Here is a 144,179-nt window from a genome sequence, read left to right on the forward strand (position 1 = left end):
GGTGTAAGGTTAGGGTGTTTATTTGAGATGATTCTTGTTTCTTGAGGTAAGATTGTATTGCTTTAAACTTCCCTCTTAAAACTGCTTTTCCTGTATCCCATAGATTTTGGGTCATTGTGTTTTCATTGTCCTTTGTTTCTAGGTATTTTTTGACTTCCTCTTTGGTTTCTTCAGTGATCTCTTGGTTATTTAGTAGTGTATTGTTTAGTCTCCATATGTTTGTATTTTTTACAGATTTTTTCTGATAATTGGTATCTAGTCTCATAGTGTTGTGGTCAGAAAAGATACTTGATACAATTTCAATTTTCTTAAATTTACCGAGGCTTGATTTGTGACCCAAGATATGATCTATCCTGGAGAATGTTCCATGAGCACTTGAGAAGAAAGTGTATTCTGTTCTTTTTGGATGGAATGTCCTATGAATATCAATTAAGTCCATCTCGTTCAATGTATCATTTAAAGCTTGTGTTTCCTTGTTTATTTTCTTTTTGGATGATCAGTCCATTAGTGAAAGTGGGGTGTTAAAGTCCCCTACTATGATTGTGTTACTTTCAATTTCTCCCTTTATGGCTGTTAGCATTTGCCTTATGTATTGTAGTGCTCCTATGTTGAGTGCATAAATATTTACAAATGTTATACCTTCTTCTTGGATTGATCCCTTGATCATTATGTAGTGTCCTTCCTTGTCTCTTGTAATAGTGTTTATTTTAAAGTCTATTTTTTCTGATATGAGAATTGCTACTCCAGCTTTCTTTTGATTTCCATTTGCATGGAATATCTTTTTCCATTCCTTCACTTTCAGTCTGTATGTGTCCCTAAGTCTGAAGTGGGTCTCTTGTAGACAACATATATATGGGTCTTGTTTTTGTATCCATTCAGCCAGTCTATGTCTTTTGGTTGGAGCATTTAATCCATTTACATTTAAGGTAATTATCAATATGTATATTCCTATTACAATTTTCTTAATTGTTTTGGGTTTGTTATTGTAGGTCTTTTCCTTCTCTTGTGTTTCCTACCTAGAGAAGTTCCTTTAGCATTTGTTGTAAAGATGGTTTGGTGGTGCTGAATTCTCTTAGCTTTTGCTTGTCTGTAAAAGTTTTAATTTCTCTGTCGAATCTGAATGAGATCCTTGCTGGGTAGAGTAATCTTGGCTGTAGGTTTTTCCCTTTCGTCACTTTATATATGTCCTGCCACACCCTTCTGGCTTACAGAGTTTCTGCTGAAAGATCAGCTGTTAACCTTATGGAGATTCCCTTCTATGGTAGTAGTTGCTTTTCCCTTTCTGCTTTTAATATCTTTTCTTTGTATTTAATTTTTGATAGTTTGATTAATATGTGTCTTGGAGTGTTTCTCCTTGGATTTATCCTGTATGGGACTCTCTGGGCTTCCTGGAGTTGATAGAATATTTCCTTTCTCCTAGTAGGGAAGTTTTCAACTATAATCTCTTCAAATAGTTTCTCAGTCCCTTTCTTTTCTCTTCTTCTTCTGGGACCCCTATAATTTGAATGTTGGTGCATTGAATGTTGTCCCAGAGGTCTCTGAGATTGTCCTCAGTTCTTTTCATTCTTTTTCCTTTATTCTGCTCTGTGGTAGTATTTCCACTATTTTATCTTCCAGGTCACTTAACTGTTCTTTTGCCTTAGTTATTCTGCTATTGATTCCTTCTAGAACATTTTTAATTTCATTTATTGTGTTGTTCATCAGTGTTTGTTTGCTCTTTAGTTCTTCTAGGTCCTTGTTAAATGTTTTTTGTATTTTCTCTGTTCTATTTCCAAGATTTTGGATCATCTTTACTATCATTACTCTGAATTCTTTTTCAGATAGACTGCCTATTTCCTCTTCATTTGTTTGGCCTGGTCGGTTTTAACCTTGCTCCTTCATCTGTTGCGTATTTCTCTGTCTTCTCATTTTGCTTAATTTACTGTGTTTGGGGTCTCCTTTTCGCAGGCTGCAGGTTTGTAGTTCCTGTTGTTTTGGTGTCTGCCCCTGATGGCTAAGGTTGGTTCAGTGGGTTGTGTAGGCTTCCTGGTCTAGGGGAAGCCTACACAGGCAGAGGGGTGCCTGTGTTCTGGTGGGTGAGGCTGGATCTTGTCTTTCTGGTGGGAAGAACCACCTTTGATTGTTTGGTTTTGGGTGTCTGTGAACTTATTATGATTTTAGGCAGCCTCTCTGCTAATGGGTGGGATTGTGTTCCTGTCTTGCTAGTTGTTTGGCATGGGGTGTCCAGCACTGGAGCTTCCTGGACAAGCTGGGTCTTACTGTTGAGATGGAGATCTCTTGCCAGTTGATATTATGTGGGGCCAGGAGGTCTCTGGTGGACCAATGTCCTGAACTCAGCTCTCCCGTCTCAGAGGCTCAGGCCTAACACCTGGCTGGAGCACTCCCACCTCAGAGGCTCATGCCTGATGCCTGGCTGGAGCACCAAGACTCTGTCAGCCACACGAGGAACCTCTATTTGTAACCATCACTCTGAATAACTTATGCCTTTCTCTAGATTCTTCTAGTGTATATTGTTCTTAGCAAGGAGTTTCATCTTAAGTTGTGGTTGCCTTGTCCTATTCTTTGGAAGCTTCATGCATAGAAATACTTTTCCCCTTCCCTGTCTTGAAGGTAAGAGTCTATGGCTTCTTCCCCGCTCATCCTTCTTTCTTCCTTATTTCTTCCTTCCTTTCTTTCTTTCATCTATTACCAGGTCTTCTTACTCAGCCAGGCCTGTCATTTCACCTCAAGGTTTGACTGAGGAAAGATCTTTCCCACTTTCACTCACTAGGCTGGCAGGATTCTGTCCCTTGCAGGCTGTTGGCCAGAGGCTGACCTCAGTTATTTGCCATGTTCACCTCTCCATAGGGTATCTCACAACACAATAACTAGTTCCATAAGAGAAAGCAAGTTAAAGAGCAAGAGAGTGAGAGTGGAGCAAGAGAAATATCAAAATCTTTTGTAACCTAATCTTGAGAGGAATATTCTATCACTTTTGTTGTGTTCTATTCATTAGAAGCAAATCACTCATGGCATATGGAAGCTTATGCTCAAGGGAAGGAAATTACACAAAGGCAGGAATTCCAGGCGGTGAGGCTTGTTGGGGACCTTCTTAGAAACTACCTTCTTTCTTTCCTTCTTTCCAATTCATATTCATCCATCCATCCATCAAGCTATCCATCCACTGTTCATTGAGGGGCCACAACTCTTCATGTAACAATCAGAGCTTTCGATGGCTCTCCACTGTCTGCTTGGTCAAATCCATGTTTCTCAATGGAGCATCCAAGACTCCCTATATTTTCCCCCATCCTGTTGTTCAGCCTCATCTGCCACTATTTGCCATGTTCCAGTTTCTCCAGTGATTTTTGTTCTCCGTCTAAATCCATCACTTTCCTACCTCAGTCCCTCTCTCCATGACTCTCCTTCCGACTAGAATGCTTCTTGCTCAAAAACCTCTCTTTGTACCATGTAGTGCTTAGGAGCCCAAACTTTAGAGTCAGGCAGACTTAGAGTCCAATCAAAGGTAGTCTCTTACCAGCTTCGATAAATAACTTAATCCTTCAAAGTCTCTATTTCTTATCTGTGAAATGGGGACAAGAACCCTATGGAATTGTTGGATGAATTAATAAAATATGTAATTTATGTAATGTATGAGTACAACATTGGGAACATAAGTGCTCAATAAATGGCAGCTCTTGCAATTATCATGATCATTAGCCTCTCCTCTGAATCCTCATGGAAGAGCTACCACACATCTATGCATTACACTACAGTTGACACCAATGTGCTCATGTCCATAATTGCATCTGATGCTCCCTGTAGATTTAAAAGAGATGTATCATCTCTTGTTTACAAATGAGGAAAGAGACTCAGAGAGGTGAAGTGACAAGTCAAGGATCACACAGCCAACTGATGAGGGGACCTGAACTAGAACTTGGCTTCCAACTCCAATCACTGGGTTCCTTTCTCTTACATGAAAATTCACTCCTCATCTCAACTTGGGTACGAGATCATGATGGCTAGAATCTCTTTTCTCTGGGTCCTTTTCCCTGTGAAGCGGTTTCCCAGCCTCCAGAGCGAATAGAGCTGTCAAACAAAGCCACAGTCTTTGGGAGAGACATGGAGCCTTGGGATGGTGTCTCTTGGGATGCTGCAGCTGCTGACAGACTACCACCTTCTATATGGATCCTTCCCCTTTACATGGAAAGACTCCAGAGCTCACAGATCTGTCTGAAGGCTGAGAGCCCATTTAATTTCCTAGATGCACCAGGGAAAATATGAAACGACCACGAAAATAACATCAATGGGGGCCCTTAACCAAGATGGCGGAGTAGAAGGACGTGTTCTCACTCCCTCTTGTGAGAACACCAGAATCACAAATAGCTGCTGGACAATCATCGACAGGAGGACACTGGAACTCACAAAAAAGATACCCCACATCCAAAGACAAAGGAGAAGCCAAAATGAGATGGTAGGAGGGGCGCAATCACAGTAAAATCAAATCCCATAACTGCTGGGTGGGATTGGAGAACAGACTGGAGAACACTTATACCACAGAAGGCCACCCACTGGAGTGAAGGTTCTGAGCCCCACATCAGGCTTCCCAACCTGGGGTTCTGGCAAAGGGAGGAGAAATTCCTAGAGAATCAGACTTTGAAGGCTAGTGGGATTTGATTACAGGACTGGGGGAAACAGAGATCCCACTCTTGGAAGGCACACACAAAGTAGTGTGCACATCAGGACCCAGGGGAAGGAGCAATGACCCCAGGGGAGACTGAACCTACCTGCTAGTGTTGGAGGGTCTCCTGCAGAGGTGGGGGGTGACTGTGGCTCACCGTGGGGACAAGAACATTGGCAGCAGAAATTCCGGGAAGTACTCCTTGGCATGAGCCCTCCCAGAGTCTGCCATTAGCCCAACCAAAGAGCCCAGGTAGGCTCCAGTGTTGGGTTGCCTTGGACCAAACAACCAACAGGGAGGGAACCCAGCCCCACCCATCAGCAGTCAGGTGGATTAAAGTTTTACTGAGCTCTGCCCACTGGAGCAACAGCCAGCCATACGCAACACTAGTCCTTCTCATCAGGAAACTTGCACAAGCCTCTTAGATAGCCTCATCCACCAGAGGGTAGACAGCAGAAGCAAGAAGAACTACAATCCTGCAGCCTGGGGAACAAAAACCACATTCACGGAAAGATAGACAAGATGAAAAGACAGAGAGCTACGTACCAGATGAAGGAACAAGATAAAACCCCAGAAAAACAACTAAATGAAGTGGAGATAGGCAACCTTCCAGAAAAAGAATTCACAATAAAGATAGTGAAGACGATCCAGGACCTCGGAAAAAGAATGGAGGCAAAGATCAAGAAGATGCAAGAAATGTTTAACAAAGTCCTAGAAGAATTAAAGAACAAACAGTTATGAACAATACAGTAACTGAACTGAAAACTACACTAGAAGGAATCAATAGCAGAATAACTGAGGCAGAAAAACGGATAAGTGACCTGGAAGACAGAATGGTGGAATTCACTGCTGTGGAACAGAATAAAGAAAAAAGAATGAAAAGAAATGAAAACAGCTAAAGAGACCTCTGGGACATTAAATGCAACAACATTCACATTATAGGGGTCCCAGAAGGAGGAGAGAGAGAAAGGACCAGAGAAAATATTTGAAGAGATTATAGTCAAAAACTTCCCTAACATGGGAAAGGAAATAGTCACCCAAGTCCAGGAAGCGCAGAGAGTCCCATACAGGATAAACCCAAGGATAAACACGCCAAGACACATAGTAATCAAATTGGCAAAAATTAAAGACAAAGAAAAATTATTGAAAGCAGCAAGGGAAAAACGACAAATAACATACAAGGGAACTCCCATAAGGTTAAGAGCTGATTTCTCAGCAGAAACTCTACAAGCCAGAAGGGAGTGGCATGATATACTTAAAATGATGAAAGGGAAGAACCTACAACCAAGATTACTCTACCTGGCAAGGATCTCATTCAGATTCAATGGAGAAATCAAAAGCTTTACAGACTAGCAAAAGCTAAAGAGTTCAGCACCACAAATGCTAAAGGAACTTCTCTAAGTGGAAAACACAAGAGAAGAAAAGGACATACAAAAACAAACCCAAAACAATTGAGAAAATGGGAATAGGAACATACATATCGATAATTACCTTAAACGTGAATGGATTAAATGCTCCGACCAAAAGACACAGGCTTACTGAATGGATACAAAAAGAAGACCCATATATGCTGTCAACAAGAGACCCACTTCAAACTTAGGGACACATACAGACTGAAAATGAGGGGATGGAAAAAGTTATTCCATGCAAATGGAAATCAAAAGAAAGCTGGAGTAGCAATACTCATATCACATAAAATAGACTTTAAATTAAAGAATGTTACAAGAGACAAGGAAGGACACTGCATAATGATCAGGGGATCAATCCAAGAAGAAGATATAACAATTATAAATATGTATGCACGCAACATAGGAGCACCTCAACACATAAGGCAACTGCTAACAGCTCTAAAAGAGGAAATCAACAGTAACACAATAATAGTGGGGGATGTTAACACTTCACTTACACCAATGGACAGATCATCCAAAATGAAAATAAATAAGGAAACAGAAACTTTAAATGACACAGTAGACCAGATATATTAAATAGACCTTTATAGGACATTCCATCCAAAAACCACAGATTACACTTTTTTCTCAAGTGCGCACAGAACATTCTCCAGGATAGATCACATCTTGGGTAAAAAATCAAGCCTCAGTAAATTTAAGAAAATTGAAATTATATCAAGCATCTTTTCTGACCACAACGCTATGAGATTAGAAATGAATTACAGGGGGGAAAAACGTAAAAAACACAAACACATGGAGGCTAAACAGTACATTACTAAATAATCAAGAGATCACTGAAGAAATCAAACAGGAAATCAAAAGAAACCTAGAGACAAAGGACAATGAAAACACGATGATCCAAAACCTATGGGATGCAGCAAAAGCAGTTCTAAGAGGGAAGTTTATAGCTATACAAGCCTACCTCAAGAAAGAAGAAAAATCTCAACTAAACAATCTAACCTTACATCTAAAGGAACTAGAGAAAGAAGAACAAACAAAACCCAAAGTTAGCAGAAGGAAAGAAATCATAAAGATCAGAGAAGAAATAAATGAAATAGAAACAAAGAAAACAATAACAAAGATCAATAAAACTAAAAGCTAGTTCTTTGAGAAGATAAACAAAATTGATAAACCATTAGCCAAACTCATCAAGAAAAGAGGGAGAGGACTCAAATCAATAAAATTTGAAATGAAAAAGGAGAAGTTACAAGAGACACTGCAGAAATACAGTGCACCCTAAGAGACTACTGCAAGCAACTCTATGCCAATAAAATGGACAACCTGGAAGAAATGGAGAAATTCTTAGAAAGGTATACCTTCCAAGAATGAACCAGGAAGAAATAGAAAATATGAACAGACCAATTACAAGAAATGAAATTGAAACTGTGATTAAAAATCTTCCAACAAACAGAAGTCCAGGACCAGATGGCTTCACAGGTGAATTCTATCAAACATTTAGAGAAGAATTAACACCCATCCTTCTCCAACTTTTCCAAAAAATTGTGGAGGAAGGAACACTTCCAAATTCATTCTATGAGGCCACCATCACCCTGATACCAAAACCAGACAAAGATACTACAAAAAAAGAAAATTATAGACCAATATCATTGATGAATATAGATGCAAAAATCCTCAACAAAATACTAGCAAATGGAAGCCAACAACACATTAAAAGGATCATAAACCATGATCAAGTGGTATTTATCCTAGGGATGCAAGGATTCTTTAATATATGCAAATCAATCAATGTGACACACCATATTAACAAATTGAAGAAGAAAAAGCATACAATCATCTCAATAGATGAAGAAAAATCTTTTGACAAAATTCAACACACATTTATGATAAAAACTCTCCTGAAAGTGGGCATAGAGGGAACCTACCTCCACATAATAAAGGCAATATATGATAAACCCACAGCAAACATCATTCTCAGTGGTGAAAAACTGAAAGCGTTTCCTCTAAGATCAGGAACAAGACAAAGATGTCCGTCTCACCAGTATTATTCAACATAGTTTTGGAAGTCCTAGCCACGGCAATCAGAGAAGAAAAAGAAATAAAAGGAATACAGATTGAAAAAGAAGAAGTAAAACTGTCACTGTTTGCAGATGACATGATACTATACATAGAGAATCCTAAAAATATCACCAGAAAACTACTAGAGCTAATCAATGAATTTGGTAAAGTTGCAGGATACAAAATTAATGCACAGAAATCTCTTGCATTCCTATACATCAATGATGAAAAATCTGAAATAGAAATAAAGGAAACACTCCCCTTTACCATTGCAACAAAAAGAATAAAATACCTAGGAATAAACCTACCTAAGGAGACAAAAGCCCTGTATGCAGAAAACTATAAGACAATGATGAAAGAAATTAAAGATGATACAAACAGACAGAGAGATATACCATGTTCTTGGATTGGAAGAATCAACATTGTGAAAAAATGACTATACTACCCAAAGCAATCTACAGATTCAATGCAATCCCTATCAAACTACCACTGGCATTTTTCACAGAACTAGAACAAAAAATCTTAAAATTTGTGTGGAGTCACAAAAGACCTTGAATAGCCCAAGCAGTCTTGAGGGAAAAAAACAGAGCTGGAGGAATCAGACTCCCTGACTTCAGACTATACTACAAATCTACAGTAATCAAGACAATATGGTACTGGCACAAAAACAGAAACATAGATCAATGGAACAAGATAGAAAGCCCAGAGATAAAACCACGCATGTATGGTCAACTAATCTATGACAAAGGAGGCAAGGATATACAATGGAGAAAAGGCAGTCTCTTCAATAAGTGGTGCTGGGAAAACTGGACAGCTACATGTAAAAGAATGAAATTAGAACACTCCCTAACACCATACACAAAAATAAACTCAAAATGTGTTAGAGACCTAAATGTAAGACTGGACCCTATAAAACTCTTAGAGGAAAACATAGGAAGGACACTCTTTGACATAAATCACAGCAAGATCATTCTTGATCCACCTCCTAGAGTAACGGAAATAAAAAGAAAAATAAACAAATGGGACCTAATGAAACGTCAAAGCTTTTTCACAGCAAAGGAAACCATAAAGAAGACGAAAAGAGAACCCTCAGAATTGGAGAAAATATTTGCAAACGAATCAACGGACAAAGGATTAATCTCCAAAATATACAAACAGCTCATGCAGCTCAATATTGAATAAACAAACAGCCTAATCCAAAAATGGGCAGAACACCTAAATAGACATTTCTCCAAAGAAGACATACAGATGGCCATGAAGCACATGAAAAGCTGCTCAACATCACTAATTATTAGAGAAATGCAAATCAAAACTACAATGAGATACCACCTCACACCAGTTAGAATGGGCATCATTAGAAAATCTACAAACAACGAATGCTGGAGATGGTGTGGAGTAAAGGGAACCCTCCTGCACTGTTGGTCGGAATGTAAATTGATACAGTCACTATGGAAAACAGTATGGAAGTTCCTTAAAAAACTAAAAATAGAATTACCATATGATCTAGCAATCCCACTACTGGGCTTATACCCAGAGAAAACCATAATTCAAAAAAACACATGCACCCCTATGTTCATTGCTGTACTATTTACAATAGCCAGATCATGGAAGCAACCTAAGTGTCCATCGACAGACGAATGGATAAAGAAGATGTGGTACATATATACAATGGAATATTACTCAGCCATAGAAAGGAATGAAATTGAGTCATTTATAGAGACGTGGATGGATCTAGAGTCTGTCATACGGAGTGAAGTAAGTCAGAAAGAGAGAAACAAATATCGTATATTAACGAATATATGTGGAACCTAGAAAAATGGTACAGATGAACCAGTTTGCAGGGCAGAAATTGAGACACAGATGTAGAGAACAAACGTATGGACACTGAGGGGGGAAAGCGGTGCGGGGGTGAGGGTGGTGGTGTGATGTATTGGGCGATTGGGATTGACACATATACACTGATGTGTATTAAATTGGTGACCAATAAAAACCTGCTGCATAAAAAAATAAAATAAAATTCAAAAATTAAAAAAAAATTATATAAGGTACCTAGAGTAGTCAAATTCATACAAACAGAAAACAGAATGCCAGTTGCTAGGGGCAAGTGTCGGGGAGTGGGACAAGAGAGAGGAGTGGATGGATACACACTTTCAGTTCAGAAGGATGAAAGAGTTCTAGAGATGGATGGTGGCGTTGGTTGCACAACAATGCGAGTGTATTTTATGCCACTGAATTGTACACCTAAAAATGGTTAAGGGGTAAATTTTATGTTGTGTATATTTTACCACAATAAAAAAATGTTTAAAAAAATAACATCAATGGAATCTTCCCCTTCCCTCTGTCTTCCCTTTTAAAACTTGCTTATAAAGTTCATCCAATTAGAAAATATTTTCTAGAATGTGTGAACCCCAAGGAGCCATGGAGGATGCTAAAATGTTTACACCTTAAGACACCTTTAGTGGTAATAAGGACTTTCTAATTATGCGAGCAGTTTCAAAAGGAGTGGGCTACAGGAGGAGAATGTGGTCAGCACCAGAGAAGTATTCACTGTAGGATGTTTGTATAGAGTTTCCCAAAACCTAGCTGTGTTGTCAATCACAGACCTAGTGAATCAGAATCTTTAACCGCAGTGTCTGTAAATCTGTACCTTTCACTGTCCCAGATGATTCTGATGGACAGCCAAGTTTGAGGATCATGAATTGGCAAGAATTCAAGCATCAAATTGAGGCTGGACCAGATTAGTGATTTTTAAACAAATCTCCTCCCTGGAGCTCCTTCAGGGCTACTACATGATGGTGGTGAGGGCAAAAGAGGTTGTGGGAAAGGAGTGGTGGTGGGAAGGAAAGTGGAGTGTCTAGACCCCACCTCCCAGTTTTAATCAGAGCACTCTACTTTTATCTCTTTTGTTCATTTATGCTCCCCTGCAAGATGCATTTGAACAAAGGATGCATTAGCTACCAAAAAAAAAAATCTTGAAAGCCGCTGAACTAGATGACCTTTAATTTACTTAATCAATAAATAGTTACTGAGTGTCTGCTACATGCCAGCCTCCACGCCCAATCAAATCTGAGTTGGACGTGATCCCTCTACCTTGAGAGCTCCAGTCGAGAGGAAAGAGAGAATGAGTAATTCTGATGTACCAAGATGACTGCATTAGTAGAGGTATGAGAACACAGTATCGGCTGTATCTTGAAGTTCCTGTAAGAACTCTCTAGTTGTAGGGGAAAAAAGGAGGAGAAAATGGAGGTGGGAGCACAGGCAAAGGCATGAAAGCCTGAAGGGATGGGGATGATTTGAATATCTGAGTGTGGTTCAAGTTCAAGAGGCATGGGAGAATGGTTGGCAATGGGACTCCAAGGTGGTGGAGACTTGAGCAAGCCCCATCTCCTCTCTGGGCTTCACAGCTTCCTCATGGCCAAAGTGAGGGAGCATGACTAAATAATCTTGAGAATCAGAACATCTCTGAATTTGAAGAGAATACCTGTGGACCCCCTACAGTAGTGATTCCCAGTGTGAAGTGACCCTCTCCCCCCAGGAGATACTTGGTAATGTCTAGAGACTTTTTTAGTTGTCACCACTGTGGGGAGGAGAGGTTGCTAGTGGAATCTAGTGGACAGAGGTCAGGGATGCTACTAAACATCTTACAATGCACAAGACAACCTCCCCACAATTAAGAATTATTCAGCTCAAAATGCCAATAGTTCCAAGTGTGAGAAACCCAGCCCTAGAGCTACAGGAAATGGCCCAATCTTTCCCTATAGCCTCTCACCATGGCATTCAAAGTCATTGTTTCAAAGACTCATGGGAGGTATGGCCACTAAAACAAGCTGGGAAGGAGTCATGAAGGGATTCAGTGCCAATGCCGCTTTTCCACCATCATGGTAGACCGAAGGCCTAACAAGAAGGGGCCTTGGGGATCACATCCTGAAGTCCAGGTGGGTAACCTAAGTCTAGAAACAAGCTATGATCTGTCCAGGGTCTCAGATCCTATTAGTAGGTAGGATCCAGTTTTCCTGAATCCCAAAGCTAGACATCTTCACATCTCTGATCTCCAGAACTCAAATGGCTCCTTGCCTCTGCCTGGGCTTCACAGACATTTGATCACCATTTCCCAGTCAAATGGCCACCGCAGCTCCATCCATGCCCTGCAAATCACTGTGACTGTCTACCTCCCTCCTACCTGGGAGTTTAGTAAATAAGCTCTCAGTGCTTTAAGACTCTCCCTGCGGGGGTAAGCTGGGCTTGGCTCTAAAATCAGACCCGTGTTAAAATCCAGCCCCACCACTACAAGCAGTGTAACCCTGAATTTTACCCTCTGAGCCTTAGTTTCCTCATCTGTGAAGAGGAGCAGATTAGAGTCCCTGCCTCCTAAGGGTTTTGGGATAATGCATGTAAAGTACACGGTGCACGACAACAGCAGATGCCAAGCGGGTGGCGGCTGTAACGTTGTCTAAAAAGACGGCCACCCTCCCAGGATTAACAGCGGCACAACTGCAGCAGGTCATGCCTAGAGATCCCTTTCCCCTGCAGAATCCAACTTTTTCTCACTGTACAGAAGTCCATCTACTAAACTGGCTTCTGTGGGAGGGGGCAGTTCTTTCTTAACGCTGCCTAATGAGCCCTATCTGGAAATAGTCATTTGCTATCCAGAAAATGAGTGATAACGTGGATTCTTGAGGTGAAGGAAGCTCCTGGAATTTTTAACATAAGCCAATCTTCAGCTAAATAAGGAAGTTCTTCTTACATCATGACATTACATATGACATCCTCTGCCATCCTAGGGCCTGGTAATTCCAAGCCAGAGTATGGTGGCTGGTACAGACCAGACCGTGCCAGACCCTCTCCCCTGTCTCAGCTTCTTTCCCACAAGTGAGTTTCAGGAAGCTGAACCAGAGCTTGGTGTATTCTATGTCAGCCTCCATCATATTTCCCAGGACTAATTTGCAGAACTCTTTACCCCACTGGGTGTCCATCAGTTTTATAGCCCTTCTGTCTCCCCAGTTTATGCCTTCTAAGTGTCACCCACCGTCACACAAATTAATAGTACTCATATTTAACACACTTTCCTCTGGTCCCAGAGGGAATGTTACAAAGAAAAACCTTCCAGCCTATTACTCCCAGATTTCAAATTCATTCAGTTTAAAAAAAAATCAATTTATTAAGCATTAACTGCAAATGTACCAGACCCCATGCCAGACATTAGGATACAGGAATGAACAAAGAGACGAGGTCCCTAACCCCAGGGTGATTATTACTGCTACTACTAGGAGGGAAGTGCCGAAAACAGACACCTACATGAGACTTGGAAGGAGGTCAAGTCTTGTGATGATCAGGGAGGGCTTCATAAACAAAATAGACTCTATAATTGACATCCTAAAGCAAGAATTAGGTAGGTGAATAGGAGAAAGAGGGCAAGACAGCAGGAACAACATGCAAAGTCCTGGAGGAAAGAGTGATCATGGCAAGTGGAAGGAACCTGAGGAAGTTCAGGTTAGATAAAGTGGAGGGAGAGAGATGGAAGGTGTGAGAGAGATGAGGCCAGAGAAGTAAGCAAGGGCTAGATCACGAAAGGTCTCATTATCAATAATCTTAAAGAGTGCGAGCTTTTTCCTAAGCTCAGTGGAAACCCACATATTTGTATGCATAGAAAAACCATCCAATTCAATGTGTATTTATTGAATGCTTTCTATGTGTTCAATCCTCCCCTAGGCACCATGGGCAAGGGAGGAGGGAGGGGGTACAAATGTGGCATAAAACATGACCATTGATTTCCCTATAGGCAGAACAGGGCTGTTCTTTAAGCTGGGCTTCAAGATACGGGACCATTTCAGGACCCTGGAGAGCAAGGAACATATCTGATTTTGTCTGGAGAGCCAAACCCTCCAGCACAATGCTTGGCACAGAGTGTGACTGTGGGTGAGACTTAGAAGGGGTAAACGGGGGATTGGGAGGAGAGAGTGGCTGCCCTGGGGGCTTGCTGGGTAAGTGAGTGAAAGCAAAATGTATAGTCATCTGACAAAGAAAAGCACATGAAAAGCAAAATAGAGAGGTAGGGAGACTAAGGCAGAGAAACAGAGGTCAGGAAATTTTCTGTGAGATGACTTGAAGGATGGACAGGAGAAAGGAGAGAACATTCCAGGCAGTGAGACTTGCGTGGGCAAAGGTGCAGGGGAGAGAAAGGTCATGCGTGGACAGACCTGAGTGAGGAAGACTGACTGGACAGGAATGGAAGATTTCTTCTTAGGAGCTGTGAGACAGATGGATGGGGAGACAAGTTGGGTCTTCCCTACAGGGATTCCTGAAAGACAGAATGAGGACTTATGGTTGATTTGTAATACATTGGGGAGTCTGTGTAGATTTGGAGAGAGGAAGAGCCCCAAGGAACACCATGCTTAGGAGGCAGTGGGCTGGATGTTGCGAATGCAGGAAGAAATAAAGGGAGAATCCAGCAAGAAGTGGCTGCTGTCCTTTAAGTGGATGTCACGGGAACAAAGAATAGGTCACAAACTCACGAAAAAGCAGCAAAAGACCGGATCAAAAAGTCCTAGTCCGGATCAAAAAATAATTTTTCATGACACACGAAATTTAAATTTAGGAGTCCATAAATAGTCCTACTGGCTCACAGCCACACCCATTTGATCAGGTATCGTCTGTGGCGGCTTTCCAGCTATGAGGGCAGAGTTGAGTGGTTGCCTCAGAGGCTATGTGCCCCCTGCCAAGCCTATCATATGTGCCATGGCCCTTTAGAGAAAAAATATTCCTCACCCTGGTCTAGACCTTCTTCCCTTTTATATTTTAAAATAAATTTATTTATTTTATTTATTTATTTTTGGCTACGTTGGGTCTTTGTTGTCACATGTGGGCTTTCTTTAGTTGTGGCGAGCGGGGGTTACTCTTTGTTGCCGTGGGTGTGCTTTACATTGCAGTGGCTTCTCTTGTTGCAGAGCACGGGCTCTAGGCGTGCGGGCTTCAGTAGTTGTGGCACACGGGGTTCCGTAGCTGTGGCTCACGGGCTCTAGAGCACAGGCTCAGTAGTTGTGATGCACCGGCTTAGTTGCTCTGCCGCATGTGGGATCTTTCTGGACCAGGGCTCGAACCCGTGTCCCCTGCATTGGCAGGCAGATTCTTAACCACTGCGCCACCAGGGAAGTCCCCAGACCTTCTTCACTTGAGCTCAGCGCTTGCTTCTGTTTTTTTCTACTTCTCCCGAATGGCCAGGCCCAGGCATACAACAATCCCCAGATTCAGGTTTGGGCTGAGAGGGAACTCAACGGACCAGGATTCAGATGATTTTACTTCCCCATTCAGCATTGCTGACTGTGCTACAGCTCACCTAGACCCCTTGTAGTGGGACAGTGGGTCTGGTTTAAGACAGAGATTCGTGGTGTCCAGGTTTCCCTGGCCTCTCCATCCAAGCCTCCCCCTAAACCATAACAAAGGGCTTTAAGGGAAGGAGTGACCAGGTGAGGTTGTGTATTAGGATGACCTCACTGTTGCCCAGCGGGAGGGTGACCTGGGAGGGATGACCAGTGGTCAACTCGGTGAGGCAGGGGGTCTAATCTACAAGGGGTGTGAACTCGTGCCTGGGGCTCCTCCTAGGATTCTGGACTGAGAGAGTTAACACGCTGGGAGAGGTGAGGAACCATCCTGGTCAGTGTGGCCTGGGAAGCCTGGTGCCAGTTCAATTTTCACAGCAGCCCACCTCCATCGGTATGAAAAATCTTTTCTTAACACTCTTATTAAACCCTAATCTTAATCGTATTCATCATTATTAAGTCTTGAAATTGTCTTGAATATTTAAATAGGTCCAAACTGAGAGTCAGAGGAATGGATTTAAAGGGACAGCTCAAATTCTCTTCTAGGAGCCATCCCAATAATGGCTGGAGATTTCAGCCCCTGATAGAGACCAAGGCTTCTGAAGGGAGAGGGTTGTGACAATGGCGTCACAATGGGGGGGTCGGGGGGGTAGGGGGCGGCCAATTACATTCGGCCTGGGTAAGATCAGTCTTTCTTTCAAAGACTCTTCGCAAACCTTTCGGGAAAAGGAAAAGGCATAAAGATGAATTAGGGCTTAAATGTACCAGAGGACTTGGAGGGATACTAAAAGGGAATAGCTCTGGGTCTCCCCTCTGGCTTCTCTCCTTTCAGGCCCCAAAACAATGTCCATTAAGTAACTTCACTGTCTTGGTCTCTGTCACTGAGGAGCTAATTTCCAGCGGTCCTGAGAGGTCAGATGACCTGGCCCAGCTGTTATCTCCTGATATATGGCAGGAAGCCACGAGGGCCTTTAGAACTACGGACCAAGGAAGAAATAATGGCCCTTTTATATATATTTTTCGAAATAAGAAATTTAACTTGAGAAGATGCTTTCTCACTTTTGCTCCGCCCTCTGTCTTACAGGATATGAGTGAGTGTGAATTTTGCAGGATTTATTCCGTAACCCAGCACCATCCTGTGCACATTATCTCCACTGGCCACTTAACCTTCACAGGAGCCCTGTGACGGAGGTCTCACACTCTCCATTTTACAGAGAGGAAAATACCTTAACCGAGGTCACCCTCCTTAATTGGAACTCAGGCCTCTGACTGCTCGACCCACGCCCTTCCTTTCCTTCTCTTCTCTGACTGGCTTGTCCGTAGTCCTACCATCCCTCAGCATGAGGATGACTTGGGAGGGGTGGGAGATACAATTGCAGGGGGTGGGTGGGTTATTATTATTATTTTATCAGTTATTATCAGGTTTGAATCCTGAATGCGAAAACAATCTATGTAACCTTTTTTCTGGTTAATGCATACATTAGGCTGGGGAGCCTATATGCCATCATAAAAATGTGGGAAATTGAAATCTGCTGACATAAAATCAAATAGCCCAGTCATAAAAGGTGTCGCTTTTAGGTGATTAACTTGTCAATATCTTCGTGTTGTTAAACTAAATCAAACTACAATTTTCCCCACATGCCCTGAATTTAATGGGAACCATTAATGGGTGTGATTTCTTATAGATCTCCTTGTAATAGAAACATGGCCTCTTATGCCCTGGCCGATTAAAATGAAGCCACTGGGCTGTCATTTGTTGTGTCCCTTTGAGCATATTGAATAGTTGTTCTGCTTGTAATGCCAAAGCTGTTGACACGCAAGTCCTTCCTAAAATATCTGGCAGCAATATATCTTCCCAGAACTTTCTTCTTCTACTCCCATGCAAGATCTTTCCTAGGATCCAAGAATGTCAGAAGTGGAAGAGAGTTTTGAGATCATCTATTCCAGGGCTTGCAAGTAGAACTGGAATCATCTGCTAACTCTAATTGGCATCACTGGGTTAAGAAGGATTCTGAGGTCTGTTCCAGGCCCACTGGGTGAAAAAATGTCATGCTTGATTAAGAGTGTCTGCCATGGGCTTCTTTGGCATAGTAGGGACATATGCCACAACTATGCCTCCGTGTTATTATCCAACTCCTTTATTTTACAGATGTAGAAACTGAGGCTCATAGAAAGTGAATGACTCTTCCAAGGTCACACAGTGAATAAGCAACAGGATCAAGACCAGAATGTATTCCTCTTGACTCTAGCCAAGTGCTGTTTCCATGATGGAGGAACTCTGATGAAAGAGGGTAAAGCACGTTGGCAGGATCAAGGAGGAATCAATTGTTTGGAGGTGGCAGAAAGCAAATTCTCACCTCAATGATAAAGAAGCAAACTCCCCTAACCCCCAAAGATCCTTAATCAAAAATCCCTAGCCGATTTTAGGATGTTATTATCCCTTCATTCCTTTTTCCCAACTTTTGTCTCTCTCCCTTTAAGAGAGACGGGGAGAGAGATATTATTGGCTGGGATATTGTTCTACTGATCTTCCCCAAACAAGATTATCTACAATTAATGGACTCTGGGGCATTTTGGTGAGTTTGAGTCTTTCTCTGTGAGGATCCCACACCTTTTTTTTCTGACTATCGTCTCTGGGAACCCTTGCTCATTAACTTTTCCCCTGGCCAGAATTCAGTGTGGAGAGAGCAGAGGGGCAATGACTGAAATCTCTGATCCCTCCATTCACACATCCATCCTCCTTTCAGCTTCTGCAAACTTTCCCTGAATCCGCATTGCCTACATAACAAAACCCCAGTTCTGAACATGGCCCTTAGCACCTGCTACAGTCTGCTCAGCCAGCCTTCCCAGCCTCATCCTTTGCCAATCGCTCTCAAGCATCCGGCAGCCTAGACTGGGAAGGGCAAATGGCACTTGGATGGAAGTGCCGACTCCCAGCTCATCCCCACATGTTCCTAATGGGTCATTAATAATTGGTGTCTTTTCTTTGCCCAGACATTGCTTCAGAAAGGGTGTTGTGTATGACTGGCAGTATCTGCCCTAGCTGTGACAGCGTGGAGAGACAAGGCTGCTTTGGTTACAGTTCCTGCTTTGGTCGCAGCATTGTCAGCTGCTGGGTGAACACAACCTGCACACACCTGCTTTGGTACCTTTGGTTAAACTCATGGCTCCCTATGTCCCATGCCCATGCATACATGCACCTCGATTGAACCTTCAAAACCTGGCTCCAGAGTCACCACCACCTTTGAGAAGCTGTCCCCAACTCTCTAGACTGAATGAATCCCAGAGCCAATGCATAAATCATGAATCCAGCAATACAGCAGGAGGGTTAAGGGCACTGGCTCTGGAGACGGGTGGCCTGGGTGCAAATCCCTCCTCTGCTACTCAGCAGCTGTGTGATCTCAGACAAGCTGTTCAGCCTCTCTGTGCGTCCATGTCCTCACCTTCAAAGTTGAAAGAACCATAGCTCCTGTCTCACAGGATTGTTGTGAAGACAAGAAAGGGCTCGTGAGCTCACCGCGTAGGAGGCTGTGCCACACCCAGATTGAGCACTCGGCAAATATTTGTTATTCTCTAGCACTTGAAATTGTGTAACTTAATGATCGTGTATCTATCTGTCTTCTACACTAAATTGCAAGTTTCTTGAGCTGTGGGATTTGATCGTAGTCACCTTTGAATTCCCTACCCACCTAGTGCAGTGTTGGTTGCACAGGTACTCATGAATATTTAATAGATGACTAAATGAATGAATAAATCTGTTTGAAGCCTCCTAAGTCAGGAGAGAGAGTCGTTTTCCAGCATTCTCTGCTGCTGGTGGCTTATCCCAGTTCAGGAGGATTCGAGTGAAGTGTTCCATGGATGTCACTCTGAGTCAGGAGAATCACTGTATCTCAGAGACACCCAACTTTGTATTTACCTTGCGTGACTTTAATAACCTCTCACTAACTCAAAACAATGAAAATTCCTTCCTCTCTTAATGTGATCTCTGAGTGGCAAACACTGATGGTTTTCTCCCCCTTCCCCTTGAGTTTCTAATGAGGCAGAAGCCAACATGACTCTTTCAGATGCCTATTTGTCTGCACTAATGGTGTCAGCAGAGACAGGCTCACCTCTCCAAAGAGTGTTTGCTTGGGAACTGGTACAGAACGGCACAGGCAAGGCACACAGTGTTTAGAAGCGCTCCCATAAGGTATCGACTTTTTATAATGATTATGGAGATGATATTGGTGTTGAGAGTTTATGTCCCTATCATCTTCAGACAGACAGGTGCATTTTTGGACCACATGGGAGGCTTATCAACTAGGCTTCTAGACATTCCTCCATTCATTCTTCCAACAAATACTTGCTGAGAATCAATACTGTGTGGCCAGAACAGCTATGTTGCACAACTCGAGGCATCATTCATATAATTTATACAATGATGGTGCGCCCCCTGGGGACTGAACTTCCTGACATGGTAGCCCTACAAAAGACAGATGCAGAAATGAATAAGATACAATCTCCTTCTCTCAAGAAGTTCATGGTCAAGTAGGAGAGTAATACTCAGAAGCACCTAAATTGCCAACCCTGTGGCAGGAGTTAAATACAAGCACATTCAGGGTAGACAGCTATCCTGATGGCATACAAAACTGTCTCAGGGAGAGTCAGGGAAGACTTCTGGGAAGCAGCAATGTCTGATTTGGGCTTTTAAAAAATGCATAGGAGTCCTTCAGGCGGATGAGATTGGGAGAGCTGAGGATGGGTCTTATGCTATTCTAATAGGAGGAAAGAGCATGGACAGAGATACTGAGGCAGGAAAGAGCATGGCCTTTTAGGGTGCAATACGCCATCAGTGCATTGTGAGGACATTTATTTTGGAGGTGTGTGTGGCAGGGAGTGAACCTGAAGAGGGAGCCAGGTATCAGGTCATAAAGACCTTGAATATTGTGGTAAGAAGCTAAGACTTGACAGTGGCCAAGATGAAGCCATGATGAGGCGGGAAGCAGGAGGGAGACATAATCACACTTAGATGAAATGACAAGGATCTCTCGTAATTATGTGTCCATTTTATAAATATTCTGCACTAATTATCTCATTTTAGCTCTGCTGTGGCTTAGGACTAGACAAGACATGACCCAGTTTCCTGGAGTGGGATAAGGGCAGACCCAGAAAAGAAACCCTGCTATCATGAAGGTACAGGAAACTCAGTATTGCCTGTCCAATCTGACAGATGGACACAAGGTCCCACTGGCAGACGGGCAAATAGATGGCAACCCAAGTCAACCAGCAGTTTTTCATATCTGTTAGTGGATAGTACTCCAGGAAAGCACAACACAGATAGTGGTAATGCAGGGCCAGTACAATTCAGTCTAGGCAAGTGGGCAGCATCAACAAGTCCTTTTGGGGACTTCCCTGGTGGCACAGTGGTTAAGAATCCACCTGCCAACGCAGGGGACACGGGTTCGAGCCCTGGTCCATGAAGATCCCACATGCCGCGGAACAACTAAGCCCGTGCTCCACAAGTACTGAGCCCATGTGCCACAACTACGGAAGCCCATGTGCCTAGAGCCCGTGCTCCATGATGAAGAGTAGCCCCCGCTCACCGCAACTAGAGAAAGCCTGCGCACAGCAACAAAGACCCAAATGCAGCCAAAAGTAAGTAAATAAATTTTTTTTTAAAAGTCCTTTTGGTACTTATTATGTTCCAAAATAGATCTTATCTATCCTTCCTTTCAAACTTTCCTCGCCCTTTATTTTCATTACCTGTTTGCTATTCTATCTTCCCAGCTAGACAATACAGTTCTTCAAGGCAAGGATCATGTTTATCTTATTGTTGACCACATCCCCAGACACCTGACACATAGCAATAGCTCATTAGGTATTTGATTAATGTGGCAGACTGAATAACGGTCTCCCAAAGATGTTCACGTGCGAATCACAGAACCTATGACTAAGTTACTTTACATGGCAAAAGGGACTTTGCAGATGTGATTAAGTTAAGGGTCTTGAGATGGAATGGTTATTCTAGATTATCCAGATAAACCCAGTGTAATCATCATGATCTCTATAAGAGGGAGGCAGAAGGATCAGAATTAGAGAAGGACATGGGACAATGGAAGTAGAGGTTAGGGAGATGCTCTTTGAAGATGGTGGAGGGGCCATGAGCCAAAGAACGCAGGAGACCTCTAGAAACTTGAAAGATTAGGAAATAAATTCTCCCTTAGAGCCTGCAGGAAAAACACAGTTCTGCCAACACCTTGATTTTAGCACAAAAGGTCCAGACTTCTGACTTTCAGAAGTGTGAAATAATAAACGTTTGCTGTTCTGCACCATACAGTTGGTGGTGATTTCTTCCAATAGCTGTAGGAAACTGATGCAGTGAATGGTGAAGGACTGAGTTTGGGTATGGGGAAAATCCTCGGAACAGCATGATCAGAACTGGTCCCAGACCTAAAGGAATATGGGTCATAATACAAAGGTTAATCTTTAAAGTGTGATTTTATGTGTATCACTCAGGGAATGTCAAGCTTAAAGGTACAAGCTATGCAGGCTAAGGCTAGTCGTCATGTAGCACTTCCCAGATTTAGTGAAACAACATTCACTGGGGAAAAATTCAGGGGACAGAAGTAGTGGTTCATCCATGTTGTCACATGCTGCAGGAGCTCCCTTTCTGAGGCTGAATAATATTCCATTGTATGTATATATCACATTCTTTCATCTGTTTACCCATGAATGGACATTTACATTGCTTCCATATCTTGACCATTGCGATGAGTGCAAAATGAACATGGGGGTACTAATATCTCTTTGAGATCCTGACTTCAACTCATTTAGATAAATTGCCAGAAGTGGGATTGCTGTGTCACAGGTAGTTTTATTTTTAATTTTTCGAGGAACCTGCAGAAACCTTCGAGAAATCTGCTTTCCATAATGGTAGCACCATTTTGCATTCCCACCAACAGTGTACAAAGGTTGCAATTCTTCACACCCTTGCCAACACTTGTCGTCTTTTGTTTTGTTTTGTCTTCTTTTTAGAATAGCCATCCTATTCGCGTGCAGCGATATCTCATTGTGGCTTTGATTTGCTTTCCCTAATGGTTCTTGAAGCTCTGTGGTTACAGTCCATATGCTGGTATGATTAGGGCCGAGACACATTAGTCAGTTCTGCATTTGTGGCTGGAGGGAACACCAGCCCCTCTCGTGTTATGATTGGGAGTCTCTTGTGGTTTACCTGAATTGATAGATTAGGCACTGAGCTATAAATGCTTTTCAAGGAACTTTGCTAACTCCTTTCCTGAGAGGCCTTGGTATCAGCCTGCCAGGAATCAGTCTTGAACCAGTTCACACTTACCTCTCAAATAGGAAGCAGGCTAGTGCTAGGGGATCACCCATTAAAATGGTATTCAAAGCGTGTCTGGAGACAGCATATGTCAGAATCTCCCAAGAAGGTTGCAAAAAATACATATTCCAGAGCAGCACCCTAGTCCTACTAAATCAGAATCTCTGCCTAGGTGCCTAGGAATATGCATTTTTATCACTAACCACCCCCCACCCAGTGCACGCCAATGTGCGCTAAAATTTGAAAACTATCAAATTCAAAATTATAATTTCACTTAGAGAGAAAACATTCAGTCAAATGCACGTTATCATGGCACAAGATGCAAGTGTAAGTTGGAGGTTCTGGGACGGCAGAAAGGTGATGGGAACTTTCCAGGGAGGGAGGGGTTAGTTAGAGAAGGCATCTTAGCCAAGGAGGAGTTTGGATCCAGGTCCGGAAAGAAGTTCTAAGTTGGCTAAAAGGAGTCATAGATTTCAGGGTCTTTGCCATCATGAATCCTAAGAAGAGTGACACTAGGGTAATGAAAACATGATTGTAATGTTTCGGGGGGAAAAATTAACAGTCTAATTCTGCAGAGGATGGATATTGGTGATTCTGACTTATGTGCACACCACAGAGCTTCCCTAATCAGCTTTCGTCTTAGTGCAGCTCAGGGTGAAGGCTAAGGGCTGAAAATAGTCCACTCCAAACTCTTTTGATTGCAGAGTGTTTCAAGAGGGAAGACGTGGGTGACAGACTAATAAAACCCAGGAACAGCTTGCATTTGTGTTTTCCCACAAAGTCTCTTCCACCCCAGACTTCCCAACAACCACTGCAATAGCCCCCCCAGGGCTCCAGCTCCCCCCACCCTCTCCTCAAATCACCCCGATGGCATCTGTTGAGCACCTACTAAGGGCCACCACTGTGATCGTCAAAAACATCATCTCACTTGACTCTCACCTAGACCTGTGATGTAGCTGTAGGCTGGGGAAAACTTGAACACAAGCCAATGGTTAAAAGTAACACGTTCAGTCAACATATCTTGGGTACCTACTATGTGCTTTTCCATAGACTCAAGTGATCTCACCCTCATCAAAAGTGCCATTCATTATGTAGGCGTTATTCATGTCCAGCTTATGCTGATGTACCTTATCTATAATCACCCACGTGGCTGAGATGCGATTGACATGATTTTGAACCAGATCTATTTGATTAGGAAGTGATGTTTTTTCCTGCTCTCACATGCTGCCTGTAATAGGATTCCTAACCTTGGAGGAGGGAAGGGAATAGTCTGTTCAGTGATTAGGTTTACCATGTCATAATTACAGTGAAAGGTGACAAGCACCATCATAAAGGTAACTACCAAGTGTTTTAGCTTCTCAGAGGAAGGAGGAACCTCTGTTGCAGACTTCTGCCATAGGGCCTTTGCACACATTGCCCCCTAAAAGCACAATTATCCCCTTGAACAGCCCTTTTCTGACCTTACCATCTATGCTGTTCTTATGTTTTTCTCTATTGTTGCGCCCTGCTCACTTTTTTTTTTTTGTTAACAGCATTGCTTGCAACCTGTGGTCATGAATTAATTATTTGCTTGTCTTCCTGCCTCCATAGCATGAACTCTCCATAGAGACACGCATGTATATGTCCTAGTCACTACTGTATCCTCAGTACTGGCACCCGTAGGTGTTTGATAACTGTTGACTGAAGAAAGGGTGAATGAGTGAATCAGTGAATGAATGAATCACTTTGATGACTTTGTCTTCAGAACAACACTGTGAAGCGGCATTAGCATCCCCCTTTCAAAGTGAATAAGCGGAAGCTACCGAGAGATCAAAGAAAAGCATAAGAGGGACCGAGGGAGAGTCAGCCCCAGGTGTTCTGGATCTAACTCCAGTGCGCATGTCACTAAATCAAACTACACTGGCTTCAGTTTACAGATTCTAGGGACCATGGATTCATAGGAGACTGGCAGGATGCTAAAAGGGAAAAAGCAAGAGGACAAAAGATACAGGAAGAGGGGCTGAGATGCCCCATCTCTGGGTGAGTCCGACCGTGTAATACAGAGGCTCATAGTAATAAATCATGGTCATAACTGCTATGTACTGTGTGCTTAAAGGTTTATCTGTGTAGCAGAAGAGAAAAGTTTACCCTCCCAGATTCTGGAGTATTGGTGGCATTGCATTTGGGATAAATCTTTTTTTTTTTTTTTGCGGTACGCGGGCCTCTCACTGTTGTGGCCTCTCCCGTTGCGGAGCACAGGCTCCGGACACGCAGGCTCAGCGGCCATGGCTCACGGGCCTAACTGCTCCACGGCATGTGGGATCTTCCCGGACCGGGGCACGAACCCGTGTCCCCTGCATTGACAGGCGGACTCTCAACCACTGCACCACCAGGGAAGCCCTGGGATAAATCTTTACGCGCAAGGCTTGCTCCAGACACAAAAGTTACCTGCTGCATTGCTGTGCATCAGACAGAGAACAGAAGGGGAGGCAGAGTGAGGGGAAGGTACCGACCGGTAGGCGGTAAAAGCCCATGTTGGGTAGTGTGACCCTTTCACTAGATTTCCAGGCCATCCGTAAAATCTATTGACTTTACTGAATATTTTATGAATGTGTATTTCTCAGGGAATCCTGCGAAAAGGCAACCCCAATATGAAACCAGGAGCTCGGGAATCAGAGAGGTCCTAGGAAAATAAGTGTACTTTTGGAAGTAAGACTAAAAAGCAAGTCTCACATTATGAAAGTAAGTTTGCTGGTCTACCAGTGTGATGGGTTTGGAGGTGCATGGCCTGGGTGTGCCTTCAGGGAAGGACTTATTGCCTCAGCTGCTGGGACAGCCCCTGCAGGGACTGTCCCAGCTGCGGAGTCCACTGGTCCAAGGCCATGCCCTGCCTGGGAGGCTAACATCTGAGGACTGATGGAGTCAGGAGTATAAAGGCCAAACTGTCTGGGTCCAGGTGGGACAACTCTGAGAGCTCCTTTAGCTGCAGAACTGGCCAGGGGTCAGCTGAGGCTGCCACTGGGGCTGCTCCGTAGCTCAGTCTCTCTCTCTGCCCAGTCCTCCTTCCTTCCCTGGCCTTATAGGATGTCCTAACAAACATCCCACATGCTAAACTCTGTCTCAGAATCTGCTTCCTGGAGAAACTGACCTCCGCACCCGGAAGACCTTTGGACTCCCACTGGCTGTGCAACTGGTGAGACTTTAGGCAAATTATAACTATACCTCTCAGTATTTAGAACTATGAGGTAGATATTATTATGTCCCCGACTCTGAGAGGTTATCTAACTCACCTGCAGTGACCCTGTTGGTAAATATAAGGCCTTGATCTGATGTTAGATCCGACCAAGTAGTAACAACGCGTTGACACATAATAATAAAAGAGCCCACTTCTTTGTTCTCTTTTCCATCAAATCTAGACTCAGAACTCATCCTGTCCTCTCATTCCACAACACATGATTTTTTTTGTTTGTTTTGCTTTGTTTTTTCCATTTTCTGCGGTTCTCATTATATCCTACCTCCCATCACGAATATTTATTCACAGTCTGTGTCCCATAATGAACCATGTTCTTTCTGAGGACAAGAGCTATGTTTGATTCATCTATATATGCCTACAGACCAAAAAAAAAAAAAAAAAAAAAAAACCTAAATAAATGGGAACCAAATTAAAGTAATTCTACATCAATGTATCTCTAATTATGGAATGAAAGGCTTTGTTCTACTATAAAAGAATCAGGGGTGTAGGCACTTATTTCCGGTGGGTGATGGGGTTCTGGGAGACCCCGCTGATACTTTTGAAATCAGCCCCTTTTGCCTTTGCCTGTAGCTGTTCCTTACTGTAAAGCCAAGAGGATGAAGATAGCAAGTGCGTTCCTTAGGCCTTGGAAAATAAGACCCAAGGGGGGTAAAAAAAAACAACAAAGAGACAAAAGCAAATATTAGGAATTTGACAACAAAAATTTAAATTAAGAACTTAAACGGAGGAAAAAAAATTGAATGGCGTAGGAGTTCCTGCCAGTAGTTTCCAGAGCTGTAAAATGACATCTCTCACTCTCATTCCTCAGCAAACAATTCCAAGTGTAAATGTATTTTTGGCACAAATGGCTCTGTCCTAAGGTTCTTGATTATAATTATAATAATGGGTTTCTGAAAGCCTGCAAGTGGTTCTGGGAATGATAATAAGGGTTGAGAAGAGACATGTTGTTTATGTGGTGAGTGTTTGTGGAATATTAAATGAGGGTGGGGAGAAAAGCTCATGGTATACTTTCCACAAGCTTTAAAATATACAATTGCACCCAAGCAACCCATCACCACCTCCCTCTCCAGGCACATACACACCATCAATTCCATTACTCCACAAAGCGGGGACCACGGCAGAGTGGGGGAAGCAGGCAGGCTTGCATTTTTCCTTGTGGAGTTGCTCATCTCTTAGAACTCGCTTTCACATGGGCAAGAGGAACCACCCGAGCCTAAGAGATGCTGGTCCCAGCTGCAGTCCCTTCCCTCACCCGCTGTTAGTCCTGGAAGCTTATTCAGAGTCCTGCGCCTCTTTCCTTCAGACACAACGTGGAACTAATGGTCCCTCCCTCTTCTGAAATCTCACAGCCTTTCTGTGGATTGCTTCCTCTGCCTTTGTGAGCTCCTGGAGAACATGGAACCTGCCTGATCCGTTATTGGTGTTGTTAACTGTGGCAAAACAGGAAATTTCATATTTTAAATTAAATTTAACAGAAAATTTAATATTTTAACCCTTTTAAAGTGTGCAGTTCAGTGGCATTAAGTACAATCACAATGTTGTGCGACCATCACTACCATCTAGTTGCAGAACATTTTTTGTGTGTGTGCGGTACGCAGGCCTCTCACTGTTGTGGCCTCTCGCGTTGCGGAGCACAGGCTCCAAACGCGCAGGCTCAGCGGCCATGGCTCACGGGCCCAGCCGCTCCGCGGCATGTGGGGTCTTCCCAGACCGGGGCACGAACCCACGTCCCCTGCATCGGCAGGAGGACTCTCAACCACTCTCAACCAGGGAAGCCCTAGTTGCAGAACTTTTTCATCACCCCAAAAGGAAACCCGTACCCATTAAGCAGTCACTCTTCGTTCCTCTTCCCTCCAGCCCCGACAGGATCACTCCTTTTTAAACTTTACAGTGTCTCCTCCTGTCTTGAACATAACAGGTCCTGATTAATCTTTAAAATTCATTAATTTCCCATTTCACTAATCATTAATATCTGCTCTGCCTACTTCAATGGTTATTAGTCTAGGACGACGGCTGTAAACTATTTTACATAGTAATAGTGAGGCTCTTGATAATGATAACTGCCATTTATTGAGTGTTTACTGTGTGTAGATATTGGATATTTCATGGAAGTGAAATCAGACAGTATTCATCATTTTCTATCTGGCTCCTTTCACTTAGCATAATGTTTTCAAGGTTCATACATGTGGTAGCAATTATCAGATTTTATTCTTATTTACAGCTGAATAATAGTACATGTGTAAACCACATTTTGTTTATTCATTGACCCTTTGTTGGACATTTGGGTTGTTTTCCTGTTTTGGCTATTATGAATAATGCTGCTGTGGATATTAGTGTACAGGTTTTGGTGTGAACATATGTTTTCACTTCTCTTGAGTGTATACCTAGGAGTGGAATTGCCAGATCATAGGGCAATTCTCTGTGTAGTTTTTTTTTTTATTATATTTTATTTATTTATTTATGGCTGTGTTGGGTCTTCGTTTCTGTGCGAAGGCTTTCTCTAGTTGCGGCAAGCGGGGGCCACTCTTCATCGCGGTGCGCGGGCCTCTCACTGTCGTGACCTCTCTTGTTGCGGAGCACAGGCTCCGGACGCGCCGGCTCAGTAATTGTGGCTCACGGGCCCAGTTGCTCCGCGGCATGTGGGATCTGCCCAGACCAGGGCTCGAACCCGTGTCCCCTGCATCGGCAGGCAGAGTCTCAACCACTGCGCCACCAGGGAAGCCCCTCTGTCTAGTTTTTTAGGGAACTGCCAAACCTTTTTCCACAGTGGCTGCGCCATTTACATTCTCACCACCAAAGTGTGAGTGTTGCAACTTCTCCACATCCACACCACTTGTTATTTTCTCGGGTTTTGTTTGTTTGTTTGTTTATTTGTTTGTTCATTATAGCCATCTGAGTAGATAAAAAGTGATGCCTCATTGTGGTTTTGATTTGCATTTCCCCAATGACTAATGAAGTTAAGCATCTTTTTATGTGCTTATTGGCCACTTGTATATCTTCTGTAGAGAAAGGTCTGTTCAAGGTCTTTGCCTCTTTAAAACTTTCTTTTGTCTTTTTTTTTTTTTTTTTTTTTTTTTTCGGTACGCGGGCCTCTCACTGTTGTGGCCTCTCTCGTTGCGGAGCACAGGCTCCGGACGCGCAGGCTCAGCGGCCATGGCTCACGGGCCCAGCCGCTCCGCGGCATGTGGGATCTTCCCGGACCGGGTCACGAACCCATGTCCCCTGCATCGGCAGGCGGACTCTCAACCACTGCGCCACCAGGGAAGCCCTCTTTTGTCTTTTTGTTGTTGAGTTTTAGGAGTTCTTTATATATTCCGAACATTAAATTCTTATCAGATATATGATTTCAACTATTTCCCCCATCCCTTTTAAAAAAATAATAACAGCTAGCTTACCCATAATCTCAATAGTCTACAAAACCATTTCACTTGCTCAGCGTTCTTTGAGTTGTGTAACAGTTTGGGTGGATGAGTTTGCCCCGGCGCTACAGATGAGAAATGGAAGTTCACAGAAGTGCAGATTACTCAGCTGGGTCCGTCTACTGCTTCAGTTTCCTCCTGGTGATCAGTGGGTAGTTGTGGGTCACCGGGAACTGCGTGGCTTCACCCGGGACTCTGGTGCCCATTCTATGGAACACTCAAATGCTTTGCCTCTGGAAGCCCATTCTGATTGGAAGATGCCCCGGAGAGAAAAACTCTCCACAAACACAGTCTTAGGGCACAAGGTGCCAGCTCCCTCCTTCCCACAGGCACTTCCTGTCAGTAACCCTCAATTCCTTTGTCATCTAAACCCTGCTCCTAGGAGGCATTGTATTTTTATTCAGCAACCTGTTCTCTCACCCGTACCATTTCTGTCCATTAACAGCACAAAGGTGCAAATATGCAGTAACAGGCTTTACATTTCAAAATCAGCTCCAACTCAATACCATGATATGATTAAAAAGCAACCATTTATGACTCATCATCAAGCCATACTTTCTCACACGTGCTTTATGTTCAATGATATACAGGAATAAATGCACATCAGTAGGTCGTAATGCCACTGACTGAGTCCTCAATGGATACATGTACTGTGCTAAGCATTTTCCGTTCAACATCTCATTTAATCTTCTTTTTGCCTGTGTCATTGTCCCCACGTGACCGTAGGTTTCCTGATGGCAAGATTGGAAGCCAACACCACACAGAACCTGGCACATAGTAAACGCTCATAGTAAAGATGTATTCCAGAGTAGCTGACATGAAATAAACACCTACTATGTTCCAGATTCTTTTAACCAACTCATGGGCAGTCCCACAGGCTTTGAGATGAGTATTACTATTTTGGTTTTCCAGAAGAAAAAACCAGACTCGGAGAACTTACCCAGTTTTCCCCAGCTAGTAAATTTTAAAAAGCCAAATACTACCCACATTCTCAAGCTCTGAAAGCAGAGTTCTTTCCACTACACCACGAATGAATGAAATAAAAAAAAAAGTGTAGAGTCTAGTTTTCCACCTCACAGTGCTTCCCTCTAGTTCATAAATCAGACTAACACTCCAGGAGAAAGTAACTGAATCTCTGGTGATAAGCAAAAATCATTGCCATCAGGGGTCACAGGAAGGAGAGTGGGTCTGGTGGGTAGAAAGAGTTTTATGAAGAAAACGAAGAATGGACTCAGGTCTCAAAGGCCTGGTCGGATTTAAATGGTGAACTGGACAGAGGGTAGTCTCATGAGTAAAGACGCAGAGACGGGAAGGGCAAGGCAGGCACAGAAGTGGAGAGCAGCCTAAGCGGAAGACAGGATTGCAGGCATGGGGGATAGAATTGCAGGGGCGCCCGGACGCCAGCGAGCAGAAAGGTGTCATTGCAGGTCCTGAGCTCAGCAAAGCCATAATGGAAAGCATGTTTAAAAAGATGACTCTGCACACAGAACACAGAAGGAATTTGTAAAGGGGAACCTGGCACTCGCAGTGGGCTTGATACATGCTAGGCACTTAATAAGTGTATAACTGAGTGACTGGATGTGTAAATAGGCAAATAAACCTATGGATGAGGGAGATGCTGGTAGCTGGGGTACCACCGGATACGGCGAGCCGTAGTATCCGCTGAGCCGTAGTACTGGGCTGAGTGCTGCTGGGAAAGATTTGGCAAGACTTAGAAGTACACTGGGTGAAGTGGGTAATGAGAAAAGAAAATGCCAAGACCTTCTTCCTTTCCCTTTCAGCCTTCTTATGTTTTACAACAGCCCAGGGAATCTGAATGAGTTTTTCCCTGGCAGCAGTGAAAACCGGGGCAAGAAGCATGAAGGACGTCTCTCCTAAAGCAACATGTTGATTAACAAAGAGACTGCACGCCTATGACACACTTTGTTGTTACTTTTCTGCCAGAGATAGAAATCACACAGGATGTCAAAGTGTGTATTCCAGAAGGGTGTTATGGAACAATAACCCCATAGCAACTAAAATAAGATGTGAGAGATACAAGGCTCCCAAAAATGTCAGCGGCGGCTCTTTGATGAGCGCTTTGTTTGTTGATTCATTTGCATGAGCTGCACTGAGCATGACCTCAGAGAATGGAGCTGAAGCTTCCTCTCTCCTGCATTTAGATTTTTAATGGTGTAAAAATTTGATCATTCAGCGACTCTCGGGGACACAAAATCTCATCCTGGTATTCCTAGCGAATGCAGGCCTTTTTTTACCCTCTGGGCCTCTAACTCACAGATTAAACAAGATAATGTTTTGAAATACCTAGCACACATGAGACACTCCAAATCGTAGGCCTGTTCAGACTGGTTTCCCTTTTGCCCCTAACATGCAAACCGCCTCTTGTTCTTCTCAGCTCCCATGTCCTGTCTGCAAAACTGAGACGCCATCCGTGAAACACAGTCCTGAGATTGGGAGGCTGCCATCTGCTCCTCAGCTTTCCTGGTGCTGCCTACCTCTGTTTATCCATCCAAACATCCATTCTTTCTTCTCTCCCCGCATCCTTCCATCCTTCCCTTGCATACGTATAAAGTGTCTTTCTGGTACCATCCACTGTACCTGAACTGGTGATACAGCCGTTACAAAGACAGGCAGGGCACATGGCTGCCCTGTGTGCCACCTCCCTCTCCCATTCCCCCATGCCCGCTATTAACTGTGCTCTGTCTGGAGGCCTGTTCTTCCTCCAATAACCTCCAGCCTCAGCAGCCTTAGTGTTGCCTGACTTTGTCTCAGACTAGATGATGGATTGGGAAGTGCATATACCACTTAGTAGCTGTGACTTTGAGTGAAGTTGTTTTCCTTCTTTAGGTCTCTGTCTCCTCCTTGTTAAACAAGGATAAAGCTAGTAAATATCTCAGATACTGCAGAGAAAGTAATGAGTGCCTGGTGCAGGGCGGATATCAGTAATTGGTTACTATCAGTATCAACATCATCATCTGTAAAATGAGAATGCTGGTAGTTTCCTCTTCCTGTGATCTCTGTGCTCACAAAATTTCAACAGCTGCCCTTTGCTCTGAGTATAATAATCCAATTCCTGACAATGGCCTGTGAAATTTACAGGACCCCACCTCTGTCTGCCTCTCCAGCATCAGCTCGCATCATACCTCCCCTTGTTCCTGCAACTCTGTCGCAATGACCTGATTTCCTTTCATTGTATCAGTTGTAGAGTCATCAGGGCTGCTTACCAAGTATTTCTGGTCCTGCTTCTTCACAGCAATTTGCAAACTTCCCAATAAAGGCAGCTCCATCAGCCTGGGCATGATTTGAGACAGAACTCCTATGCTAACTAATGATGGACATGTAGCACAAGTAAGAAATAAATCTTCATTACTTTCAGCTTGTAATATTTGGGGGCTCTTTGTTACTGAAGCAAACACTAGCCTTATCTGACTAATACACTAACCATCCTCCCTCCAGCCACAGGGTCTTTACTCAAGCTGGTGCCTCTTCCCAGAAGCCTCTTCCTTCTCCATTTAAATATCTCCTTCAGAGCTCAAAACTCAATCATTTCTTCTTCATGGAAGTGTTCCTTAATTATGCCATTCTTTCCTATTAGAGGCTCTCATTTTATCAAATATCTCTTCTTTATAGCTCTTCTCAAAGTGGCAATTTTACCTTTGTTTATTTGATGATTTTATTAATTTCCATCTCTCCCACCAGACTGTAAATTCTGTGAGACCAGGGTCCAGATCTGCTATCCTTAGTACATATCACAGTGTCTGGCACATTGTAGGCCCCAAATAGTTATTTGTTGAATGATAGAAAGAAGAAAGGAAGGGAGGAATGAGGGAAGAAAGGAAGGAAGGAAGGAAGGAAGGATAAATGACTAGGACAAATGGTCTTTGCCCTTAGTTTGTAAGCCAGCCCTATCCTGCTTAACTGTAGTTAAGTTGGCTATAACATGAGTTTCTGATGCAGGAGGAATTGGGACACTTTGTCTTCTTTATGTCAATTGCCCTTGAAAAAAAGCATAGAAGTTGACAGAGTCCAGGCTTGTCAGACCTGTGACCCACATCTGGCTGGCAAACACCTGCAGGCACTCAGCTCAGCTCCTCTCACCTTGTGCCTGGCGGGGGGGGGGGGGGCCCTGCAGAGTCCCGCAGCCACATCGTCCCCACCAGAGTCAGCCTAGTCTCCAGGTGCCTCAGTGTCCCCAGATGCTACAGCCTGGCATCGATGTGTTCTTTCCCTTTGTTAACACAAGTGTTCACCTCTCCAGAAATCAGATTTACAGAACACAGTGCATTTCAGAAGCCTGGGGACACCTTTGGGGCCTTGCAGTTCAATGGAGCTCATTATGGAAATCAGCTAAATGCTGAGGAGAGAGATAAGTCCGACTATTTACCAGCCCCTTCCACCAGAGACACGCAGCCTTCACTAATGGGAGCTCATCTGTGGCCTCACTCAGTCACTCAACCCTCTTTATCCGCTACTGTGACTAATCTGCAGAGAGAGGTGCATGTTTGCATGAAAGAGCTCACCAAGGGGCTCTGGGTGCTTGGTGAAGGGGGACAGGAACAGGCAAAGGGGGACCAAGCCCTGGGACCAAGCACGGCCCGGGTCCCCTTACCCATCAGAATAGAAGCTGCCCCGTGCATCCCTGGGCAGTAGATTCCCTGGCCGGCCAAGTTTTCAAAGACCAGCAGAGATAACAATGACATTCCAGCTGACAGCCCACTGCGAAGAAAACACTTTAGAGCTTACAAGGCACTTTCACTTTCATTTACTTGTTTGAGCCTCACAACATTTTACCAGCTAGGTGTATTGCTAACACCTCCATTTACCAGCTGAGGAAACAGGCTCAGGGAGTAAAGAGGCTTGCTTGGATTATAACTGGTGAATTCTGATTTTCTCTGTCCAAATACAGTGTGCTTATCTATGTCACTAAAGCTCCTTCAATGGGGGTTATTGGAATTTCATTACTGGGGTCCAGGGTATCCTTGAATTTCTGGAACTTTCATGCAAATTTGGTTTGCATGAACAAGTGTCAAGTGTGGGTTGTTTTTTTTTTTTCTAGGTAACAAATTCAACATTTTTACAACCCTCTCAGGTGAACTGAAATCCCTAAGAAGTTAAAAACACCACTGGGGTACGGCTCCCCCTAATGGCCTGGGGCACTTACATAATGTTCCAAGGAGATCCATAGGCTGGCCATCTTTGCCCATCCATCCATTTTTCCCAAGGAAGAAATGTATAAATTGAGTGACACTTGGTCTCCAAGCTCCATGTTTTCTCATTCCTTGCCATTGCCCTCTAATGATAGTCTACGCAATGCCTAGCCATAGACCAGTCCTCTGCAGCCAGGCTGTCCGTGCTCTGGTCATAGCTGCAGGGAACCCCCTCCCACTGCAGACCATAGGAGTCCATGATCAGCAACCAGACCTCAAAGTAAAAGGCTTCCTCCTGTGCAGGGCAGGGCCGGGGGAGGCAGGGAGATGAGTTTTACAAGTATGGTGTCTGATTCTGTCGTCAACCATCTGGATGGTTTTTGCATTAACTTTGGTTTTTTAAAAAAATATATTGAAATAACATTACTTGTCTTCATTACTGAGGTGTTGGGTGTCCCCATAATTTTGCTCCTGGGGTGAGTGCCTCACTTGCCTCACCCTAGTCTAGAGTCTAGAAGATGCCACATCATTTCCAAGAGTCCAGCCTTGTTCTAGACTGTTAAGTGCATTGTGCTCACAGTCTCATATATGTCACCGGGAGGACCTTGGACAACCCCTAGCTCAACCCTCACGTAATTCTACAGCACAGTGTGTGGATTATACAGGACAGGTGTTGGGATGAGACCAACATAGTTTGAATCATGGCTCTCCTAAGAAACCTTGAAGGAACTCACTTTGCTTTTCTGAGCCTCTGTTTTCTTATACGTAAGACAGGGATAAGACAAATATCCACAGACAGTATGATCTCCAGACCGTGGAAATAATCCAGGCAGCTATCCAGGGTCTAAATGAGAACCAGGCATGTGCCTGAGGGTCCCCATTTCTCTGCTTCAGTTTGGATAGGAAGCTGAGCCGTGAGGATGAGTCAGGACTCCCGACCAGAGGACCCACAGCCTGCCCGTCAATCCATGGCTTGGGAGACATACAGCCCTGGGTTTGAGTCTTGGCACTCTCCCACTTACTTGCTATGACACCCAGGACAACCATTTCAACCTCTCTGAGCTTCAGTGTTTGTGTTTGTAAATGAAAAGAATGTTTACCATTAGCGTTGTGGTGAGGATGAAGCAAGTTCAAAGCACTTGCTCCTGGCTGGATCGGTCCGCTCAGGCTGCTGGAACAAGATACCACAGACCAGAGGGTTTAAGCAACAGAAATTTATTTCCCACGGTTCTGGAAGCTGGAGGTCTGATATCAGGGCCTCAGCAGGATCAGGCCCTGGTGAGAATTTTCTTCCTGGCTTGCAGATGGCCACCTTCTCCCTTCTATCCTCACATGACAGGGAGAGAGTGAACTCTGCCCTCTCTTTTTATAAGGGCACTAATCCTATCAGATCAGGACCCCATTCTTCCCACCTCACTTAACCATAATGACTTCCTTAGAGACCCCACCTCCAAATACAGCTACACCGGGGGTCAGAGCTCCAACATGTGAATTTTGGTGGGACCCAAATATTCAGTCCATAACACTGACATACAGTTTAGTATTCAATAAATATGAAGATAAAAATAAAAGTATTATTAAAGGTGAAGAAACTGAGGCAGGAAGAAAGGCATGCCCAAGAGCACACAGCATGTTGGCAGCAGAGCTGAAACTCAGACCGAAGTCTCCAGGCTGAGTCCAGTGGACACAGGTTTCATGGAGCTGCTCCCCCCTGTCTCCCACAAGGTAGGCTCAGGGATTGGAAGTGTTTGAGCTGCAGGAAAACCAGAGCCCAATTCTTGAATATGGTGGTACCAGGTGACTCCAGGTAACCTCAACTCAAGAATTAGCCCTCTTGCCCCTTCTCCCGTCAGAGGAGGCCCCAGCCACGCTGAGACTTCCTACCGATCTTGGAGCGAGGGCTCTGACCACGGGCTGGCCGCGTGGCCATGTCTGTGTGTGTGTGTGCGTGGGCTGTGTGTCTGACCCGAGGACGGTTATAAACTGTCTCTTACCAGGGCCTTTACAGCAGACTCCTGCATTTCCCAGAATAATCTCGCTCATTACGATGCCGGCAGACTTTTCAAGCCAGCTCATTTTTCTTCCCTTTGTCTCAAATTCCAATACCCTGCCCTTTTCACGAGATTTCCGAGAGCGCAGTTCACAGTGCCCATTTGGCGGCGGGGTGGGGGTGGGGGACGCCGGGGCGGGGGGCTGGTGGAAGTGTCCCCAGAGGGTGAGCAGTATCTCAGCCTTAGTTTAAAAAAAGAGAAAAAAAAAAGATGAAGGAAAGAGCTTTGTCTGCTAAATCTCCCCGTTTTGGAATCAAATGTTATTTAAAATTCAGGACAAATTCTCGGCTCTCTTGCTGACAAATTCCACCCAAGCACGGAGGAGAGGCGAGAAGAGATGAGAGAGTCGATGTGTGAGGTGCTTAAGTGTTCGTCACTAAATGCCATTAAGTGAGCACCTACTGTGTGCTGCGTCCTGGGCTAGGTGCCAGGGATTCCAGGACAAGCAAAACAGATACCATGTCACCCCTGGAGCTTAAAGTCTAGTGAAAGAGATAGACATGACCAAATAAACACCCACGTTCATAATGATAACCTGAAGCATCTGTTCCAGAGGAAAAGTGTATGCGACTAGGAAAGCCTGGAACTAGGACTTGACCCAGTCAGGGTCAGGGAGACTTCCCAAGAGGGGGCATTATCTCTGGGACCTGAAGGATGATGAATAGGGGTCAGCCAGGTGAGGAGGGAGGAAAAGTCCTCCAGGTTAACGGAACAGCATAAGCAAAGCCCGGGGGCCAGAGGGAGAACCAGTGTTTTAAGAGCTGACGGGACATCAGGGTTCCTGGATGGCCAGAGAATGACTGGGAAGGGAGAACGCCTGGTGATGCAGGCAGGGTAAGGTCATGCAGGGTCTTGCAGCCACGGTAAGGCTCTTGGTTTTTATTCTCAGAACAAGGGAGCTACCGAAGGGTTTTAAGAGGAAGGGTGACAGATAAGCTTTGTGGTTTGTAAGTTACTCTGGCCACTGAGTAGGGAATAGGCTGGATCAGAGTACCCTGCCTGCATCCAAGGCACTGGTAGTCCCTTGCCACAAGGATGCTGAGTTTGGCCATAAGACTTTCTTTGGCCAAAGGACAACAGCAGACATGATACAACAGAGATTTAAACAGCGTCTGCACGTTGGAGTTTGCTCTTCTTGCTGCCTTGGAGACCACGTGATCCCTAGAAGCCAGGCTAGCCTGCTGGAGGGTGAGAGACGTTTGGAGCAGTCACCTCTACTCCCAGGGAACATCCTGCAAATTGTCAGACACGTGTGGTGCTGTACTGGCTCATCCAGCTGCCAGCCAGCCAGCCGGCTGATCGCAGATGTATAAGCAAGCTCAGCAGAGGTCAGCTGAGCATGCGTAGACCAGAGCTGCCCAGCAAACCCAGGGAACTGTGAGCTAAATAAATGGGTGTCATTTTAAGTCATTAACTTTTGGAGGTGGTTTGGCTGACAGATATATGGATGTTTATGTCTGCTTTCTCTCAACAGACCATAAGCTTAAGAGCAGGACCTCAGTGGTCTTGTTTGCCACCACTGTTTCCTCAGGGCCTAGAAGAGTGTCAGGCAAATAGTAGACACTCAATAAATATGTACTGAATCAGTGGATGAATATATGAATGAATGAGTGTTATCTATTCGGTTCCCCTGGGAAAGACATGCTGTACCAGCCCCATTAGCAGTTGAGAGGCAGACACTTCTGGGTGGAAATCAAATCCATATTCACCTTCACAGGTAGTTTCCATGTGCTAGGTTGGCATAATATTAAATACTGAGGACAAAGGGGGAAAAGGTTTATTCTCTAGCCTAGCATGAGTTCACTGTCTGGTCGATGAGATGGACACGGAAACTAGCAACAGCCTCTCCAGCTTCTTGTGCATTTACTATGTTCCAGGCACTTTAAACAGAGTGGTTCCTTAAAACCTCATGAAACCGAAGAGGAAGACACTACTAGTGTCCCCTTTACATGGATGAGAAAACTGAGGCACAGAGCAGTTAAATGTCTCATCCAGTGAGAGAGAACCAGACTCACACCTGGCTTAACCACTTTGCTCTAAGTGGGATATTGATACCGCAGAGTTGTACAAAGGAGGTATTCATTCTGCCTGGGGTGGGAAGGCAGGAGCAGCAATGAGTCAGAAAAGGTTTTGCAGATGTTGACTCTGGAAGGAAGAACAAGAGTTCCCCATGGGAACGAAACCAGAAACGGCACTCCAGGCTGAGAGCACAGAGTGAGCTGAGGCTGGAGATGTGGAGGTGTGTGGTCTGCCTGGGGAGCTAGGGAGCCCAGGAATGGCCAGAAAGAGAGGGCATGAGGGGGAGGGGTGGGGCCCCTGGGAGGGGTGATGGGTGCCAAAGAAGGCTGGAAGGGGAGGCCACGTCACCTCCTGGGACCCGTCTGTCACCCCTCTCCCACTGAGACCAGTTCTCAGCTGTCACCCTAGTGTCACCCTGGTGGAGCTAAGAACTGGCTTCTGATCCTTGGTTTGATTCCTTACTGTATAATTTTGGGAAATTAGATCACTTGCCCGCTCTGGGCCTCAGTTTCCCCCTATAAATGGAAAATGTAGGCAAGATCAAAAGAATTTCTCTGTATTGAGTACCTATCATACACTAGAAGACAGATGTCTCATAGATTTAGTGTGAGGATTACATAGGTTAGTGCATATAAAGTGATTAGCATAGTGCATAGTAAGTGTTCAATAAACACTAGTCATAACTGTTGCTGGTGTCATTTCAGAGTAACCAGTTCAGTATAACCCTGTGGGTGAGACTGAACATCAATGGCCCTAGGCACAACTACCTGGATTTAATCCCGCCTCTGCCACCTTCTTGCTGTGTGACTTTGAGCAAGTTACTTAACCAGTCTGAACCTCGGTTCGCTTGTCTATAAACTTGGGATCCTAATGGTATCTCTCTCACTGGGTTGCTGTAAGGATTAAAAGAGATAATCTTACAAAATATTTAACTCCTAGAACCTGGCTGTTATTAGACACCCCATTCTGCAGACAGCGAAGTCAAGGCTCAGAAAGGCAATGAAACTTGCTCCAGGGAACACACCTCATAAATGGTAAGGCTGGAATTTACCTGAGAAACTTCCAATTCCCTATCTTGTGCTCCTAACTGGTGTTTCAGATCCATCTGAATCACCTTCCAACAGCTAGAATCCTGCTAAGGGCATTATTGCTTCTGACCAAAGTCATTGTAAAACTCCAGAATAAAGAATGACTTCTCCGGAAAAACTTTTAAATCCCCAGAGAGGTCGGAATTAATGTATGTTGCTGATGTACAAGCTTACCACATTTCCAAGTTGGTTTTATGAGGGGAAGCTCTAAACTTCTATGATTCGAAGGTGGTAAATGGTAATGACAAGGTATTAAACTTTGTCGGAGAGTGACTGCCTCAAATCCTCTCTGGAATGAGGTGATGCATAAATAAATGAATGCCTAAGGAAGGGTGCAGGGGACAGCCTTGGTCTGGGAGGGAGAGCTGGTCCCCGCCCCAGCTCCATTACCACCCCGCCCTGTGACTTGAGCAGGACACTTAACCTTCTCTGCACTCACGTTTCCCTATCAATACAGTGACCCAGAATTTATGATTCTAACTGGGACACTTTTGAGAGTGAAAGGGGATGCTAGTAATAATCACACCAGGACAACAGATGTAAACTTTGTCCTGGTAACTCTGAGATATGGATGCCCTGCCTACACCAAATATTTGTAAAAGCTTTTCCTACTCTGATTTTTTGGACAAAATCTGTTCCTGAGAACTGATCCTGTTTGGGTATTAGAAATGCTGGGACCCCACGGAAGAACTTATTCTATGAAATGCAGTGGGTCAGGGAGAAATCCGGGCTGCATCTGTTTGAGAGGGAAGCAGGATCATGATAGATAAATAAAAACAAAAGAGGATGAGATATTACTGGATAGCTCCCTGAATCTCCATGGTGCTCTCATGAGCTGATCCTGAGGCAAACTCTGCCATTTCTCTCCAACCATCAGGCAAACAAAACAGAACAAAAGGTGAAATCCTCATAGCAGACTAGGAATACACATCCTTGCCCTCTCACTGTCCCAAGTCTGAAGTGTCCTGACATAGCTAACCTCATTATCTTTGATGCCCTATATCTTCCAGACTTTTCTTGACCCTCTGATCTATTAGACATGACTTGGATCCTAATCCTGAGTTCCCCAGATTGGCAGTCTATGCAGGCCAAGTTGATGAGATAATGACTCAGCTGTCTGCTTGGCTCTTAGGATCTGGTGGCGGGGAAAATCCTGGAAAGATCTATTTCCAAACATATCCACCATCTGTTTAACTTGAACGTGAGCTGCTTGCTGAGAAGTCAATGGTTCTACCTGATAACTCTAATGATCAGAACAGTCTGGAGCTTGGTCACCTCAGAAGACTCTTTTGGAGATTTCTTCTCCTCGATGATGGTACAGGAAGCCTCTTGGACTTGGCACTAACTCCGAAGAATGAGGAGCTCTCAACCAGAAACACTTCATGTCTCGCTAGGCTTCTGCTCCGGAATTTGATGGAATCATTCTTTAATATAGCTGCATTTCTACCCCACATCAGAGATGATTGAAGGCAGGGGAAAATATTCCTATGAGAAATGAAGGTTTTAAGTCAAGCAAACAGAAATATGAAGGGTGATTTGATTAGAGTAGCAGCTTGGCTGGCAGATGAAGCAATGAACTCCCAGACTCCAAGAGACGCTGGGGAAGGTACCAAACCTCTCAGTCTCACTCTCCTAATCCATCTCCCTAGACTTCTGGGTGGCTCAATGGGATAATGGGTACCAAGTGCTAGAAACTCCAAAGTGCTGGTTCATATAAAAATGATGAGTATCTTTTAGGGTGTGAAGTGCTTTTTATTATTTATTTATTTATTTTTTAACGTCTTTATTGAAGTATAATTGCTTTACAATGGAGTGTTAGTTTATGCTTTATAACAAAGTGAATCAGTTATACATATACATATGTTCCCATATCTCTTCCCTCTTGCGTCTCCCTCCCTCCCACCCTCCCTATCCCACCCCTCTAGGTCATCACAGAGTATCTAGTTGACCTTCCAGTGCTATGCAGCAGCTTCCACTAGCCATCCATTTTACATTTGGTAGTGTATTTATGTCAATGCTACTCTCTCACTTCATCCCAGCTTCCCTCCCCACCCCCATGTCCTCAAGTCCATTCTCTACATCTGTCTTTATTCCTGCCCTGCCACTAGGTTCATCAGTACCGTTTTTTTAGATTCCATATATATGTGTTAGCATACGGTATTTGTTTTTCTCTTTCTGACTTACTTCACTCTGTATGACAGACTCTAGGTCCATCCACCTCACTACAAATATCTCAATTTCGTCTCTTTTTATGACTGAGGAATATTCCATCGTATATATGTGCCACATCTTGTTTATCCATTCATCTGTCGATGGACACTTAGGTTGCTTCCATGTCCTGGCTATTGTAAATAGAGCTGCAATGAACACTGTGGTACATGACTCTTTTTGAATTATGGTTTTCTCAGGGTATATGCCCAGTAGTGGGATTGCTGGGTCGTATGGTAGTTCTATTTTTAGTTTTTTAAGGAACCTCCATACTGTTCTCCATAGTGGCTCTATCAATTGACATTCCCACCAACAGTGCAAGAGGGTTTCCTTTTCTCCACACCCGCTCCAGCATTTATTGTTTGCAGATTTTCTGATGATGGCCATTCTGACCGGTGTGAGGTGATACCTCAACATAGTTTTGATTTGCATTTCTCTAATGATTAGTGATGTTGAGCATTCTTTCATGTGTTTGTTGGCAATCTGTATATTTTCTTTGGAGAAATGTCTATTTAGGTCTTCTGCCCATTTTTGGATTGGGTTGTTTGGTTTTTTTTTTTTTTGTTATTAGGCTGCATGAGCTGCTTGTAAATCTTGGAGATTAATCCTTTGTCAGTTGCTTCCTTTGCAAATATTTTCTCCCATTCTGAGGGTTGTCTTTTGGTCTTGTTTATGGTTTCCTTTGCTGTGCAAAAGCTTTGAAGTTTCATTAGGTCCCATTTGTTTATTTTTCTTTTTATTTCCATTTCTCTAGGAGATGGGTCAGAAAGGATCTTGCTGTGATTTATGTCATAGAGTGTTCTGCCTATGTTTTCCTCTAAGAGTTTGATAGTGTCTGGCCTTACATTTAGGTCTTTAATCCATTTTGAGTTTATTTTTGTGTATGGTGCTACGGAGTGTTCTAATCTCATAATTTTACATGTAGCTTTCCAGTTTTCCCAGCACCCCTAATTGAAGAGGTTGTCTTTTCTCCATTGTATATTCTTGCCTCCTTTATCAAAGATAAGGTGACCATATGTGCGTGGGTTTATCTCTGGGTTTTCTATCCTGTTCCATTGATCTATATTTCTGTTTTTGTGCCAGTACCATACTGTCTTGATTACTGTAGCTTTGTAGTATAGGCTGAAGTCCAGGAGCCTGACTTCTCCAGCTCCATTTTTCGTTCTCAAGATTGCTTTGGCTATTCGCGGTCTTTTGTGTTTCCATACAAATTGTGAAATTTTTTGTTCTAGTTCTGTGAAAAATGCCAGTGGTAGTTTGATAGGGATTGCATTGAATCTGTAGATTGCTTTGGGTAGTAGAGTCATTTTCACAATATTGATTCTTCCAATCCAAGAACATGGTATATCTCTCCATCTATTTGTATCATCTTTAATTTCTTTCATCAGTGTCTTATAATTTTCTGCAGACAGGTCTTTCGTCTCCTTAGGTAGGTTTATTCCTAGATATTTTATTCTTTTTGTTGCAATGGTAAATGGGAGTGTTTTCTTAATTTCACTTTCAGATTTTTCATCCTTAGTGTATAGGAATGCCAGAGATTTCTGTGCAATAATTTTGTATCCTGCTACTTTACCAAATTCATTGATTAGCTCTAGTAGTTTTCTGGTAGCATCTTTAGGATTATCTGTGTAGAGTATCATGTCATCTGTACACAGTGACAGCTTTACTTCTTTTTTTCTGATTTGGATTCCTTTTATTTCTTTTTCTTCTCTGATTGCTATGGCTCAAACTTCCAAAACTATGCTGAATAATAGTGGTGAGAGTGGGCAAGCTTGTCTTGTTCCTGATCTTAGTGGAAATGCTTTCAGTTTTTCACCATTGAGGATGATGTTGGCTGTGGGTTTGTCATATATGGCCTTTATTATGTTGAGGAAAGTTCCCTCTATACCTACTTTCTGCAGGGTTTTTATCATAAATCAGTGTTAAATTTTGTCAAAAGCTTTCTCTTCATCTACTGAGATGATCATATGGTTTTTCTCCTTCAACTACTTAATATGGTGTATCACATTGATTGATTTATGTATATTGAAGAATCCTTGCATTCCTGAAATAGACCCCACTTGATCATGGTGTATGATCCTTTCATTGTGCTGTTGGATTCTGTTTGCTAGTATTTTGTTGAGGATTTTTGCATCTATGTTCATCAGTGATATTGGCCTGTAGTTTTCTTTCTTTGTGACATCTTTGTCTGGTTTTGGTATCAGGGTGATGGTGGCCTCGTAGAATGAGTTTGGGAGTGTTCCTCCCTCTGCTATATATTGGGAAGAGTTTGAGAAGAATAGGTGTTAGCTCTTCTCTATATGCTTGATAGAATTCGCCTGTGAAGCCATCTGGTCCTGGGTTTTTGTTTGTTGGAAGATTTTTAATCACAGTTTCAATTTCAGTGCTTGTGATAGGTCTGTTCATATTTTCTATTTCTTTCTGGTTCAGTCTCAGCAGGTTGTGCATTTCTAAGAATTTGCCCATTTCTTCAGGGTTGTCCATTTTATTGGCATAGAGTTGCTTGTAGTAATCTCTCATGATCCTTTGTATTTCTGCAGTCTAAGTTGTTACTTCTCCTTTTTCATTTCTAAATCTATTGATTTGAGTCTTCTCCCTTTTTTCCTTGATGAGTCTGGCTAATGCTTTATCAGTTTTATTTATCTTCTCAAAGAACCAGCTTTTAGTTGTATTGATCTTTGCTATCGTTTCCTTCATTTCCTTTTCATTTATTTCTGACCTGATCTTTATGGTTTCTTTCCTTCTGCTAACTTTGGGGTTTTTTTGTTCTTCTTTCTCTAATTGCTTTAGGTGCAAGGATAGGTTGTTTATTTGAGATGTTTCCTGTTTCTTAAGGTAGGATTGTATTGCTATAAACTTCCCTCCTAGAACTGCTTTTGCTGCAACCAATAGCTTTTGGGTCATCGTGTCTAAATTGTCATTTGTTTCCAGGTATTTTTTGATTTCCTCTTTGATTTCTTCAGTGATCACTTGGTTACTAAGTAGTATATTGTTTAGCCTCCATGTGTTTGTATTTTTTACAGATCTTTTCCTGTAATTGATATCTAGTCTCATAACATTGTGGTCGGAAAAGATACTTGATACGATTACAAATTTCTTAAATTTACCAAGGCTTGATTTGTGACCCAAGATATGGTCTATCCTGGAGAATGTTCTATGAGCACTTGAGAAAAATGTGTATTCTGCTGTTTTTGATTAGAATGTCCTATAAATATCAATTAAGTCCATCTTGTTTAATGTATCATCTAAAGCTTGTGTTTCCTTTATATTTTTATTTTGGATGATCTGTCCATTGGTGAAAGTGGGGTGTTAAAGTCCCCTAGTATGATTGTTTTACTGTCGATTTCCCATTTTATGGCTGTTAGTATTTGCCTTATGTATTGAGGTGCTCCTATGTTGGGTGCATAAATATTTACAATTGTTATATCTTCTTCTTGGATCGATACCTTGATCATTATGTAGTGTCCTTCTTTGTCTCTTGTAATTGTCTTTATTTTGAAGTCTATTTTGTCTGATATGAGACTTGCTACTCCATCTTTCTTTTGATTTCCATTTGCATGGTATATCTTTTCCATCCCCTCACTTTCAGTCTGTATGTGTCCCTAGGTCTGAAGTGGGTCTCTTGTAGACAGCATATATATGGGTCTTGTTTTTGCATCCATTCAGCCAGTCTGTGTCTTTTGGTGGGAGCATTTAATGCATTTACATTTAAGGTAGTTATCAATATGTATGCTCCTATTCACATTTTCTTAATTGTTTTGGATTTGTTATTGTAGGTCTTTCCCTTGTCTTGTGTTTCTTGCCTAGAATAGTTCCTTTAGCATTTGTTGTAAAGCTGGTTTGGTGGTGCTGAACTCTCTCAGCTTTTGCTTGTCTGTGAAGTTTTTAATTTCTCCATCAAATCTGAATGAGATCCTTGCTGGGTGAGTAATCTTGGTTGTAGGTTTTCTCCTTCATCACTTTAAATATGTCCTGCCAGTCCCTTCTGGCTTGCAGAGTTTCTGCTGAAAGGTCAGCTGTTAACCTTATGGGGATTCCCTTGTGTATTATTTGTTATTATTCCCTTGTTGCTTTTAATATGTTTTCTTTGTATTTAATTTTTGATAGTTTGATTAATATGCGTCTTGGCCTGTTTCTCCTTGGATTTATCCTGTATGGGACTCTCTGGGCTTCCTGGACTTGATTAACTATTTCCTTTCCCATATTAGGGAAGTTTTCAACTATAATCTCTTCAAATAGTTTCTCAGTCCCTTTCTTTTCTCTTCTTCTTCTGGGACCCCTATAATTCAAATGTTGGTGCGTTTAATGTTGTCCCAGAGGTCTCTGAGACTGTCCTCGATTCTTTTCATTCTTTTTTCTTTATTCTGCTGTGCAGTAGTTATTTCCACTATTTTATCTTCCAGGTCACTTATCCGTTCTTCTGCCTCAGTTATCCTACTATTGGTCCCTTCTAGAGAATTTTAAATTTCATTTATTGTGTTGTTCATCACTGTTTGTTTGCTCTTTAGTTCTTCTAGGTTCTCGTTAAACATTTCTTTTATTTTCTCTATTATATTTCCTAGATTTTGGATCATCTTTACTATCATTATTCTGAATTCTTTTTCAGATAGACTGCCTATTTCCTCTTCATTTGTTAGGTCTGGTCAGTTTTAACCTTGCTCCTTCATCTGCTGTGTGTTTTTCTGTCTTCTCATTTTGCTTATCCTACTGTGTTTGGGGTCACCTTTTTGCAGGCTGCAGGTTCTTAGTTCCTCTTGTTTTTGGTGTCTGTCCCCAGTGGCTAAGGTTGGTTCAGTGGGTTGTGTAGGCTTCCTGATGGAGGGGACTCTTGCCTCTGTTCTAGTGGATGAGGCTGGATCTTGTCTTTCTGGTGGGCAGGTTCACGTCTGGTGGTGTGTTTTGGGGTGTCTGTGGCCTTATTATGATTTTAGGCAGCCTCTCTGCTAATGGGTGGGGTTGTGTTCCTGTCTTGCTAGTTGTTTGGCATGGGGTGTCCAGCACTGTAGCTTGCTGGTCATTGAGTGAAGCTGTGTCTTGGTGTGGAGATGGAGATCTCTGGGAGATTTTTGCCGTTTGATATTACATGGAGCTGGGAGGTCTCTTGTGGACCAGTGTCCTGAACTTGGCTCTCCCACCTCAGAGGCACAGCACTGACTCCTGGCTGGAGCACCAAGAGCCTGTCATCCACATGGCTCAGAATTAAAGGGAGAGAAAGAAGGAAGGAAGGAAGGAAGGAAGGAAGAAAGAAAGAAAGAAAGAAAGAAAGAAAAAAGAAAGAAAGAAAGGAAAGAGGATAAAATAAAGTTATTAAAATAAAAAAATTATTAAGAAAAAAAATTTTTTAAGTGAAAAAAACAAAAAAATGGACAGACAGAACCCTAGGACAAAGGGTGAAAGCAAAGCTACACAGACAAAATCTCACCCAGAAGCATAGACATACACACTCACAAAAAAAGGAAAAGGGGAAAAAATAATATATATTGCTCCCAAAGTCCACCTCCTCAATTTGGGATGATTCATTGTCCATTCAGGTATTCCACAGATGCAGGGTATATCAAGTTGATGGTGGAGAGTTAATCCACTGCTCCTGAGGCTGCTGGGAGAGATTCCCTTTCTCTTCTTTGTTCTCACAGCTCCCAGGGGCTCAGCTTTGGATTTGGACCTGCCTCTGTGTGTAGGTCGCTGGAGGACGTCTGTTCTTCGCTCAGACAGTACGGGGTTAAAGGAGCCGCTGATTCGCGGGCTCTGGCTCACTCAGGCCGCGGCGGGGGGGTGGGGGGTGGGCGGGGGGCCACGGCGTGCGGAGCGGGCCTGCGGCGGCAGAGTCAGCGTGACGTTGCACCGGCCTGAGGCGCGCCAGTGCGTTCTTCCGGGTAAGTTGTCCCTGGATCCCGGGACCCTGGCAGTGGCGGAGTGCATAGGCTCCCGGGAGGGGAGGTGTGGAGAGTGACCTGTGCTCACACACAGGCTTCCTGTTGGTGGCAGCCGCAGCCTTAGCGGCTCGCGCCCGTCTCTGGAGCTCCTTTAAGCAACGCTCTTAATCCCCTCTCCTCGCGCACCAGGAAACAAAGAGGTAAGAAAAAGTCTCTTGCCTCTTCGGCAGACTTTTCCCCGGACTCCCTCCCGGCTAGCCGTGGCGCACTAACCCCCTGCAGGCTGTGTTCATGCCGCCAACCCCAGTCCTCTCCCTGCGCTCGGACCGAAGCCCGAACCTCAGCTCCCAGCCCCGCCCGCCCCGGCGGGTGAGCAGACAAGCCTCTCGCCCTGGTGAGTACCGTTCGGCCCTGATCCTCTGTGCGGGAATCTCTCCGCTTTGCCCTCCGCACCCCTGTTGCTGCGCTCTCCTCCGCGGCTCCGACGCTCCCCCACTCCGCCGCCCGCAGTCTCCACCCGCGAAGGGGCCTCCTAGTGTGTGGAAATTTCCTCCTTCACAGCTGCCTCCCACTGGTGCAGGTCCCGTCCCTATTCTTTTTCTTTGTTTTTTTCTTTTTTCTTTTGCCCTACCCAGGTACGTGGGGACTTTCTTGCCTTTTGGGAGGTCTGAGGTCTTCTGCCAGCGTTCAGTGGGTGTTCTATAGGTGGAGTTCCACGTGTAGATGTATTTCTGATGTATCTGTGGGGAGGAAGGCGATCTCCGCGTCTTACCCTTCCGCCATCTTCCTCAACTCCCTTTAGTGTGTTTAAAGAGAAGGTTGCTGCTGATCAGTTACTGTCTTTGCTCATGCAGGAGTGACAGGGCTTCTAAATTCCACATTCTGAATACGTTGATGGTTTTAGATTGCATTTCTTTACAGTATGGAATCATCCTGCAGCAATTCTGCTTCCCTCAAAAGGAGGGCTTGTCCCTAGGGGTCAGGGGCAGACGAAGGCACAAACCTCTGCTGGGGGACCGAATGAAGAGGAAGTAGAGTGTGGAAGGGAAAGTCAAGGTCTTAGTGTGTACAACGGGGTTCAGAGCAGAGAGCTGCCATTCATATGCACTCGTGCCATAGACCAAACAAATTTTTGTTTGTTTTTTCTTTTACTCTCTTTAACTGAAAAGGGAGTGATGGTTAATTCTTCTCCCTTGTTCCTTGAAAATAGAATCTGCACAAAATTCATCTCTTTATGTGATCAGTAAATATTTGATTAATAAAAGCTTTGTTAACTAGAAACCATTATAATCATATGAAGATTTTCCAAATACATTCAGGCCCCTAAAGGCATCCACAACTTTATTGGGGGTCAGTCCTGACCCCCGCCCAGCAAGAGAGGCCATTCTTATTTTTTTCCTAAATTCGACACTGATGAAGAGTACGTAGGGCTTCCTTCCCTTCACCCATTCCTCTCCCCAGGTGCCCAGATGGCTGCCACAGCTGTCGGCACCTCCAGTGATGCAAAAAGACAGGCAGTAAATTATCTCTCTTTGGTTACTGCCTCTGGGTAAGGACCGACCGTCTATGAAGTTATCATGAGTGGCGTCAGCTTGCAGAAGTTACGTTCTCCCTGCAGACATTGGGAGCTTTATACTGCTCTCTCCATCTGCCTTTGATCAGCTCCTTCACTCTTTCTCCCCCACCACCCCACCCAGGCTGAGCGTCCTTAGACAAGTCGCTTTGCCTCTCTGAACCTAGCTACCTCTCCTTTAAAATAGGGATCCTAATTCCTGTCCGAGAGCGCTGCTGTGTGGAAAAGAAAAAATAATGTGTGAGAGGTGCCTAGCTTCAGGCATGGTGCATTTTAAAGGTGCAATATAGAATATCTGCTATTAATTTCTTCAGCAGCAGCTGATGAAAGGGTGGATAGGGGATTAGGTAAGATAATGTATGTAAAGTACTTCACATCGTGTCTGGCACCTAATGAGGGCTCTAGAAGTGTTGGCTATCATTAGTGGAGATAAAGACATGTACATTACAGAAATAATAATAATGCAAAGTAGAAATGGATTAAAAAGAATACAAAGAGTTCTCAGCTAGATCAAAGGAGAAAGAGACAGCTCCTTCCAGCTGAGCAAACAGGGTCAGTGTTTCCCTAACTTCCCTGATGGTAAGAATCACTTGGGGATCATGTTAAATAAAAGTTCATCAGCCATAGCCCATGTCCTATTTCTAGGGAAGGGGGGCTGGAGAATGAGCTGGGGAAGCTGCATGTTTAAAAACACCCCAGAATTTATCATGAAGGAAATTTGGAAAACTCTGGAATGAATGACATCCAAGCTGGGACTTGACAGCTAGGTGACAATAGCAATAGTAATCTCGAGCTTTTTTGTGAACCAGGCATTGTGCTTACACTTCCCATTAGTCATCAGAAACATTCCCACGAGGTAGACAGGTATCACTAGACCCATTTTGCAGATGAGGACGTTGAGATTCAGGGAGTGGAAAGGACTTAAAGTCACAAACTGGAAAGTGCCAGAACCCGGCTTCAAACGCAAACCTGTCAATTTCAATGTCTGTATGCTTTTCACTAAGCAACACTCTAGATATTGATAAGGGCCACTCCAGTTGTAGAAACAGCCTGAGCAAAGAACTGGAGGGGGAAAAGCTGATGCTACAGCAGTGGCAATAACATTAGTGTGATAGTAGCTACAGTATAGAGTAAGTGAAAGGCAGTCGTGGAGAGAGGTGGGAAAGGTACCTTGGCCTGTATTGGTTGGGTTCAGATTAAGCTGCCGTTACAAAGAGACCTTCCAAAATGCAGGGGCTTAAGTAAGTTCAGAGTTTGTTTCTCTCTCACATGAGTGATCGATGGTGAGTGTCCCAGGGCCGCAGGAATTTAGAGGAGGGGCAGCTCTGATGCACGTGGTTATCCTGTGACCCAGGGCGATGGGTTTGCTGTTATCCTCAACACAGAGGCTCCATCCTTAGTCCAGGGAAGCTGCCCCAGATGTTGCCATTTCTGAGCCAGAAGGAAATGGAGAAATGGAGCACAGGGAAGGCAGGTTTGCCTTGTAGGAAATGGCCTAGAATTTGCTAGAAATGGGAACAGCACTCACTTTACTTCCACTCACCCTCCATTGGCCTGAACTGAGTCACATGATCACACACCTGCAAGGGAAGCTGGGAAATGTAGTGTCTAGCTGGGCAGCCACGTGCTCTATGCCAGGGTCTAATGCCTGAAGATCTGAGGTGGAGCTGATGTAGTAATATTAGAAATAAAGTGCACGATAAATGGCATGTGCTTGAATCATCCCAAAACCATCCCCACCCCTGGTCCTTGGAAAAATTGTCTTCCTCGAAAATGGTCCCTGGTACCAAAAAGGTTGGGGACTGCTGCTCTACAGAACTTGGCAGGAAGGGTGGTCGAAGGAAATTATTAAAAGCAAAGAGTGGTGAATGGATACTGGGGGTTTCTGTTACAGGGCATATAGAGCTGGAGCATTCCAAAAGTAGTGCTTCGTCTTTGGCAGAAACTTTCTAAGTGTTTCATCTGTCTTACCTCAGTTAATCCTCACAACCAATTTGAATCCCAGGACTGAAGTCTTGGTCAAAGAATAAGACCTTTAATTGGTATACAACAAGTGCTGAGGGTTTTTTAACAAGAGGGTTCTAATCATCTAGTCAAGGGATGCATAACATCAGAGGCAATTGAAGGGGACCCAGGACTGGCAGTTGGACAGGTTTGTAAGCCCAGCCCTGTGGCTGCTTCATTCATTGTCTCTGTGGAGTGAGGGTGCTGGAATGGTTGGTTTCTAAGGTGCCTCTTACTGTACAATTCTATGTCCTTGCTAGAGGCCCTCCTGTGAGCGCAGAAGTACAGAGGACACTAGAGAGAAGAAAAGATAGATAGGTGGAGAGATATGATGGATCCCGCAGGACAACCACAAAACAAAAAAAGTCTATGTCAACAAGACTGGTAGATGCCATTCCCTCTCTATCATTAAAGTGTCCATGAACACCGCCACTACCCTTCTGGCAAGTAGGAAACTTGGGAGTCATCCTCCATACCTTCCTCCTGTTCACCACCACCCCCAGTGTCTAATCCAACCCTGACAATTTTATCTCCTAAATGTCTGCTGAATCCACCCACTTCTTTCCAGCCCTACCATATGGCCCTAGGTGGAAACTTATCCATCCATCTCTCACCTGGACTACTGCAGTCACCTCCTAGCCAATCTCCATCTTCCCTTCTCTCCCTGCTCCAATCCATTCTTACCAGCAAAAGAGATCCTTTTAAAGCAAATGTAAGCTTGCCATTCCCCTGCTTAAAAACTCTGCAAATGTGTCCCATTGCTCTCAAAAGAAAGACCAAAATTTTGCAGTGTCTTATAACCCCGCCCACCTCTCCAGCCTTATCTCATTCAACTTGTTTCCTCTGCCATAGGCTCCAGTCTTCCTGGCCCTCTTTATGAATGGGCCATGCCCCCTGTCACCTCATGAAGACTTTTGTAGATGCTGTTTGCTCTTCCTGGAATAACCTTCCACCTCTTCACATACCTACCTTCACATCTTAGCTCAACTGTCACCCCTTCAAGGAAATCTCCCCCATCTCCCCACCCCCAGTCTACATTGCCCTTCCTCTCTTAAATTCTACCAATTTATATATTTATCTGTGTGATTATATGGTGAACGTTTGCTGTACATTAAACAGTCTCAGCTCCAAAAGTACAGACACCTTGTTTATCTTACTCACCGTTATCTTTCCAGTGAGTAAATATGGAATGAAAGAATTCATAAGCTAGCGTACATTATTATCCATCATCTGTAGAATACAGTTCTAAACTTCCTATGCTGTCCAAAGCCCAGCTCATTCTCAGTTCCAGCCTCAGAAATATGACCTCAGACCTATATATATCCTGACCCAGATCCTTTCCATCCTCACAATGTCTGATCATGTTAAAGACTGTACCCATTTCACAGATAAAAAAAGTAAGACTTAGAGAAAGACAGTGACATTCTCTAGCATCAAGTATTATGTCTATTTTTAATAATCCTTTATATCAGTTTGTTTAGATTTTCTAATATTCTCAACTGACCTTAGGTGGTGTTAGAATGGTAAAAAGAGACAATGAATGTCTGCATGTGTACAGGGTTTCTAAGAAGTTGGAGTTCAGCCTTAGAGATCCTGTGACAAAGACATGAGCTGTGGAACCAATGTCAAAAATATAGGAAAGAGGGCTTCCCTGGTGGCTCAGTGGTTGAGAGTCCGCCTGCCGATGCGGGGGACGCGGGTTTGTGCCCCGGTCTGGGAAGATCCCACATGCAGCGGAGCAGCTGGGCCCGTGAGCCATGGCCGCTGAGCCTGCGCGTCCAGAGCCCGTGCTCCGCAGCGGGAGAGGCCACAACAGTGAGAGCCCGCGTACCGCAAAAAAATTAAATAAATAAATAAATAAATAAATATAGGAAAGAGAAGAATTAAGTTCAAGAGTGGACAATCTACTTATGAAGCTGGAAACCCCACATTCTTGAACATTTGAGTAGTCTCCTGGTGGGAGACAAAACCTCTGAGGATGAACCACGTTAAGTTACCTGTGTTGGACTGGTCTGGACCCATAACTGCATACACACACATGCATACACAAACACACATGACCTGAATTTGTTCCCATGGGGGTGCTACCCACTTATTCTTACCAAACCACGTTATTTCCCTCTGAACACTGGGAAAGCACAGCGGATGACTTGGAGAACAGTGAATTTTGTACCAAAGGTGTATGCGTAGAGAAGATCTAATGTTATCAAAGAAAGAAATCAAAGTTTCTAAATCTTTGGATTACACAGTAATTTAAATACAAGCCTTGTTGTGACAAAATGTAGCATGCAGAGTTGGTGGGAGGATTTTGTAAATGAAAGGAAGGAGAAAGTGGTAACTCAGAAAAAGCAAGGAGAATGGAAATCGAAGCTCTCCGGTTGGAGCAGGTGGGAAAGAGCTCCAGGAAGTACGTTAAATGGGAAACAGCAGCCTGTGTTCAAGTTACCAGAAGCCTCCAGTGCCCCTTGTCACTCAAATTAACCACGCCACCTGTGGTATCGCCTGCCCACCAGCAGAGGTAGGGAGCTGTGCACCTCTAACGTCTGGATTTGGGTCCATTGATCTACCCTCAATGTAAAGGAGCCCAGGCAGTTCCATAGAGAAGAGCTTGCACTGAATCTTGAGGAGGCAGAGAAGGTCAAGGTGCACCGGAGACCTTCTGTTACTTTCAGGAAATGAGATGTCAGGGATGGCGATCAAGAAGACAAAGGTGGCTGGAGAAAGGCTCACCCAGAGGAGGGACTCTAACTTGAACAAGCTGAAATATAAAAGAAAGAGCGAAGAGCGTAGTTAACTGAAACAGTATAAGGAGCTGTAGGCCTAGATGGACGACGATGATGATTAATGTTTATTTGCCAGGTCCTGTTCTAGACCCTCCACAAATATTAACTCACTGAGACCACAGAACAACCCCATAAAGTCTGTGTACTGTGATTAAAGCCCAATTTCCATAGAAAGAACTGAGATTCAGGAAAGTGAGGAAATATATTCAAGGTTACATAAGAACTTCCCTGGTGGTCCAGTGGTAAAGAATCCACCTTCCAATGCAGGGGACGAGGATTCGATCCCTGGTAGGGGAGCTAAGATCCCACATGCCATGGGGCAACTAAGCCCGTGTGCCACAACTACTGAGCCTGCTCACCGCAAACTGCAGAGCTCACGCGCCCTGGAGCCTGCAAGCCACAACTAGAAAGAGAAAAAAAACCCACACACCACAACTGGAGAGAAGCCCACGCGCCACAATGAACAGCCCACGCTGCAGCCAAAGATCCCGCATGCCTAAACAAAGACCCCACGTGCGGCAACTAAGACCCAATGCAGCCAAAAAAAATAAATAAAATAAATAAATAAGTAAAATAAAGGAATATATTCAAGGCGACACAGAGTAACAGAACCAGGATTTGAATCCAAGGAGGCTGATTCTAAACTCTCATTTCTCGATCACCAGCCACGCTGCAGTGTAGTATATACAAAAGGCAATATTAAGTGCCTAAAAGAAAGCCCTAAGGTCCAAATGACACTGGGCCTCCAGTGTCATTTATAGAAACACTGTATATTGATCAACACAAAGTTACCAATCACAGGTAGTGGAGAGTGGGCACAGGGGCATAACTGGAGAAAGACCTACTGCCCAGTGTTCTTTCGATGGCATATGTTGACTATTTCATGACCGTCGAGAAGGGTAAGGGTTTATAGATGGAGCAGGTGAGGCTTAAGAGGGTTGAAAGTGTGCAATGAACTTGAATAGAGACTTTGTGTTAAGTGAGAGGTAAGTTATACCCTGGATGAGCCTAGAAGTCATAGCCTGGGTGAGCCAGCATAAGAGGGCTTCTTAGAATCATCCTCAGTTCCGACTTCAAGCTGGTTTCACCTGCCAACTCAACAGAACCTTTGTGTCCAGCTTTGGTGGGGCATGTGGAGGGGGATAGCCCTCTACGTCACAGCAGAGTGGGTTTGAACCCTGGCTCCCAAACTCATCAGCTGGTGAGATCTCGGGCAAGTCTCCTGACCATACTGTGCCTCTATTTCTTCATCTGTAAAATGAGGGTAATAACAGAACGACTTCAAGAGGTTGTTTTGAGGATTAATAATACAGGCATATCACTTGGCACTTAATAAAGACTCAATAAAGATAAACAAACGAGCTATAGCTTTTCTCTGTGGACAAGCCCAGACTAATTACTTATGCCATGCAGGAGTTCCTTTGGGAGAAAAGACAAAACGAGGAGGATCAAACTGAAAATTGATGTTTTTGTTAGCTTGTCACAGGCCTGTTTATCTTCTCTTAGGAATATGAAGCGGTCAAGTCCACAATTCACATTTGGATTATACCCTAGATTTTATCCAACTTAACCCTTTGAGGTAGGTTCATACCCATTTTATAGGTGAAGAAACTGAGGCTCAGAAATGAGAAACAACATGTCCCAGGTTGCACAGTAGGACAGCACCAGACTGCAGAGCCATAACCGAGGTGTCCTGCTCCCAAGACCAGAGTTGTCCTGGCCTCTTAGGGGTCCTGGGCCCCTCCTCTTCTCCTTCCTGCTCTCCCCATCCTGCAGCCGGAGAAGATCAGATGAACAAGCCCCATCTCCGCTGTGCTAGGGCTGATTTTCTGCCTTTTGTAAGGACGATGATCACAAACATTAGTATCCACAAAAGTGCGAGAGTGTCAAATGACATATTAGTTTTCTGTACATGATTGTTTTTTTAATCTGACAGCTTCAAAGTGAGTGTTGTATATTGTGTTGATTGGTTGTTGTCGTTGGAGCATGTGTCTGAGAGTTAATTTTAAAAAGTAGTTGTTAGCAAAGGGTAAATACACACGTAGGTACAGTATAGGTCTCGTGGGGTATTTGTGTCTTAGGGCTGTCTGTCTCTAAGAGGTATGTGTGCATGTGTGTGTTGTGCCTTACATGTGTACCTCCATAGTGTGTGTGTATTTATGTAGTGTATGCATGTGTGTATGTGTGTGTGTGCATGTGTGGTGCCTGTGTTTATACCTGTGCTAAGTGCACCTGCATTTATATGCATACATCTCTAAGTATATATATATATATAGTGAGTGTGTGAGCCTATGTGTGTAGTCTGTGTCCTGTAGGTTAAAATATGGTGTGTCCTGATGTGTTCAGCATCTGTAGGCTGTGTCCTAGGTGAGTGTGTGTGAGTGTTCACACTGCATCTCTGAGTGTCTGCACTGCTTGTGTGCCTGACCTGCGTGTGCTCAAGCACACATGTGTGACTCCCTCCCTGTGCCTCTGTCTCCAGGAAAGCTGCGCTCTCCCTGCCCCTCTCACCCCGCCCCTCCCCACTCCCTCCCATCTTGGTGCTGGAGTCTGGTGGTTATGAGCTGGTCAGACACTTTTATCTCCTCCAAATATCCTATTGCTCGTACTCAGAAATCACAGGAAGGGGCCTCAGAGACATTGTATATGCTGCATCCTCCGCAGGCCAGGAGCACCCCTGTCCCTCTTACCTATTAGTCACTGAAAAGAAGAGCTCACACGCCAAATAGCTGCTATCTCAGCCAGGTGTAACTGTTTCTGAGCCAGTTTGAGGTTTGCTTCGATGTAGCTGTAAGTCTATTCCACAGGCCCCAGCTGCAGCGGGAGGGGCTAGGAGCTTTGGAATACCTACAAACCCCAGCTTCCAGCCACTATAAAATTGGATGATTAGTCCTCAAGTGGAATGCCATTTGCAGGGTGGGGTGAAGGGGACTGTGTATTATTGAATCCGACTCTTCTGTGGAGATGATGTGTGAATGAGCAGGGCGTTTAGCCTGGCCAGCCCTGCCCCTTGATGCCTGACGCCCTTCGTTCTCCAGTCAGTATGTCTGCAAAACGTCCCCTATTTTCAAATTGCCCTTTGGGGGAGGGGCTGCCACCCTCTTACAAACCACTGAGCTAAACAAACTATGGAAGTGAGAAACCATTGGACTAGAAGGGACTTAAATGACAGCTTTCTGTCATTATCCTGCTGGCACACTCTACCGTCTTTATTTCTTCATCCATCCATTCATCTGTTCGTTTTTCTGACAAATATTTATCGAGCACCTACTGTGTGCCAGGCACTTTTTGAAGCTTTGGGGGTAGACTGGGAGCAGGGCAAGCAAGGCCCCTATTCTTAAGAACCTTATTTTCCAGGAAGGAAAACAGTCAGCAAACTTAGAAACAGTAAGACCATTGGTAGCAGTGAAACAGGATGATTTGATCATGTGAAGGAGTGGGGCTTCTTCAGATTAAAGGAGAGAGGGAAGTGGGGGGCTCCGAGAGGGAATATGTAAGTTGAGGCTTAAAGAATAAAAAGAACCCAGATGAGTAAGCATTCGGCAGGAGACCATTCCATTCTAGGTGGAAGGAGTCATAAGTCCTTGGTGTGCTGAAGGATCAGAAAAACAGCCAGGAAGGTGGAAAAGGATGGGGGTGGGCAGTGAGCGGGGGTGGAGAGGGCAGGGGGAAGGGGTAGAGGAAATTGGAAAGAAGGCAAAGTCCAGATCACATACTGCTTTCGGGATGTGGCTAAAATTTAGATGTTATTCTAAGGTCAATGAGCAGCCAGGGTAGGATTTTTACAAAGTAAGCTATGTACAGAGTGGATGAATGCACGTTCTACGTGCATCATCCTACCCGATGATGTTCTAAAGGAGATAGTATTATTATTCTGATCTTGCAGATGAAATGAAAGGTTTTAGAGAGGTTGGGTGTCTTGTTCAAGCTCAAACATCCCGGAGCCCAGTTTCTAACCCCAGCAGTCTGACCCCGGAGTCTGCAGGTTTAATCAAATCTAGGAATCCTGCTGTCAAAGGTCCCAGAACTTCTTTGGGTTCTGAGTCATCATCCAGTTTGGGCTTCTGTGAGTTCTAGTTTTTCCTATTCTTGGAGCCCCCAGTAGGGGGGTGTCCATCCCTCTTTACTGTACCACGTTCACCCAGACAATAAACCTGTCTCCCCTGAGGTAGCCTCAGGGAGTGCCTGTGTCTTTGCCTCCTACATGGTAAACCAGAAAAGTGACAGGGCAGGGGTCAGAGGGCACCTGATGGGAACCCACTGGAGGGGTCTTTCTACTTCAGCTGGCAGCTCTCCCCAGGCAGAGGAAGGAGGCATTCTCTCTCTCTCCCGCTCTCTCTCTCTCTCTGTCTCTCTGTCTCTCTGTCTCTTGCACACACACACATACATGCATGCACAATTCCTCAGTCCATCAGTGCATCAGCAGGGCTCCCCGACTGTAAACATTTACTCCAGGCTCTTTTATCTACAAGGCATAAACAGTCCCAGCATATGCTCAGCAGGGGCCCGCCCCATAACTGTTCCAGAGCATCTCTGCCTCTTTCCCAGGAGCGGTGATGATGGAGGTTCCAGGCTGCCTTCTGAGGCTTCCTTCCTGACCACTGTCTCCTCATACCCGAGTGCCACAGGCGCTGGGGCAATGACAGCCATTGATGTCCTGGCCCCTCCAAGGGGTGCCCGTAGCTCCACCTTTCCCAGGAGGAGGGCCTTCAAATCCACGGGCCACAAAGTGCAGAGGTCTTGGACAGGGCTGGTCAGCACTTTTATTGAGGGTCAAGTTTAAATGTGAACAAAAGAGATTTCCAGGAGATACAAAGAAAAGGCACAAATGTTCCTGAAATGGATTATTGTCATACAACATGTGAAAGTCTCTGCAGAGAACTTCATGAAGCCAAAAAAAGAAAAAGGATGGCCTAGTTACTGAGCGCTTCCTGTGGGCCAGGTGTTTTGCTTCTAGCATCTCACTTATCCTCACTACAATCCTATAGGGTAGATACCATTACCATCTCTGTTTTGTAAATGAGGAAACCAAGGCCCAGAGAGCTTGAGTCATTTGCTTCAAGGTCACACAGCCCATAAATGGCAGAACTGGCATACTATCCAGCATACTCCAGTTACTCCAGAGCCCAGAGGAGTCCACAGTGCTGTGCTGCTTCCCTGGGCCATGGAAGCCCGTGTGATAACGGCTGCACCCTAGCCTGGGGGAAGGCAGGCAGGCAGGTGGCCTGACCCATCCACCTCCCTGTACTCCCACACTGGAAGACTGTTTGGATCTTCTCTGTTGTTTGCATCATGGTCACTACCTTTTGCTGGGCTGATAGCTTCTCATCTGGAATGTGAATTCCAAAGACTTGAACACTTATTATTGACACAGGGCAGATGAGGATGTGGGAGGTATCTGAATATTGAATCAGACATGGCTTCTGCCATCAGAAGACTTAAAAGATATAATGATGAGGAAGTATAAGACAGAAATGTATGAGTCCCAGTTGCTTCATATCCTTGACAACACTTAGTACTCTCAGGCCTTTTAATTGTACCCTTTTTGCTAGGCCTGGGGTAACATCTCATATTAGTTTAATTTATATTTTCTTAGTGGATAATGATGTGGAGGAGTTTTCAGATATTTTCTGGCCATGTGATATCTCTTTTGTGCCAGTCTTTTGTCTGTTCAAGTCTTTGCCAGTTTTTAATTGGGTGGTCTTCTTCTACTGATTAATCTTTCTTTATATATTTCTAATATGAGCCCTTTGTCAGCTATATGTATTGTAAATATCTTCTCCCGGTCTGTGGCTTTTCTTTCACTCTCTTGTTGTCTTTCAATAAACAAATGGTTTTAATTTCAGTGATGTTCTGTTTCTCATTCTTTTCTTTTATGGTTAGTGATTTTGTATGTCCTGTTTAAGAATTCTTACCTACCCGAAAGTCATGAAGATATTCCCCTATATTTTCTTCTAGAAGTTCTGTTGCTTTGCCTTTCTCACATAGGTCTATAATCTATCTCAAATTAGCTTTTGTATATGTTGTGCAAAAGAAGGGTCAAGGCTGACTTTTGTCCATATGGATAGTCAAATGAATACCACATGATATCACTTATATGTGGAGTCTAAAAAATAATATAAATGAACTTATTTACCTAGAATCACAGACATAGAAAACAAACTTATAGTTACCAAAGTGGAAGGGGTTGGGGGAGTGATAAATGAGCAGTTTGGGAGTAGCAGATACAAACTATTATATATAAAACAGATAAACAAGGTCCTACTATATAGCACAGGGAACTATATTCAATATCTTGTAGTAAACTATAATGGAAAAGAATATTATATATATATATGTATATATATATATATATATATATACACATATATATGAATAACTGAATTACTTTGCTGTACACCAGAAACTAACACATTGTAAATTAACTATACTTCAATTAAAGATAAATAAATAAACTTTCCTGCCATTAAAAAAAAAAAGGGAGAAATGAGATCTTTGGCAAACTGGAGAACAGCATCCCACTTACAAAGCACTCAAGCGACATGTTTGTGCTGCCGAATAAGGTACTGACTGACCACAGGCCAGGGTCTGTATCCCCGAGCCCCGCCAATCTCTAGCGGTGCTCTTTCTAGCTCCGACATCTGCTGGCCTTTGCATCGCTTTATCTTATACGCATGTGTATTTTTACTTTCCCACCTTCGGCATCAGAGGAGAAGGCATGAAGCCAAAATGAAGTGCTTGTATAACAAGATGGAGAAAAGAAGGAGCCAAGGGCTTCTGTGGTGGCGCAGTGGTTGAGAGTCCGCCTGCCGATGCAGGGGCCACGGGTTCGTGCCCCGGTCCGGGAAGATCCCACATGCCGCAGAGTGGCTGGGCCCGTGAGCCATGACCGCTGAGCCTGCACGTCCCGAGCCTGCGCTCCGCAGCGGGAGAGGCCACAACAGTGAGAGGCCCGCGTACCGCAAGAAAAAGAAGGAGCCGAAGAGAAAGATCAGAACCTTTCTCCTCCTCACCCCTCCTCACCCCCAGCCTGCAAATTCTCTGCTCGGAGAAGGCAGCATCCCAGCTGGGCTGGGATCAGCTTGGCCAAGGCTGTGAGGAGACCCAGCGCAACCCAAGCCTCATTTCCGAAGTGTGTTATTTCACCCCTGCTTCACAGATAATGTAACTGAGTCACTCAATTGAGCATAAAATAGAAATTTGGCTTCTTATCTGCCTCAGACCTGACTTTACTATTTTCTTTCTGCAAAATACATTTTTCACTATCTTATCTTCTAATAAACAATCCTAGCTTGACAGCCTTGTGGCAATGGCACTGAATGCATTTAAGAGACATATTTTTCCTCTCTCACTCCCTGCTTAAAGTCTTCTGTTTAAAAGCCTACGTGTTTTTTTCTTCCCTTTTGGAAAAAATATATATCCCATTTGTATGCCGTTTTCCTTTAAAGAACATACATATTTTTCATGAGGCGTTCTGATGGATCCCTCCTTATTTTCCCTTTTGCTCACTTGATCAGAATTAAAAGAAGGAACTTAACCTCCACAGCAATGGTGTGTGAATTTGATGGATTTTAGGACTGGATGGTGATGGTCAGGGTGGCACCTTTAAGAAAGGGGCGATTTCTAGAGTGGTCAGACCCCAATAGATCCTCCAAGATTGGGTGGTGGGCAGGACACATTGATGAGAAGCCAGCCATGAATGTTTAACGCCTCCCTCCAATGCAGACTGCCATCAGATGCGTCAGACAGGGAGGCTTAAGCCACAGAGGAAAGAAGAGGGAAGGGGAACCAATATTTATTGGAGCTTTCAGAACAACCTTCTCAGAGAACAACTCCATTAAACAAAGAAGAGGAAACATCCCCATTATTGCAGAGCAGGAAACTGGGGTTCAAAAGAGCTAATGCACATCCAAAAGACAAGATACAATGGCAGGTCTCCAAGCACCACTTTGGGAATTAGAACCACACACAGATTTTGTCGTGTAGTATGTGTAGTGTTTAGGCAATTGTTTCATTCTGAGTGTCAACTGTAAAAGCAAAGAGGCTAAAAGTCCTTCCTCATCTGACCTCCATGCTATGAATTCCAACTCCTACCATTTTATGCTGGAAAATATAGGAAGTTAGACGTGCATGGATTTTACTGTTTACAAAATCATTTACCTCCACCGCTTTCGCAGTTTATACTCAGAGTAAACCTCAGCCTCTGTCACATCTGATCCCTGATAATGTCACTGCCTCATTCACGTCCTCCAATGTGCCACACCCTGTTTCCCCTTAAAGTCTTCGGGTGTGTGTTTCCAGCAGTACCAGGAACACTTACCCTTACCCATCCTTCACACGGGAGCTCCGAAGCTGCATCCCCAGAGAAACCCTACCGCAGGAACCCCCCACCTTTAATCTCTCCATAGCATTCCCCTTCTCCTTCACAGTAAAGGACAGGCCATTGCTTCCTAATCTGGCGTGGACACTTGGGACAGTCCTGGGGCACAGCCCTTCTGGAAGAGCAGCATCCACCTGCTTCCTTTGCTGTCCCCTGGGGGTTCATGCCTCAGGCTCAGCTGCCCTCTGCCCACACCGAGCAGTACATTTATGCTTGTGTTGCACGTTTAATATCTGTCTCCCCCACCAGTCTGTCAGCTCCGGAGTGAGGAACTGTGTCATTTTGTTCTATAACACATCTCCCTGTGCTCAGTACACTGTCTGCCACCTAATGGGTGCTCTGTATATATTCGTTGAACAAATGAATGAATGAATGTGATTATCACAGCAGCCCTGCGTGACAGGCATTTGTATCCTCTTTTTCTAATAAATAATGAAATCAGTAATAAGAGTTATCATTTCTTCTGTGCTTACCATGTGCCTGGTCAGATTCTAAGAACTTTAATACTCACCATAACCGTCTAAGGCGGGCACTATTCTTATTCCCATTTCACAGATGAGGAAACTGAGGCAAGAGCACCCACAGGCTGAGGCCAGAGAACAGGATTTCCTGTTTAAAGCACCTGCTCCTTCTACTCAACCACAGGGCCTCACATCTGAGCCACCAATGTCATAAGAAAGAACGAAGAGAGAAGAATCCCATGAAAATCACCTTGAACTCAGGTTACCATTTGCATTGGGAAGTGATCTGATAAGAGTTTGCGATCTCCTCCAACATTCACCAATCTTAGGTCAAAGACGTTCATACAAAAAGGCCATAACTTCCTAGTCTGGTGTGGACACTTGGGACAGTCCTGGGGCACAGCCCTTCTGGAACAGCGCCATCCACCTGCTTCCTTTGCTTTCCCCTGGGGGCTCATGCCTCAGGCTCAGCTGCCCTCTGCCCACACCGAGGCCTTTGCCAGTCTGAACACCCCATTTCTCACTCACAGCCTGGAGAGCAGGATGAGGTCAATAGGTCCTTCTGTTCCTGCAGGAAGCCAGAGAAGATTAATCTGTGGGACAGAGAGATGACGCCCAGAAGCGGAGGAGATTTATAAAGGACAGAAATTCAGGCCAAGGTCCCTGGTTTTTGTTTCCCTCTATCTGTCTTATGACTACCACACAGCACTGTGGTTGGAAGAAACTTCGAGAGGTCATCTGATCCAGCCTCCTGCCTCCTTCAGGCGAAAAATGATGACCCTCTAATACTCGCAACACTTAGGCTCTCAAGAGCTCTGGCCTCTGTAGGGCTGACAGTGCAACCCAGATCAAGTCCAAGTATTTTAACCTGGCACCTGAGATCCCCAGAGATCTGGTTCCATGCTGCCTAATCTCCTCTTAACCCCCAGGCAAAACTCCACTGCAGCCAAACGGGCACTTCCCCATGTCTCCCAACCTCCGGCCATTTGCCCACGCTCTAACTCCCACGTGGAATGACTTTCCTCCCGCGTTCACCCGTAGGTCTTCTCCACCATCACAGGTCTTCATCATGTGAATTCATATTAATGCGGGTGTGTCTTATTTGCTAAATGTTTGTAATCTCATCACTTCTTGGTGACTTAAGTCACAGCTATGACCTATACATTTCTATTTCTTGTGCACTGAATGCCTAAGACCCACACAGTGCAGGGTGGGGCTTCCCTCCCTAATCAGCCTCCACATACAACATGCTCCACTTCGTCTTCGCACAATGCTATTGCCTCCACTACCATAGCTCTTTCCCTTCTTCTCAGCCTGGAAACGTCCTTACCCATCAAGGCAGCAAAGAACTAGCACTGCAGGGCTATCCCATGGCAGGTACTAAGCGAAGTTGGGCTTGGTGTGTATCACCTCACTTAATCTTTACCAAACCCCAGGATACAACTAGTATTATGCCCAGTCTATAGATGATAATACTAAGGTTCAAAGAGTTTAAGTTCATTTCTGTATTTATCTCTTCATTCGATCAACAGTTATTTATTTCACATCTACAGTGTTCCAGGCATTCTCCTGGAATGTGAGGAAAATAGGGCTGAATTTAACCAATTCAGTCCCTGCTTTCTTGAAGCTTGTTATGAGATGACAATAATGTGACAGACTCTCTTCCATTAGCATCACATCAAAACAAGGTATCACAAATGCAGTGAGAGTTAGCAAGGAGAAGCATAGGACTTTTGTAGATCTCACCCAGCCTGGGTGACAGAAAAAACTCTCCGGGAGCAACACTTCCAGAGACCAGAATGACAAGTAGCATCCTTAATTTAGGCAAGAAGTAGGGGTAAGCTACTACTAGAAATTACAAAACTCATTTTATTGGAGGCACTAGGATTCTACCCCCAAGTCCCTGCTCTTTCAAGCATGCATCACCTCCTCTGAGAAGACATCCCAGAACACCTACTCTAGGCCAAGCCCGTGTTCCCACAGAACCCTGAGTCTAAGGCCCCTTCTCACTGTGTCCTCACTTGGCCCTTTCCTCTGTGTGTGAACATTGCTGGTGTCTCTTCCTCTTCTTATAAAGACACCACCCAAACGGCCTCATTTTTACTTAATCACATCCTTAAAAGCCCCATCTCCAAATATAGTCACATTGGGGATTAGGGCTTCAACGCAGGAATGTGCAGCAGACACAGTTCAGTCTCTACCACCTTCCACACGTAGAATATGTTACATTTCAAAGTTTACAAAACATTTTAACTGCTATGAAGAACGTGAGCTATGGGGACAAGCAAACCTAGGTGTGATTTCTGGATCTGCCACTTACCTGCTGCTTCACCTTGAACAAGTGACTACGGATCCTCAGTTTTACTTGTCTGTAAATTGAGACAACAATGTGTACATTACATGTGTCTTGGTTGGATTAGAGAAAGAGTTATAGAGAGCCCTTAGTGAATGGTACTGTTGCTGCTGGTGGTATTTACGACCAGTCTAGGTTTAGATCCAGACATTAACAGCCAGCATTTAAGGAAGCATGAATATGCCAAACACCATTCCAAGTGGAATCACTCACTTAATTCTTAAAACAAACTTAGGGATTAGGAACTGCTATTATCCTCATTTTACAAATGGAGAAAGTGAAGCACAGGTTGAATCAATGACCTCAAGGTCATACACAACAAATAAATGGAGGATCTTGACACCAGAGCCCAGGATCAGTCTTATTACAACTAATTCACTAAGCACTTTAGACAATGTCTTCAACTTCTCTAAACAAAAGCAATACTATCATGGTTTATGATTGGTACAAAAAATTAACTCCTACATGACGAGGTGCTCAAGAATGGCTACTTCCCTTTTTGCTTGAACTTCACAGTTTTCATAGATTTTTATTAGGGAAATAATAGTAACAACATTTTTTCAGACAAGGCAGCCAATATAAAAAATGTGACATCTACAAATGAGCTGATGAAATCCCCATCCCCCCAGTAGAGAACATAGCTTGAGTCCATCTTTTAAAGCCTAAAATGTTGATTAAAATACTTTTACAAAGTAGAAAAAATAAAGCTAATATTAAAAAATCCTGCTTTATTAATCCCCAAAGGGAGGATTTTATTAATTCCTTTAGAATCCAATAAAAGTGTATTTTTTAATCAACTTTGTTTTCCAACTCCTGCCCGAGTGTTAAATCATAGCAAAGTAGCTCACATTTCTTGAGACGCTTCCAGACCTGGGTCAGGAGTGTGGGGCACAGATATGGATGCAGATCTCTTAGACGATCCAGCTGGATAAGACGAACACATGAAGTATTAAGTACTATCAAAGTGATGTGAAAAAGTGATGCTTAGCAGGGTGATCTTTGACCATTTTATTCCCATACAAACAGGAACCATTTGTACATGACAGTACCTGGCACATAGTAGGCCCTCAATAGATACTTAACCAATAAGTAGGAAAGAGAATAATCATGTCTTGCAGACATGGTAAAAAGTTTGGCTTTAACTCAAAAAACAATATACCTAAGAGTTTTAAGCAGGAGAGTAACATGGTCTGATTTTTTTTTTTTTTTTTTTTGGTAAATCACCTTGATTTACTGTTAGGAGACAGGATACAGGAGCTGGGAGGGGAAAGAAACAGGATACCAATTAGAAGGCCGTTATATAGTAGGGATAATGATGGCCTGGACCAGGGTGTAGCAGTGGAGATGGGAAGAAGGGGAGGGATCCAGGATGTAGTTGGGACCTAGAGTTCACAGGATGTGCTCATAGGTTGGATGTGAGAGACGAAGGGAAGAGAGAATCCGAATGACCTCTTGGCAGTTTGCTGGAGCATCTGAGTGGAAGGTTTTGACACTTACTGAGATGGGAGCAATACAGGAGGATTGGGTTCAGGGTCCAGGGAGGGCAGAAGTCATGTGTTCTGCTTTGGACATGTGAAGGGGAAGATGTCTACAGACATTCAAGGAGGGATGTCAGACAGTGGATGGATGGGTGAATCAGGACTAAGAAAGATGCTACAGTGTTAGCGTACTGAGGGGTGGAGATGGCAATGTTGGGTGGCCCACCGGAAGCCTTTGAATCGAGAGGAAGCCTTGCTTTTGTACCACAATATTAAATCCATGCCTCAGCCAAACTCAAATCATAGAGTTCTCAGAAATAGACCAAACTGTGAATGTAAAATCCACAAACACCAAGGACACCAGGGTTCAGTGCTTATGTTTCAGGCAGAAACCCGAAGATGACCGAATGGACCTCCACCTCCCTCCTGGGGCTCCTCCAAAGCACTCTAGCCCTCTCCCACACCCAGCAAGTTCTAGGTGAGAGTCACTGGTACCCACATATGGTTAAAGTCCATCCCGAAAACTGGGGGTTTAATCGGATGCATGGCTTCATTGCTTGGGCTTAATGAGGTAAACTAGACCTCCGGTAATATTGCCTGTATAATTGACATGGTTCTCTGGGAAACATTATGCTTTATAATGAAAATACTGTATATAATTAGAATCTAATAGGAAGAAAATAGTAATTAGCCAGAATTAACTGAACAGACGCAATCAGGCAAATAAAGGTTATCCTCAGGAGAGGACCCTTAAGAGTTCAAATGCACGTCCTATAATTGTAGAGAAGCCCCAGTAATTAAGGGTAATTTCTTTCCCTGCATCGTGGTAGAAGAGGGTTTTTTTCTTTTTTTTGCTGAGTGGCAGAATGAGTCTGGCCAAGACCTAAAAGGGATCTGGAAGGTCGTACACACAGATCCACAGGAGAAGGGGGAGGGCAAGAGAAAGGCAAAGGGCCCAAAGCCTAAAAGTCCAGGTGCGAATTCCAGGTGCAGCTCTGTCATTAACCAGCTGTGTGACCCTGAGTGAGTCACTCCCCGTCTCTGATGATAATGATAATAACAATAGCTACCATTTATTGCGTATCTACTTACTGTGAGCTGAACTAAGCATTTCCCATATGTCGTCTAATATAACCTTCGGTTTCCTAAACACTGGATAAACATTCTCTCTTTTTCATTTGTCTTAAAGCACAGATTTTTCTTTTCATCAGCTTAAGCCAGGCAATAAAAAAATGAATATAGTAATGGCAATAATAACAACTCTCTCCAGGGTTGTCGTGAGGACCAGTTAAAATGATACCCCTTTTCCAGCTTAAGAGAGAAGGAAACCAGCCTTTATGGACCACTTGTTCACACCAAGAACATTCCAAGAGCCTGGAGCTGTCAGACCCCAAGCCTGAACTCCCCTGGCTATAAAACACCCACCCCATTAAAGACAGTCACGACTGCTTGCGTTACTAGGTAGCAAGGTCGTGCTGTAAGGCTGCAGCCGCAGATGTGCTCCTGGGAGGACATGGGGTCACTCACTGAACTGCCTAACCTGCGGGAGGATGAGAGTGGAGTTTTTGCTGGAGGAGAGTCAGCCGTGAGAAAAGCCAGGAAAACTCCTAGGTGGGCCGCTGAGAAACAGGTCTTCACATGCTGGTCCAGAGCGAGAGCCTCAGCATCATGTGCTCCAGGGTCCCGACATGGGAATTGGAATGCCGACAAAAAACCTTGCTCTCATCAGCGGGAGAGGGGCACGTTTGGCCCAGGGTTACACATCACAGCACTTGGCCCTGTGCCCCCAGACAGCTGATTCTCTGAGCGAATCCAATCAACCTTCAGGAGCACAGACCCTGAGCCAGGCTAGGGTGGGCACTGCAGTTACAGGGGCTGCCCTTTGTGGAGACTGCAGCCCAGGGAGCAGGGTTAAGAATGGGGAGAGGGCAGAGAGGTACATCACGTGTCTTCAGAACACAAGCAGGTAAGGGGTGTGATCAAGGATGCCCAGAGGAGGTTATTGAATACAACCTGAGAAGAATGGACAGATCTGGGAAGACTTCAGGGAGAGGCAGTGTTTGAGTACAACCTTGTCAGGTGGAAATAAGAGAAAGGGACAATCTGGGAACAAGGGCCAACCTGGGCAAAGGCATGATGGCAGATGGATACACAATATATGTCAGGGGAAATCACTCAAGGCTCTGCTATGGCCGATCTGTAGAGAAGCAGGAGTTTCTGGTCCTCTCCTGGAAGGAGATGGGGACACCTTGGGTTCCTCTCTCTGCTCCCACCTTCCTCTCTCCCCGTGAAGGAGTAGTTGGATTTGGGAGACTGAAGGGCAACTCGTTCTGTTGTCCGAAGGCCATTCATGGGAAAGAGCGAACAAGAACGGTGTCTTCCAGGGATGACTAAATACATCTCTCGAGGGTCCCGCTACCTGCCTCTGCCCAGGACGGGTGGGTGTTGCTACCGCAGTAGGCCTGTATTTGCTGCGCAGCCTGTCCATCTGTCCCAGGGTGGGTGACTTCCACAGTCCAGATTCAGGCAAGAAGTTCCAAGTGCAGCTGAACCATGAGTGAATCTGAGAGTGGTTTTATTTCCTACCGGAATCTTCGTGTTTGACATTCATTGGGTCCAACCTGGAGGGGGGATAGGAGACAGGGAGTGGCAGTCCTGGCCCTCCCGTCGTGTGCTGCAGGGTCAGTGCAGGGCTGGGTGTGGTTAGATCACAGGGCAGGTGGGGGATGGTGGGAGATGAGGCTGGGAAGGTGGACTTAGGAAATGGAGCAGGTAAGATTCAAGCCATCAGGCAATTTCAGTGCCCTTTCCCCCATACCAAATACCAGATCCATCTGAAATTTGAAATGCACCCTCTCTTTGGGAAATAGGGATCCAGTCTCAAGGGGCCTGCCTATCACTCTGTGTGTTCAGACTTGTGCTCAAAGCATGTCCGTATCCCGGATCCTAACATCCCATAACCCATCTCTCCACCTGCCTCAATACAATTTTTTTTTTTTAAAGAAGATGTCGGGGGTAGGAGTTTATTAATTAATTAATTAATTTTTGCTGTGTTGTGTCTTTGTTTCTGTGCGAGGGCTTTCTCTAGTTGTGGCAAGCAGGGACCACTCTTCATCGCAGTGCGCGGGCCTCTCACTATCGCAGCCTCTCGTTGCGGAGCACAGGCTCCAGACGCACAGGCTCAATAGTTGTGGCTCATGGACCCAGTTGCTCCGCGGCATGTGGGATCCTCCCAGACCAGGGCTCGAACCCATGTCCCCTGCATTAGCAGGCAGATTCTCAACCACTGCGCCACCAGGGAAGCCCTCAATACAATTTTGATACTAGAGATATCATACATGAGAGTGGAGAAAGGTTGGAGGGTGTTCATAAGTGCCACCAGAGGAAGAAGGAATGGATGGATAGATGGCCGTGGGACCTCAGTCTCTATAGTTATGACCAAACTGATGGATATGTAAAGCATGTATTTGTCAAATGCCTACTGCCTGCAAGGCTTTGTAAGAGAAGCCAGGGAAACTTTGGGAGAGGCTAAACATATTCCTTCCATTTGAAGAATTTACCATATAGCAAGAGAGAGAAGATTTGTATAAGATAATTCTAATACAAGGTGAGAGGAAATAAGATGATTAGATTACGTGCTATAAAGCGCTATGGGTATGCAAAGGAGAGTGTGAGAATTCTTTGGCAAGATGATTTAAAATAAGTTTCCTGGAAGAGGTGGTCTTGAAGCTGAGGCTTGAACCCTAGGTAGGATGCAGAGATAGAAGGAAGTTCCTCCTGGTGGGGGAACAATAACAGGCAAGGCCAAGAGGGTGACATTAGGAGGCGAACATGGGGACAAATAGGAAATCATGAAGCCCACTAGCTCCATGTAAAGAAGCATTCTGAAAAAGTAACTGCAAGCCAAATCTAGCAGGATTTTGATGTCAAGCCAAGGTGGACTTTGCCTTGCTTTTTTTTTTTGGCTGCACCAGGCGGTATGTGGAATCCTAGTTCCCCCACCAGGGATTGAACCCTTGCCCCCTGCAGTGGGAGTGCATAGTCTCAACCACTGGACCGCCAGGGAGCATTTTGAGAAGTCATTTGAGCAGGTGCATGACTCAAGCAGAGCAGGATCCTGGTGCCGTTGACCACAGTAGCGCCCCCTAGAGGAAGGGGATGACGAAGAGGAGGCTTCTTCGCAGAGTCTCTGCCCTGGAGCTGGTCTCCCACCTGTGCTGAGTGACAGGCCGAGTGATAGGAAGTGACGTCACAGGATGGTTTTTGCAGACCACTGAGCGCCTCTGCCCCTTTCCTTTTCTCTGCCAGAAGCGGGCCCCAAGGCAGCTCTGATGATCAAAGGTGGAACCTCTTGTCTGGGCCTCGTATGTCTATTATTAAAGTCACTTAATGCCTAATTATTCAACCAGCCACAAGGCTTTCATAGAGCTCCTTGCCTGAGAGCAACTGGATTTGTCAGACACTTCCAAAAAGCGCACAACTCTCTTGGAAGTCTCGGAATAGCTCTGTCAGTGGCCCTAATGGAACATAATTTCCTATAAAGGCAAACTAATTTAATATTTTCAGGTATTATGTAACCAAGTGCACACAGAGCAAGGGAAAACAACTGCTAACGAGAAACAATCAGAGTGCAGTACCCCTGTGGAATCAGAAAGCCTGAGGGTCTATTTAATGCTGCAAAGGGGGGCCTCGGGAGTGGCTGACAGCAGAGACAGGAGAAGGGTGGCGTCAGGTGAAAGCACGTGGGCTCCGAGCCTGGCTAGATTGGAGTTTGAGTCCCAGGTCTAGCTGCTTATCAGCTGTGAGGCTTTAGACAAGCTACCTAACATTTCTGAACCATAATGAGGTTTCAGCAGCAGCAAAATGAGAACAACATAATCCAAACTCCTTTGGTTGTTGTGAGAATTAAACAGAAAAATTTACGAGAAGTGCATAGCATTGTGTCTGGCACTTAAAAACACTCGGTAAAGGGTTACTGTTTTATTACAGCTGCTACTATCATGGATCAGAGTCAAGTAAAACTTACTTTCCTCTCACTCCCCTTTTAGGAAGAAAGGATGAGGTTAGGGTACCAATCACAAAATCTTCTGGGGTAAATGACATACAGCAACAGGATGTGATGGCTAATTTTACGTGTCAACTTGACTGAACGAGAGATGCTGAGGGAGCTGATAAGACGTTATTTCTAGGTGTGTCTGTGATGGTATTTTTGGAGAAGATTACCATTTGAATGGGTAGATTGAGTAAAGATGGCCCTCACCAATGCAGATGGGCATCACCCAATCTGTTGAGGGCCTGAATAGAACAACAAGGCTGAGGAAGGGTGAATTTGTTCTCTGCTTGAGCTGGACGTCCATCTTCTCCTGCATTCCAACATCAGTCCTCCTGGATCTCAGACCTTTGGACTCAAACTGCGAGTTATACCATTGGCTTCCCTGGGTCTCTAGCTATAGGAATTGGACCGGAAGTAGACCGCCAACTTTCCTGGGCCTCCAGTTTGCAGACAGCAAATCGTAAGACTTAGCTTCCATAATTGCCTGAGCCAATCTCTCATAATAAGTCTTTCTATATAGCTAAATGTGTCCTATTGGTTCTGTTTCTCTGGAGAACTCTAATACACAGAACCCTCCTACAGACCCCACTCCAGTACCCTTCCTTTTTTTTTTTTTTTTTTTTTTGCGGTACGCGGGCCTCTCACTGTTGTGGCCTCTCCTGCTGTGGAGCACAGGCTCCGGATACGCAGGCCCAGTGGCCATGGCTCACGGGCCCAGCCTCTCCGCGGCATGTGGGATCTTCCCGGACCGGGGCACGAACCCATGTCCCCTGCATCGGCAGGCGGACTCTCAACCACTGCGCCACCAGGGAAGCCCCAGTACCCTTCCTTGACTTCACCACTTGAATGATGTCTTCATTAGCCAAAATCTGATCTCCTTCAATGGAAGGAGCCATGGCCGTCTGACTCTGTGTTGAATCCCTAAACCAAGCCCAATGTCTGGCACATAGAAAACACTCACATGTTGTTGGAAGTACAAGCATGATCTCTTGCCTGGACCTTGGATTGCAAAAGCCTCCTTATTCTCCACACAGGGTCACAGCCACCTCCTCCAGGGCACCCTCCTTACTGCAGTCAAAAGGTATTTCCAGAACTTCAGCCTGACTACATTAGCCCTCTGTTTAGAAGGCAAACAGGATTTCCAATGCATAGGCAGGATTGGGAACTGCCAACTATAGATGCCAGTGGGAAAGCTCTGTCAGAGGATCCTCTGAATAATGGCTCCAGCATCCCTTCCAGCCCAAACAGGGTGGAAAGGATCAAATTACTTTTCTGAAATAGCTTAGGAGTAAGAGATGACCCCCAGAAGACCTGAAAGGCATGGCTTCACCCAGTGGAGAGTTGATACCTAAAGCTGCATTCATTTATTCACTCACAAATGTCAAGCTCTTATTATATGCCAAGCATGGTGCTCAGACTCAGGTGACGGCTCCAGCTAAAAGACTTCCTGTTTCTGAACCGCGGTCCCAAGTCGGGAACTAGTAGAGGTGGTTTCTGAGCCTGGTGTGAGAACACCAGCAACTCGCCCTGAGACCCTAATGCCTCCAAGGCAATGACTGACCAATGGCAGTTATTTTCGTTTTATCCAAGACTTTAATTGAACAAAAAATTATTGAATGATTGTATTCAGAGTAATCAAACTATGTTTCATTTACCCGCCACCATTACACAAGATAGATTTGTTATCTCCAATTTACAGAGGATAAAGAAGTTGAAAGAGAGGAGGTAATTTGCACAGCTCTTAGAGAGTGAAGCTGAAATTTCGCCCCACGTCTGTCTTTACCCTTCCAAGTATAGCATGTCATTTCTGCATTTATTCGCTGATCCACTGATTTAATCAAATCTCACCAACAGTTGTTGAGCACATTCTCATGCCAGACGCCAAATGAATGAATACTCACAACAAGCCTTCTTCTGTAAAAACTCGTACCGTAAAGATTTTTGGCTCTGAGGGCCATGTGGTCTTTGTCGCAATTACCCTCCCTAGAAACACAAAAGCAAGCACTGACAATACATGTTCCAATAAAACTTTATTTTTTAAAAAAGTCCCAGACTGGATTTGGCCCATGGGTCCTAAACTGTCAACCTCTTCGAGAGAAAAGGAAACTGGGATTAAGATGGGGAAGGGGACTTGCCTAAGGTCACCCAGCTGCCCAGCGATAAGCCAGACTCCCATCCACATCTGTAGGACTCCCCTGCCCAGGCTCTCTTTACCACACTGCCTCCCAAGAAACCCAAGGGACTCATTCTTTCATCACTGGATCTCCCTCAATCCTCTAAGACTTATCTGTTCTGATTAAGACGAGCTTACCGTGCTTGAGATGGGTTATTGCTTTTCACAGTTCTCTCCCAAGAACATAAGAATAAATCAACCTTTCTGTCTTAATAAGTTGATGATCATTGTGAAATATTTAATGTGCTCAGCGCCATCTTTGATCTTCAGGCTTTAGTCAGAAAATCATTCCCCGTTCTTTCCTCACTCAGACATTATGCCCTGCATTTGTTTTTCTTTATTCTTCTTGTTTTTTTCAATGTAATAGTACCTTCATTTCTCTCTGTTTGCCATCTATTCTCTCTCTAAAGTTGAATTTCGTCCTTGATGATAGGTGGTCCCTTTCTGCTCATCTGGCCTTTTTTTTTTTTTTTTTTGCCTTTGCTCATCACTTTGCATCCCCATATCTACTTTGTGAAAGATCCCGAGACTCTCAGTTCTCAGAAGGCAGCTGTCTAATCTATCTCTCTTCCTCCAGGCAAGACTTCATTCATTTATTTACTCACTCATTCAATACATGCAGATTGAGCATCGCCAAGCAAGGGTGATACAGTGATGGACAAAACAGACATGGTCCCAGCTTTCACAGAGGGCGAGAGATTTCAGTGTAGTGGGAGAGAGAAACATTAATCAAATAATTACAAAATATACAGTCTCAATTTGCGATGCTGAGCAACATAATAACAGAGGAACCCTAATTTATCCCATGGGCGGGGTTCATTGGGCAGGGTCAAAATAAAGCCTCATAAGGTATAGAAGTGAACAGAGATGGGAGGTTGAACGTGTACACCCAGCAGAAGGAACAGAGAGGGGAAAGGCTGTTCACCCAAAACTATCTCCTACCTACTGCTTAAAGTTCTCTAGAGGAAAAGCAACCATACTCTGTTTCAGACGATCACTTAACAGCATCTCAGGTTAGAGGTGCTTCCTCTTGCTTTACATTATAACAAACGCTTTAGGATAAGATAATTAATTGCATTGGAACTAGGAGGGCGGCTAGGTATCATCTGGAATACCCTCTTTACTTTACAAACGGACAAGCTGGTGCCTAGAGAAGGGGAAGAGCTGCCTAAGGCCAAAGGAAACTCCAGCCTGAGCCCTTGACTCCCAGGTAGGTGCTCTTTCTCCAGCTTCAAAGTTAAATTCCGTTACGACGGAGTTTCTTAAACACGGGGTGTGAGCGTCTTCTGTTATGGACGAATGGCTGTAACATTAATAGTAATAGCCATCTTTTGCTTAGATGTGTCCATATCCCAGGTACAGTTAAACATTTTACATGCATTAGCTGTTTTAGAGTCGCCCCAGTAACCCAGTGGTTCGGGGCTTGATCCTGGCCCCTTGTTTCTCCCTGTCCCATCTCAGCTGGCTGAGCCCTCTGTTCAGCTGGGGACATCAGGCCAGGAAACAGAAGGGCCTCTGCACACCCAGCCTGCCTTCCCTCTCCGTACCACAGCAGGTGCAACACGATTGGCCATATAGGCAGAATCGGGCTGTGGGCATTCACAGCATACTAATCAGTCCGTAGAAATAGATGCATTAGGGATGAAAACATTTACTGGCAACACTATCTGGCTTCAATCTTTCACCTTCACTGGGTAATAGATGAGCTAGAACATTAAAACCAACAAACAGCCTTTGGTGTTTACAGCAAATGTTTGCGAGAGCATGGAAGCCAGAGGTGCTCTGGGGAACATCTGGATTTCTGGAAACTGTGTGATTACACAGATGTGTTAGATTCATCAAGCTATAAAAATATCCTGTGATGTATGTCGGGGAAGAAAAACCACATCCCAAAATGGATTTGGTACAAATTATCAATCATAGCAAAGACACCCAAAGAAGGCCGATGTGAATCCAGGCTCTGGGGAAAACTTCAAAACTGGGGTGAAGTGGGTATTTTCAGGAATGGTCTTTGATTGACAAGGGCAGGGTGGAGGCAAGGCCTGAGGATGTCAGAGATCTGTCTGTTTCCACATCTCATAATCCTCTCCACGGTCCCCATTGCATTACTTGGACTGAGTCCTTCCTTTTCTTCACACTTTGGGGTCTCTATATTGCCCCCAGAATATCTTCTACTGACTTATAAAACTCTGTGTAACATGCCCTAAAGCCCTTTTCCACATTCATCTTCTGCAGACACTCCCTACTACCAAAATAAGACCCATCCTATTTCCCTACACATTCAATTTGCCTTCACGCAAACACAGAACATTATGCCTGATTTAGTTTGTCTCTGCAAAAATCGTTCTGCTTTTTTTTTTTTTTTTTTTTGAATGGTTAAGCAAATGACTAAGTGAATGAGTTGCTTCAGGGCCTTTGCATGTGCCCATGCCCATGCCTAAGTTCTCCCTGAGTCCCAGAGTTCACGCAGGAGCTCTTCTTCCTCTCAAGTCTGATGCCAGGTGGCATCACCTGTGGATAGATTTCCCCTCCACTCCCTTCCCCAGGGAAGAGATTTGCACAAATCTGTACTTTAGTCCATAAGACTTCTTTTTTCTTTTAGACGTGTCTTTCTCACTGTTCTATTAGGCTTTCTCAAAGCCAGAAATGCGGTCCTGTTCATTTTTGTAGCCCTGATGTAGCCTAGAACAATATTCGATACAGAGGAGCATGGCGGCACTAGATGACCGCCTTTCAAGTATAAAGAACTCTTTTCACATGACGTTCCAAGGGTTTGTAAGGCTAAAATGAACTTCACCGTAACCCTGAACACACCTCGGAGAAGTTACATTCTCCGGGAAAGATTCAGCGGGAGTTATTTCTCTCCATTTGGAAGCCAAGATGGGATGAAGTGGTCATAGTGAGAGTTACAGGTTTTATTAATGTAAAAAATATAACAGTGGGCCCAGATGGACATTTAAATCCAGCTGTAATTATTTCTTTTATGAGTACAGTTTTGCAACCCTGAATAGTGTGAATAGGAAATAGTATGAATAGAAAGATAAACACTATGAATAGAAAAAAATGATAGAAATAGAAAAATAAAAGTGTGTGTTATCGATGGCTGCACGTTGATGGAAACGAGTTGCAGTACCAGGTGTAAGGTCTGGGCTGACCCAGTTTTCCTGATTCCTGGCACAGTCTTCATCTCTTGTAGCAGAAAGTGATGAATGAAGCTGCATGTGTTTCATGGAGGTTGGTCGCCAAAACAGCCCTTAATTTAGCAGAGAGCATTGCCAGGCAAAGCCCATGTCCATGCGTAGGAGAGTGGGCCCTCTAAATTGCCTTCACGTATCAATGTGTGCATTTATACAAAAGTAATTAGGAACTAGAATAAAGCAACAGAAGTTCAGCTAATTACTTAAGAATTCCTAGCATTTAACGTAACAACAGACACTCTCTAGAAGTTAGGTATTCGTCTTTCTGTTCTATGGAGGAGGAGACAGAAGTACCAAAAAGTTCATCATGAGCCCCGTATTAATCAGCACAGGGTATAAATGCAAACCACAGGGATCAGAAGTACAAAAAAAAAAAGAGAAAGTAGCGCTAATGACTAGCATCTCAAAACCTACACCAGCAGTGACAGTGATTGCTCTTCATTATGCACCTTCTATGTGCCAGGCACTTACGATGTCTCATGCCAGCTATAAAAAATAACCAGGACAGGGCTTCCCTGGTGGCACAGTGGTTGAGAGTCCGCCTGCCGATGCAGGGGACACGGGTTCGTGCCCCGGTCCGGGAAGATCCCATGTGCCGCGGAGCGGCTGGGCCCGTGAGCCATGGCCGCTGAGCCTGCGCGTCCGGGGCCTGTGCTCCGCAACAGGAGAGGCCACAACAGTGAGAGGCCCGCGTATGGCAAAAAATTAAAAAAAATAACCAGGACAAAATGCTATCTTGAGACAGCATTTCTCAAGGGGTGTTCTGGGACCACTAGTATCAGAATCATCCAGGGATTTTTTTAACTGTACAGATTCTTCTAACCTCAAACTTAGTAAATCAGACTCTGGAGGCGCGGCCTAGGAATCTGCACTTTAACATGCTCCACGGGTGAGTCTTGAAAACACTAAAGTATAAGCACCAAGTTCATCCAAAACCTCAGAAAGAAGAATTAGCGATTAAAAGCAGGCGTTTACTCACGTTACGTCTGTGTGTTATGCTGGGTTGCAAATGTAGCTAGTTAGGTTTAAATTCACTGAGTCCAGTGTCCAGTTTATTCCACAGTGGGAGCCCCATTAGTCTCCATATGCCCTTCTAGAGCCCTTGCAAAGGCCAGAGTTCAAAGCAACCCCTTTGACCAGCAAGCAGGAGCATGTGCCTCTGAGTCGAAACCACAGCAGAAAGGAACGGGTCACCTTCCAGCCCCTTCCATTTTCCACCCTAACCAGAATCCCCCTCGTTCTGCAAACGAGACCCTGTAGGGCTGGCAGAGATAGGAAATTGCTTCACCAAGAGCGACTCTGGGAAATGAGGGCCTCCCTATCTGGGAGGCATCAAGAGACAGTGGATGGGCTCCGAGAGAAAGAGACCGACGCCCATCCCAATAAGGAAAAGGCTTTAATCTATCGAAGTAATTCTCCTTTCGGGGAAAGAGAACATGAAATTGCACAAAATGACTTGCAGAGTGGCACCCAGTCTGATTAGCGTGGAACCCATATCTCTCTGCACTTAGTATGTAAGGTAGAAACCCCTTGTGAATATTCTTCAAAAAGCAAAAAAAAATCCTAACATGAAAAGGGAGAACACATTTGTCTCTTCAGAAGATAGAAGTTTGGTGGAAGGAAGCACATATGTAGAAGACATTACAGAGGTGCTTAATGGGAGGATGGAGAGCCTGTGATCATCAGAAGAAAATGGTGTTTTCATTCCTGGCGCTGCCACCCCACCATGCCTCCCTGTCACCCGTGGGCTCAAGTCTAATCCCTTAGTTGGGTATTCAAGTCACTTTAGGGTTCAGACCAGGGACCAGTAAACTTTTTCTGTAAAGGGCTAAATAGGAAATACTTTAAGCATTACATGCCCTATAGGCTCTGTCTCAACTACTCAACTCTGCCTTTGTAGCCAAAAAGCAGCCAGAAATAAAACATACATGATAGGTAATGACTGTGTTCCAATAAAACTTTATGTGCGGACCCTGGAGTTTGTATCTCACATCATTATAATGTACCACAAAAGATTATTCTTCTTTTGATTGTTTTTTCCACCTATTTAAAATTGGAAAAAAAAAATTAGTTCTCAGGCTGTTTGAAAATAGGCAGCAAGCCAACGTGGCCCCCGGGTTGTAGTTTGCAGAACCCTGGGCTAGTCTCATCTTGCATTTCTTGCCCCACCTCATAGCTCCTCTGGCTCTGTCAGTAGGAAGGGCCGTCTTTTCCATGCTCATGCCCCTTCACTTCCAGATTCTGTACCACCTGCCTGTTCATTCTGCCTGGATCATCTTTCTCTGCCCTTCCCAAACATCCTCCCGGTTCCTCAAGCCCAGTACCTCTTCCTTGATAACCCCTCCAAGAAGTGACCTTCCCATACATGTTTTATCCACAAGTTTTATCACCCGTTGCAGACTCTAAGCTACTTATAAATAAAACAATATTCATCCTTCAATTAATTCCCCCAAACAAACCTCTGACGTAGGCACTCAGAGGTTTGTTGTATTATCCCCAATTTAGAGACATGGGAACTGTATCTTCAAGAGGGCTGTTAATTTGCCTGAGGTCATGCAGTGACTAAAGCCAGAACAAGAAGAGCGCCCAGGGCATCAGGTACAACTCACACTCTTAGCATTAATGTTATGCTGTCTGAGAAAAGACCTCATAACTCCCAAATTGCATCTTGCACAGTGTCTCAAAAATAGGGGTGCTCACTGGGTGTTTGTCCAGATGAATGTAGAGAGTTATTTACCTCGTTTATGAAGCCCCAGGAGATTAGTAGTAGGCAAGGACCCCAACACCAGTGAGAAATGACCAATAATAGCTGACAATCCGACTTTGAGAGAGGGCAGTAAAAACAAGCCAAAGGATGGTAAACAGCCCAATTCACTCACAAAGCAAAGAGGTCTGGTGCCATTTAGTGTAGGGTCTGGTGGTCCTGCACACACCAGAGTCCCCCAAGAGCCCTGTTGTGTGATGATACCCTCTAGCGTGGGCTGATTGTAGTGGCAATGCTGAGTGCTTACAAAATGGTGGAGTAGATGGTCAGCTTAAAAATCAGGGAAGTATGTGATCTTAAAAATCAGGGGAGTATGTGATCTGTTTAGAGGGATACCCCACACAGTGGTCTTTCTCTTCTTTCTTTTTTCCTTCTCTTCCTCCCTTATTCCTTTCTTTCTTTCCTTCCCTCCGTCCCTCCCTCCCTCTCTTCCTCCCTTCTTTCTTTCCTTCTTTCTTTCAATTCTCTGTATTTGAAGAGGTTAACTCTTATTTATCTAATGACCCCTACTGTGAAGACTCACTTCTTCCCTGAGTATAATGGGGACTCAGTAGTTTTTCTGAATCATAATAATGCCCAGTGAGGTCCCTCTGTTTTACCTGCTACTCTGTATCTTCTGACTTGGCTGGGAATAGTCTCCCTGTTCTCTGGGGTTTCATATGTGCACATTCAATACAAACTAACACGTACTCAGTTACTCCTGTATGTAGCATCCTGTGCTGGGTGATGCTCATGTGGGACTGGCGATAAGTAAGATACAGTGGTTGCCTTCAAGGAGTTGATGATCTGGGAAAGAATCAGATGCTAACACAACTCAAGAGCTCCATCTTTCTCACTATGCTGAAAGACCACAGTTTCACCAAAAAGGAAAAGGACATGGAACAAGTAAAACTATAGATAAGCCCCTCCACCAACAAACTAACAAACAACCAAAACCTTGGGTTTTCACATATATTCTTGGATTCTTGGTTCCCTTGATCATGTTCTCCTTATGGTCTAAACTGGAGACCGCACACTTTTATTTCTAACATCAGCCCAACACAGTGTTGGAGTCTCCTGGTATCTGGTTTGTTTCCTACAAGGCTTGTCCAAGACTTTCTTTTTGCTCCAGGCTGGCATATGTCATCCATTCTCTCTCTGGAATCTGAACTTGGTGCGTCCCTATCTCCGAATGTGCTGCTCTGGCCTTGACCCTAGCAATTCAAATGGTGCCTAACCAGGTATAAAGAAACTACAGCCACCACTGTGAGCAGAGATCGCCTATCACTAATTCCATAGTAATTCCTTCGGTAAATGTTTAGTGAGAGTCTGTTCAATGCCAGGCACTGTGCCAGGTACTGGGGTACAGAGATAAGGCTAATCCTTGGCCTAGAGACGTTTGTCATTGATGGGGATGACGGGCACTCCATAGTAAGTTCTGGGATCCATTGAACACACACTCCCCAGGCTTCCTCTTTACAGCAGCCCCTGTGCCAGATGCTGGGGTTTCAGGGATGAATAAGACAAAGTCCTTCCTTTGTGGAGCTCACTGTGTCATGGTGGCCTGTGTGGTCTTTAAGGCTATTTGTACATATTCTGGCTTTTCTCCTTCTAAGCACGCGTAGTACTGCTTTTCCCTACCTACATTCACCTTAGCCAATGAAACACATGTCACTTCCAGAAAAAAAAGCTTTTAAAATGATGAAGGCTGTTAGGAGGACAGGAGGAGGTATGATCTTGGGCAAGTGTCTTCACTTCCCTGAGCCTCAGTTTTCTAATCACCAAAATGGGCATAATATCCCCCTCAAAGGACTGTCGGGAGAATTAAAAGATACAGTAGAGGTCAAACAATTGGCACTGTATTATTTCTAACCTCAGGATTCTGAGTTAACAAGTAACAAAAACAACGACAACAAAATCTTAAGATACCTCAAGCTAAGAAACGGGAGAATCAATTAGCCAATATAACTGGGAAGTCTAAGGGACAGAGCTGACTTCCAGAATGGCTGGATCCAAGGAAATTATGTCCTTAGGTCTCTTTCTCTTTCTCTCCCAGCTCGACTCTGTGTCTTCATTCTCAATCAGGCATCTTCTATAGGCTGGGCGAGAGCTCCGGGCAGCTCCAAGCTAACATGACTGCAGAGCAAGGAGGAGATGCTTCTTCAACAGCTACAGCAGGACTCAAAAAACAAAAAGCCTCTCTGACCCCAAATCACGGGGCACATCTTGGTGTGTGTGGAGACAGCGAGGGAAGGGAAGTGGGGTACTCTTTTAGATACCCCAAGTCACCGCGTCAGGGCCACGTGATTGACAGCTTCCTCAGATTCCCAGCAGTTGAGGAGGGTCTGTTCCCAAAGGAAAATGTGCTCTACAGGAGTAACCGAGAGGTGTCTGCTGGGTGGGTTGCTCTGGGAAGTAGGAATAGCATATACAGTGGGATGGCTTGTTGAAGTGTAATATACAAAAAACAGAAAAAGAAGTCTCCTCTTGCTAGAGCATAAAGTGATGTGTGCATGGGTTTTTGTGTGTTTATGTGTGTATGGGTGTGTGTATGAGTATGTGTATATGGATGTGTGAGGATGAGTGTGTGCATGTGTGCCTGTGTGTGTGGATACGTGTGGATGAGTGTGTGTTTGTTTGTGTATTTGTGTATGTATGTGCATATGTGTATGGGTGTGTGTGCATGCGTGTGTGTGTACAGGTGTGCGTGTCTCTTTGCGTTTGTGTGAATGTGAGTCTGGGTGTGTGTATTGTGTGTTTATGGATGAGTGTGTGTATATGTACGTGTGTGGGTTTGTGTGTATATGTGCACATGTGTGTACGGATATGTATGTGTGTTTGGGTGTGTGTATGCACGTGTGTGTGTGTGTGTGTGTGTGTGTGTGTGTAGTGGGCAGGAGATGCAGGTGATGGGACTAGACAGGCCAGCTGGGACCAGAGGATTCAGTGACACATCCTACGGGGTACATCTTAAGCCATGAGACTGGTGATAGGAAAGCCTTTCTGGAGTTCTGAAATGTTTGAAGCGGACCAGCAGGCAGCTCTGCAGGCATCATGACGTCTCAGAGTTCACTGTAATCCAGAAAAATAAAAAGGACCAGGAACACAGAGGCCATGGAGGGAACTGAAGGATTGAATGCCAGACACCCCCTGGGTCTGTGCTGGTTCTCCTGGGCCATGCTGCCCTGGGGCTATTTTAGACAGTGACGCAAGGTTTCCAACAGCATCTGACTCGCTGGCCTAGTTCTTATTCCATTTCATTAAAAGTGTCCGTGGGTGGCCCACACTCCATGCCCTACCTGAAGGTACAAAGGTGGGGAGCCACCAGGGGACAGATTCAAGAGAACACATCGGGCTCCAGTCTTTTTATAGCACTGAGAGGATGCTGCCCAGGGAACACGAGGGTCTACAGCACAAAGAAAGAAAAAAGGGTGACTGTACAAAGCAGGAAGCCATTTGGTCAGGAGTGGGATGGAAGAGAGAACAGACTCGGATCAAATCTCAGCTCCTACACCCATCTGGCTGTGTGGCCAGAAGGAAGTCACTTCACCTCTCTGAGCCTCAGTTTCTTCATCTGCACAGTGGGGATAGCAGTACCTTTTCCTCACGGGATTACTATGAAGCTTAAATGAGAGCAATATAGCTGAAGCACATATTAGATTCCCTGGTGACTTCTGAGGGTCCATGCCTGTTAACGTCCATCCTACTGGTCAAGCTTAACTCCCAGCCTCCTCTAGAGAGTGTCTCCTTCCACTAAGTCTGTCCGGAGCTTCCCCGGTTGTGTGGAAGTCCCTACTCTATAATAGCTCATCCTCTCTCATCCTACAAGTCTCTACTCAGCCACTAAACTTCTTGGAAAGTCACTGTTCCTTGGAGTGTCACTCTTGCCCTCTGGAAGATGAGAAGGGTGTGCTGGTGTGTATGTGTATTTGTGTATGTATGTGCATATGTGTATGGGTGTGTGTGCAGGGGTGTGCAGTCAGGTGTGTGCAGTCAGGGGTCTCAAACTTGTGATACGAGGGACTGTGTGCTTTATTTGTCTTCACAGGGTTTGGTAGCACTTGAACGTGGATGCTTTAAGGTATAACATGCTCTACCAGTGACTGCAGTCCTCACCCTTCCCTCATGTCTCCCCAGCCATTTTAACTCACGTCTATCACTCGTCAGGCCCCTGTGTGTGCTTGCCCTTCTGGCTTCGGGACTAAATCATTTCAATGACTTTTCCAGCCCAGAAATTCTATATAAGTGGTCCTCCTGCCTCCCAAATGAATCATTCTCCTTGTCATCATTGCTCCCACTCTCAAAGCGCCTTCTCATTCTAGAACATCTCATTCTCTGCTCTTCCACCTCCACCCAGATTCTACTCATCTTTGACAACTTTCCTATTCCCCAGACTAACTCATGTTTCATGAGAAGCCTCTCGGAAGCCAACCAGAAGTTGCCGTGTTCAGAGTAGGCAGGCAGCAAGTACTTCGGGAAGTTTCTTTAACAAAAGAAAGCTGGGTTTATCCATCAGTTAATAGTTATCATCCTCCATGTCTACACTTGGTACCATCTGTGTGCCAGACACTGTGTTGACCTGCTTACGTACAGGTCCTCATAGGATACACAGGCCCTGCAAGGAAGGTGCTGTTATTCCCACGTTACAGATGAGGCAGTAGAGTTTCAGAGAGGTGAAATAACTCGCCCTAAGTCACACAGTTAGTAAATGGAAGAGCTAAAATTTGAAATCAGTTTCATGCGATACCCAAGTCACCAGTTCTTTTTTCTTTGACTGCATGAGATCTACTAATAATATCAAAAGTTATATAATATATCCATCAGATGAATATACCACATCTCACTTCTCCAAGGGTTTTCTCAACCACTCATTCGATCTTCACAACAGTCCCCGGCACTGGGAGGAAACAGCTAATTCTTCCCATTTTGCAAATGGTGAAAGAATATAGGCAAACTGAATTTCCTTTCCACCCAGAAGCTGCCCTGGCCAAGCCCTGAGATGAAAGAAAGACAGAGAGAAAGAAAGAAAGAGAGAAAGAGAGAGAGAGAAAGAGAGAGATAGAGAGAGAGAGAGGGAGGGACGGAGGGAGGGAGGGAGAGAGGAAAGAAGGGAGGAAGGAAAGAAGGAAGGAAGTGGGGGAGGAAGGAAGAAAGAAAAAAGGAAGAAAGAAAGAAACAAGGAAAATTCCTCCTCCTTGGCTTGGGGCTGGCTTTAGGGGCAAGACTGAATTTATACCGATCTGCAAATATTTTCCTCTTAAGTGTCCATTTTCACCTGACATAAATTGGACTGAATTGCCTTTACCTAAAGGGGCTGGAACACCCGTCTTTGTCAATTGATCCTTTAACTCCGCCATCCTCCTGAAACAATTAGCTGCTCTCTGACAGCTTCCACCTCTGTGGGCATCAGCTACTGGGTCACTAACACCAGAGTTTTTCCTGAGGGTGGTCTGCTTACATCTCTATCCCCCACTTCTCTGGCTCCAGGGGAGGACACAGTTCCACTGGTCTGCACTCACTCACTCCACATTTCTTCTCTGCCTGCATCCAGTGCTCACGTGCTGAAGTAGGTCCTCGGTTCTGCTGCTTCCTTGGCATCCTCATCATCTCTGCCCTGGGTCAGGCCCTCAGCATTCCAGGGTTGGATCTTCCTCCCCAGCCTCTCACCTCACCTCACCTCGTCTCCCATCGGTCCCCCTCCAGTCTTCACACTGCAGCCAGAGTGCTCTATCAGTCCAGGGATGCGATGGCAATTATCCGTCTTCTTCCTGGAGGGGGACATACCTGTCCCTATTCCCCATAAGGAATAAGTCTCTATTCCCAATTGTCAGTCTCTGTTCTCAACTTGAGGTGGGGAACGGCTCCGATCGCCACTTGAGATGACACAATAACGTATCCCCCTTGTCCTTTGGGGATGGGGAAAGGTGCAGGCAAACTGTAATAGCTATCATTTATTCCACATGTGCTATACGCCCTTTGGTGGTAGCAGCATAACATGGAAACTGCCCCAGTTCCCCTTCGAGCTCTATCACTGCCAGCCAGAGGACTGGATATGTTCTGATTGCTCCTTTGTATCCTTTTCACCTTTCTCTAGCCTGCTGTGTGTTCTGGGAGCTGACCTCTATGATCAGGCTGGGGTTGGGTTCAGCCAATGCATTGGAGGAGAGTGAGGACAGGGTAATCACCATCCCACTCACCGCACCCCAAGTTCCCTCCCCATCTGGCCAGGACATCAGCTCTTTTAGGGGAACCGTTTCCTAGGATACCGCTGCTCTCTCCAGGTTCTGGTAACTGCTCCGTCCCTCGCCCCTTAGCCTGGGATGACTCACCGCCCACCTCCTCGGCCCACCCCTTTGTAAATAGACTTTCTTTAGTTACTGCAGTTTGAGTGTGTCATCCATTTCCTGCCACGCTCTGACTTCTAGAATGGAGGAACAGAGGTGACGTCGTCATAAGGTAGAACTTGCAATTAGAAGATATAAGTCCTAGAGATCTAATGTACAGTGTGGTGATTACAGTCAACAGTACTGTATTAGATACTTCCGGCTTGCCAAGAGACTAAATCTTAAATATTCTCACCACAAAAAAGAAAAGAATTATGGGCAGTGACAGAGGCGTTAGCGTAACTATGGTGGTAATCACTTTTCAATATTTAAGTATCAAATCAAATCGACACACTGTACCCCTGAAACTTGCAAATGTTTTTGGTCTGAATCTGACCTGAATCTCATCAATCTGCCTAAGGAGGAGGGTAACGAGGGGATGATGAAAGGAAGAAGAATGAAATGCACTGCTGTTGTGAGAATTAAGTAAGGAGAAGCACTTAAACAGTGTCTGGCTTCTAGAAAACATCCAAAAATACTAATTGTTCTTCGTATTATGAAATGCCCAGTGATGTAGGGTTCCCTCCATTTTACAGGCAAGATACTAATTCTAATAGAAGTCAAGTGGCTTGCAAGTTTACCCTGCACTTAGCAGAGTTAGAATTGAAATCCAGGGCTGTCTGCCTCCGGAGACTGAATTTTATCCTGTGCAGAAAAGCAGTGAACTGGGGGAGCGTTGAGACCCTCCCCTGAGATGATGCGATGGGAGCTGCCTTCTCTGGTGCCTCAGCCTTAGAGGAAACCCCAGGCCCTCTGTGAGGACCCACAATGCACCTGGATAATCGCTCTGTGGATGCTGAGCTGGGGAGGGGGGCCTCCTTGACCCCTGCAGGCAATCAGCTTAGCCCATGAAGCATGAGATTTAATTACCCTTATCTAAGCTTAAATAACTGTAAATGTTATTGTTGGTCACACAAATTATCTCACCCTTTGAAAACATCCAGGCATTTCCCTGACTCAGTACTTTCCACAGGCAGGGAAACAATGCTGTTAATGTCACAGGAGCCCACCGCTATTTGAACCCCAGTGTTGTGCAGACTGTGTGACATTTTGAAGTACCCAATATGTGGCTTCCTGTTTGTCGGCTGTTGGCAAAAAAAAAAAAAAAAAAAAAAGGCAGTTGGCTTAGTGGCTGCCACCCAGAGAAAGAGAGAGTGAGAGCTAATGGACAGAATTTGTCACTTGGTAGCTGGGAGACACTGGGGAACTTCCTTAACCTCTCTGGTCTTCTATCCTGCTGCGTGTCTTCAGCCTCTGTTTCTGGTGGAAAGTGGAAAGTTTGGAGATAAGTACATGGCAAAATGGGAAAAATGGGCAAGGGTTTGGACTCACCCAGGAGCAAGGGCTTGGAGGAAGTCGAGACCACTCAGTAGGCATTGGGAGACAGTGTAGCCTGATGGCTAATGCACAGGTTTTAGAATTAGACAGGCTGGGGTGCAAGTCCAACTCATGGCCAGTTGCTAACTAGATGCATTGATATGCATTGAGCAAGTTGCTTCGCTTTTCTAAGCCTCCTTTTTTTCTGGGAAAATAAAAATGATGGTGCCTTCCTTATAGGAGTGTTGAGAATATGGTCGGTGGAAGATAGGGATACAGGAAGATAAATAGATAGATGATGGATGGATAGATAGATAGATAGATAGATGATGGATTTATGTAAAGCACTGGCAAAAAGTAAACACTCAATAAATAGGAAGAATTACCATGAATTACTATTTTGCTGTTATTATTTATAACCATCTCAAGAAGTTATGAACAGACAAGCAGCTGGTGTCCAAGAAGCCAATGACGATATGTGATAGAAGCACTTTTTTATCATTATTGTTAGTATAGTAAGTAGAATTTCTTTTCTTTTTTTTTCTTTTTTTTTTTTTTGCGATACGTGGGCCTCTCACTGTTGCGGCCTCTCCCGTTGTGGAGCACAGGCTCCGGATGTGCAGGCTCAGCGGCCATGGCTCACGGGCCCAGCTGCTCCGCGGCATGTGGGATCTTCCCGGACCAGGGCACGAACCCGTGTCCCCTGCATCGGCAGGCGGACTCAACCACTGCGCCACCAGGGAAGCCCAGTAAATAGAATTTCTTAATCAACTATCATACATCAACCCTATGCTAAACACATTAAGGAAAGAAAAGAGGTTTAAGTGGGACTGGGAAAGGAAGAGAGGGAGGGAGGGAGGGAGGGAGGGAAGGAAGGAAGGAAGGAGAAAGGAAAGAAGGAAGGAAGGAAGGAAGAAAGAAAGAAAGAAAGAAAAGGAGAGAGGGAGAGGGAGGGAGGAAGGGAGGGAGGAAGGACGGAACAAAGAAAGAAAGAAAGAGACTTTGAAAACCACCCATCTAATCCACTTTATAGATTGAAAGCCTGAGACCCAAGCATTGAACAGGACTGGGCCAAAATCTTACAGAAAGTTACTGTAGCTGTGATTTGAACACAGTTCTCCTAACTCCCAGTCCCAATTAAATCTCTTTTCATAGTGCTTCTGTCCACAAGGCAGTTCAAGGATAAGTGAAGAGAGGGAATTCAGATTTCTTTGGCAAGAAAAACTGACAAAGGGGGCAAAATCAGAAATGGAATGTTGAAGCTGAGACCATCATTAGATGCTGCCTGCCAGGGAAACCCAAGCCAGAATGGCAACATCCAATCTGTGTGAAGATCCAGCCGGGACATGTCAGGAAGCCCAGGACCTGTGTGCAGTCTCAGAAAGCAAGGATGTAGACTCCCAGCTGGATGGATGGAGCCCATCCCCACTGGCAGGCCCTCTTCCGGGCCAAATCGACCTGGACCATCCGCCTCCTGACATTCCTGGGTCCCCGTAGGTCTTTCAGTTGCCTTGATGGTCGGCTCCTGCTCAGACCAGAGATGCCTCCAGAGATTTATGACACATCTGGCATCTTCTTAAAGAGCAGTCCTATCCCCTCTGGACAGATTCCTCTTCCTCTCAAGAGTTCAGGCACTCCTTTTGCATCCATACAATAATTCGTCCCCTCATTTAATCAACAAACTTCTTTTCATGGCTACCAAACGCCATGCTGAGCCCTGTGTTGACACTGACATGTGACAACTCACAACCTGAACCTCGTTCAGCAGCTGAGGTTGGTAAAGGGGAGGTGGCTTCTCTCCATACCAAGGTGGTCCTAAGAGCAACCTGCTGAAAGTCACAGGCACATCTATTATGAAGGAAGCTTCTCCAGTGCATATCATCGCCTAAAAGAGGAAGACTGGTCCATGATCATGCAGTATAACTGCATCGTACAGGAGAGTGATGTTCAAAGACGGCAGGACTTTCCAAGGCTTCACGGTGAGTCAGAACCCAAGCTTCCAGGAAGAGAAGCATGAGGTCAGTGCCGTGTTAATATATACAATTGCTTAGGCCTTATCTCCAAAGAGCAGTCCTCTTTTGGACTCAGACATAGCAAGCTCTTTCTCACCTTAAGCCTGGAACACTCACACTCATCCACCCACCTGCCCGGCACACGCTCCATCCCTGTTCCTTTCTTGGCTAGCTCTTCATCCCTAGGTCTCCACTGAAATGTCACTTCCTCAAAGAAGCTCTCCAAGAGACCCACATCTAGATTTTCTCCCAGGTAATTTTGTTTCATAGCACCCTGTGCTGTGTGCATACTTCAGGGCACTGATCAAAATTTGAAATTTTTGTATAGTTAGAGATTGATTTTTCCCATGCATGACTCCTCCAAGACCTGAAAATCATCTCTTGCCTGAATGGGTAAGCAAGTGGTGTAACCAGTACTAGAACCTTCCTAGAAGATGTCTTCGGTTCTGACTAATGTAGGGAAGGTAGAAATTACGTAGCTTGCTGAATCTTTGGAATGTTATTGATGTCAGGATGAATGGCACACTTTAGTCTCAAGAGAGTGCCTTTTGGTCAATTCATGTGCAAGTCAAGACCACAGCACCATCAACTACAAAAACCTTTCACTAATTTGAAGGTTGCATAACCCTTCCTTGATCAGCAGCCCAGCCCATCTCCACAAAAACCCAACAGAAGTAGGCATGTCAGTGCAGAAAGCAGGAGGAATGTCTTTTGAGGTGTTTGTTCTCAGCGGTTCCATCCAGGCACTGCTTTTCCTTGGGTGGATCTTTGCATCTTGGGGCATACACCACCCATCTGTGAGCTCTGGGAAACAGTCTGGATAGATCTGAGTGCTCCAAGGATATTGACCTTCTGGTCTTCTTTTGTGGCCAGAACATGTCAGTGAGGAAAAGGTGAGAAGTTCTAAGATAAAAGGAGGTCCAGGGTGTTACCAAGTGTCTCTGTTAAATAGAAAAGAAAATGTAGATTGATTCTTATTTTTAAAAAAGCGTGAGGGAAACACAGTACTAACCAATGTGGATTTGAGTCCTGATGAGGCTTCCCACCTAAGTGGGAAACTCTCACCCGCCCAGTCCTGTAAGAAGTTCCCTCAACAGGGGTGATGGTGACAACACCAGGGTATTGGCCATGGTTATGGAACTGCGTGTGGACCATTCTGCTCAATCTCCTCCACAGCCCATTTTATTTAATCTTCTCAACACTCCTTCAAGCTAGATCAGTGATTCCATTCCCTAATCAAAGAGTGAGGATCCAGAAAGGGGAAGTGACTTGCCCAAACCACTTAGCTACTGAGATTGGGAACGGAGGTTAGAATTCAGCTTTACCTAATTCCAAGACACATTCATTCATTCATGCCACAAAAAAGTGTTTATTGAGCACCTACTATACGATTAGAATACGATTCTAGGCCTTGTGATGGCACCATATAAAGCAGAAGATAGAAATTTCTCTCTTCATAGAGCTCAAAGTCTGCGAACCTACATACGCCTCCCACGTTGCTGGAAAGTGAGTCAGAGACAGAGATAACTGAGGTACTTGGGCTCCTAGGTTTCCGTTTTAAATTTCCTGCCTCCCCCACCTACCACCACCACCCTGATTCTCCCGTCTCTAAAATGGGGCACACGTGCCAGAAGCAGGAGAACTGAGCCACAGCACTGCAGACCCAGGACCCCTGGTAGGGTCCTGTTACTGTATTATCTGGGGCTGTTTGCAGCCACAGTTTGATGGGCCAGGCTCTGAGGTATGCTGGGGGAGAGGTATTGAGTTTTAGGAGCATCCAGAGACCTGCCACAGCCTGTGTATTTCGAGTGTGTCCTTTTCTAAGCTTACCTGTTCTTCTTGTGTGCTTTCTCAGGCCTGAGGTGCCCGACTTCTGGTACCCAGGCCAGCCCTGGCCACCTGCCTCCAGGCCTACTGCCTCCACAGTCCTGCCCGAGCATCCAGGAATGGAGGAATGGATGCATTTGACCCCTCTGATTTCAGCAGGTCCAGCCCCTTGCTGAGCTTCTGTATCTGATCTGTAAAATGGGCAAGTCAGTCTCTGGGTTCATTTCGGACCCTTGCAACCCTAACTGTCTAAAATCACGCGAAGGAATGTTGACCTGCAGCTCGGGCAGCCTGAACAAAGAGATCATTGAGTTTCTTGCCCTACTTCCTTCCTCCTGCTCTGTGATGCCTTCTGTATCCACCCCCCAGCCCCACCCACCGCTCACCATATGCTGCTTTGTTTACGCTGAGAATGTCTCGCCCCGGAGGTGGCGGTTCTAACGCTCTCTGCTCCTGCAGCCTGTTTTTTCCTGCAGAACAGCTCGCTGCCTGGGTGACAGGCACCAACAGCCCCAACTGCGAGGGGTGCAGCCCAGCCTCTGCTGCTCTTTCTCCAAAGTGCCCAGCAGTATCCCCCAGCTCGGGTCAGCCCGACGGTGTCCTCTGGAGTCTACAGCCAGAAGTCCTATCACTTCAGGGTTTCCTGCCATAAGTAGGGAGAGTTTGTCCCAAGAGAGGGAACAAGGGAAAAGAGAGAAAGAAGAAAGGGAGAGAGAAAGAGAGACAGACAGAGACAGAGAGAGAGACAGGGGGGAGGGGGGGACATGGAAGGAAGGAAGGAAGGAAGGAAGGAGGGAGGGAGGGGAAGAGGGAGGGAGAAAGGAGGGAAGATCCACCATGCCTAAGCTTCATACAATGTATATAAATACATCATTCATTCATTCTTTCATTTGTTAAACAAATATTATGAGAATTTATTACGCATCAGACACTATGATGGGCATTAGGGATACAACAGTAGATAAAAGTGGACACATCCCAGCCCTCATACTGATGGAGACCAATAATATCATTTAAGCCTCACAACAAGCTTAGGACGTTTTAATATCTCCATTTTACAGATAGGAAAACTGAGGCTCAGAGAGGTTAAGTTACTTGCCCAAGGCACAGAGAGGAAGCCGGCAGAGCTGAGATTTAAACCCAGCACTGCTTGACCACACTGCCTCCTGTCCTCAAAAATGGGCTCTGCTGAACCCAGGAAAGACCAGCTGCCATGCACAGACTTGGCTGTGAGAACACAAAAGAACTTTCCATCATTTCACCCAACTGTTTCATTGACTCAGGGAAAATTGAGAACCAGAAAGGTTATAGGACTTGCTAAAATCTACAAAGTCCAGTAGAGTCAGGGGTCCGGATTGATACTGGGATTTCCTAAGTCCCAGACTCTGGCTCTTTATACCACCCTCTACCATGTCCCTCTTCTTTTACTGTATTCTTCGTGTAAACTACATATTTTTTGAGAATACAAAGCAATGTGTTTTCCACTCTTCTCAATTCATGACGCACTGTTGTTTCCTAGCTGTGGAATCAGCACGTTGCCAAGATTCAGAGGAAGGACAGTTGCCAGCTAAAATAATGAAGTTATTCCTCAACTTAGATTATCAATTGAGATTTTTATTCTTTTCTTTTTCTTCTAGAGGTTTTTGTTTGTTTGTTTGTTTTTGTTATTTTTGGCTGCATTGGGTCTTTGTTGCTGTGCACAGACTTTCTCTAGTTGCGGTGAGCGGGGGCTATTCTTCCTTGTGGTGCATGGACTTCTCAGTGCGGTGGCTTCTCCTGCAGCGGAGCACGGGCTCTAGGCACGTGGGCTTCAGTAGTTGTGGCTTGCGGGGTCTAGAGCGCAGGGTCAGTAGCTGTGGCGTAGGGGATTAGTTGCTCTGCGGCATGTGGGATCTTCCCAGACCAGGGATCAAACCTGTGTCCGGGGCATTGGCAGGCAGATTCTTAACCACCGTGCCACCAGGGAAGTCCCGAGATTTTTTTTTTTTTTTTTTCAATGAAACAGATGTCTTCAGATTTTGTTTGGAAAGAAAATGATTTCTAAATTCCTCAAGTTCCCATTAGGCATCAACTTAGCCAGACCAATCTAAACATTAAGTTATATTCTACACCGAGTTTCCACCAGACAGGAGGAGGAAGGGAAAATGTTTTGCCCAGGGACAGAGGTTTGGAAGGGATAAGACAAAGGTCGAGATGAGGTCAAAGTCCTTAAGAAAAGAATCAGGACTCCACCCGCCCCTAGGGCCCAAAGAAGGATCAGGGAGAGGACAGAACACAATAGAATCCCGAGCAGAATCCGGGGGCATCCAAGCTGCTTCCTCACTGAATATACCAAGACGGGAGGAATCAGGAACCCAGCCCTGGTAGAATGAGCGCAGCCGACTCCCAACGGCCCGCATATGAGGACCTGTCATCTTACTCAGACATTCTGAGGTCAGCGGTCTATTCCAGCGCAGATTCTGAGGCCCCGTGGGAACTGTTACCTCACTGGGGATTGAGTAAGGACAGGGGCAAGGGCCCAGAAGCAAGTAGGGCAAGACCCCTGAACCAGCAAAGCCAGAGGCCAGCTGGTGCCCAAGATCCCCTCTCTCCACCACAGAATAATTCAGCTTTTCCCTGCGCCCTCCCATTATCTTGGGAAGGAGAGGGAGGAAGGAAGAGACACACCAAAAGACTGAGCATGTACACGAAAGAAGCTGGGTTCCTCCAAGAGAAATTGTTTAAAACTTGGAGAGATCGCGTTCTCATTTTTTTGCCAAATTTTAATATCATCCTTCCTCATCCCTTCCTGTCAGTCGGGTTGGAGGCTAGAGTGACATGAAAGTTAAGGGGTAATTAGTAGGATACTTGTTGGATTTTTTCTTTCTTTTTTTCTCTCTCCTTTTTGGGCCATGCCACGTGGCTTGCGGGATCTCATTTCCCGGACCAGGTATTGAACCCAGGCCATGGCGGTGAAAGCCCGGAATCCTAACCACTAGATCACCAGGGAACACTGTGGATTTTTTTTTTTTTTTTAATGTTTAAGTCATAAATTATTCACTCCAGGATATCTGAGTCTCTGGAAACCTCTAAGGGGAGGGAGGTGAAGTCAGATATAGAAACCCAGATTTGGGGGCTCTCTGCCTTTTGGGGTTCGTGTTCTCTCAGCCACTCCTTGACATGGTTTCTATCGTCTTGATTTACACCAAGAAAGCCAGGGATGGAAGACACCTGAGAGCCTTAATCAACACTGCGCACACACCCTTACTCCGTTTAGGAACCCCAAACCCGAGGCCCACAGTGGGGCTGCCCTGCCCACGGCGACAAGGCTACAGGTGGACGTTCTGGAGGTCATGAGTTCTCTGGCTCTGAGCCCAGCGCTCCAGACACCAGGGCGAGGAACACTGTCTGTGCCTGTCTCTAGTTCTCTCACATTAACAGCACTTTACATTTCTCTGTCTCCTTTGTTCTGGTGCGGACTTCTTTTTCTGATGAGGTGACTACTGAGAACCCTCCGATTAGAACACCCTGTGACTCCTGCCCTGTCTTCCTGCCTGGCCTGGAATCACCCCATTTAAAGAGAGCAAACACTGTGCTTAAGCATCTGACTTCCAGGGACAGAATTAAACCTGGAGGGAGGGGTGAGTGTCAATTTGATTAAACTGTTGTCAGCGCCCTGCCCAGCATCCTTTCTGACAGCCCCTGTGAGTGATGTTCTTGTCCAGGGGGTGGCCACAGCACCCCCATCGGCTGTCCTAGGATTCGTGGCTAGGGTACCCTGTTCCTAAAACAGTTTGTTTCATTTCTCAGTTAGCCTCCAACATTCCAAGAATAATCAAACTGCACAATTTCAGATGCATTCTTTTAGACGTTGTAAAAATTCAACCAAAGCTTTAAACATTTTGGTAAGCCGGACAGGGAGGAAAACTAGTTAGCTAGCTTAAATCAGCCAGCTTCTCTGGATAAACATAATGACAAGAGTCACGTGGCATGAAGGTCAAGGCTTAAGGATGGATTCAGATACGTATGCATATAAAATCACTGGGCTGATTGCAAAATCACTCTCATCTATTCACTTTGAAAAGATCTCCAAGGAGCTATACTATATGAGACTTGGGTAATTCACAACTGCTTCTTCTTAATTTTTCTAAATGTACAAACCTTCCACTGAGCTTATTCTGCAAAAGCACTGTGGCGTGGTTTCGATAGTCCAAGGCAGGAGCTCTGAAAATCTGGATTCTCACCATACTGCTTCCTACCTGTCCAGTGACTCTAGGTAAGTAATTAACCTCACTAGGCCCCTCTCTTCCAGAAAGCAAAGGCACTACTCTGGGTTAGATTGACCTCGCAAGGCTTGGAGTGACAGAATAAAATCATTCAATCAACCAGCCAATGAACACATGCATTGAATATTTACCATGGGCAAGGTTAAAGAAAGGCACTAGGAATTCATTTATTCAGTGAGTATTAGCAATGTAGCTCCTATATCCCGAGCACTGTGTGAGCACTCGAGATACAGTGAAGAAATCAAGACAGACGTGGTCCCTGTGTTTGTTGAGTTTATATTCTAGTGAAGGAACTTGATTATTAACAAGAAAACTAATAAACACAGAAAGTAATTAGCCCTGGTCAGATCCTGTGAGGGGAACACAGCACTGTGATAGAAAACACCAAGGCTGAGGAAGATGACACAATTTAGTACCCTTTAAGTAACCTTGGGGAAGGCCTCTATGAGGAAGTGACATTTAACTGAAACTTGAGGGACTTCCCTGGTGGTCTAGTGGTTCACACTCTGCACTTCCACTACAGGGGGCAGGGGTTCGATCCCTAGTCTGGGAACTAAGACCTCGCATGCCATGAGGCGCAGCCAAAAAAGAATTAAAAAAAAAATTATAAACTGAAACTTGAAAGATGCAAAGAAGCTGGCCATGAGAAGAATGGAAGGTGCTTGGGAAAAGTGTTTCCTTCAACACAAACTGTAAGTGCTCAAAGCCCAAGAAAAGATATAGCAGCATGTATTCCAGGAACTGTTAGAAGGGCAGAGTGGTTGGAGCTTACAGAGCAAGTCTGAGAGTGGTCCAGGCACAGATCTCTTCTGCAAGGTGTTCACCATCTAGTAGACGAGATAAGATGTAGGTAGACATCTTAATTACATCTTGGTATATCTATAGACTTTACATCTTATCTATCTGTATGATATATGATATATATCATATATATGTGATATCTAGATACATGATAATTTAAGATAAGATCCTCAAAAAAGGGCTAAATCTTATGAAAGAAGAGCAGATTGAAGACTGCATGTCCAGATACGTGGCAGGATTCATTTGAGGCCAATGGGAGAAATGGGGTGAGTTGAGTCTAAGAGGACTGCTCTATCAGTTAGCTCTCGCACATAACAAACCACCCTACAACTTAGTAATTTAAAACAACAACTAGGTATTTAGCCTGCAATTCTGATGGTTTTCAGTTTATGCTGGACCCAGCTGGGCAATTCCTTTGGGTTGGGCTTGGCTGTCGGCTAGAGCGGCTCTGTTTTCAGTAAGGCTTAACCTCCATGCGTCTTTCGTATCCTTCTAGCATGTTCTCAAGTCAAGGCCAGAGTGAAAGAAAACCAATTATGCAAGAGACTAAGTAGGAGTAGACGAGGCTTCAGGAGGACTAACCTTAGACTCAGCGCCCTGTCACTTCTGCTGCACATTAGTGGTTAAAGCAAGTCACAAAACCAGCCCAGAGCCATCGATCAAGGTGGCAGGGTAAGAGGGCGTGAAGCTCACCTCCCATCACAAACACATCAAAAATACGTCTACATGTGGAACAGTCCTCACTGAAAACTAACTGGAAACTGGCAGAAAGGCTCCTGTACAACCATGGCTGTAAGAAAAATACACACATAACCAGGAAAGAAGGGAAGAAAAGAGATTGGATCCGGACCTGTGCCCCTGGGAGGGGACTCAGAGGAAAAGGGAAATTACACGGGCAGACACCCGCCCTGGGTAGTGAGTAGTGAGAGCCACAGATTGGGTCCCCCAGTCCTGGGGTTCTATGTTGAGAACACAAGCCACCTTGACTGGTTAGAGAAACACTGGGACTAAAGGAGGACTGTGGGAAGCCTGGACTCCGCTCATGAGTCCTCTCACGCGTGCTGTCTGGCTTGTCCCCGAGCAGGGCAGAGACAGGTCTGCTCTAGCAGCTGGTGTTCCTTGGCGGCCTCGGCATGAGCCGCAGCCCAGGCCGAGCAAGTGCTCTGCCCACACTGACTCCCCATCGTAGCTCAGCCCTGGATCTGGGGCGGCCACAACCAGGGAGAAGACTCGATGGACTAACTGACCATGGGACACAGGGGTGACCAATCCAGGGGTGGAGGCTGGATGGGACGGCGGTGGCCATCGTTGGCGCTTACTCAGCTCATCCCCCAACACGCGTCAAGAGGCCACATGGGCCCCACCTGCCTTGCAATGCGGCCGCCTGGAGGGGGCGTGCTGGAGGCTCAGGGCGGAGGTCAGCTGTGAAAGACAAAGAGGACTTGCACCCAAGGCTGCGTCTGAGTGGAGTAAGGAAAACAGTTGCAGGAGTCTGCACAGGAAGCACGTCAGAGACAGCCCAGACCTCTGCCTCTGGCTGACATGAGCCTAGAGCTCACACAGGCCCCACTTGCTTCTGCACTCCACCTCTCTGGGGCAAGGTCCCGATGCTGAGAGAGTGAAAAACACAAATGTAAAGGGAAGAGAGCCGACTCAGGCCCAAGCATCACGGCTTCTGCTTCAGCATCACCATCGGGTGTGGGATCAGAACCCACACCCCATATGGCAGTGACGGCCACTGAGCACAGGGGAAGTCCCACCTCACACCTGAATCCAGCTCTAGCCTCCCATCTCCAGCCCCAGCCCCTACCAAGGAGATAGCCGCCAGCACACCCAGAGGAAAGACGTGCCCTGCATCTACATCACATCCAGCTCTCTCACCACAGGCATGAGGCACTCGCAGTCTGTACAGGGACACTCCCTCATAAGAACACCCCTCCAAGGCCGCAATAGACAACTATTTCACCTATATTCATAGAGGCAGAAAACGTTAAGCAAAATTAAAAGGCAGAAGAACTGCTCTCAATTGAAAGAGCAAGAGAAAATCCCTGAAAAAATAAATAATAAAACAAAAATAAACAGCTTGCCAGATAAAGAATTCAAAGCATTGGTAATAAAAATGTTAAACTGAATTAGGGAAAAGAATAGGTATATAAAGTGAAATTTTGAATAAGGAACTAGGAAATATAAAAAAGACCCAATTAGAAATGAATAATCCAATAGCTGAAATAAAAAACACACTAGAAGGAATGAATGGCAGATGAAGGGATAGAGAAGAATGTATAAGCGATCTGGAAGATAGAATAATGGAACTCACACGAACAGAACAGCAAAAAGAAAATCAAATTTAAAAAATAAAAACAGTTTAAGAGATCTCTGGGATCACATTAAGCATATCAACATTTGCATTATAGGGGTCCCGGAAGAAGAGAGAGAGAAAGGGATTGAATGTATTTGAGAAAATTATGGCTGAAAATTTCCCAAATGTAAAGAAGGAAACAGATATTCAGGCACAGGAAACACAGAGGCCCAAACAGACTCACACTAAGACACAGCATAATTTAAAGGGCAAAGTTAAAGAGAATTCAAAGGGCAGCAAGAGAAAAACAAAGAGTCATATACAAGGGAATCCCCGTAAGACTTTCAGCTGATTTCTCTGCAGAAACTTTGCAGGCCAGTATAGAGTGGCATGATATATTCAAAGTGCTGAAAGGGAAAAACATGCAATCTAGGATACTAAAGCCAGCAAGATTACAATTTAGAACAGAAGGAGAGATAAAGAGCTTCTCAGACAAGCAAACACTAAGAGTTCATCAATACTAAACCTACCCTAAAAGAAATGTTAAAGGGTCCTCTCGAAGGGAAAAAGAAATAAAAATCTATAGAAAAGGGAAAATCCCACTAGGAAAAGTAAATATATAATAAGGACTGACAATCAGCCACTTACATAAGCCAGTACAAAGATTAAAAGACAAAAAATGACACAAGAAATTGCATCTATAATAAACAGTTAAAAGATAAACATGAAGATATAAAATATGGCATCAAAAACGCAAAATGTGGGGTAGGGGAGTTAAAAATGTAGATCTTTTAGACTGTGTTTGAACTTAAATGACTACCAGTTTAAACAAGTAGCTATAGTTATAGGTCAACGTATATGAACCACATGGTAACCACAAATCAAAAACCTACAACAGATACACAAACACTAAAAATAAAGGAACATAAGCATATTGCTAATGAAAATCATCAAACTACAAGGGAAGAAACAAAAAGAAAAAGAAATGAATAGAGAAGAACTACAAAAACAACCGGAAAACAAGTAACAAAATGGCAACAAGTATATACTTATCAATAACCACTTTAAATGTCAATGGACTAAATGCTCCAGTCAAAAGATATAGGGTGGCTGACTGGATAAAAAAAAAAAAGACCCTTCTATATGCTGTATGCAGGAGGCTGACTTCAGAACTAAGGACACATAGATTGAAAGTGAGGGGATGATATTTCATGCAAACAGAAATGACAAGAAAGCAGGGGTAGCAATACTCATCTCAGACAAAATAGACTTTAAAACAAAGGCTATAACAAAAGACAAAGAAGGGCATTATATAATGATAAAGTGATTAATACAAGAAGAGAGTATTATACATGTTAACGTATATGCAACCAACGCAGGAGCATCTATATATCTTGAAAACACAAAAGCACTAATTTGAAAAGATACATGCACCCCAATGTTCTATTGCTGTATTTACAATTGGCAAGACATGGAAACAACTCAAGTGTCCATCAACAGGCAAAGAATATGGATTAAGAAGATGTGGTATATTTATACAACGGAATATTACTGAGTCATAAAAAGAATGAAATCCTGCCATTGCAGCAACGTGAATGGACCTAGAGAATATTATGCTTAGTGAAATGTCAGACAGAAAAAGACAAATACTGCGTGATATCACTTATATGTGGAATCCATGAAACAAAACGAATGATGTATATACAAAATAGAAACATACTCACAGATACAGAAAACAAACTAGTTGTGATCAGCCGGGAGAGTGAAGGGGGACAGGCAAGATAGGGGTATGGGATTAAGAGATACAGGCTACTATGTATATAATAGATAGGTAACAAGGATAATTTGTACAGCACAGGGAACTATAGCAATTATCTAGTAGTAACTTTTTTTTTTTTTGGCTTTGTGGCATACAGAACTTCCCTGACGAGGGATGGAACCCGTGCCCCCCGCAGTGGAAGCATGGAGTCTTAACCACTGGACCACCAGGGAAGTCCTTGTAATAACTTTTAATGGAGTATAATCTGTAAAAATATTGAATCCCTATATCACACACCTGAAACTGATATAATATTGTAAATCAACTATACTTCAATTAAAACAACAAAACCAGCCCAGAGTCAGAGCAGAAATGACAAAGTTATAGGGTAGAAGAATGTGGATTCAAAGAGGCCATTAATTCGCATCTTCAGTATAATCAATGCACCACGGTTGCTTAAGTAGAGAGGTCTAGCGCATTGTAACTGGAGGGAGAATGGAAATGGTGGTGGAGAGGAATCAAGATTGCAGTTAGAATAACAAGGTGTTAAATTTGAAGACTCCACTGAAGATAGAAATGAGAACTCGGCGATGGAAATAGAATTAGACAGAATACGTGGATAAGTCTTGAGGGATGGGTTAGGCAAGATGTCCAGAATTAACTTGATGCACCTGCAAAGAGAAAATGTTGTTGATGTACTGTATACAGACTGCTTCACTTTTTCTCTTGTTGCAACTCCACTCCTGATGCCATTTCCACATTACGAAAATCCTGTAGTCTACGAAAAAAAAATCACTCCTAAAGGGGTTGTTTCTTCAGGTAGGCCTTGAAAGATGAGTCAATTTTATATACAAAATCCACTTTAGGCACTTCTCGGATTATGGTTAACACTATACATATTCTTAGACACAGAATTAACCGAAATCATTGAGACCAAAGGAAATAGAACTTGTGGATGCCCCAATTTCTTTATCTCAGTGATTTTCAACTCTCTTTAATAGCAGAGCCCTTTTATTAAAAATGAAATTTTACATGGAACCCTAATATGGAAAGCAGATGAAACTATATCTTAGCCATATGCATTTACTTCCTAAGTTCCTTCTTTACAACACTTATTTTAAAACCCATCATTAAAAACAATGAGGCTGTTTTGATAAGACTGTAACTCAGAAGTTACAATCTTAAAACAGCCTGAGTGTTTAATATATTTTGGTACTTTGTTTGAGTTGCACTGTGTGAAAGAGAAAAACCTTCTTTCACACAGATAAGTAGTGGTATTCACTCATAGAGTTGTACATGAGTGGAAAATCACCGCCCTGGGGTTAAATCAGAAATTCCACTACAGGGTTACAGGCTTCTAATTAATTACACATTCACATTTCAAAGGTATATAAATAGATACATTAGATAGATAGATAGATAAAGTTAGATAGAAACTATGTAAGTAGGTTTTTTCCATTTATTTCAAAGTCTACACACATGCATACACACACACAAAATAAGTTAACTCTTTGGTAGCCATTGTTGTATGTAAATTTGTTAGATGATTTAATGAAGTGTGTACATTATTTTTAATTATATTTAGTTTTAAAGTAAATTTTTAAAAAGTTTACTTTTAACCTGTGTAGTCACAATTGCCCTTCTGCAGAAGTTCCCACCATTCCCTGGAACTCAGCTTTGAAAGAACTTTGCATCTGAAGCATCTTTTAGACGTGCTCATTTCCAAGACTTTGGCTAAGATGACTTTCCAAGGCAGGATAGAGAAGGTAGGAATATAAACATGTTGTGATCTTGAGAGAGAAAGTAGAGAAAGAACACGAACTTGGTGGTCCTATTTGTGTTCAAATTTCACCTCTGTCTTTCACTAGCAGCGTGATCTTGGTCACATTCTTTAAGGCTCTTGAAAACTTAGTTTTCCCTTCTTCAATATGAGTATTACAACCCTCATTTCATCCAGTTGTTATGGATCCTTAATAAATGTTACTTCTTTTTTCTCATCCCGGTTCAGTCTACTCTTATATCAGGAGTGAAAGATCTGATCTTTGATTTGATCAAATGCTCCTCTAGACGCCCCCATGTTTTAATAGCATCAGCCTGTCAGGTTGTATCTACGAGGTTTGTAATTCAGGTAGCAAATTGATTTTTGAAAGCACTCTGGGCCTGCTCTGTCCATGTCAGATAAGCTCCAAGCATTAATTATGCACCAATATTGATGTTTTTGTCTGACGAGGTCTAATGTCACCATATTCAAATTTGGCTCCTTCCTTGTTAGAAAACCCTTCGAAATGTGGCCTTGGAAGAGACAGCATGTGTCACCTGCAATATTTGAGATGTCCCAGAATTGAAACCCTCAATTAGAATTAAAGACAGTGCTCGTCCTTGTTCTGGGCCCCAAAGAGAACGAGCTGGTGTGATTCATGAAAGCAGTTTGAGATGCGAGTACATCAAGCATTGCTCGAAAGAAGGCAATCAAATCTTCTTCTGGTAAACTGCACATGGCGGTGATGTGAACAATTTGAATACGGTTGGATTTGCGGAATACACAAGTCAGGTATTACGCTTTGTATTCGGAAGGCTACCCGTTTGCTAATTGGTATGATCAACCATAAATATCCAGCCAGATCTGCATGATTTCACAGAATCATTAGGAGAATGGGGATCAACTTATTTCTAAAAGAGAATTATAATCATACAAATGCCAGTTTCCCTAACTGGAACTGAGCTTAAATAAACCAATCTCATTCAAAGGTTCTTATTGGACCCATTTAATTTACCCAGTAAATAATCACTGTGCTGTGACTATATGCCAGACACTATTCTAGGCACTGGGGGTACACAGAGTGCAGACAGACAAGGTCTGCTCTTGGGGATCATTTATTTTAATGAAGCATTTTTAATTAATTTATTTATTTATTTTTAAATTTTTTTGTGGTACACGGGCCTGTCACTGTTGTGGCCTCTCCCGCTGCGGAGCACAGGCTCCGGACGCACAGGCCCAGCGGCCATGGCTCACCGGCCCAGCCGCTCCGCGGCATGCGGGATCTTCCCGGACCGGGGCACGAACCCGTGTCCCCTGCATCGGCAGGCGGACTCTCAACCACTGCGCCACCAGGCAAGCCCTGAAGCATCTTTTAGATGTGCTCATTTCCAAGACTTTGGCTAAGATGACTTTCCAAGGCAGAGAAAGGCAGCTGAATGAATCTCTTCTCTGAGTTTAGGGTTTTTATTAATATAAAGGAGTTTGCTAATTTCATCTCAAGCAACTGAGAAACATAAGAGTATGAATATAATTAATGTTTCTTTCATATTGAGTTGTACTATGAATGTTTTCATGGTGTCAGAGAAATAGTAGGAGGGCTCTTAACAGGAGATAATTATTCTACTTGCTCTGCATTTCCTGAAGAGGAATTGGAAAGATGGTTGCTAGCGCCTATTTATCCACTAAAGGGAAAGAAAAGGACCCTCACTTCTGGTAATGAATAGTTCATTTAAGTGATGTTATAGGTATCTGAAACATGGGAGGGGGGATTTTTTTCACACCCTAAAATATTTTCTGCTTTATTGTTTTCTTTCTTTCTTTCTTTCTTTTTCCTTTCAACAACATTTTGAGTGTGTGCCTTGTCCCAGGTACTATATGAGATTAGGAGAATCAGACAAAATGAAATATGGCCTTAACACTCAAGAAATACACAATCTCATTTTTAAAAATAAAAAGGTACATGAAGTCAATTTAGCATAGGACTTATATTTGATTTCTTCTGGAATTCATAGGATGGTCACAGTGTAATAGAAAGAGTAATGAACCAGATATCCAAAGATGTAATTTCAAGTATTTTCTATGTCACTTGAGAAGGCCACTGAATCCCTCTCTATTTAAGTTTCCTCCTCTGAAAAAAGGGAGTTCACAGAATTGGTTGTGAGAATTATTTTATTTTATTATTTTTTTTGTGAGAATAATTTTAAATGGTTGATGTGAAATGTGATGATAACAATAAAACTACAAATAAAAGTAATGGACCACGATAGGTAAAATTTGTGATAACCTGTAAACCTGTAACCTGTGAACTCTGAGATAGTTGGGACTAATGGTGATAAATAATAGCTAACCTGTATGTACTTATTCCATGCACTTGTCAAAAGAATTTATAAATACTAACCAATGTAATATTCAAATGAGTCCTATGGGGTAGGTTTTTTTTTTTTTTTTGGCCCCATGCCATGTGGGATCCTAGTTCCCTGACCAGGGACTGAACCGGTGCCCCCTGCATTGGAAGGTGCAGAGTCTTAACCACTGGACCACCAGGGAAGCCCCATGGGGTAGGTTTTATTCTCACCTCCATTTTTAAGATGAAGGTACCAAGGTGCAGAGATGCTGAATGATTTTTTAAAGCCGTGCAGTAGTTCAGACCATATATGAACCTGGGAGTCTGGCTCCAGAGGTCTATTCCAACATAGTAAACACCTACTCTATGTCAAGGACTGCACTAGGTGTTGCAGGAACTATAAGGATGAATAAACTATAGTCCCCATCTCAAAGGGTTTATAGTCTACTGAGAGAAACAAATGCACTGGAACATAAGGGCACTGGAACGTGAAGGGGGGGTGGATCAAGGGGACACCTCCATGAATGGCACGGTTAGGTGAAGTCAGCACGTAGGGGTCTAGAGCACGATGCAGAGAGATTTGACCTTGAGTCTGCAGCCAGTGAAGTTCTTGGACTGGGGAGTGTATTTCAGAAAAGCCACCAGTGGGAGAGGATTGAAAAAGCTAGAGGTCAGGAGATGAGTTAGAAAACCATGGCATCAGACCGAGAGAGAGAGAGAGAGAGAGAGAGAGAGAGAGTCAGAGCCTGATGTAGAGGGTCAAAGTGCACTTTGTCCAACTTCCAGATTTGTTCAAATTCTAGAAAAGAAGATCCAGACACAAGGACCAGAAGGTCCAGACACAAGGACCTTGAAGGGGGAAAGAACACCCCACATACCAGCCTAAAGGATCCCCATGGGAAATGACAATATTGAGTGCGAGAACAGGAGGACAACTCCCTTTCCACATCAGAGTCCCCTCTGACAGCCCCCTTCCCAGCCCCCATGGGGTACGAGGAGCAGCTATCAGATGAGTCAGAGCCTAGGGCCCTAATTAGGCCACACTTTACCAGGGAGGGAGACTACTGAGCCTTGAAGGCAAGCCCCATGTTCTCCTAACGGTTTGCACATCCTGTCCCACACCCAGGCAAGGCTTTCCCCCGGGAAGGACCAGCCATGCTCTGGCAGTTCTTGCTTCTGTGCCAGCCAGAGAACTCTATAAACTGAGGCACAGTGGCTCTCAAGTGCTGGCCATCTCTCTGTCTCTCCTCGGCATGCTGGCCCCAAGGGGTGGGTTCCATGCAGGTAGAGCGAAAGAACAGCAAGCTCTGTGTGGCCCTCCAGCCTAAGCCACGTGCTCAACTCTCACTTTGATCAATAAGCCTTTGCTCGGGAGAGCAGGCTCTGTAGAGTTATTGTGCCATCTCAAGCTATAGTCTCTTTATTGTTCTGCACATCTAATTAGTTGGGAATCCTGGCAGAAGGAGGGCTGAATAGCGCAGTAGGGTCTAAGCATTTGTGGGTCTCTTGCTGAAATTTCATCCCCAATACACCCATACCTTATCCTGAGCACCTACTATGTGCCAGGCATTTCACATATTTTATCGGTCAAACCTGACAACTGGTACACAGTAGATATTTAATAAATGTTACTTCTTTCTTTCTCATCCTGTTTCAATAAGAAGGATCAGATCTTTGATTTGCTCAAATTCTAAGTGAAGCTGTTATTATTTCCATTTTTATTGATGAGGATAATAAGGTTCTGAGAGGTTCAGTGATTTGCTTCATTATTCAAACTCAGACCAGTTGGATTTCAAGCCTTTTAGTCTTTTCAATACACTCAAGGAGAGGGTGGATGCCCCCTTCTTCCTTTTATTCTCCTGTCCATCCTACACTTTCCCACTTCCTTTATTTTCCTTCCACATCTTGTTTTGAAATGTATTTAAGGCAACTGACTGTACTGCTTTGCTTGTTTTTATAGTGATGGAACATATCTGGCTGGTTGTATAACATAATGGTAGCTAATTCACTGAGTACTTACTATGTGTGAGGCTCAGTGAATTAATAACTTTACATATATTATTTCCTTATATCCTTTCATCAACCTTACAAGGTAGCTTCTAATAAAATCCTTTAAAAAACGGGAAATGGAGATGAGAGGTGGTAATTAGCCTCCCTAAATTCCCACAGGTCACAATGAACAAACTAGGATTTGAATTTGGAGAGCCTCCTTGATAAGCCATGTGTGAAGACTACTACTCTGGCTCAGAAATATTTGTACCAGCCAGTAAGGCACCCTCTACCTCCACTCTTCAATATTTCCCCCATTGCTATCTCCAAAAGTCCCTACTCAGCTTCAAAATCTGTATAGATACCCATGTCTCCAAGCAGTTGTTGGGATTCTCTGCACCTGGGAGAAGTTCTGAGGGTAGAAAGAGAAGGAGTCACCATACATTGAAAGGACTGCAAGCCAGCCACCTGCAAATCTCATTTCCCTGCCTGCTTCCAATAGGCTCATCTCTTTCCCCTTGACACTATCCCTCTGTGACTTTAATAGGGTTGAAGTCAACATCACACTACTTAATCAGTCTTTTCTTTTTATTTGTGCTGAAGCAGAGTTGTGAAGTTAGCAGGAAAGGGGTGAGGAAGGCAAAATTCTGTCTTCCAGGGCTCCCCAGAGACCCTACATGCTTTGGATCAGGGAGTATCCTCCACAGATGAGCAGCTGTATTTTATAACTGTAATAATAACTACAAAAGTAGTAATGATAAATAACACGCTTACAACCGTTTACAGTTTAGAATTTATTTCCACCTCCATTTGTATGTAGTTTGGTCCTTCCAGTTGCTCTCTGAGGTGGGGATAACTATGATATATGTGTAAATAAATAGTTTTAAAATTTATATTTTATTTATATGCATATATATCTTTAGACCCGTGAGCAAGTTGTGAATGGTGTCAAAGGAGGTAGGAAGAACAGGGCTTAAGTTCAGGACTCCTGAGACACCTCTAGTTCTTCCATGAATCAGAAATGTGACTTGGAGCAAGTGGATTCACTTCTAGAATCTCAGTTTCCCCCTCTGTACAACAGACATCATGATTCTCCCAACATTCTCCCTACCACCTCCCAACACTAGATGAGAAGAGTTAATGAGATAGTACATTTTAAATGTTTGTAGATGACATCATACATGTAGAAATCTGAAGACTCAACAACAATACCAACAAAAAACTTAGAACAAATAAACAAATTCAGTAAAGTTGCAAGATAGAAAATCAACTTACAAAATCAGTTGCATTTCTAGACACAAACAATCTAAAAAGGGAATTAAAACAATCCCATTTATAATAGTAACAAAAAGAATAAAATACTTAGGAATAAACTTAATCAAAAAGGTGAAAGACTTATACACTGAAAATTAAAGAATACACAAATAAATGGAAAGACATCCATGTTCATGGATTGGAACTATTAATGTTGTTAAAATGCCCATACTACCCAAAGTGATCCACAGAGTCAATGTAATTCCCATCAAAATCCCAAAGACATTCTTTATAGAAATAGAAAACATGACCCTAAAAATCATCTGGAACCATAAAAGACCACAAACAACCAAGGTGATCTTGAGAAAGAAGAAACAAGCTGGAGTCATCACACATCCCGATTTCAAAATATATTACAAAGCTACAGGTATCAAAACAGTATGGTGGGCATCCCTGGTGGCGCAGTGGTTGAGAGTACAACTGCCAATGCAGGGGACATGGGTTCGTGCCCTGGTCTGGGAAGATCCCACATGCTGAGGAGCGGCTGGGCCCATAAGCCATGGCCGCTGAGCCTGCGCGTCCAGAGCCTGTGCTCCACGACAGGAGAGGCCACAACAGTGAGAGGCCCGCGCACTGCAAAAACCCCCCCCAAAAAACAGTATGGTACTGGCATGAAACTATATAGACCATGGGAATAGTATAAAGAACCCAGAAACAAACCCACATACTTATGGTCAAGTGATCTCCAACAAAGGGTGTCAAGAACACACAATGGGGAAAGGATAATCTCTTCAATAAATGGTGATGGGAAAACTGAATATCCACATCAGAAGAATGAAATTAGACCATTATCTCATACTGTATACCAAAATGAACTCAAAATGGATTAAAAACTGAAATATAAGACCTACTACCATAAAACTACTAGAACAAAACATAAGGAAAACGCCCCTTGACATTGGTCTATGCAATGATGTTTTGGATATAATACCAAAAGCACAGGCAACAAAAACAAACATAGACAATTGGGATGACATCAAACTAAAAATCTTCTGCACAGCAAAAGAAACAATTGACTAAGTGAAAAGGCAACCTATGGAATGGAAGAAAATATTTGCCAACAATTTATCTGATAAAGCTTTAAGATCCAAAATATATAGAGACCTCGTGAGGGGCTTCCCTGGTGGCGCAGTGGTTGAGAGTCCGCCTGCCGATGCAGGGGACGCGGGTTCGTGCCCCGGTCCGGGAGGATTCTGCGTGCCGCGGAGCAGCTGGGCCCGTGAGCCATGGCCACTGAGCCTGAGCATCCGGAGCCTGTGCTCTGCAACAGGAGAGGCCACAGCAGTGAGAAGCCCATGTACCGCAAAAAAAAAAAAAAAAAAGAACTTGTGGAATTCATGCAATTCAATAGGGAAAAAAGCAAAAACAAACAGACAAAAAGAACCACAAAAAACAAACAAACAAAAAAAACCCTGATTTTAAATTGGACAAAAGACATGATTACACATTTCTCAAAAGAAGATATACAAATGGTCAACAGGTATATGAAAAGGTGCTCTTGACATCACTAAACGTCAAGAAAATTCAAATCAAAACCACAATGAAATAGTACCTCACGCCTGGTAGAATGACTAGTATCACAGAAACAAAAGATAACAAATGTTGGTGAGCATGTGGAGAAAAGGCAACCCTTGTGCACTTGGGTGGGAATGTAAATTCGTACAATTGCCATGGAAAACAGTATGGCGATTCCTCAAAAAATTAAAAATAGAACGACCATATGATCCAGAAATCCCACTTCTGGGTATATATCCAAAAGAAATGAAATCTGTATCTCGAAGAGATATGTGAACTCCTATGTTCATCACAGTATTATTCAAGATGGCCAAGATATGAAAACAACCTAAGTATCTATCAATGGATGAATAGATAAAGAAAATGTGAGATAGATATAGATTTAGACATAGCTACAGGTATAGCAAAATTAGTCAGCCTCTAAGAAAGAAGGAAATCTTGCCGTTTGTCACAACATGGATGAAGCTGGAGAACATTTTGCTAAGTGAAATAAGCCAGATACAGAAAGACAAATACTGTGTGATCTCACTTAAATGTGGGATCGAAAACAGTCAAGTTCACAGAAGCAGAGAGTAGAATCACGGTCACCAGGGGCTAGAGGGAGGGGGACATGGGGAGATGCTGTGAAAGGGTACAAAATTTTACTTATGTAGGATAAGTAAGTTCTGGAGATCCCTTACAGAAGGGTCTCCAAACTGATGGTTTTCTTCATCCTTTAGCACAGTATTTCCTCAATAAATACTTGCAGAATTGAACTGAATTGGTGACCTAACTTATGATAGAATATATATTTTGTGTCTGGTGGTTGACTATATAGATACCAGAATAAAATCACTTAGATTCTAGTCTCCAATTTCCATTACTAACAGTAATAAACCAGCAAGTGCTTTAACCACTCTGAAGCATCTGGCACATGTAATGGGTATAACAGTACCTACCTCATGGGTTTATCATAAAGAGAAAAAGCATGTAAAGTGCAGAGTATAGTGCCAGACACACAACTGGTATCTGTCAATCAGGACTGTTGGTGTTGTCCTCTCCCTCCTTCTCTTCCTCAGATGATTGCCTTTGAGGACTATGGGATGGCCATACAATCCTGTCTAATAGCCCCATCTCTCATCATCAACACATCTGCCGGTGCTAAAAGTATCCTGTAGTATCAGAGGGCACGAGAGCATTTGGACAGTGTTGCCAGTTTCTAAGCAACTGTGGACATCAGTCATCAGCATCACTAAGGTCTACAGCTGGCCTCTGTTTCTACAGAGATCCCATCCACGGGGATGAAAAAGGTCCAAAGCTGGAAGCAGCTCCTGAAGGAGGGAGGCCCATGTTAAACCAAACTCAAAGAAACTAGGGTATATTTATATTCCCCTTGGTATTTCCTTCCTACTGCTCTTGGGGCTCCCAAATTAAGAAGTCAAGGCACCAACAGACAGCCGTGTATATACCAACCAAGAGAGAAATACAAGACAGAGATACGCAGAGAGAATCCCACATCCCTTAGAAACCACCTAGCCCTGCCCGCTTTACAGTGAATCACTTTCCCAGGGTTACACAGGGAATGGAGTCCTTTCTCCATGGAGGACCACTGTGATACCCAGAGTGTTGTATCCAAGCAGTCTTACCTTTATCACCCCCCATGTTCTCTTCCTCTATCAAAGTATGCAACTTATACATTGCAAATAACTTTATTTCCTGGTATGACCATCTTTTCCTCTGATTTGACACCGTTATTAACAAGAGTGAAGAGGGGACAGGATTCCTTCCTTCCAACACTCACAGACTCCTCATCACAGTCTGCCTTGCAGACCTTCAGAATGAATCCTGTCGTGCACTGCATCCCTGTTTATATGAATCACCATGAAAGCCAAGACTTTGAAGTCATTTCTCATAACCAGACTCTCATCCCCACACAGTTCTATATATGCCCACGTCCCACCCCTCCTCCCTCCTCCCCAAATTCTTCCACAGTGCCCTCTTCAAGTCAGGGTTTTCCATCAGGAAGATCTCATATGTCTTCCACTACTTCTCTGGAGATTCTTTCCACAGCTTCGATCTACCTGAACTCTAGCTGATTCCCTGAAGAAGTTTATTCTTGGAGTCCTCTCTTTCACTATCTGAAGAAGCTGAGGTTGATGGTCTCTTTATTCCTCACCACCTTTTCTAGATCATTCTTCATTCCTCCTACACACACACACACACACACACACACACACACACACACACAAGAATTGAAGCTGATATCATCAGACTATCCCACCTCTGCCCTCTCCTTGTTCCTGTCAACTCTCAAGTCACTAGTCTTTATTCATTGAAGTTCTTAGTTTGCGGATCACCATCACTCAGTCCAATATTATTTCTAGTATAGTTTTTTTTAATATAACATCTGTATTGAGACGGTATTCACATTCAGAAAATTTACCCATTTAAGATGTACAATTTCATGGTTTTTAGTATATTTACAGAATTATGCAACCATCACCACAATCTAATTTTAGAATGTTTTCATCACCCCTAAAAGAAACCCTGCAACTCTTAGCAGTCACTCTCTCCCAACACTCTTCCCCAGCCCTAGGCAACCACTAATCTACTTTCTGCTAGAGATTTGTCTATTCAGGACGTGTCATATAAATGGAATCGGATAACAGGTGACTTTCTGTGTAGGGCTTCTCTTCACTCAGCATAATATTTGCCAAGTTCATCCATGTTATAGCATATATCACTGCTTAATAATGCTCCATCGTAGGGATATATTAAAATTCTACTTATATATTCATCAGTTGAGGGACATTTGGTTGTTTCTGCTTTTTGACTGTTATGAATGAACACTGTTATTCACATTTGTGTGCAAATTTTTTGTGTGGACACATGTTTTCATTTCTCTTGGATGTACACCTAGCAGTGGAATTGCTAGGTCACTTGCTGGTTCTATATTTAACAACTTGAGGACCTGCCAAAATGTCTTCCAAATTGACTACACCACTTCACATTCCCACCAGCAATAAAGGAGAGTACCACTTCTCCACATCCACTCCAGCACTTGGTATTGTCTTTTTTTATTTTAGCCAACCTGGTGACAGCTCATTGTTTTGAGTTGACCTCATGGTTTTGATTTACTCTCGCCCCTTCTTCTCCCTTTCCTCTGGGGAACCAGCCTGCCTGCAAAAATCATTTGCTCAGAAATGTTCTTGACCACACAGAAACTTAATGGTAAAGCCTACCTCACATGGGAAGGTCTCGCCTGGACCAGCGTTGCATGTAACTGAGTGAAAAGTCCTCCTACCCAGTATTACGAAACCCATTTTCTGCTAATATAAGCTACATTCTCCCCATACACCTACTTTTGTAATTTTATTTTATAATCTATTTTGTAAATCTAATGTGTAATTTCTCAATCATTTCAAAACCTGAACAGGGAAGAGGAGTGCTAGTTAGTGAGCTACCTCAATTCCCCAACTAGGAACTTTATATACATTATCTCACTTAATTCTCACCACAGTCTTGCAGTGTAAGTATTATCCCAGTTTTACAGATGAGCAAAATGAAGGTGAAATAAGTTGTTCAAAGTCACTCAACTAAAAAACTTACAGAAGATTTGAGCCCATGACTGCATTTCTCCTTTATCTTTTAGTCTTGAAACTACAGAAGGCCAAAGATCTTAACAGAATTTCAGCTCTGGCTCTCACCAGCTGTATCACACTCAACACAGTAATGCACCACTATGAGCCTCAAATTTATCTTCTGTAAAATGGAACCAATAATACTAGCCTTTCCTATGTCAAAAGGGATGTATGATCCTTATGATGAATATCATATGCGATGATGAAAATGAATGCACCTGAAAAAGTATAGAACACCTTTCACCTAAAGGTTTTATTTTTTCAGGTCATATAAGGTATCTCTCAATCCCAAATGTGGGAAGAACAAATTAGGAAATAGTCATAAATTGAATAACTCTTTTGCGAACGTGTCTGTCTCAAAGGAAAGACAAGATTTAGCTTCATTTCAGCTGACTTTCCAGTCTAATGACCTAGAATTCACTGCTATGCTTTTATTCTCATCCCAGTGTGCTGCAGCCCACTTGGAAATGTCTGATAAACTGGGAGCTTCTTTTGATGCATGAGAAAAGAAGATGTTTTCTATTCCAAGCACCCATATCTCTTCTGAATATTTTTCTTCATATTCTTCTGGGAGTTTTGATCTCACATTATTTCTCTTTTGATTCAAAGGAAGGGGGAAAAAACCTACAGGACTTTTCAATTATTTATCGCAGAAGGCATTTAAGGCCTCGTTTCAAAGTTGATTTCTGGATTTCTACACTCACTCATGCACATTGGGAAGCTGGTCTGACTTCCTGGGAGGAGAGCTCAGTGAAGGTCAGAAGATATGTCTGACTGACACATGGGACGTCAGACATTCTGACCCAGAACTCTGTCCCCAAGCTGTGGCCAGGAGCATCAGTGTGATGGAAGGGGCTGCTGGGAAACTCTTCCAGCCATCTGACTCTTCAGTTTGGACTCTGACCTCTACTACTCTTCTTGCCATGAAAGAGGAGTTCATAACTTTATTTTAAAATATTATAATTTAATTCAATTTCATTTCAACTGATACTTATTGAGTGCCTATGCCTATTTTGTGCCACACATTGTGCTGAGAGCTACAAAGGTGAAAATTATTCATCATTCATGGGGAAAGAGGTCAAGAGTACCCAGGACTCAGACTGCCTGGGTTCAAATCCCAGCTCCGCCAGTTACTGGACATGAAATGTTAAGCAAGCCTCTTCTGTTTGAGACTGAATTTTTTTCATGTGTAAAATAGGGATGATGACCACAATAATAATAGCAACCATATAGTATTTTAATCCATATAAGACACAGAATTCAGTATCTAGCCCATGGCTGTGCATTAACATGATGAGGAAGAGGATGAGAATGATGTTCTAAATGCAACTAAAGCAAAAGAACTATGATCCCTGCCTTGATACTCTAATAGGGAGCATAGACATTAATCAAATAGCCACATAAACTTATCATTACAAAAGTGCTACAGTGCGTTGTGTCGGCTGCCCTTCCAACATCTATCTCCACCCTCCCGCACTGTGTAGCAGCGATGCGCATTGGGGGTGGGGGCAGGAGCTGAACCCAATCTCAGCTCTTCAGGTACATCCTAAATGGCCCAATCCAATCTGTGTAATTTCTATTCCATTGCCACTGTGATTAAGTCAGAGGTGGTCATGTGACCTAAATCAATCTAAGCAAAGGGAAGCCCAGGACTTCTATAGTAGGGAAGAGAATGCTCGTTCTCTACCACTGGATATGACAGAGGAAGTATTTGACCCAATAGCATAGTTAGCAGCCGTTTTTCAACCGATGAAGGAACCAAGCTTAAGATGAAGCCAATACTGTGGGGGGCAGAAATAAGATACATAAAGAAAATGGTCTTTGGTGATATTGTTGAGCCACTAGATCTAGCCTTACCTGAAATCCAGAGGATCTTTAGAAAAAAAAAATAGTCTTCAATAATAAAAATGAGAAATAACCAATTAAAAATGAGCAAAATGATCTGAATAGACATTTCTTTAAGGAAAACATACAAATAACTAGTAAGCATATGAAATGATGCTCAACATCATCAGGAAAATACAAACCAAAACTGCAATGAGATGTCACTTCATACCCTTTAGGATGGCTGGAATCAAAAGCTCACATACTAATAAATGTTGGTAAGAACATAGAGAAATCAGAACCCTCATACACTGGGCTACTTGTTGAACCATTCCCCAGCTATAACCTTGCTCCTTGGATATCCAATGTTTTGACCCCAGTGGACAAGTTAGCTCTCCATGGACCCTTTATCACCCACCCCATCTGGCAATAACTAAAACTGGTGATGCCCAGTAAAATAACAAAATACATCTGCCAGACTGCAAGCCTGAGTATAAATGCCACAGGGGCAAGGAATATCTGTCTCACCTTGTGTCCCTACACAATAGCACAAAGACTGGTATATGGTAGATCCTTGGGAAATATTTGTTAAGTGGTTGAAAGTCTCCCCATTGTACTGAAATTATCATCTAAACGGCTGTCCCATCTTCTACTCTAGGTCTTGCTGTTGAGGAGCACCATTGTCTGATCATCTATGGAACTCCAGAATCTGGCACAGAACCTGTATCCGAGTAAGGCACTCAGTGTATATTGGTTGAATTCTTGGCTTCTTTCATCAAGTCAATTAACAAACTAAATAAGATGTCTGTTCCCTGTGAACACTCACAACTTCCCCAATGCAACTCTTTTGACACACCCAAATCTGTCTTGCACTGTAACGATTTGCAGGAATCCTGTTTACTCCCAGGAGACTGTGAGCTCTTCTGAAGGTGGGGTTCCCATCTCATTAATCTATGGGACTCCCACCAGTTGCACAGAATAGAAAGCAGAATAGAAGCTCAGGACACACACTTGTCAGATAGCGGATAGATGATTGAATGAATGAATAAATACAAGGAAAGAGAATTACTTGGCAGAGGGAATGAAGCTGTGATATCTGGAAGGCTGCAACATGGTCTGACTCAGGCTCAGTTTCCACTACATTGAAGTGACACTGGGATCAAGATAGATTAGTAGTTCTCGTTTGTTTTATTTTTTCCTTCTCCCACCAGACTGTATTTTCCCTGAGAACAGCACCCATATCTTACGTGCTCACCATTGTGTCCTCACTGTTTAACACATGGTACGTGCTCAATACATGTGTTGTTGACAGAACACTCATCCACCCAGTAACCCCTCAAGGATCCGGCATTCCCTTCCACCTCTCCTGCTTTTAATGCTACAATAAGAGGGGGAAGCTCCTTGCCTCCTAAATGAATAAGGATACCATCACCGTGGTGATCAGCCTCCTGCCATGTGCTCCCCCCTTCTGCCTTTGTACTTTTCCAACTGGATCAAATCATTTAATCTGCAGTTAATTCAGAAGCGTCCAAGCCAGGCTCTGATATAGCGGACGATCAAGATAAACGGCTGGAGTATTTTTATGAGCAAAGTCTCTCCAGATTTTAGTCTGTAAATCATTTGTTGTGAACCCGCTCATTGTCTTTAGGCAAGGCTATAACGTGAGGAAAATTTCTATTTATGAATCAAAAGTCAGGGGATTAGCAACAGTCTGAAGGAAAGAGACTACACTATAAAAATAAGATTTATCTCTTAACATTCTCCTTACCTATACCCCTCAACCCCTCTCCCTTACATACTTTTCAGCATGGGATAGGAATGTAATTTCATGTTTGTTCCGCAGAATCACAGGGGAAGAAGCAGATCTTAAGGGGCAGATTTTAGAGACTACTTCAGCTCCACACAAATTCAAACAATTCCCTTCAGATCTCAAGTTGAAAGTCACTTCCTCGGAGAAGTCTTCCATGATGACTTAGACTAAATTAGATCCTTCCTATTAGTCATAGCAGAAGTTGTTATTATTTTGATTTGCTCTCGCCACAGTTTTAATTATATATTTATTTGTTTGCCTGCTTACTTACTGCCTTTCTCCCTCAGTAGACTGTAAATGCCTTTACGTAGGGATTATGAATTTGTTTTCCCCTGTATTCCCAACCACTAACACAGTTCCTGGAGTAAAGTAGGTGCTGAGCAAATATCTGTTTTAATATGTAAAGATAATTTTCCCAGCTCTTTTTCAAAGTTAACCTAGAAAGCCTACCACAGGAAAAAAAGCACTATTTAACTCTTTCAAGTATTTTAAATTTTATTGACTAAACATAAAATGTTCCTTTTTATAAAATAAATATAGGTTTATTCTATGCAAACCATTGCATATGTTATCTTATATAATACTCTCAACAGCGCCAAAACCTGGTAAAACAGATATTATCCTCCATCCTAGTGATAAGCAATTTGTAGCCTGGGAAGGTCAATGACTTATCCAATGTGTTCTAGACAGTGATGGTAGAGTAGCATGAGAACTCACATATTTCAACTCCCAAATTCAAATTCCTGCCACCGTGCTTTGTACTCTCCCTCCTGAAAATCTCTGCATCACAGAGATGCAGAACGAATTTCTTTCCTGATGGAAACTTTTTTCTCCTTTCTGGCTCTCCATCAATAGAAGGAACAAAAGAGGTGAAAACAACTGAAGACCAAAGAAGGGATTATGTTTTCCTTTTCTCTTTAAAACTTGCAGAAAATAGTCAGAAACGATTCTGGACATGGTCAATGTTTTTTAGACTGTGCTAGCGTCTGCCTGCAAAAAGATTTTTCAGAAAACCTTGCAGGATGTCAGCCCTTGGGGCCAGGTCCAGCTCTATGCGAGAGTCATCTTTTGGTACATTGATCCAAAATGCTGCACTTCCAACAAGTTCTAACAAAACACACCCACACCCGCGCGCGCACACACACACACACACACACACATACACACAGATGCATTTGAAAGAAAAGTTCTGCCCACCAAGGCTCACAAATGTGCTCATGCATATCTTTTCACAGACAGGCAATACATCGTCCCCTTCACCACCACGGCAAGCACAGAATCAGATGAATACAGTAAGTCACACATGTCTACACACAAATGCACCCTCATAATAAATGGTCAATGCACCATTTTTACAAACATATAGTCCTTTTCTGCCCATTTTCCCACTTTACTCCCATAATAATGCATGTGTTATCTGATAAACAAGGTATGTCACCCCAATGGTTTAACAGGGGTCTTTAACCTAAGCCTCACAGGATGAGTTTCAGAGGATCTCTGAACCACCCACCTCCGAAGTCGGGTGTGCGTACATTTTTCCCCTGGATGTTAGTATCCACAGATTTCATGCTTATGGCCCTCCCTCCTCCAAAAGAAAAGATTTTGGACCACCAAGTCATGGGGACAATCTCATTAATCTGAAACTCAAGATACCAACGAATATAAAGTTTATAAACTGTCTTTTTCTCCATTTCCTCACTCACACATCTGTAACCCTATGTAGTTCACCTTGCAATTATGACTTTTTTTTTTTTGGCTGCATTGGGTCTTGCTGCACGTGGGCTTTCTCCAGTTGCGGTGAGCGGGGGCTACTCTTTGTTGAGGTGTGCGGGCTTCTCACTCTGGTGGCTTCTCGTGTTGTGGAGCACGGACTCTAGGTACGCGGGCTTCCATAGTTGTGGCACATGGGCTCAGTAGTTGTGGCTCGCAGGCTCTAAAGTGCAGGCTCAGTAGTTGTGGCACATGGGCTTAGTTGCTCCGCGGCGCGTGGGATCTTCCTGGACCAGGGCTCGAACCTGTGTCCCCTGCAATGGCAGGCGGATTCTTAACCACTGCGACACCAGGGAAGCCCTCACTGGCTTATGTGACTGGCAAGTACAGAGACAGAGAGACATCGGAACCAGCTTGATCAGGAGCTCAGAAAAGTCATGGTGGACCTGATTTTTTCCCCCATCTTTCTGCCCTGAATTCTGTGATGCTGGCTTTATTCTAAGGCTGGGTATCGTCTGAGTCTAGTTAGGAAAACGAAAAACAGATGCGCTCCATTTGTAATTGAAATGTTTATCTAATTGTAGATTTGCATGTAGTTGTAAGATATAATGCAGAGAGATCCCTGTTACACTTTGTCCAGTTTCCTTCAACGGTAACATTTTGTAAAATGCTAATATCACAACCAGGGTACCAACATTGATAATATCCATTGACCTTATTCAGATTTTTCCCCATTTTACTTGTACGTATGTGTGTGTTAAACTCTATACAATTTTAATTTTACCACCTGTGTAAGTTCATGTACTCACCACCTCAATCAAGATACTGAACATTTCCAAAATCTCAGGGATGTTTCTTGACCACACCCACTACAACCTATCCCCACCATCCCTAACCCCTGGCAACCACGAATCTGTTTTCAATTTATAAAATTTTCTTTCTTTTTTTTTTTTTTTTTTTTTTTTGCAGTACGCGGGCCTCTCACTGTTGTGGCCTCTCTCGTTGCGGAGCACAGGCTCCGGACGCGCAGGCTCAGTGGCCATGGCTCACGGGCCCAGCCGCTCCGCGGCATGTGGGATCTTCCCGGACCGGGGCACGAACCCGTGTCCCCTGCACCGGCAGGCGGACTCTCAACCACTGCGCCACCAGGGAAGCCCCATGAGTCCTTTCTTGAAGGAGGATCGAACAGCAACAGTGGTTGTTACCCAATGTTGGACCTTTGTCAGCCAGTGCTCTCTGTAAGTTTGTGCTCATGGGTTAGACATCCATCTTTCACTGTAGCAGTATCCCAGGGGATTTCATTATTGTCACAGGAATCTCCCAGCCCAGGCTCCAAGTGAGAGCCACGGCTGTCACACAGCCTCACCCCATCACTAGCCACCAGCCTGGCACTTCCCAACAGTGGCAGCTGTTAGCACCCTGTGGACAGCCAGGTCCAGGGAATGTCTGCCTTGTTCTGAATCTTGCCAGGGGACAACCCCACCCTGACCTCACTGATCCAGGGGGTCAGACTGATGTCATGGGTGCTCTGTGGCTTCTGGCACTACTGAAGATGGCTTCAAATACTCTAAGAAAGACAAATGAAACCAACCACTGGGACCTACTTCTCCCATGTCAGACGCAGCCCATGCGCTAAAAAGGAGCCCATCCTCTTTCCTAGTGTAAGCAGTTAATGTTTTAAAGCAACATTTAAAGCTATAAATGAATATGCTTTATGGTGTTCAGAGCTGGGATGTGGGCAAAAGTTGACATCACTGAGTCAGATTGGATTGGACACTCAGACCAGTTTTGTGACCACAGGCAAATAACTCTCCACTCGCTGACCTTTGTGTCTGTTTACAGCACTGTGAGGAGGAAGAAACTGGTGATTTTTAAGGCCTCACCTGGCTCTAATAGTCTAGAATTTCCCATTGTAGACTCTAACTGGCACACTTAATCTGGGCCAGTGATTCTGTTGGTTCCTTTCACATCTATTATCTACTTATCCTCGCATCTTGGTAGATTTCAACATTCCCACCAATCCCGATGTTCCCGACAGGGAAGCTGCAAAGTGATGGGAGAGCAAGCGGATTGACTTTTCTGAAGCCACATAGATATCAAAGGCAACACTGGGATTAAACCCAGGTGGTCTGATGCTTGCAGCATCTCCCCGACCTCAAAATTATCTCTGCATTCGTATGTGAACACCCCTGCCAACCACCAGAACCCACAGAGTGTACTGTGTCGTGATTAGCAGAAGAAGGGGAAGGGGATTAAGCTGCAGAATGAGAAACTGAGATTGGAATAAAAAGAAATGGCCTGAAAGTATGTAGGTACCAGAATGGAAATAAGAACAGCCTCATTTTTAAAGACAAAGATGCCCATAAACCCAGAATGTTTGAATCTGGTCCAGGCTGGACACCAAGGCATCGGTTAGGAGTCCTGCAAGCCTCTTTTCATGTTTGAGGCAAAGAGCAGAGTTCAGAAATGAAGAAGAGGAGCAGAATGAGAAGCAGAGCTATTCATGATGGAGGATGGTCTTTATCTTCTGAAAGGTTTTCTTTATAAAATAAAAAAAAAACCAATCTCTTCATTTTAGAGAGTATCTTTTATTTAAGAAATTGTTTCATTACTATGTCTCATATAATTTCCACGAAAATTATTTCCATTAGATGGAAACATAATTAACCACATTACATATGTGAGAAAGCTGAGGCCAAGCCAGGAAAGATGGAATTAGACCAATTTCCTCCTGATCCCTGGCTTCATAATCTTCACGCCTCAGTGATGTGGCAGACACAGCTGGTTGGCTGCCCAATAGCCATGGTTCCTTTTCTTCCTTAGTAGCAGACTCTGTTTTATTTTCAGCGAGACATTAAGCAGAAAACATTACGTTTCAAGCCTCGCTTTCCACAAGGGTTGATCATGTGACCAAGTTCTGGACCAACAGTAAGTAGACTTTTGTGGGATGATTCCAAGAAGACCTTTTAAAGGGACCTGAATCAACGAGGGTAGATGCTTTGTACCCCTCTCTCCTTCTTCCTTCCTGATCGCTCGTCATGGAAAGCAGAAGCTCCATCCACCATCGTGGGCCATGAGATGACCTTGGCATCTCAAAAAGCCAGGCATTGGGATGGAAAAGTCAGAATAATAACGGGAGGCTGAGGATCCTGAAGTGGCCGTGCCGATGCTGGCTAGGCTTTTGCTGGAATTTTTTATTTGAGAAAGAAAGAAATGATTTTTGTAAAGCCACTATTATTGGGAGGGGGCTTCTTTTACATGCAGCTAGCCTTAACCCTAGCCATGACAACCAGACAGCGTAATGTGAGAAGTGATGCAGAAAGAAGATTCTATCCACTGTGAGACCTGGTCCTCCTTTGCTTCACATGACCACACGAGGAAGGAAGGAATAATGGACGTTACGTAATTCATCAGACACCAGCTGCTACCAACTGTATGACAATTATCTTATGTATCACCAAGAAAGAAACAACATTGCCAATTAAACTATGACATGCCACTGATGGCAAGATACAAATCGATTTCGGAAACGTTAAGATGTAAGGAAAAAACAACCTGTGAAATTTGAAGACTCGGAATTTAGCGAAGCACAGAGTTTAGGTTTAAAGAAAGGAAAACTGAGGACCATCCGGGAGCAGTGACTTGTCTAAGTTCAGCAATGGAACCAACATGAGAATTGTTACTGTAAATCTGTAACTGTAAATTGTTACCTTAATAGGTCCCAATAAAGACCAAATTTTTACCTTGACTGCTAGTGACATGTTTATTTAATCAACCACCTGTTCCTGTTTTTCTCTCTAAAACACGTGGCACTGAATAGGCAGAGACAATGGCCCTCACCCCTCCCACACACAATGGACTCTGCAGTCACAAGAAATGATGGAGGCAGATTTCACAGAAAATTTGCATTCACACATTACAGGACCTTTGGTCAGCAGCTCTGAAGTAGATGGAGAGCACCAGGTAGCCACAGAGAACCACAGGTTAGGAATCTTCTGAAACACAGGAAATGGAGGTGACCCAGCAGCAGCTGATGGCTGGGACTCCAAGGGGGCTCAGCTCAAATCTCTGCTCCCTCCTCCTACACAATGACGAGACATTGGTGAATGGTGCCCAGCACAGAGGACACCAACAATCTAGACACCCAGTTATCAGAGATGGAAGCAGTCTGAGAGATTATGCGTCACTCCAGCATACGTGTAGATAGAAATGCTTCTCATCTCTCATAGTGTGATAGGCGCTAGAAAGACCATACTGGCGCCAGTGGGGTTGATCCTGGAAGCAAAGGATAAATTACAGAGGCCACTTCAACCATTCACATAAAGGACACCAGGGTCTTGGACCGAAGAAGTGAAGCCGGAAAGAATAAAAGGGATGATCCAAGCAAACATCTATAAAGCTTCTAAAATATCAAGCTTCTGAGGTCATTTTCCTGGTTTTGGTACCATTTCTTCTTCTGCCGCAAAAAGTCAATGTTCTCACTCTCGAAATTCCTCGCTGCAATCTATCCTTCTTTTAGACGATGTATAAATAAGGCGTGAATGACTAATAACATTGTAGACGGCTGATGACAGCTGCATTCATACAGGGAATCCAAGATAGTCTAAATGATGCAGTTGTGATGGCCGAATGTCAAACACCGCCCTGAGAATGGAAAAGTACCTGAGTTCCTGGGACTTGCGTTGCTATTGACCTCCTCACCAGCCTTTCCTGCACTGAGGATGCTCGCATGAAAAATAAGCATGGTTTTCCCAATTTTTTCCTAACAACAAACTCAATATGGGGTATGTGTGTGTGTAAGAATATTCAAACTAGTGAACTTTTTGCCCAATAAAACAATGTAAAGAAAGGTAAAGGATTACTTTTCAAAATATACAAGAGCAAGGATCAGACTCCGATAGCACAGGGAAGCAGAAATGTCTCGGAGGCCTGCTTTAATGAAGACATAAGAATGGCTCAGAATTAGCAGAAGTCTTGAAACCGGATTTTTCTCTGATACTTAAACAAGATGGAGTTCATGAAAAACCTCTAAAACGTGGAAAGCACTATAGACATGTTTCTTCAATGCCACATGGTTGTTTGAATTGGTTTTGTTCTCACAGTGCATTGATTGTATCTCAGTTGAGTCCTCCCCACAATCAGAGCTAGAATTATAGAATTATAGAAAAGTAACTAGCCCAAGCCAGAGCTCTTCCCCACATTGTACAGTTGTCTAGATGGGAGACAACGGGCGGGGAGTGGAGTTCCAAAATGCAAGACCTCTTCCTTGCAGCTCATCCCAAGGAAAGGAAGACACAGCGGATATTCATTGGTCACTTACCATAGTTGGGAAAACTTTTAAGCATCATCGCCTCAGGCACTCCCCCAACCAACTTAAGTGGGTACTATCTTTATCCCCACTAAACTGATGAGAAAGCTGAGGTTCAGAGAGGTTAGGAACCTGCCCAATGTCCCCCCAAGGAGGTGGAAGAACCAGATCTCAGACAGAGGTCTGGTAAACACCAAAGACATGGCTAGTCATTCTCAGTTCAGAGCTTTCCCACCCCGTTTTCTCACATATGTAATGTGGTTAATTATGTTTCAAATTCCCACTAAATGCCATAAATATGCATTTAGTTTATTTAACATAATAACGCCTCCCAGCTCCTCTGGGAAAAGAGGACCTAAGAGTACCTTCAATCTGGATGAATCTTGCTGCACGGGGAATTCATTTCTGGAGCAAGCAAATGGTCTCCCTCTCTCTGTAAACCTGCATTCTGCCAAATGCATATATAACGAGGACTTCGGAACACTGAGACATTATTTCCCCTGCAGATCCTGGACCATTTAGAAGATGATCAGACCTTGTTTGCTTGGCAGGGGGGCTGTGTTAGTGATGCGTTCCAAAGCATAAAAGGACAGGACAGAAGCAGTCACTGGAAAAAAGGTGCACGAGACCTGAGAAGAAGGGCAAAGTTAGGGGTGAGAGGGGAACGAAGGGGAGGAAGGAGGAAGGAGAAGGAGGAAGGAGGCAGCAGCTCTACATGCTGGACTGAAGATGCCTTTGAAATACAGACACCAGATGAGATCTCAGTACAGCAGCCGATCCTAAGCTTCTAGAAAAGAAACTGGAGTTAACACTTCTGTCTGTCCAGAAAGGCAGCTGGAAGATACACATAAAAGAAAGGCTACTCCTTTCCTCCCCCCACCTACCACTCCCCATCACACATAACTTTGAATGCAGCCGAATGCAGGGGAGAGAGAGAGTGCTGGGCCCAAAGACACGGGTAGGCCGGAAGGAGGGAGCGGCCTGAAAGCTGATCAAAAACACTTTCAAGTTAAGATTAAACTCTGCAGATTGCAGGAGGCCAATTTAATGGGAAACATTCCTTGTTCTCCCTGTCCCCTCCTCTGGCTTCCCATGGGAAGGGGACTGGGCTGTGATGCTGCTCATCAGAGAAACCCCTGGGTACCAGATCTTATCCAAATGAGCAGCTGCGAAAGGCTAAAAAGATAGAACTGGGGAAAAAATAGTTTACAAAGTGTTGAAAGGGAGAGGAGGGTGGGAAAGGGGGATTTTAATTATCCTGCATCCTTTCTGTGGAGGGGCAGGACACCCAGGGACATTGAAAGGCCATTAGCTCTGAAAGATGAAACTGGCTGGGGAAACAGGGTATCTGGGTTCCAGCTCCGGCTCAGCTCCTTTGCTTTTCCTGGCCTCAGTTTCCTGATATGACAAATGGAAAGGATGGGGCGATGTTGAGATTGAAATTGTGGTACACTGAGCCCATGTGTACAGTGGTGAAACGTACAGTCTATTCAAATCCCTCCTTGAAGCCAAGTCAGGCCTTCTGAGCCTGGGAATAACAATACCTACCATGAAGTGTTGTTGACAGATTAAAACACAGAGCGTACTTAAGCTAGGAGCTGGCACACAGTATGTGCTCAATAAATGCCAGGGTTTTTAAAAAAATCTGTTGCCAGCTGATTGCATGGGGCTCTTAGCCTAGGTGAGTATAATTTCAGTCTTTGTAACCAAGAAGCCTTTGTAACCTCTCACTGACATGATTGGGTGGAAACATTGATCAGTTTTTGGTTCAATCATTACGTGGTAAGAATCTGCTGTGTCCAATGCTGAAACAAGTTAGGGGTATGGGTGAAAAACACAAGACAACAATGCACATGGAAGAGAACACTCCTGGTGGTGAAGCCAAATCCGGCTTCTGTACCCCACCACCAAATTAAATCTCAGAGACAGAGTTTCAGGTGAAGTAGAAAAGAATAGCTTTATTGCTTTGCCAGGCAGAGGGGGCCACAGTGGGCTAATGTCCTCAAAACTGTGTGTCCCGACCTGGAGGGGGTAGTGAGGAGTTTTATGGTAATGGTTCGAAGAGGGCGTGATCAGCTCGTGGACATTCTCCTGATTGGTTGGTGGTGAGGTAAGTGGGAGTCAGCATCATCAACCTTCAGGTTCCAACCAGTCAGGGGTCCGTGTGCTTGTGGGCAGCATAGCGTTAACTCCTCCCACCTGGTGGAGGTTTCAGTATCTGCAGAACAGCTCAAAGATAGTGTTGTGTGTATCCCTTGAGGGGAACCAGGACCCTGCCCTAAGGCTGCACTATTGTTTCTTAACTGTTCCTCCCTTTTCTCTGTATCCCCTCCCTTCCCTAATTAGCAACTGTTTGAGCCTGCCCATTGGAACTCAGGGAAGGTCATGGGGGCTGAATGAAGCCTATTTCCTGTAATCAAGAAATGGGGGACACAGAAAGGCTTTTGTGCCCAGGAGCCCCACAGGGCCCTGCTCAGTTTCAGTCTGAATAGGGACAGGGCTCTGAGCTGAGGCTGGGGAAGCAGGATCTCTGATGCAGAGCCTTGGAGGCCACACGGAGGGGGCCCTGAACTCCTGCCGGGGCTCCAGAACTGCCCTCCCATCCCAGGATCTTTAGGGCCTGGCCCGTTCCTGGGCGCTGGTTCTTTGATGATTTCCACGAGAACTTCTTCCGCATTTTAACTTCACATGTATCTTTAAGATAAACTCATCTTCTCTGAAATAGTTTGAGTGAGGTTTTGTCTCTTTCCAGAAAATAACCCCAGACAAAAGCAGCACCCACTTTGTGCCCGGCCCCGGGTACCAGACTTCACATCAGTGAATGGATTCAGCGGTTACAATCAGGGCAAGGGCCAGTCCTGCACTTACAGGTGCCACCCTGATGGCGACCAGCTTCTTTCACTTGGGGCCCTAAGCACCTCACTCCCATCAGCCTGGTCCTGGCCTACCTACCATAACCCTGTGAAGGAGGCTTGATTACACTCCAGTTCCAGATAAGATGCCCAAGGTCACGACCAGCAGGGAGGCTTCACGTGCCCTTGAGGAGCCAGCCACCTCAGAGCAAGGCCTGGTTCAGTTTGCAGGCATGAAATGAGCTTCTGCTCCGGTGGGAAAGGGAAAGGAAATTGCTATTGACAAGGGCCCACCATGTTCCAGCTGCTTCACCAACATGATCTCATGTGATGCTCACAACCACCCACTGAGTCAGGTATTATCACATTATTTTATAGAATAGGAGACTGGGATTCATAGGGAGTAAGTCACACACGGGTCTTCACTGGAAGAACTGGGTTTTAGATCCAAGTCCAATTGACTCCAAAAAGCCACCTCTGAACCTCTGAACTGACTCCTGAGATGCGAAGATCTCTATCTTCCAAGCCACCTCTGAACCTCTGAACTGACTCCTGAGATGCGAAGATCTCTATCTTCCTAAGCTCTGTGTTGTCATTGTTTGTTGAGAGCACTTCCTTGGCAGACCGGCAGCTCCTAAAGATTGCATCCCCGGCCACTTAAAACAATCCCAGCATGTAGCAGTTTATCAATAAACATGTGTTACTGGAACAAAGATGTCAACACCCAACCTCTCCCCTGGCCTCAGCCCTCTGCGAACTTGAAAGTCCCCAGCTTGACTCAGAAACCTAATCAACGTCAAGGGGTGCTCCACTCCCCATACCTGGGACAGGTGGACCCCGGTCCCTGAGGATGCCGGCACAGTCTTGTCTCTTCCTGGCCCTCTGGAAGGGGAGAAAAGCCAAGGAGTGGTGGGTAAAAGACTTTATCATTAAGGCTGGATTGACAACGAGCACTTGGGGGGTCTCACACAACATCTGCCAACTTGTCCTGATGCTCACATGAAACATGGAATTGGAAAGATAAAAGTCCTCCGTGGAACAAAGGAAAATAAAACGAAATAAGTGAAAACAAAGGTGAGCTGCCATTGATGTTTGTGGGTCTTGATCTTGATTCCTTCACACTGAGTGCCTGGTACCCATAAGAGAACCATTAATACATAGTGATTAAATCAATGAAGGATGGAGGATGGATGGATGGATGGATGGATGGATGGATGGATGGATAGATGGTTGGATGGATGGATGGATGGATGGTTGGATGGATGGATGGATGGTTGGATGGATGAATGGTAACTGAAAGGAATACTGGACCAGGGGTCAGGAGACCTAAGTTCTAATCCCAGTTCTGCCAAAACAGAAACTTACCCTCTGACCACAGGATTTATTCCCTCTAGACTCCATGTCTTCACCTCTAAACCCAGACCCAGAAAAGCTCTGTTGCATGACCCTGAGCACCACAGCTTCCTTGCCGTGTGATGCTGGAGAGCCTGGAAACCCCTTTCTGATACAATGTAGCAGGATTAAGATAGCAACCAAGAGCTCCCATTACAATCCCATGCCCATAACAAGATCATTTGGCACCCTTCCCCACCCTGACATGAGGTCTACACTGGTTCTCATGGGCAATGCAGAGGGCATCCTTTCTCACCAAATCCCATTGGCTAAGAGTGTTTTTCAATGGGACTCTGGGACTCAGATTCAACTGGTGTGCAGAAAAGGATGCTATGGAATAAGTACCCACAGTGGGTCTCCTGACGTGAAGTCCTGTTTGCCCTGCTGGCTCAAATCTGAGGTCTATGCCCTTCATTCCTTCTTTCAGTAAGTATTTATCGAGTGCCTACTGTGCATCAGGCACTGTACTAGACACTGGCAATACGTGGAGAGCAAAAGAAAGCCATCCTCTGTTCTCTTGATGCCAAGAGTCTTGTACAGGATCTGGACATAATTCAAATAACCACACACATGAGCACACACTGTAGTTACAGCCAGGCTAAGTGCCACAAGGGAAAGCGCAGTGAGCATTGAGGGCATATAGCAAGGTGCCCAGTCTAGTCTGGGGGATCAGGGCAGACTTCCCTGAGGAAGTGGGGTGTAAGCCAAAACCCAAAGTATGCGTGAGGATAGGGCAGGTGGAGGGAAGAGTGGGCATCCCGGGACCTCTGTTTACAAGAGCAGGAAAGCACAGCACCTGCTTTCCTGGAGTCTGCAGTCCACGGGCTGCTATGCCTCATTTCCAGGAGCTCTTATTCCAATTTCATCTGTCAATTTTTCTAAGTCTTTATCACACTTTATCAAAATGTGTATCAGTGTGAGAAAGCGAACGTCTGTCACGCCTCCCCTCGGGCAACGGCAAAATTGAAATCCTGCGAAGACGGCGGCACGTTTCTTATTTTAATTATTTTTACATCTTCCTTGGCTGATCTCTGTTTTGGATGATTCTTTTCATTCCCTTCTAGAAGCAGGCCCCACTGTCTCCCTGGGTAGAAAATATGCGTGTCTCTACCAATGTAGAAAAAGTTCCAAGCATGTCAGGGTGTCAATGGGAGAAATAATGTGAGGGAAGAGGTGTCGAGAGAAAGCAACTTAAGTAAAGAACATACCTCCACACGTGGGGGTCGTCTGAAGAGCACTGGACTCAGAGGTGACCTTGGACTCCAATTTCGACTAGCGCGCTATCTAGCTGGATGACCTTGAGTCTGCCAGTGCACGCAGTGTCAGAGCCTGTTCTGAGTGCTCTGCAAGGACTGGCTCATTTAGACTGTACGTCTCTTTGAGATAGGAGCTGCTATGAACCCTATGTACAGTTCAGGCGAGAACCAGGAGCATCCTAGCTTTGTCCCAAATGCCCCGGGAGCCAGGGCAGAGCTGGAACGCAGCTGTGAGCAGTGTGTCTCCAGAACGCCTACTTTAATCACCAGGCCTGACTTCCCTGGTGCAGTAAAGTGAGTCCCCTTTAAATACGGGGAACCTTGAGACACAGAGGAGTTCATCACTTGCTGAAACTCACACAGCTAGTAAATGTCAGAGCTGAGATGCGAACTCAGGTAGTCTGACTCCAGAGTCCTGCTCTTATCCACCATATGCGGCTGCCTCGGAAGATGGTCACGCCTCCGTGAGCCTGGCCATGTCTTCGCTGGCCAGCAGCGTAGTGAGGAATTCCTAGGTGCCCTGGCCATAGAGAGAAAGAAAACAAGCAGCATCGCTGCCTCTAGTGATGGTTGTCTGGTGGGGAAGATAGGTGTCAGGCAAACAAAGAGCAAATGCTATAAAGGGCAAAACGAGGGCGCTCTGGGGGTTGGGATGTGCTTTACACAAGGCAGTAATGATACAAGATCTGGTTCAGTGTCTGGCTCAGAGTAGAGAGCCAGCAAATGGAAGGTATCCCTTCTTTCTTGGTCCATGAACATGGAAGTGAAGGGGCTGAACAAGAGGTATCGAGAAAGGAATGTCAGGGTGGGAAAGACACCGTAGTGGTCACTGGGTAGAACACAAAACTCCTAAAAAGTATTCTTCCGGTCACTGTTACAATGCTTTCTACGGCAGACAACTCACTACGTCAAATAAAGAACGAGCACACGTTAAGGGATAAAATATATGCTAAGGTTGGGGAGGGGTTAGAGTTATGAATCTCTGAAAATGGGGGAAGATGACTTTCCCATCAGAATTTTTGTGACGGTTAATTTAGTCCGCAAAACTCTTACAATGATGCTTAACCTATAGTAAGTAAACACCTGGTAAAAGTTAGTTCTTATTATTCATGGTGTTATTATTATTGTTGTTGTTGTTATGTGGTACCTGAGTTCCAGTTTCAAAGTAAACAAACCTGGGCTCAAAGCTCACCTCCATGGTGTATCAGCTGCAAGGCCGTGGGCTAGTCATTCACCATCTCCAAGCCTCAGTCTTCCCATTAGTAATGCTGACATCAAAGAGTCAAAGATTTTGCATCTGAGATGCTTAGCACGGTGTCTGACTCCCAGTCTGAACTCAACATAGAGAAGCTCTTCTTATGAAGGAGAAGTGGACAGTTGGGCCACTTATGAGGAGGTGCACATGCCGTAACCGGCTCATCCCAGAGGAGAAGAATTCAAGGGCTCAGACTGTACTATTTCTTCCTCTGAGCTACACCAGAAACTATCGCTTTCCTACCATTTTCCCTACCCCATTTCTTCTATTATATCCTAGAGCTCCCCAGGAAATGAGACATCACTGTGGGACAGTCAGAGCTGTGCAAAAGTGGAACTGGCTGTCTTAGAAGGGAGAGAGCTCCCGCTCAAGGAGGTATTCAAGCTGAAAAACCATGATAGAGATGCTATGGAGAGAAATGACTCAAGGGAGGAGAGCTGGGCAGATAGTGTGGGTCATGGTGGCCAAACTGTGTTCCATGGAACACCGAATGTAGAATGTGGCCTCAGGCTTAGCCATAGAGGATGTGGAAGGTCAAATGGCTGAAGGTCCAGGCTCCCCTCCCCCAACTTCAACAAGAGAATCTCCACGTTTACTGTTTTTTGGATGAAGGTTTATATAAGTTAGCTATTGCCCTGGAATTGCTGTTATAAAATACCACAAAACCTCAGTGACTTCAACAGTGAGCATTTGTCTCTCCCTCGTCTGCATCGTTCATTTGACCTAGACTAGGCAGTTTTGATCTTGGCCATGCATGCCTATCAGGGTGGTGGGGGAGGGCAGGAGTAGGGGGTGGAGTTGATTGATCTGAGTTGAGTTTGGCTGGAACAGTTTGGTTCTACTCTGTGTTTCCCTCATCTTTCTCCTGGAACCCATGGGCTAGTCTAGGTGTGCCCTTCAAAGGACTCATCACATGTGTCTCCCATATTTTAGACTATTTGGAAAAGCAGACACTTCTCTATATGCTATGGCCTCAGAAGGAAAGCAGACACAGCCGAGAACACTAAAGCCATTTGCCTTTCTGAATGGATTTGGTTTTTACTACATAACTAATTCTGCAGATTGAAGCTTACAAAAACAGCATTTTTGAAAGAGAGGAAATGACTTTTTGCTGTCCATAAATATGACTTTGCTCATTAAGACCTAAAATCTAAGGGACCCAGAATAACAAGTGAAGAGCATAAAACCGCAGAAAGGGGAAGAAACATGGATAGTGCATGAAGAGAAATTTCCTCTCCACTGAGAAAGGAGATTAAAGTATGACTAGATGACAAGAGGAGGTGTAGAGGAGGAGAAATACTAGATCTTAGGGTCCCCCAGCTTCCCAGTCTCCCAGGTCAGTTTTGGATGTGGGATTGTATTGGTTAGTTATTGCTGTGTAACAAACACAAAATCTTAGTGACATATTTCAATACGCTTTTATGCTCTCAGATCTACCAGTCAGCTGGGGGTCAACTTATTTAGTCTGGGCTTGCCTGGGGTGGTTCTACTCTATGTACCCCTCATCCTCCTTGAATCAGAGGGAAAGCTGAGGAATGTTATCTTGGTGATGGCAGAAGCACAAGAAGGCAAGTGGGGGAACAGAGAAGGCCTATGAAGGCCTAGGCTTAGAAATGACACATCATTACATTTGCCTCATTCTATTGGCCAAAGCAAGTCACATGGCTGAGCTTAAAGTCAAATAAAGCAGGAAGGTTGTGGGGGTGGGGGGATAGAAGTGATGTGCCCTGTCTTCGTGGAAAGAATTCCAAAGTCCCATGCAAGGAGCATGAATAACAAGAGTGGCAAGAGTAATGCAATCTACTCAGAGTGAATGTCGGAACCCAAGTGAGCTTGGGGAATTACAGGGCGGGGGTACAGTTACTTGGCAATCAAGGACCCTGCACAGGCCAGGCACCACGGTGGCTGAGCCAGGGACAGACTCATAAATTCCATACATCCCCAGGGGACGCTGAGAAAGCAGACCAGTGGAGCATGGAAGTGTTGGTGGACCCGAAGTGACACAGTTGGGATGCACAGGAGGAAGTAAGAGGATCTGACAATCATGGGTGGGAGAGAGACCACCAGCAATAAATGCATCTGGATGGAGGCCCACAAGGTCCAAATGCCCACCTGTTAATATCAGGTTGACAAAAGTAAGGGCCACTGGAAATTAGCTCACCCCTCCCACTTTGGGGAAATGAGTAGGAGGGAGGTAGAGAGAATTTTGACCTGCCTGCATCCCAAATTGATCACATTTAAATCTGAAAGTCACTGAGTTATTTAAATGTACAAGATTAAGTTTCTTGCCCCTGGCAGAAATGGGGACTCACAAGCTGAGGACAGTTCCCAAGAAATAATGAAAGTGACATCTAAGCATTGTTTATAGATGGTTGTGACTGTAAACTTTAAACCTGCAAATTAATATGTGTCTACTTCTGTACATTGTCATCACATTTTTTCTTTTTTTTTTTGCTGGACTTCGTCTTGCTTTTCATCAGAAGATCAATTACATTGCTAATGGAAACCTTTCAAAGGCTTGTGTCAAAGCCGCATGTGAAGAAAAGGAGAGACACCCTTACAGAGACCGAAGCTCTGCACAGACCAGCTGGCTTTCTCAGCCCCTCCTCTTCTCTGAGCTCTCACAGATACTGACAGATGCTTTTCTGCATCAGCTAATGTGGAGGGAGTCTGGTTGTCTAGCATACTCCAGGGGAAGTTTTAACTTGTGGCTGAGTGCATTGATTATGTTTCTTTTCCTTTTCATTCTGTGTTTCTGGGAGCGGGTGGGGGGTGGGAAATGAGCCCAGATTGGAGCCAGGCTGTCCTCACTTGACTTACCAGTATTTGGAAGGCATTTAAGATTCTCTCTTTTCTATTGGAATGAGAGTGAAATCCAAAATTCCTAGCTGTCTCTAAATACCAACTGACTAAGCTTGAAGACTCCCAAAATAAACAGCTTAGCATTCCGGAGAGTTACCAGAGACCTAGGGGTTTGGTGAATAAAGCACGTTCCTCTTGCCCTCCTCACTCATATTCTGCTCATTCGGCCCCTGCATTGCCAAGGAAGCGGACATGTGTTTGTTTTGTAGCCAGTCAATAAAGGATGAGTTTCTAATACTTTGGCTTGTGATGCTGCGGCCCCAAAATAGAATGTTATGTTGGCAACAAGATGAAATCCAAATTCAGCAGGGTTAGTTTTTCCCCCTTCCTTTCTACCCGCCCCATACCTAGCTATCCTTAAGGAGTTAATTCAAGTCTCAAACTCCCTCTGTGTATCCTCCCATAACACATTAGGCTAGCCTCATGCCTCTTAGCTCTTAAGCAACATTTATTATAGGGTTGACGACACCTGGCATTCCCTGCCCTGTACAGACATTACTAATAGATCAGAGCACGTCTTCCTGCTGATCTCATATGCACCCTCACAATTCTCTGCTCCAAGCAGCCAGTATTGATCAATGAGAATTGGCACTTAAGGTGAAACTGCTTTGTAGTACCAGATTTAGATTCTATTTGGAACCTCTAAGCACTCAGAATAAAAATAAGTATAATAATAGCTACCATTTATTGAGCAAAAACTGTGCAAGATGTTTTTTAAATATCACCTCATTTATTCCTTTTTGCAACATCGCCAATTAAGCGGCATGTTCCCCCATTTCACAGATAAGAAAACTCAGAGGGGTCAAGTAATTTGCACAAGGTCACACAGCTGGGAAGTGGTGGGAATGGAGTGACAGTCTAGTTCTATTATTTTTTGAGGGCCCTGAGGTATTGATTTCTCCAACAATCCATCATGTGCTACAGCTGGTTTGTCCCTAATGTGCCATGCTATTTCATACTCTGAGGCCTTCATTTACATAACTCCTTTTTCCCAGAACGCCCTTTACCCTTTCCAATGGGTAGAAACCTTCTTATCTCCAGAGAACCAGCCCCACAGGCATCATGTCCTTTAGAAAACCCTTCCGGGTCCAGTTATAACTAACCCCATCCTTTTGCGCTGCCCCCTCCTTCGATGTCCCAACACTCAAGTGGATTCTGACCTTTAAAATTCCTCTTCAAAGAACTACTTATTCTTCTATATCAAATCAGTACTAAAAGAACAAATGAATGGGGCTTCCCTGGTGGCACAGTGGTTGAGAGTCCGCCTGCCGACGCAGGGGACACGGGTTCGTGCCCCAGTCCGGGAAGATCCCACTTGCCGCGGAGCGGCTGGGCCCGTGAGCCACGGCCGCTGAGCCTGCGCGTCCGGTGCCTGTGCTCCGCAACGGGAGAGGCCACAGCAGTGAGAGGCCCACGTACCGCAAAAAAAAAAAAAAAGAAGAAAAAAAAGAACGAACGAATGAATGGATGAATGCAACCCCCTTCAAACAGGAAGACATAACTAGATGATGCTATCCAATGGAGCACACTCAGAGTGGAGACCCAGACCTCTGACCAGCAGAGTGAAGGTCTCCGCCAGGAGACACAGGGTGTCAGATCCAAAAGGCCAGGCCAGAGGAATGATGGATGGATACAGCAGCCTTCTCACTGGTCTCCACCTCTGTCTGCCCCTCCAGTTCTCCTCCACACTACGCTAGGGTTATCTTTTTCAGACAAACAACTGGTCATATTCCTCTCCCTCCCCAGCCCGGCCAATAAACCCTTCCCAATTGCCCCCAGGAAAAAAAAAAAGCCCAAACTTTGTAACATGGCGCACAAGGCTCTCCATCGTCTAAGCTCAAACATCCTCTCTAAAGCCTCTCCTGCTTCTCACCAATCCTGACATCCCAGTAACCTCAAGCAACTTGGATCTCAACAGCAGCCAGCTGGGTTCTTGTGTGTGGACTTTTGCTCACACTGCTCTCTCCTCCTGCAGTGACCACCTTCTTGCTTTAATCCTGGGGAGCTTGTCCTCATTCTCTATGACCCCGCCCACTCATCACCCTCTACTGCCTCCCAGACTAGGTCAAGGATCCCCCTCTGTGCCCGTAGCCCTTACCTTAGCCACGACACTTACCTGTGCACCTATAAGGCTGGCAAATCAGTGCACAGACCATGTTTGAAGAAGGAAGGGTCCGTGTCAGGAAGGATTAGATTCAGAATTAATGTCTAAATTGAAGTGTGGGTTAAGGCCAGTGGCTCAAAACAAAGACCAGGATGGCAATTTGAGTTGGAACTTGGTTTCTACGGGTCGCCAGCCCATATTCCAGGGGGCTAGCATGTATGGTGGGAGACACAACTTAATCCTCTGACCACTCTGGGCAAGGAGGATTAGAATCTGCAACCCTATTTGAAAAGAACAGTCTAAATTCCTCTCTCTACCTGTGGATGTCCCCCTTGACCCTGAGTCTCTGGGCTGCTCCTACATGATGAGAAGTGTACTGTCTCTCTTTCTAGGTCTCTCTGATAATGATACTGAACTTGAACTAAAGTCTTTGACCTTTCTTTTCCATTTCCTACTATTATTCTTGACACAGTTGGCTGGGCCAGGTCCACCTCTTTTTAGCTTCTGGGACTCAATCACTTCCCTTCTATTTTCCACTACCTATAACAACAATAACATTAGATAGTTACACATTAGGGGATGCTCGTGGTGAGCCAGGCTCCGTGTTCTATGTGCATCACCACACTGTATCCTCCCAACATTTTTCTGGTGCCCAGAGAAGTAAAAAAATGTGTCTGATGACACACAGCTAATAGGTTTAATGGCCAGCATTCCAACCTGGTTTTCTCTGGCTCCAAAGCACTAAGAAATTTCTCCTTTTGTTCTTAAAAAATTTCTCCTCTGGAGGCACCGTCTCTCCCTGCCGGGCGGGGACTATGAACTTCTAGCAGACAAAGAAAAAGCCACCTCTAATACATTCTCTCTACCCTGGTGTTTTTCCTTTCTCAGTAAATCCATGTAAGTGTAAAGGGTTTGATGGACAGTTTAATAGAGCTCTCCTTAAACCTGGCCACATTAATGGTTTGGGGCTGGCTAAATGTCAACTTCCGTAGCTCAATAGCTATTTTCCTTCCTTAACAATCAGTGTTTCATTTGGGGTTCTTTATTTGGTGGACAGGGTACAGTGCTTTATTGGGTCACCACCAAGTCAGTGGACCTGGGATTTAAGTTGGATTCACTGTGTGACCTTGAGTAAGTCATTTAACCTCCCTGGACCTTAATGGTTCTAAAATGGTGACAGTGATGTCCAGGTCCTGCCTACATATTATGAGGGAGTATTTCATTGTGTCTGTAATGATGTTTAAGCTCCTTGGAAAAGGGACCAAGATACGTTAATAAATGTTTAGCCCCACTGTGTTCTTAAGTATAAAAATGCAACCTTTCTTCACAGATTGTTTTGCTACTTTACTGCCACTTGGATACTGCAGATGAGTTCTGTCCACTAAACTTGTAATGATCTGTAGTTTCCTGGAAACTGGGAATTTTGTTTTTCTTTGACGGCATTTTTATCTTTTTTGAGCTAATGTAAATTGAACTATCTTCTATAAGAAAAGAGAAAAAAGAAGCTTTATTCTGATTCTTTCATATACTATATGTCATAGACACTCAGCCCCATATTACCAGACAGAGAAACTGAGCCTCAGAGATGTTAAGTAACATTCCCATGGTCACACAGCAAGTAAGTGGTGGAGTTGGGATTGAACTTTGTGTCTTTAACCAGCAAGCAATATTGTCTCCAAATGGATAGAGACAAGGTCCAGGCAAGGGCAGGGCAGGGTGAGCTGGAAGCTTCTGAGCAATGGGGAAGCTTTACTCTGTGGCTGCAGAGTGAGTTGAGATGTTTAAAGGCTTAGAATCTATGTTCAAAGCCATAAGCAATGATCACTTTTATTTTCTAAAATCTTTTCTTACTTTTAAATTCCCTGACTCTGGCCCACTTCCAAAGCCTTGGGTTATATGTTTAGATAATAAAAGTTGTCATCCTGGGTCCTGCTTGTGCAAAATTGCTGCTGCAGCTCAGCCCAGTGTCCTGTGGGGAAAACGCAGAGCAAAGAGCTTGACATAGGAACGGCAGTCTTTATTAGATAATATCCCAAGACTGCAGACGTATATTTCAATAGAGTGACTCCTCACCTATTTGAGGATTTAGATAAACTGACCGTCTCACTGGTTCAGAATCTGATCTGGACATCACAGCAGCACAACCTCCAAAGACACAGGTCAAGTAAGCACTTACAGGCTTCATCTCATTTAATCCTCACCACCAGCCCTTTTTGCTGAGGAAGAAACAGAAGCTCAGAGAGCCTGAGTAACTTGCTTAAGGCCACACAGCGAGTAAGGGGTAGTGCTGGTCCGGGTACCCCAGCTGCATGTTCTTAATCACGGTTAGATGGAATAAGAGGACAACAAGGACACAGCTGCACAACCCAAAGCTATAATTACCAGCTGGGGTGCTCTACTCCAAGGCAAGCACTACTTTCTCTTGCTTGGTTTATTTACACCAAACTGACAGCAGAGATCTAACCTTCACTACATTGTAGACACAGCAGTGCAGACACTGAAAGAGGCTGCAGACACCGCAGCAGTGAGGGAGATTGGTGGGAGGAGTCACAGGTCTGGGAATGAGGATGTCTGGGTCTTCCTTCTGGTCCATCGGCTAATTCAAAGCTCTTAGGTTCTCAGCAGTGAGTTGAAAAGTTTGACTAAGTGGTCTCTGAGGATGCTTTGGGCCAGAGAGTATATAAAGAAAAATAAAATAAGACACAGTCCTTGTTTTTGAGGAAGGTACAGTCTTCTAAAGGAGACAGATGAAATACACAACTCTAAGACAAGGCAGACAAAAATTAGTGTTTGATAGAGGAAGATGTGGAGAGTTTTTCATGGGAGCCAAGAGTGGAAGGATTCATTCCAAACCAAGATACATCATGGCACAGGTCCTATTGCAAGAACACTGTGCATCTTTTTTTTTAAAAAAAAAAAAAAGCTGAATGATAGTCATTGCTTTCAGATTAATGGTACTGGATAGACTAGACCATTGGAGAGACTGTTTGGCTAAGTGTGAAGTGCTTAATACCTCAGTTATGTGGACAATTCATCTATCCAGAAAGTCACCTCCTGGCTTTTCCCCCCACAGTCAAGGTTTATAGCCCAAGAGCTCAATGTTCCTACAAAAGGGGCTTGTACTCAGTAATGATTCTGGCTTGTTCTGTTGTAGAAGCCAATTTATTTTATCCATGTGAAATAGAATCCAGTTGTCTTTGAGTCTCTCTTCTGAATCACATCTAATTTGATTCTTTATTAGTGTTAGTTTTTTTCTTTTTCTTTTTTTTCATTTGAAGTTTTATGAATGGCCCAGAACTGATTCAGAAGTAAATTGATGTAATCGGAGAGGCTTCAAAAACGGAATGAGAACCTGATGGCCCTTGGAGAAGCAGAGGAACTCGAGGTCTGATCCCTCCCCCAACAGGGGGCTTTGGCAGAAGGGAGACACAGCCTGCCCTCTGAACTCTGGTTATGGGAAAATCTGAATCCAGGACTTGAAACCTTCCTATGACCTAGTCACTATTTTCATCACCAGCCTCTGCCCTCTCCTGCACCCCCATGGGCATCTCAGGCCACATTGAGATGTTTCATTGTTTTTTTCTTTTCCATTATCATTTATTACAGGATATTGAATTTAGTTTCCTGTGCTATACAGTAGGACCTTGTTGATTATCTATTTTATATGTAGTAGCTTGTATCTGCTAATCCCAAACTCCTACTTTATCCCTCCCCCACTCCCTTTCCCTTTTGGTAACCATAAATTTGTTTTCTATGACTGTAAGTCTGTTTCATAAATAAGTTTATTTGTGTCATATTTTAGATTCCTCATGTAAGTGATATTGTATGGTATTTGCCTTTCTCTATCTGACTTACTTCACTTAGTATGATAATCTCTAGGTCCATCCATGTTGCTGCAAATGGCATTGTTTCATTCTTTTTTATGGCCAAGTAGTATTCCATTATATATATATATATATATATATACCATATCTTCTTTATGCATTCATCTGTTGATGGACATTTAGGTTGCTTCCATGTCTTGGCTATTGTAAATAGTGCTGCAATGAACATTGAGGTGTATGTATCTTTTCTAATTATGGTTTTCTCTGGATATATGCCCAGGAGTGGGATTGCTGGATCATGTGGTAACTCTATTTTTAGTTTTTTAAGGACTCTCCATACTGTTCTCCATAGTGGCTGCACCAGTTTACATCCCCACCAACAGTGTAGGAGGGTTCCCTTTTCTCCACACCCTCTCCAGCATGTATTGTTTGTAGATGGTTTGATGATGGTGATTCTGACCAGTATGAGGTGATACCTCATTGTAGATTTGATTTGCATTTCTCTAATAATTAGTGATGTTGAGCATGTTTTCATGTGTTTTTTAGCCATCTGTAGAGATCCTCCAGTCTTAAAGCCTCATTGTACAGGGGAAGGAGATGGAGCTCAGAGAGGAGCGGTGACTTCCTCCAACACAGATGATCAGAGGGTGGGGAAAGGGTTAAATGAAGTAGTTCACTCAAAGTTCTCAGCACAGTGCCTGTCGCTCCTGCAGTGAGGCTGGACACTGGCTGGTTAACATCATCCTCACGGGACCACTGCTCCCTTGTCCCCTCTGCTATGTGGCTCCAGACAGCATCAGCCCCCATCTTTGGGGTCCCCAACCTTTTGCATCCCTAGCTTTCTGACCCTCCCAGGAGCATGGACTCTGGTATAGGATCAACACTTCAGTTTCCTGATCTCCGTCCTTCAGCACCCAGCATGAGACACCTAGTAGAAGCACAGTGATGTTTGCTGGTTTCTCTTGTGCTCAACCCATCCTTGGACGGGTGAGCCAACTGGACTTGTGTTTGTCAAAGAGGGAAAAAGTCTTGCCCTTGGGTTCCCATGTGTTCTGCATCCCCTCCATCTTCCTAAACGCCCTGCAAAACGGGCACCATCTCCAGGTTCACTACGCAAATGTGGAAGCTGAAAGCAGAGAGGTCGGAATCTTTCGTGGTGGCTGCACAGCTTGTAAGGGTTTGAACCCACATGGGTGGGTCTAGGTCTGAGCTCTTCATGCTGCCATCAGCTGCCTTTCTCAGGCATCGCCTTCTAGACACCCCTCTTCCATGACCTTTGGAATTTCAGGTCCCCATGCCTTCTTGATTTCAGACTTTGTGTTTTACTATAACTCTGAGATCACACATCTCGAAGGATTCTTTCATCCTTACCCTTGACCCTAAGCATACTTGCTGCTTGGATTCCCTGTAGTAATAGACTCCTGGGGAGTGGAAAGGACCTATGAGGTCCCCAGTCAACTCCATCCCAACCCAATGAGCATGGCTCATACTCTGGTTGCACGTCAGAATCTCCAGGGGGAGTTTTTAAAAAGGCAGATGCATAGGCCTCACCCCTGCACCCCCCTCCCCCCGACCAAATCAGAAATCTGCTGGGGTCAAACTCAGGCATCTCTACTTAAAAAGAAAATACCCCCTATGCTTCCAAAGGGCACTATACTCCAAGGAGCAGAGTCGATTTTGGGAGTCATACATCCCTGGATTCAGTGTTGTTCCTCTGGTCCCAGCCCTGTGACCTTGAAGGAAATATTCAAGCTATCTGAATGGCCATTTCCCAATCTATAAAATGGGAAGAAAGTTTTTGACTTGTAGAGATATTAGATAAACCAAAGGCAACAAGGCTGGCAGAGCACGGAACACACAATAGACATTCATGAAATCACCGCCGCTCCTACAGCAACTGTCTGGGTACACGCCGCTTCCTCTTTTACTCTGAGAAGTCAAGATAAACAGGTCAAGCCCTAGTAGACTGCAGCTGACATGAGGGATTTAGCTGTAAATTCTGGCTTCACCTTTTCGTGCCTTTGTTAGTTTGGGCAAGTTGCTGGGCCTCACTTTCCCCATCTGTGAAGTGGGGCTGATGCCATACACCCCAGGAAACATGAAAGGAGACAGTCTACAATGCCTTTAGCACAGACCCTGCTTCATAAGAAACACTAAGTACATGAAAACTGAAATGTCCAACATTCACATCTGTTTCTGTTGCCCACGTTTTACACCTCTGTAAAATCAACCAGCCACCTCCCACTGACTCCAGCCAGGAGTGTTCAGAGAATGGACCAGAATTTCAAGAACCTTCAGCCAAGTGAACAGATTTTTGTTTTTAAACCATGAGGATTTAGGACTTAATCCACAGGAAATGGGCTTGGCAAAGCACCAGAAGAACCAGCACAACTTCTAACTCAATCTCTGTCCAGGCCATCACTGACGCAAAATTAATTTAACAGTCGTCTCTGGCTGGAGCAAGTCCAACAAAAAGTGTGGTCACTTCCAAAGTAGGAGAAGAGGGAGCAAGCCCATTAGACAAAGGCGTCAAGATCGGAACAGGTCTGAGAGATGAGGCCAATCTACCAGGGTGGAATTTAACAAGGACAGATGCTCAATAAATGCTGGTTTGGGAGAACGTTAAGTCCTGTTTCTGGGTTCTCAAAACCAGACACATCAATGCAGGATAGGGAAATTATGGCGTTACTGGCTTCAGTTCCCAGTCAGCTAACAGCTGTCATGCCTTCATGTCCAGGTCACTGTGGGGTCGTAGCTGAGAGAGAAGCTCTGGAACCAACCTGCTTCTACCATTTACCAGCTAAATTATTTATCTGTTTGTGCTTCTGTGTTCCCATCTAGAAATTAGAGGTATAATAGCATCTAGCTTACGGGACTGTTGTGAGATTTAAATGAAACAGTGCATCAGCCCTGTCCTAGGGTTGCAGGGAAAAATAAAGCGACCCCTGTTCTCAAGGGAAGCCCAGGAGATACTGACACATAACCCACCAGGGCTAAGCAGTATGCGAAGTCTGTCCCTGAAATGTTTTAGAGCAGGAGTTGGCAAACTGCAACCCACGTTCCAAGTCTAGCCCTCTACCTGTTTTTATAAATAAAGTTGTATTGAGACACAGCCATGCCCATTCATTTACATATTGTTTATGGCTGTTTTCACACTACAACTTTAAAGTTACATCCTGGCAACAGAGACCATATGGCCTGCAATACCTAAATTATCTATTACATGGCCCTTTATAGGAAATTTTTGCCAACTCATTTTAAAGGAAGAAGTAAACTCTGTCTTAGATGCCAAGAAAGGAGGGAGTTTTTGAGCCCCTATTATGTGTCGAGTCTTCCAAATAGGTGGACGCTTATTTTTTTCTTTTAATGAATTGGAGGTTCTAAAAGTTTTGATAACTGTCCCAAAGTCCTAAGTGTCAGAGTCAGGATTCAAATTTGGGTCTAATGACTCTGCACATCAGGATCTTTTCACGGTCCCAGGCAAACTAATACAATCAGATAGGATATTTGAGATGGGTATTGAAGAATGAATAGGAGTCTTCCAGGTAGAGATAATGTACAAACGATGAAAAGAGTAACCAAAAATAAATGAAAGAACAGGAACAAAATGTCCAGGACATAAATGTGTTTGGAAAATGCAAATAATTTGGTGCTAAGGGGTTTGAGAATATGCTAGCTAGGGAGGGAGACGTTAAAGAAGAAAGGTGTTCAGAGGGTCAACAATGATTGAGAAAAAGCAAAGAACTATCCACTTATTGTAAATCACCCCCCATAATAAGGTCCAAGGAATAGCACTCACACAAAAGTGGATTCCAGGGGCAATATGCACCATCGTAGGAAGTCGGACCCCATCAAGCCCAGTTATCCCATTTTACAGATGGCAAAGCTGAGGCCCCCCAAACGAGGATACTTTGCCAAAGGCCACACTGCGCGTCAGTAGCGGAGAAGCCAGGATCCCAAATCCTTTCACATCCTTGGATCACCGTTCTGCCAGCAGGGGGCGCTGCGGCTACCTCACTGACCCTATAGGATCCTTGAGAACCTGCAGTCAGTTGATGAAGGTCACTCGTTTCCCTGGGACTTGATTAGGTTCAATCGAATTATCCATCTTGTGTGATGGCGTCCCAGACCCATTTCTGCGGGGTCACCACGCTGCTTAGGATGAACGATGCCGGCTGGAGGCCTGCCAACGCACCTGTGGTATTTTGGTAACTTCACATATTGCCAACTTCTCATATTAAATATACAACTTACAAGCAGGGCAAAGTTTAACTCACTCTAATCAACTGTAAAATGAACCGGGGACTTGCTGGACCCCTCCAAAGACTTGCATCTGCATCAGGCTCGTCAGTAATGGGGAGCGCTCCGCTTCCCAAGATTGGTTATTCATGAGAGCTGGAATTACGGGTTTCAATTAAGTGCTTTATGCTGGTCCTGAAACGCAGTGGGATCCACTCTGGGGAAATACAAATGCTGAGATGAAATGCAGTCCTCCCTCCCCACCCCGCTTACTTCTCCAGGCACCATCCTCTCAGCCCCGCCTCTGTCCGTGAATCGGCAGCAGCACAATGCAGGGCACAGAGGGTGGGCGTTGGGTCCAAGCCCCGGTTACACTCTCTACAGCCCCTCCCCTGGGTCTGGGCTTCCTTTGCTATAAGGTGGGCTTGTGGAGGGCTCAGTAGGTGTCAGAGGCTCCAGGACAAATGCAAATAAACATGCTCACACCAGCTGCCCTTCCTCTCTAAGCACTGTTGTGAGATTTAATGTCATTTAATAAGCATTGATTAA

The sequence above is a fragment of the Tursiops truncatus genome, chromosome 6 (assembly GCF_011762595.2).
Source record: "Tursiops truncatus isolate mTurTru1 chromosome 6, mTurTru1.mat.Y, whole genome shotgun sequence".
Classification (NCBI taxonomy): Eukaryota; Metazoa; Chordata; class Mammalia; order Artiodactyla; family Delphinidae; genus Tursiops; species Tursiops truncatus.